Consider the following 129,899-nt stretch of genomic DNA (forward strand, 5'->3'; position numbering starts at 1 on the left):
TGTGAAGTGGAATTCATGTAAGACCTCATTTGGGACGAAGGCATTGATTTGAGATAGTGTGTAAGACCATGTCTGGGACATGGCATCGGCTCGATATGTGAGAATATGTAGGACCATATCTAGGATATGGCATTGTAAGAGCTATATGTGCTATTGCTGAATGGACACTATTTTGTTAATCTTGTTCAAGAAATTATTTTGATTAAGTTTCGACATTCGAAAGTTTGAAAGAATTTTTGATGAATGTTGATAATTTTGGATATACGAGTTATGCGCTAGAATAAATCTCATGCCAGAGTATTATATTAGGCTTTATGCCTATTCGACTGTATACGGGTAACGTTAACTATGATTGAATGTGCTAAATGAACTAAATGTTCAGGTACGTGGAAGTTGACTTTCTTTTGGAAATGAGTTAAGTTGAATATTGAGATGTGATAAAGTTATAAAGGATATTTATTGGGATGTTTGAGTATATGTGTACTTTCGGTTAGGTTACAGCTTATTTATGAATGAAAACATGTGTTACAAATATGTGGGTTGATGATGTGAATTATACATATTAATATGTGCTTAATATGTGTTTGAGATGCAATTGTGAATTAAATTAAGTGATTATTACTTATGAAATCAAGAAAATGAGATATATGTGCATACTTGTAGAAATGTTTATGTATTTGTTTTAAGATAAGAAAATGATTTTACAGATCGATGCGAAATCAATAATGAATTACAATTGCCATCGATGAGCTAATGTTTATATGAATATAATTCAATAAGAGGACGTTATCCTAAACTATGCATCGGTAGAAATTTTCGGGGACGAAAATCCCTAAAGGGGGGAAGAGTTGTGACACCCCTAATTTGACCCTAGTCGGGAAGTGGTTTCGGGACCGCTAAACCGAGTTGCAGAAATAATTGAATATAATATTTTATGTCTATTATATGTATATATGCATGTGTGAAAATTTCATGTTTGAATTTTGTTAATTGTAAGTGAATTTTATTAAATATGACTTATGTGAGAAAATTTAGAAATGTGCTAGGCAAATGTGAAGTGGCCTATTAATGCATGTTATGAAAATGATGGGTTTGCATGTCAAATTACCCAAAATTTGAGCTAGTGGCCGGCCATGCTATGGGTGGAAACATGTTGGGAACATGTTGGCTTAGTGTGTTATGTTAGAAAGAATAAATAAAGGGTTAGTAATTAAGTAATGAAAAGGGAGGGGTGATGAAAACAAAGTTGTCTCATCCATCCCCCCCCCATTTGCCGTAACTAGACAAAGAAAAGAAAAAAAAAAGAAAGGGTGTTCATCTTTTAAGACATTGGCCGAAAATTTGAAGGAGGATGTAACACCCCGAACCCGAGGCCGTCGCCGGAGTCGAACACGAGGTGTTAACAGACTTCAAACCACTTATTAAATTTTTTTCCAGACAAGCTGCCAATCTGCGTACTAGTCGCTTTAAAAATCATATCTTGAGCTCTGGAACTCGAAATCCAGTTCCGTGAATTTTCCATGAAACTAGACTCATATGCCCATCTACACATTTTTTTCTATAATTTTTGGTCGGGCCAATTAGTACATTTTATTAGTCAAATTCTCCCATGTTACAGGGATCGACTACACTGACCTTTGTGCATTACGACTTGGATATCTCCCTGCACAGAGCTTCAATACTGATGACGTTTGTTTCTATAGAAACTAGACTCAGAGAGGAATCTATACATATATGATATGACTCCTAATTATCTCTGGTTAATTTATAATGAATTTCCAAAGTCGGAACAGGGAATCCAGAAACCGTTCTGGCCCTGTCTCACGAGAACCTGAATATCTCTTAACATACTGTCCATATGATCTTTTCGTTGCTTCTATATGAAAATAGACTCATCAAGCTTCGAATACATAATTTATTCATCAATTAATTCCACTCCTACTATTTTTAGTGATTTTTCAATCTCACGTCACTGCTGCTGCCAGCATCTGTTATGAAAGCAACTATGCCCATTTCGTGATTTCTCCTTGATCTAACTAGTGATTCGTCATACATATCACAAATTATGATCATGACTAGCCATGCCAAAGGCTAATCATTGTCAAACATCCCCCTACTACACTATTGCCATATCATGAATTTTAACACCAAAATAATCAACCATGACATATGGCATAAAAATCGTAATACCAAGACTTACGACCCAACATTAGAACCAAATTCAACCGAACATTATGCCATTTTCGCATGGCTAAAAGTTTACATACCAAATTTCAACAAAACATATTAGCCTATACATGCCGAAATGTTCTCTTAGACCAACTAAGAAGAAAATACCAAAGGTTGCTAGCCGGTGTGATGACTTCGACGACGGCACGATCACACAAAAAGAGACGAGTCCAAGAAACCTAGAATAGGTGACAAGCAAACACCGAATGAGTATATAACTCAGTAAGCCATAAGCATTCCACAACCATCCATTAATAAAATTATCACAATAGGAAACAATGAAATGAGGTTAAGTACTCCATCCATACCAAACTATACCATAGTTCCTTAAACCCTATGGTTCAATCTCATACCAAGTCCTACATTGGCCTTTCATACATCATTTTATTTTCGTTATAATCATACAATTAAACGAACTTTCACCTATTCCACAATGAACCTTATGTACGTGACTTCAACTATAATCGTCACATAGGTTCAAAACTTACCAAGCTCAACTCCAAATATAAACATAGCGCCTATTAGCCATGAACTCAAGGTACTTACCTTTTCCGCTGTCCAAAATTGACTCGGTAAAGTCGCACCCTTCATGTAAATAATTTATAGAAAATATATATTGGGTTCGCACACATAGTGCTTAATAATCAACTGCGCACACTTAGTGCCATGCACTTTAAACTCACACACTTAGTGCCATGCATTTCAAGTTCGCACACTTACCTTTCCCGCTGTCCAAAATCTACTCGGTAAGGTCGCACCCTTAATGTAAATAATTTATAGAAAATATATATTGGGTTCGCACACATAGTGCTTAATAATCAACCACGCACACTTAGTGCCATGTACTTTAAACTCGCACACTTAGTGCTGTACAATTTAAACCCGCACACTTAGTGCCAATCTCATGACCGTGAACACTTATTGCCCGCACACTTAGTGCCGAAAACCAGCCACTCAATAGGCTTCACTTCCTTTTTACATTCGACAAATTTCATCTCTACTTACATATACATTTGTATACATTTCATCTCATTAAACACAATGGTATAGGTATTACGATCCTTTAAATCAATACCAAAGATATGCTTAATGACTTACTTGTGTTGGGTAAGATGGTTCCAACTCGGCTACTCGATGATCTTTTCTTTGCCTTTGCTCGATTCTCCTCCTTTAACTCCTTGAGCTTAATCAATAAATCAACTAGTTTAACCGCCTTGCTAATTATTTACAATCCAATTACACATGCATATGTATGTTAGTATATTCGGCAATCACCCTTACTAATCACCCACTTGATCAATTATAGAGAATCAAAGTTAATATCACAATGTGTACCCTATATGGCCCATTATACATAATCAAATTTAACATCATCTATATATTTACTCATATGGCCGAATACACCTAATCATACATACACCTAACCAAAAATAATTTCTAAAATCTTTATATCATTTATACACTAGTAAAGCATCCTCTCCCTTTCCATCAATTTAGCACATGCATTACTCATTAACCTACAAAAATTATATTCGGCCTTAGCACACAACTTGCTAGCCGATTCTTCCCCATCTAGCAACCAATGCACATATGTGCTCACTCAAAAATGCTAAAAAAAAGAGATTCAAGAATCATCAATCCACCATCACATGCATCATTAACAAGCTTCATATTTAGCATGCAATGGCATTAACACAAACTCCACCTAGGCCGAATCTTAACTCATCTTCATGCCTCATCACCACAACATCAAACATCAAAATACCAACCAAGAATGTAACATGCATGGCCGAATATCATCTCCATCATTTAAGAAAGTTTGAACCATGGCTAGGTAGATTTCAAACTTACAACTTAAAATATACATGAATCTCAAAGAATAATATCAAACATACCTCAATCTAGTTACATGCATGGCCAAACTTCCTCCTAATTCTCTTCCAAACCAAACATGAAGCAAGAACTCCTTCCTCCTCCCTTAGAATTTTCGGTCAAAAGAGGATGAAAAAGGATGAACAAGTTTTTCTTTTCCTTTCTTTAGCTCACGGCAATGGGGGGGGGGAAACAACCACTCATTTTTTTTGTTTTTCCTTTCTTTATTACCCATACTCCTTATTTTATTTTTTTCCTACATACCTCACTAGGCCAACATGTTCCCAACATGGTAATTTGACATGCAAACCCATCATTTTCACAACATGCATTAATAGACCATTTTAAATTAGCCTATCATATTTTCACCATGTCTCATATCGATCCCTATTTAATAATTTCTCATGCAATTGGCAAAATTGGAGAATGAAACTTCCACATACTCATGTACACACATAATAAGCATAGAATATGGAAATTAATTATTTTTATGACTCGGTTTTGTGGTCCCGAAACCACTTCCCGACTAGGGTCAATTTTGGGCTGTTACAGAGGAAGGAAGAAGAAAGGTTGAAGAGATTCGGCCATGCATGTAACTAGACTAAGGTATGTTTGATGATGTTCCATGAGATGCATGCATGTTTTAGTTGTTAGTTTGAGTTCTACCTAGCCCATGGTCTAAATCTTGCTATGTGATGGAGATGATATTCGGCCATGGGTGTTGTCTTTCTTGGTTTGTGTTTTGATGTTGTGGTGATGAGGCATGAAGATGATTGAGCTTGAGTGTTTAATAAAAAGGTTTGGATGTGAGAGTGTGTGAGGAGTAGAAATGAGGGATCTTAGCAACTTCATGAAGGTTCGGCCATGGTGCTTCAATATTGCACTTGTGTTTAACCCTAGGATTAATTACTTATATGGTTAGTATGGGTATGGGTGACCGAATATGAGAGCATGAATAGATGGAGAGTTTGGTGAATCGATATGTGGTAAATGTTAAGTGTTAAATGAGATAGAAATGATAGATTAATGTTGCACATTCGGCTATAGTTAGGCATGTTGATGATCTTATCTTGACTTAGATAATTAGGCATAAAAGGGTGGTAATGAGGTTGAGGTTGTTGAATGGTTAGTTGGGTAACAAATGTGGATACCAATATATGTAGCAAAGCGGTTAAATGAGTTAATTTATTTGTTTAAGCTCAAGACTCTAAAGGAGAGGCGTCCAACAAGGGAAAGGAAAAAGTGATCGAATAGCCGCCGAAATTGTTCGACCACATCCGAGGTAAGTTTTAAGTGATTAAACGTTGAGTAAATTCAATTATAATAGGACATGATGAGTTGATTTAATAAGATATGATGTGGCCATGATATGTTCTAAGCTCAAATGGTAAGTTCTTAAGTGTTGAGCTTGGGAATTCAAGGGTAATTTGAAATAGTCTGCTTAGGACAGCAACAGTAACGTGACTTTAGAAAATCACCATAAATTTATGGATTTGAATTAGAGGCTGAATGAGACATGAAATTAAAGCCTAATGAGTCTAGTTTCTTATAAAAGAAACCGTGTAAGTAAAAGAATTTCCCATAATGAGATACTTAAAGTTGTGTGAGACAGCACAGAATGACACTGTAATCCTCTGTTCTGTTTTTAGAAAATCATTATAAATTGTACAAAAATGGTTATAAGATAAAATTTATATGCTTAGACTCCTTAATGAGTCTAGTTTCAAATGAAATCAAATACAACACATTTTGAATTCAGTAAAATGAGAAATGTGATTCGTAGTGAAGAGTGGTCAGATTAGTCAAACAGTGAAACAGGGGAAACTTTAAGAAAAATCTGGTATTGATTGGCCACACCTAAAATTCTGGAAATTTTATAGATGGAATATATACAATTCTATATTCAGGAAAAATTAACGGAAAGTGATTTGGAGTTTTGTAGCTCCTGTTATAAATAATTTAGTGACTATTGCTCAGGAAAAACCGCTTGTGCTGAATTTGAGATTATGTTGTGAACCTTGATAAACTTGTTTTAGTTGCTCATAAGCTATTGATTAAACCCATACTTGAATTCTAAATCGTGATATTGTAAGTTTATGAGTATTCGAATATGAAATGATAGTAAGGCCTAATGGCCGATGTGATGAATGTGAAAGTGTATATATGTGATAAGGCCTAATGGCCGATGTGATGAATGTGAAAGTGTATATGTGTGATAAGGCCTAATAGCCGATGTGATGAATGTGAAAGTGTATATGTGTGATAAGGCCTAATAGCCGATGTGATGAATGTGAAAGTGTATATGTGTGATAAGGCCTAATAGCCGATGTGATGAATGTGAAAGTGTATATATGTGATAAGGCCTAATAGCCGATGTGATGAATGTGAAAGTGTATATATGTAATAAGGCCTAATGGCTGATGTGATGAATGTGAAAGTGTATATATGTGATAAGGCCTAATGGCCGATGTGTGAATGTGAAAGTGTATATATGTGACAGGGCCGAGTGGCCAACGTGATGGATGTGAAAGTGCATAAATGTGATAAGTCCCGAAGGGCATTTGTGTCAGTACTATATCCGGGTTAAAACCCCGCAGGCTTTATGCGAGAATATTATCACTGATTAATATCCGTAAGCTTCGTGCTCGTACTATATCCGAGCTCTAAAGACCCGATTAGTACGTGTGGGAATTTTGTCCGGGTAAGACCCGATAACTTCGTGTGGAGATTATGTCCGGGTAAGACTTCGTAATAAGAATTGCTTATAAATATATTCAATGCGAAAGGTTAAACAGGTATGTATCCAAGTTTATATGTGAGCTTGATTTGCACTAAATCATAAGGTAGTTATGTGATGCATACGAGAGCAATCTATGAGACTATTCCTATGATTATGTGACATCGGATCAGTGTGAGAGGTGATGTGAAATCATACGATATATCTATGTCACTTGAGCTCACTTTTATGTGAAAGTTTATCTGCCTATTGTATATGATGAGATGTGCATATTCGGTAAAGGGATGGTATGCCTGAAGGAAGAGTGAAATAAAAATACGAACAACTATGTTATAATTTGATTGTTATCTGTTGACACTGCTTAAAACTTACTAAGCATTGTAATGCTTACTCCGTTTACTCTGTTTCCTCTGTTTTATAGATCTCATTGCGAAGCTACAGGCTCGGGGATCGTCAGTAACTAGTCACACTATCACTATCCACTGTTTGGTACTGCTATGTTTTGGATTATCTTATGGCTTGTATAAAATAGACTAGTGGCGGAAGAATATTTTGGTTAATGTATATAGCCATGCGAAAATGGCTTATATATGTTTGAGCATAATGTTATAATCATTTGGTATGGAATGGTTAATCACTATCATAATTTGTGCTATTTATGCTAAAAGGGCTAGTTGAATCATGGAAACTATGAAATAGGTAAAGTCTACCTTAAAGGCAGATGCTGGCAGCAGCAGTGATGTAGATTTGGGAAAATCACTAAAAATAGTAGGATTAGAATTAAATAATGAATAAATTATGTAAACGAACCTTGATTAATCTATTTTCATAGGAAAGTAACGAAACGATCATATGGACAGTATGTTAAGAGATATTCAGGTTCTCGTGAGACAGGGCCAGAACGGTTTCTGGATTCCCTATTCCGACTTTGGAAATTTATTATAAATTAACCAAAGATAATTAGGAGTCATGTCATATATTTATAGATTCCTCTCTGAGTCTAGTTTCTATAGAAACAAACGGCATCAGTATTGAAGCTCTGTGCAGGGAGATATCCAAGTCGTAATGAGCAAAGGTCAGTGTAGTCGATCCCTGTAACATGGGAGATTTTGACTAATAAACTCTACTAATTGGCCTGACAAAAAATTATAGAAAAAAATATGTAGATGGGCATATGAGTCTAGTTTCAGGGAAAATTTACGGAACTGGATTTCAAGTTTCAGAACTCAAGATATGATTTTTAAAGCGACTAGTACGCAGACTGGCAGCTTGTCTGGGAAATTTTTTTTTAAGTGGTTTGATGTTTGTTAACACCTCGTGTTCGACTCCGGCGACGGCCTCGGGTTTGGGGTGTTACAATGTGGATGTACGAAGGAAGGAATTCCTAAACCTGACCCAGGGTGGTAAGACCGTTGCTAAATATGAGGCAGAGTTTCTGCGATTGAGCCGGTATGCTAGTGGTATTGTCTCTACCGAATATGAGCGCAATGTTCGCTTTGAGGATGGCCTCAGGGATGAGCTAAGGGTGTTCGTAGCTCCGCAGAGAGAGCGCGATTTTGCTGCACTGGTACAAAAGGCTAAGATAGCCGAAGAGGTAAAGCAAGCTAAATGACGGAACCGCGACAGGGATCGAAACCGGTTCAGGAGAGATGCTGGACCGGCTGGTGCTGCAAACCGGAATGTTAAGAGAGCTAGGATGGAGGAACCAGTTCGAGCAGTTCCGGTGAACACTGTTAGATCACAAGTTTGTGGAGATTGTGGTAGAATGCATCTGGGGGAATGTTGGAAACGTTCTGGGGCGTGTCTTCATTGTGGATCAAAGGAACATAAGATCAGGGATTGTCCTAGGAGGCCAGCTCAGGCTCAAGTAGTTGAACAAAGGGCTGTGCAACCCGTCCAACCAGCGCAAGGTGGACCACCGCAGCCGAGAGGTCGTGGCCAAGGTCGCGATGGTAATGGCCATGGACGTGGGGCACCTGACAGGGGTACTGCTAACACTGAGGCTCGTCAGCCAGCTTTGGTATATGCTGCTCGTCGCCGCGAGGAGGGTGACGCACCTGATGTCATAATTGGTAAGTTTTTTTATCTCTAACGTATCCTATACTGCTGTGATAGATGTGGGGTCTACTCATTCATATGTAGCATGTGATATTTCTAGGGCATTGGGTGTTCACTTTGAGGAGATTGTGTGTGGGGTAACTGTGATAAGTCCGTTAGGTCACTCAGTTAAAGTACAGAAACTCTTTAGGGAGGTGCCTTTAGAGACTCAAGGTAGGATTTTCTGTGGAGACTTAATGGAGTTACCGTTCGGAGAATTCGATTTGATTTTAGGGTGGATTGGCTGACCAGGCATAGGGCAACATTGGATTGTACAGCTAAGAGGATGGTGTTAAGGACTATTGAGGATGATGAGGTAATGATTATTGGGGAACGAAGAGATTACTTGTTCAATGTGGTATCGGCTTGAAGGGCTGAGAAACTGAAGCGTAAGGGATGCGAGACGTACTTGGCTTTTATAAATCAAGTTGAAACTGGGGATCTGACTACGGATACTGTTAGGATTGTTAGGGAATTCCGAGATGTTTTTCTGGAGGAGCTTCCTAGATTGCCTCCGAATCGGAAAGTGGAGTTTGGAATCGATTTGTTGCCTGGAACAGCTCCAGTATCCATTACACCCTATAGAATGGCACCGAAGGAGTTAGTGGGACTGAAAGCTCAAATCCAAAAGTTGTTAGATAGGGGCTTCATTAGACCTAATGTGTCTCCATGGGGAGCACCGATCCTATTTGTAAGGAAAAAGGATGGGACAATGCGCATGTGCATCGATTACCGCCAGTAGAACAAACTGACGATAAAGAACAAATACCCACTGCTAATGATTGATGATTTATTTGAACAACTTAGAGGAGCTTCGGTATTTTTCAAGATTGACCTTCGATCTGGATACCATCAGTTAAGGGTAAAGGAAGTGGATAGTCATAAGACATCATTCAGGACTCGATATGGTCATTACGAGTTCCTGGTTATGCCGTTTGGGTTGACGAACGCACCTGCCGCTTTCATGGATCTAATGAATCAAGTGTTCCAACTTTACTTGGACCGATTCGTGGTAGTTTTCATCAATGATATTCTTGTATACTCGAAAACTGAGAAGAAAATGAGGAGCATCTACGTATTGTGCTGCAAGTGCTAAGAGAGAAGCAACTGTATGCAAAGTTTAGTAAGTGTGAATTTTTGTTGCGAGAAGTGGCTTTTCTAGGTCATGTGGTTTCTGCTGAAGGAATTAGAATGGATCCTTGAAAAGTTGAGGCAGTTCTGGGATGGAAGCCACCAAAATCAGTATAAAAAATTTAGAGTTTTCTGGGTTTGGCAGGCTATTACCGAAGGTTCGTAGAAGGATTTTCTCTGATTGTTGCACCATTGACGAAACTGTTAAGAAAAGGGGTAGCACTTGTCTGGACTAAGAATCAGCAAAAAGCTTTTGACCATTTGAAAAAGGTATTGACTGAAGCACCAGTGTTGATTCAACCGGAGTCTGGGAAGGACTTTACTGTGTACAGTGATGCGTCGCATGTGAGGTTAGGATGTGTATTGATGCAAGAGGGTAAGGTGGTCACTCATGCTTCGTGATAGCTTAAGCCTCATGAAGCGAACTACCCTACGCACGATTTAGAGCTAGCAGCAGTGATCTTCGCATTAAAAATCTAGAGACATTACTTATATGGAGAAAAGTGTATCATATACACAGACCAAAAGAGCCTAAAGTATCTGTTAATTCAGAAGGAGTTAAACCTTAGGCAACGAAGATGGGTAGAGTTGCTTAAGGATTACGACTGTTCGATTGAGTACCACCCAGGTAAGGTTAACGTTCTGGCTGATGCGTTGAGTCGAAGGGTTGTTTCTGATTTGAGAGCCTTGTTTCCAAGATTGAGTCTGTTTGACGATGGAAGTCTGTTAGAAGAATTGCAAGTGAGGCCTATTTTGACTGAGCAGATTAAAGAAAAATAGTTGAAGGATGATTCGTTGGTTCTTCGATATTAGCAAGTTGAGAAGGGTGAGAATGAGGATTTTAGACTGAATACTTAAGAAGTTTTATGCTTCCAAGGAAGAATTTATGTTCCGAAGGACTCTGACTTGAGACAGTCAATATTGAAGAAAGATCATGGGGGACTTTGTGCCATGCATCCTAGAGGGAATAAGTTGTATCACGGCTTGCGAGAGCTGTACTGGTGGCCTGGGCTTAAACGAGAAGTAACAAAATTCGTGGGGAAATGTCTGACATGCCAGCAAGTGAAAGCTGAGCATCAATTTCCTTCTGGATTACCGCAACCGGTGAAAATTCCATTGTGGAAGTGGGAGAGATTCACTATGGACTTTGTGAGTGGGCTACCTTTGACACCCACCAAGAAAGATTCTGTGTGGGTAGTGGTGGATAGGTTAACAAAATCTGCCCATTTCATACCAGTTCGTACTGATTACTCCCTGCAAAAGTTGGCTAGGTTGTATGTGGCAGAGATAGTGTGACTACATGGTGTACCAGTGTCGATTATTTTCAACCGAGACCCTAGGTTTACATCTCAGTTCTGGAAAAAGTTGCAGGAGGCATTGGGTACACGCTTGGATTTCAGTACTGCCTTTCACCCCACAGAAAGATGGACAGTCGGAGAGGGTTATTCAGATTTTGGAGGATATGTTAAGGGGTTATATCATCGATTTTCGTGGGAGTTGGGAGGGCTACTTGCCATTGGCAGAGTTTGCATACAATAACAAGTACCAAGCAAGTATTCGGATGGCTCCAAATGAGGCACTTTATGGGCGGAGATGTCGTACGCCTACGTGTCAGACAGAGTTGGGTGAACGACAAGTGCTTGGACCGGAGTTGGTGGCAGATACCGAGAGTAAGGTTAAGTTGGTAAGAGATCGATTAAAGGAGGCATCTGATAGACAGAAGTCGTATGCAGATCTAAAGCACAAAGAGATAGAGTTCACTGTTGGGGATATGGTTTTCTTGAAGGTTTCACCTTGGGAGAAGATTTTGAGATTCGGCAAGAAGGGCAAATTGAGTCCGCGGTTTATAGGGCCTTATTGGGTTTTTAAGCGGGTAGGGCCAGTAGCGTATCAGTTAGAGTTACCACCAGAGTTGGACAGAATCCATGACGTCTTTCATGTGTCTATGTTAAGATGATATCGATCGGATCCCTCACATGTTGTGCCAATGGATGAGATTGAAGTAAGGACTGATTTGACCTTTGAGGATGAGCCTGTGCAGATATTGGCATGAGATGTTAAGGTTCTCAGAAGGAAATCTATTCCGTTAGTGAAAGTGCTTTGGCGTAATCATGGACGGGAAGAAGTTACTTGGGAGTCAGAAGAGACTATGCGTCAACAATACCCTCAACTATTTGGATCAGGTAAATTTTGAGGCCGAAATTTTTTTAAGGGGGTAGAGTTGTAACGCCCCAATTTTTTGGAATTCTGTGAGTGTTGGAAAATTTTAAATTTTAGTGTTCTGTCTACTTGGCGTAGATTTAATTAGGTTAGTGGGTCTCTAGAAGGCCCAAGTTTAAGTTAAAATCCGGTAATTTTAGTTAATTTTAATTCTATAGAAGAAGGGGTTTTGGTTAGCTGGGCTTTAAGGTATTAACTGGGTAAAATAAAACACAAGGAAGCCCGTGGTAAGTTGGCTTGTGGCGTCACTTGGGGGCTTGAGAGGTGGCATGTGGATGACCAAGGAGAGCAAAGGTTCGAGTCGCAAGGTAAGCAAATTGGTGATATTAAATTTTATGTACAGAAAAGGTAAGTAGTTTAACTAAAGTGAAAGGCTGTCAGGAGAAGATTTAGGAGCTGATAAGGGAGAGGATTTAGGAGTTGATAAGGGAGAAGATTTAGGAGCTAATAAAGGAGAAGATTTAGGATCTAATCAAGGAGCAGGAGTTGGCCGGCCAAGGGCCTCTAGCAAGGGAAAATTCGGCTAGGTTAAGTGCCAGTATAAATTCGGCATGAGGGGAAAAGTTGTCCCGTTTGCTGACCATTCTCCTCTTCTTCTTTTCTCCTCTCCTCTTCAACTTTTTTTTGCTTTTCTTCTTTTCCTCCATAGCCGAATCTCTCTATCTTCCTGTTCATCTCCATCTTTTTTTTTTCAAACGTTTCTAAAACCTTCAAAGCCATTACCATAAAAAGCCGAAATCCCGAAACCCATACTTTCTTCTGTGCCGATTTCTCCTAGCCAATTTTATTATCTTTTCCATCATTCTTGACCAATTTGCTAGTTCTCTAAACCTCAAGGTTCTGTCGACAGGACCATAGCAAAACCCTCCTATTTCATCTTTCTTTACACAGCTTAAACAAAAGCCGAAAACCCCAATTTTTTAGGGACTTGGCCGAATAGTGAGATCACTAAAGGCTCAACTTTTGTTATCTTTTGAAGGCTTAGATCGGCATCAGAATTGAGTAGAAATTAATTGGGATCATCGACCGAAGGAAACGGTGGTAAGTCTTTTCAATTTAGTCTTTATTTCGTATTTTAGAAAAGCGAAACCCCTAAAGGTTAGGGAGGTTGTCGACTTGAACTTGTAGCCCTAAAGGGTTGTGATAACTATTTTGTCTTGATAATAATGTGATCTAGAGGCTACTGATCAAAGGCTTGGACAAGTGGAGCAACGGGATCTAAGTTTAGTCGTAAACTTCAGCAAAGGTAGGATTGCTAGTGTCTAAGGTGTTATGGCTGAATAAGGTAAGGAGTTATTATGTAGTTCGTTTCGGTAGCAGATTAATGTGGTAGTAATATAATTGTAGGTAGTTCATACGTGAATCTCGTCAACGAATCGTCATAAAATAGGTGTGTAACTGACACCCTTTGTTAGTCCAGATCGACAAAAGCCAAAAACCCAAAATACCGAAAAATCGATATTTTGTAGATTTGCGAGTGTGCGAATGCTCGTGAGGTAAATCGATTAATGTTTTTGGTAAGCTGCAATGTTTGGACTGCAAAGTGCATGATTTTCGTATCCTCGATATTTTTGGGCTTATTGGGCCAAAATTGGAATAAAGGGCCAACGGACCCAATTCGGTAAAAACCCTTGGTAAGTAATTCTGTTAGTATGTGAAAGGTATGAATATGCATGAAAAACCCTAAAATAGATAAATTACTGAAATACCTTTAAAAAGTGGAAAATTTACAGTTTTACCCCTAGGAGATAAAGTACCGAAATACCCCTAGGAGTAAATTGACCTAAATGCATGTTGGACTATTGTTATTTACTGCATGCTATGTTGTTATTATCTGATGCATGTTACTGGGATATTGATGGAGGAAGTACTAAAAGTGGCTTGTCCACGTACTGGAGGCTTTTCTTCAATTTACTGTTAACTGAGCAGCAAGGCTGCAACTGTGGAGTGTAAGGCTAGGTAGGTTGAGCTATTCCCCACATAGAGTGTAGGGCTGGTATGGGTGGAGTGTAGCGGTTGGTGGGTTGAGTAGACTCCCCAAATGGGCTTGCATATGTTTATTGATGTTGCATGTATTTTGAAATGGGCCTATGGGCCATACTGTTATCTGAATAAGGGGCTAAGGCCTAGTTTAGTGTAATCTGAAAAGGGCTCTGGCCTAGTATCACTTGTATCTGAATGGGCTTAGCCCCGATGGGCTTGAGCTGACCTGGGCTTTGAATGGGTTTTTCTTACACACTGAGTTTCCAAACTCACCCCTTCTTTAACCTTGCAGGTGGGCCTTGATGTGAGTGTCTTGGAGCCGAAGGGGATTCAGAGTGCCCATGGTGAACGCTTTTGGGTTTGAAAAAGAGACTGGTTTTCTTAAGCTATTTTTAATTACTATTTAATTTTTGGGTTGTAATAAGGCCATTTTAACTTTATTTTCTTCTTTGATTTTCTGGGATTATATTATTTTTAATAACTTTATTCTGGTGGATAATAATTCAAACGGGCTAGACTTAGGGCACGATTTCAAAACGATACTTGTTTTTAAAATAACACTACGTCACGAATATTCGATTTATCAAAGGTAACCACTCAAAGAAGTTTCAATCCGTTATAACCAAGTGTGGCAATGGATGTGGGCATGTCTAGGATTGGATCCAATCGAAGAGCTTGGTACTTAAGCAGCCTTCATGGCTCACCTCCTCTGTTATGGATACCTACCTGGTGCCCAGCTTCCATTCACTTGGTTATCTTAACAAAAGTCGGCTTTTAAACACTAAAAAGGGAACATGGGTTTTTTTATTTCAATGAGGCATGTCGGATTCGGCCATAACGTCTGGGCCGAGTTTAGGGTGCTACATTTAGTGGTATCAGAGCCCAGTTGCAACAACTCAGCTGTGGATCGGGTCTAAAAAGGGTTTTCAAAACTTTATGCCAAAAAGGGTATTTTTGGAGAAACTTGACTTTTGAAAATAATTTTTTTTGTTTAAAAGGGGATAATCTCCGAACTTGTTTTTTTTCAAATGTTTGAAAAATAGATTTCCGAGTTTATTTGAGACCTAATGAGGTGGCACATTGAATCCCCGGTGCCAAGGCTGTAAGTACCTTTCTGTTTTACATACTGAACTATACTGTAGTTAGTACTAAGCCTTAGCAATAGTACTATAGATAATGTAGCATAAAGGCTACAAAACTGAGACTGTAGGGTAAACTAAGCCCTAGGAAACTGAGACAGTAGCTAAACTGTGGTTACGTGAGAACAACTCTGAAACCTTATCTGTTCATAAGATATTCTGTAATAAATAGGGGAAATAGTAAACTAACTGCATAAAATTCCTAATAAGATAAATTGACATGAGTACGAGAGCTACTCGGGGAAGAGGCCGTGGTCGAGGCCGAGGTAGTACTCAAGTTGGATCTTCGTTTCCTAGGCACATACTCGCTGGTGTAGCACGACCACCACCGGTGGATGAGAATGGGTCGTACGATTGGGCCGCGGGGATGACGCTCTATCCCAGGCCATGCTAAGAGTTTTGGAAAGAGTGGCCAGAGCTGATATCGAGCCCATGAATAGGGGTCCATTTCCGAGCGACTTTGGACCAACGGGGCGGAATTTTTTAGGGGTGTATCTAGAGTAGCCCCAAATGTGGCTGAGTACTGGCTGGAAGCCACGGAGCAGATTATGGATGACCTGGACTGCTCAGTAGAGCAAAAGTTAAAAGGGGCGGTGTCCTTTCTGTGGGACGAGGCATATCAGTGGTGGATCACTGTGAGAGAGGGTACCCTAGCTGAGAGGGTAACTTGGGAGTTGTTTAAGAAGTCCTTCAAGGCGAAGTATGTCGAAGCTAGCTATGTGGATGCGCGAAGGAAGGAATTCCTGAACCTGACCCAGGGTGGTAAGACCGTTACTGAATATGAGGCAGAGTTTCTGCGATTGAGCCGGTATGCTAGTGGTATTGTCTCTACCGAATATGAGCGCAGTGTTCGCTTTGAGGATGGCCTCAGAGATGAGCTAAGGGTGCTCATAGCTCTGCAGAGAGAGCGCGATTTTGCTGCACTGGTAGAAAAGGCTAAAATAGTCGAAGAGGTGAAGCAAGTCGAACGACGGAACCGCGATAGGGATCAAAATTGGTTCAGGAGAGATGTTGGACCGGCTGGTACTGCAAACCGAAATGGTAAGAGGGCTAGGATAGAGGAACCAGTACGAGCGGTTCCGGTGAACACTGTTAGATCACAAGTTTGTGGAGATTGTGGTAGAATGCATCTGGGGGAATGTTGGAAATGTTCTGGGGCTTGTCTTCATTGTGGATCAAAGGAACATGAGTTCAGGGATTGTCCTATGGGCCAGCTTAGGCTCAAGTGGTTGAACAAAGTGCTGTGCAACCCGTCCAACCAGCGCGAGGTGGACCGCCGCTGCCGAGAGGTCGTGTCCAAGGTCGTGGTGGTAATGGCCATGGACGTGGGGCACCTGGCAAGGGTACTGCTAACACTGAGGGTCGTCAGCCAGCTTTAGTATATGCTGCTTGTCGCCACGAGGAGGGTGACGCACCTGATGTCATAACTAGTACATTTTTTTATCTCTGATGTACCCTATACTACTCTAGTAGATGTGGGGTCAACTTATTCATATGTAGCATGTGATATTTCTGGGGCATTGGGTGTTCACTTTGAGGAGATTGTGTGTGGGGTAACTATGATAAGTCCGTTAGGTCACTCAGTTAAAGTACAGAAACTCTTTAGGGAGGTGCCTTTAGAGACTCAAGGTAAGATTTTCTGTGGAGACTTAATGAAGTTACCGTTTGGAGAACTCGATTTGATTTTAGGGATGGGTTGGCTGACCAAGCATAGGGCAATGTGGATTGTACAGCTAAGAGGATGTTGTTAAGGACTATTGAGGATGAGGAGGTAATGATTATTGGGGAATGAAGAGATTAGTTGTCCAATATGTTATCGGCTTTAAGGGCTGAGAAACTGATGCGTGACATTTAAGGGCTGAGAAACTGATGCGTGACATACTTGGCTTTTATAAATCAAGTTTAAACTGGGGATCTAACTATGGATACCTTCAGGACTGTTAGGGAATTCTGAGATGTTTTTTCGGAGGAGCTTTTTGGATTGCCTCTGAATCGGGAAGTGGAGTTTGGAATCGATTTGTTGCTGGGAACAGCTCTAGTATCCATTGCACCCTATAGAATGGCACCGAAGGAGTTAGTGGAACTGAGAGCTCAAATCCAAGAGTTGTTAGATAGGGGCTGCATTAGACTTAGTGTGTCTGCATGGGAAGCACCAGTCCTGTTTGTGAAGAAAAATGACAGGACAATGTGCATGTGCATTGATTACCGCCAGTTGAACAAACTGACGATAAAGAACAAATACCTACTGCCAAGGATTGATGATTTATTTGACCAACTTAGAGGAGCTTCGGTATTTTCCAAGATTGACCTTCGATCTGGATACCATCAGTTAAGGGTAAAGGAAGTGGATATTTATAAGACAGCATTCAGGACTTGATATGGTCATTACGAGTTCCTGGTTATGCCGTTTGGGTTGACGAACGCACCTGCCGCTTCCATGGATCTAATGAATCAAGTGTTCCAACCTTACTTGGACCGATTCGTGGTAGTTTTCATCGATGATATTCTGGTATACTCGATAACCGAGGAGAAACATGAGGAGCATCTACGTATTGTGCTGCAAGTGCTAAGAGAGAAGCAACTGTATGCAAAGTTTAGTATGTGTGAATTTTGGTTGCGAGAAGTGGCTTTTCTAGGTCATGTAGTTTCTGCTAAAGGAATTAGAGTGGATCCTCGAAAAGTTGAGGCAGTTCTGGGATGGAAGCCACAAAAATCAGTATCGGAAATTTGGAGTTTTCTGGGTTTGGTAGGCTATTACTGAAGGTTCGTAGAAGGATTTTCTCTGATTGCTGCACCATTGACGAAACTGTTAAGGAAAGGGGTAGCACTTGTCTGGACTGAGAATCAGTAAAAAGCTTTTGACCATTTGAAACAGGTATTGACTGAACACCAGTGTTGATTCAACCGGAGTCTGAGAAGGACTTCACTGTGTACAACGATGCATCGTATGTGGGGTTAGGATGTGTATTGATGCAAGAGGGTAAGGTGGTCGCTTATGCTTCGCGACAGCTTAAGCCTCATGAAGCGAACTACCCTACGCACGATTTAGAGCTAGCAGCAGTGATCTTCGCATTGAAAATCTGGAGACATTACTTATATGGAGAAAAGTGTATCATATGCACAGACCATAAGAGCCTAAAGTATCTGTTAACTTAGAAGGAGTTAAACCTTAGGCAACGAAGATGGGTAGAGTTGCTTAAGGATTACGACTGTTCGATTGAGTACCACCCAGGTAAGGCTAACGTGGTGGCTGATACGTTGAGTCGAAGGGTTGCTTTTCATTTGAGAGCCTTGTTTGCACGTTTGAGTCTTTTTGACGATGGAAGTCAGTTAGCAGAATTGCAAGTGAGGCCTATTTGGACTAAGCAGATTAAAGAAAAACAGTTGAAGGATGATTCGTTGGTTCTTCGGTTTCAACAAGTTGAGAAGGGTGAGAATGAGGATTTTGGACTGAATACTGAAGTAGTTTTATGCTTCCAAGGAAGAATTTGTGTTTCGAAGGACTCTGACTTGAGACAGTCAATATTGAAGGAAGCTCATGGGGGACTTTGTACCATGCATCCTGGAGGGAATAAGTTGTATCATGACTTGCGAGAGCTGTACTGGTGGCCTGGGCTTAAACGAGAAGTAACGGAATTCGTGGGGAAATGTCTGACATTCCAGCAAGTGAAAGCTAAGCATCAATTTCCTTCTGGATTACTGCAATCGGTGAAAATTCCATTGTGGAAGTGGGAGAGAGTCACTATGGACTTTGTGAGTAGGTTATCTTTGACACCCACCAAGAAAGATTCAGTGTGGGTAGTGGTGGATAGGTTAACAAAATCTGCCCATTTCATACCAGTTCGTACTGATTACTCCCTGCAAAAGTTGGCTAGGTTGTATGTGGCAGAGATAGTGCGACTACATGGTGTGCCAGTGTCGATTATTTCCGACCGAGACCCTAGGTTTACATCTCGGTTCTGGAAAAAGTTGCAGGAGGCTTGGGTATACGCTTGGATTTTAGTACTGCCTTTCACCCACAGACAGATGGACAGTCGGAGAGGGTTATTCAGATTTTGAAGGATATGTTAAGGGGTTGTATCTTCGATTTTCATGGGAGTTGGGAGGAATACTTGCCATTGGCGGAGTATGCATCCAATAACAGCTACCAAGCAAGTATTCAGATGGCTCCATATGAGGCACTTTATGGGCGGAGATGTCATACGCCTACGTGTTGGACAGAGTTGGATGAACGACAAGTGCTTGGATCGGAGTTGGTGGCAGATACCGAGAGTAAGGTTAAGTTGATAAGAGATCGATTAAAGGAGGCATCTGATAGACAGAAGTCCTATGCGGATCTACAGCGCAAAGAGATAGAGTTCACTGTTGGGGATATGGTTTTCTTGAAGGTTTCACCTTGGAAGAAGATCTTGAGATTCGACAAGAAAGGCAAATTGAGTCCGCGGTTTATAGGGCCTTATTGGGTTCTTAAGCGGGTAGGGCCAGTAGCGTATCAGTTAGAGTTACCACCAGAGTTGGACAGAATCCATGACGTCTTTCATGTGTCTATGTTAAGATGATATCGATCGGATCCCTCACATGTTGTGCCAGTGGAGGAGATTGAAGTAAGCACTGATTTGACCTTTGAGGAGAAGCCTATGCAGATATTGGCATGAGATGTTAAGGCTCTCAGAAGGAAATCTGTTCCATTAGTGAAAGTGCTTTGTCGTAATCATGGACGGGAAGAAGCTACTTGGGAGTCAGAAGAGACTATGCGTCAACAATACCCTCAACTATTTGGATCAGGTAAATTTCGAGGCCGAAATTTTTTTAAGGGGGGTAGAGTTGTAACGCCCCAATTTTTTGGAATTCTGTGAGTGTTGGAAAATTTTAAATTTTAGTGTTCTGTCTACTTGGCGTAGATTTAATCAGGTTAGTGGGTCTCTAGAAGGCCCAAGTTTAAGTTAAAATCCGGTAATTTTAGTTAATTTTAATTGTATAGAAGAAAGGGTTCTGGTTAGCTGGGCTTTAAGGTATTAACTGGGTAAAATAAAACACAAGGAACCCCGTGGTAAGTTGGCTTGTGGCGTCACTTGGGGGCTTGAGAGGTGGCGTGTGGATGACCAAGGAGAGCAAAGGTTCGAGTCGCAAGGTAAGCAAATTGGTGATATTAATTTTTATGTACAGAAAAGGTAAGCAGTGGAACTAAAGTGAAAGGTTGTCAGGAGAAGATTTAAGAGCTGATAAGGGAGAGGATTTAGGAGCTGATAAGGAGAGGATTTCGGAGCTGATAAAGGAGAAGATTTAGGAGTTGATCAAGGAGCAGGAGTTGGCCGGCCAAGGGCCTCTAGCATGGGAAAATTCGGCTAGGTGAAGTGCCAGTATAAATTCGGCATGAGGGGGAAAGTTGTGTCGTTTGCTGACCATTCTCCTCTTCTTTCTTTTCTCCTCTCCTCTTCAACTTTTTTTCCTTTTCTTCTTTTCCTCCATAGCTGAATCTCTCTATCTTCCTGTTCATCTCCATCTTTTTTTTAAACGATTCTAAAACCTTCAAAGCCATTACCATAAAAAGCCGAAATCCCGAAACCCATACTTTCTTCTGTGCTGATTTCTCCTAGCCACTTTTATTATCTTTTCCATCATTCTTGACCGATTCTCTAGTTCTCTAAACCTCAAGGTTCTGGAGACAGGACCATAGCAAAACCCTCCTATTTCATCTTTCTTTACACAACTTCAACAAAAGCCGAAAACCCCACTTTTTTAAGGACTTGGCTGAATTGTGTGATCACTGAAGGCTCAACTTTTGTTATCTTTTGAGGGCTTAGATCGGCATCAGAATTGAGTAGAAATTAATTGGGATCATTGACTGAAGGAACCGGTGGTAAGTCTTTTCAATCTAGTCTTTATTTCATTTTTTAGAAAAGCTGAAACCCCTAAAGGTTAGGGAGGCTGTCGACTTGGACTTGTAGCCCTAAGGGGTTGTGATAACTATTTTGTCTTGATAATAATGTGATCTAGAGGCTGTTGATCAAAGGCTTGGACAAGTGGAGCAACGGGATCTAACTTTAGTCGCAAACTTCAGCAAAGGTAGGATTGCTAGTGTCTAAGGTGTTATGGCCGAATAAGGTAAGGAGTTATTATGCAGTTCGTTTCGGTAGTAGATTAACGTGGTAGTAATATAATTATAGGTATTTCGTGCATGGATCTCGTCAACGAATCGCCATAAAACAGGTGTGTAACTGACACCCTTTCTTAGTCTAGATCGGCAAAAGTCGAAAAGCCAAAATGTCAAAAAATCGGTATTTTGTAGATTTTCAAGTGTCCGAATGCTTGTGAGGTAAATCGATTAATTTTTTTGGTAAGCTTTAATGTTTGGACTGCAAAGTGCATGATATCTATGCCCTCAATATTTTTGGGCTTATTGGGCCAAAATTGGAATAAATGGCCAACAGACCCAATTCGGTAAGAACCCTCGGTAAGTGATTCTGTTAGTACGTGAAAGGTAGGAATATGCATGAAAAACCCTAAAATAGATAAATTACTAAAATACCTTTAAAAAGTAGAAAATTTACAGTTTTACCCCTAGGAGATAAAGTAACGAAATACCCGTAGGAGTAAATTGACCTAAATGCATGTTGGACTGTTATTATTTACTGCATGCCATGTTATTATCTGATGCATGCGACTGGGATATTGTTGGAGGAAGTACTGAAAGTGGCTTGTCCACGTACTGGAGGCTTTTCCTCAATTTACTATTAACTGAGCAGCAAGGCTGCAACTGTGGAGTGTAGGGCTGGGTGGGTTGAGCTATTCCCCACATGGAGTGTAGGGCTGGTACGGGTGGAGTGTAGCAGTTGGTGGGTTGAGTAGACTCCCCAAATTGGCTTGCATATGTTTATTGATGTTGCATGTATTTTGAAATGGGCCTATGGGCCATACTGTTATCTGAATAAGGGGCTAAGGCCCAGTTTAGTGTAATCTAAAAAGGGCTCTGGCCTAGTATCACTGTTATCTGAATGGGCTTAAGCCCGACTGGCTTGAGCTGACCTGGGCTTTGAATGGGTTTTCCTTACACATTGAGTTTCCAAACTCACCCCTTCTTTAACCTTACAAGTGGGCCTTGATGTGAGTGTCTTGGAGCCGGGGGGGATTCAGAGTGGCCATGGTGAACGCTTTTGGGTTTGAAAAAGAGCCTGGTTTTCTTAAGCTATTTTTAATTACTATTTAATTTTTGGGTTGTAATAAGGCCATTTTAACTTTATTTTCTTCTTTGATTTTTTGGGATTATATTATTTTTAATAACTTTATTCTGGTGGATAATAATTCAAATGGGCTAGACTTAGGGCGCAATTTCAAAACAATACTTGTTTTTAAAATAACACGACGTCACAAATATTCGATTTATCAAAGATAACCACTCAAAGAAGTTTCAATCCGTTATAACCAAGTGTGGTAATGGATATGGGCATGTCTAGGATTGGATCCAATCGAAGAGCTTGCTACTTAAGCAATCTTCATGGCTCACCTCCTCTGTTATGGATACCTACCTGGTGCCCAGCTTCCATTCACTTGGTTAGCTTAACAAAAGTCAGCTTTTAAAACACTAAAAAGGGAACATGGGTTTTTTTTATTTCAATGTGGCATGTCAGATTTGGCTATAACGTTTGGGCAGGGTTTGGGGTGCTACAAACATACCTCTCTTCATCATCTCCTTCCAAATCACCTTCATAGGCATCCTCACCTCAGCAACATCTTCATTCATTCTTCTCTCACTGGCTTCGCTAGTGGCATTCACTCCTTCATCGCTATGATTTGGCAATGGGTTTTTAGTATTAGGGGTATTGTCGAACTTCACTACCCCCATCTTAATAAGCCTCTCTATGGCCTTATTAAAATTGGTATAGTTTTTGATCGAATGCCCTGTTATTCCAGCATGATATTCGCATCTGGCGTTTGCGTCATAGCATTTGGGATTTGGGGGCTACAGTGGTTTCAACTGAAAAGGAGAAATAGCATGTGCATCGTATAAGCTTTGATAAAGCTCACGATACGTCACGGGGATAGGTGTGAACTGCATCCTTTTAGAATTCTACCTTGTACCCGATTCCTGCATTTGAAAACTCTGTTGCTCAACCGTAACTGTTTTAGGTTGACCAACTATGATTGCCTTCGTGTTGAAGGTGCTTATGTTATTCACTTCACTATCCTTTCTCCTTAGAGCCGATGTTTTGGTCGCTTCCCCCTCGATTTTGCCATCCCTTATGGTATTCTCGATCATCTCTCTCGCCATGACTATATCTGCGAAGCTTTTAGTGGTGCTTCTAATCATGTGAGTGATGAATGGAGCCTTTAGAGTGTTGATGAACAACATGGTAGTCTCCTTTTCCAACAACGGTGGTTTAACTTGTATTGCCACCTCTCTCTATCTCTGTGCATATTGCCTAAAATTTTCATTAGGCTTTTTCTCCATGTTTTGTAGCGTGATCCTATCCAAAGTCATATCAGTCACATGATTGTACTGCTGCATGAAGGCCTGTGCAAGATCCCTCCATGAACTTATTCTGTCCCGGCTCAGTTGATTATACCACTTGGCTGCTGCTCCAATTAAACTATCTTGGAAACAGTGGATCAACAGTTGATCATTATTCACGTACCCAGTCATCTTCCTACAGAACATCTTAATGTGGGTTTCTGGGCAAGTAGTCCCATTGTACTTCTCAAATTCTGGCATCTTGAATTTGTGAGGAAGCACCAAGTTTGGGACCAAGCTTAGATCTTTGGCATCAACCCTATGATGCCCATCAGCATTCTCTAAAGCCTTGAATTTTTCCTCCAACCATTTGTAGCGTTCTTTTAACTATCTTGCAGCCTCAGTTCAAAAATCCTCTTTTTCAGCCATGTCTAAGTCAGGAATGACTGGATTTGCGGGATTGTCACCCAAATTAAATCCTAAACCAGTTGGGAAATTTATGGGGATCTCAGTATCGACCGACCCTTGTTGAGGCCTTATAGTGATAGACGACCTCATAGGAAGTGCCTCGGTTGGTGTAGGCACATGGCGTGGGGTGAAACCTGGAGGATGATCCTCACCATCCTCGCCAGTAATTGTCATGGGAGCCTTTTCCTTATCAGTTTCCCTTAGTAGTTAAGCCATCTCAGCCATCATGTTCCTTTGAGCCTCCAACATTTGCTCCCTCATGTCGTTTTGCATTTTTGCCAATTGCTCTTGCAATTGGTCCTGCGTGTCCTTCTACAGCTGTTCAAATCTTTGGTCCATATTCTTTAACTTAGCGCGTGTACCGTAAAGATGTGTTGCTTCCAGGTTCTCTTTCTCTTACTCTCTTTCTCCCTAATAATTTTAACTAATTAGGGTCTTTCTATAAACTTGAATGCATATGATGTATGAGATGCAAATGCATGAATGCAAAAAATGTCGATTCTGGTTCAGTTTCTATGACAACCCTAATTTGACCCTAGTCGGAAAGTGGTTTTGGGACAATAAAACCGAGTGACAAAAATAATTAAATGTTATATTCTATGCTTATTATATGTGTAAATGCATGTGTGGAAGTTTTATGCTTTGATTTTTGTCATTTGTATGTGAAATTTATTAAATAAATCTATTTGTTTTAAAATTAGCTCAAGAGCAAAGAGGGTCGAAGTTGGATAGGGGAAAAGAGAAAGTAATCGAGTAGCCATTCAGCAACCGTTCAAGTATATCCGAGGTAAGTTTTGAGTAATCACCTTTAGTATATAATTGATGATACCTTGATATGTATATATATTAGATGAATTGTGACTTTTTGGTTCTACTTGAATTAAGTTGTGTGATAAATAATTTATGTATATGACTTATAGTCGAATGGTCACTATGGGTTAAGTTTGAATGGTGAAATTGATATGTGATATTTATGTATGACTTTTGAACTGAAATGTAAATGATGGTATTCATATGGAGCTTATATCCGAATGTAGCAAATGACTACTAATGTGATATGTTGAATGAGATGTGTTAATATATGATTAAATATGCATGATATTTGATGTGTATCCGGGCTTAAAGACCCACAGGCTATATGCTGGAAATATATCCGGGTTAAAATCCCGCAGGCTTCATGCTGGTATTATATCTGGGTTAAAACCCGCAGGCTTCGTGCTGGTATTATATCCGGGTTAAATCCCGCAGGCCTCGTGCTGGTATTATATCTGGGTTAAATCCCGCAGGCTTCGTGCTGGTATTATATCTGGGTTAAATCCCGCAAGTTTTGTGCTGGTGACTGGATTCGGGTTTTAAACCTAGTAGGCTTAACGCTGGTGATTCAAGTAAGATTATGAATTCAAAAGTTCGAGGTAAACTACTATTGATTATGTATGATACATTATGATAGTCAGGTATGTATTATGTACTCATATGTGAATTGATTTTTAAAGTGAATTATTAGTATCAAAGAATGATATATGTGTGTGAATGATTATTATATCTACGAATAAGAGTATGACCTATTCGGTCGATGTCTGTCATTACATGAAAGTATGTGACTTAAATTAATTGTATGAGCTATAAAGTAAAGTAAAGTATGTGCTGAAATTTCTTTGTGTATTCTTATATTTATATACATATATATTCGGCCAATAGGCTTTTTAATTGGTGTACTTGTGTATATTCAGCCAAGTGATTACTAATTAGAATATTAGTTTTGTGGTACTAAATGCTCGATTTAAATGACAAGTTTTAATTGTTTGTATTGCTTAATACTTACTATGCTTTGAAAGTTTACTCTGTTCTTTATTTTTCTGTTTTATAGATTATTGATTTTGGCCACCGACTCGGGGATCGTCAGCAGTTCATCACACTATCGATCTTTTTAGGTATAGTTATATTTTGGACTCGATATGGCATGTATAGGTTAGGTTGATGATAACGATGTTTTGAAATTGTAAATATTCTGGCCATACGAAAAGGGCGTATAACTTAAATATCAATATGTATTTCAGCTCGATCTCTGTTTGTGTTTATTTACAATGTGAATGAGATTATTAAATGTTTAGTTTGGTAATACCTCTTAACCTTAATCCAGTGATCTGATTCAGGTTAGGGGTGTTATATTTTAATTGGTATCAGAGCTACGGTTTAGTCGATTCTAGGACTAACGTAGCGTATATGAGTCTAGCCATACATGCCATTATGTGATAATACGATAGTGTGATGATTTCTGACAGTTAAAAATGTGTTTTCATATAGTAATAGATCCCGATCATGATCAAGTGGTAGCTGATGATATCGAGAGTGTAGCGCCTGCTCCAGGGTACGGGACAGCGCCAGTGGACTCTCAACCTATTGTGAGCAATCAAAATGATGAGGCTAGACAAGCCTTTTATAATATGATGAATGATTGGTTCAACCAATACATTCGAACTAATACGGCTGCTCCACAACCCCCACTCCCGAATAATACACCCCCTACACCTACGATACCTCTAATAATTGATCAGATGAGGTTGAATAAGCCCCCGGTTGACAAAATTTGAAAGCACGGGGCTACTAAATTTAAAGCTACAGACAGTGATGATGCTGAGCAAGCTGAATTTTGGTTGGACAATACTATCCGAGTGTTCGATGAACTGTCTTGCACACCCGATGAATGCCTAAAATGTGCTATATCTTTGCTAAGTGATTCTACCTACTATTGGTGGAATACATTGGTTTCTATTGTGCCTAGAGAGCAAGTGACTTGGGAGTTCTTTCAGACTGAGTTCCGGAAAAAGTATATCAGCCAGAGATTTATCGATCAGAAACGGAAGAAATTTTTTGAACTTAAACAGGGTTCCATGTCAGTTACTGATTATAAACGAAAATTTGTGAGACTTAGCCGGTATGCCTGAGAATGTGTTTCTTCAGAAGCTATTATGTGTAAACATTTCAAAGATGGATTGAACGAAGATATAAAACTGTTTGTTGGCATCCTTAAAATCAGAGAGTTTGTAGTACTTGTCGAGCGAGCTTGCAAAGCCGAAGAGCTCAGTAAAGAGAAAAGAAAAGCTGAAGATGGAGTTAGAGAGTTCCGTAAAAGATCTTCGGGAAAGCCCTTTTAGTAGTCACCAAATAAATTCTGAGATGATTCGAGTCGATCTAAGAACACTTTGGGCTTTTCCAGACGAGACTGTGATTGACCCCCTGTGAGTACGCGAGCCACTTCAGTTGCCAGTGTTGGAAATGATCGTCGGGATAGGACTGAGTGCAAGTTTTGTGGAAAATGGCATTCGGGGAGTTGTAGATTTCATGACCGCTCCTGTTATAAGTGTGGATCAGTTGACCACTTTATCAAGGACTGCCCGAGATTGTCTGAGCAGAATGTAAATCAGAGTGGGAAACCAAGTACTACTACAGTACGAGGTAGACCACCTAGAAATACGGGAAATGCTAGCGGCGGTCAGAGAGGATCTAGAGATGCTACGACTAGCTTCGAGGCTCGTACTCCTGCTAGAGCTTACGCTATACGCGCACGCGAGGATACTTCTTCGCCTGATATTATTACCGGTACTTTCATTCTCTTTAACACTGATGTGATTGCATTGATTGACCCTGGTTCTACTCATTCATATGTATGTGAGATTTTAGCATCCAGGAAGACTCTACCTATTGAGTCTACTGAGTTTGTGATTCGAGTGTCGAATCCCTTAGGTCGATATGTGCTAGTCGACAAAGTGTGCAGGAAATGTCCCCTGATAATCCGAGGTCCCTGTTTTTCGGCTGATTTGATGCTTTTACCGTTTAATGAATTTGATGTTATTCTCGGTATGGATTGGTTTACCATACATGATGCAGTTGTGAATTGCAAAAGAAAAACTATTGATTTGAGATGTGCTAATGATGAGATAATCCGACTTGAGTCTACTGAATTGAACGGGTTACCAGCAGTAATATCCTGGATGTTGGCTCAGAAATATGTAAAAAAGGGGTGTGAAGCATATCTTACGTACGTACTTGATAGTAAAGAGTCAGAAAAGAAACTTGAATCAGTGCTAGTGGTTTGTGAGTATTCAGATGTTTTTCCTGAGGAATTACCGGGATTACCACCTGTTCGAGAGGTAAAGTTTGGCATTGAACTTGTACCTGGGACTACACCAATTTTGATAGCTCCGTATCGTATGGCACCAACCAAATTGAAGGAATTGAAAGCTCAGTTGCAAGAGTTGATGGATAGAGGTTTCACTCGATCGAGTTTCTCACCTTGGGGTGCACCAATATTGTTTGTAAAAAAAGAAAGACGGGACCATGAGAATGTGCATCGACTATCGTCAATTAAATAAAGTGGCAATAAAGAACAAATATCCGTTACCGCGTATTGATGATTTGTTTGAACAGCTGAAGGGAGCCTCAATGTTTTCAAAGATAGATTTGAGATCAGGTTATTATCAGTTGCGAGTTCGAGACTCAGATGTGCCTAAAACTGCTTTCAGAGCGAGATACGGTCACTACAAGTTCTTAGTGATGCCGTTTAGGCTCACTAATGCCCCTGCGGTATTTATGGACTTGATGAATCGGATCTTCAGACAGTATTTGGACCGGTTTGTAGTTGTGTTTATAGATGACATTTTGATCTATTCGCGAGATGAAACCGAACATGCCGAGCACCTGACATTAGTGTTGCAGATTTTATGGGACAAGCAGTTATATGCTAAGTTCAGTAAATGTGACTTCTGGTTGAGAGAAGTTAGCTTTTTGGGGCATGTGGTATCCGCATCGGGTATTCGTGTTGATCCGAGTAAAATATCAGCCATACTTGATTGGAAGCCTCCTAAAAATGTTACTGAAGTTCGGAGCTTTTTGGGACTTGCCGGTTACTACAGACGGTTTGTGAAGGGTTTCTCGCTGATAGCCACACCAATAACGAAGCTACTTTAGAAAGATGTTAAGTTCGAATGGTCAGAAAAGTGCTAGAAAAGTTTCGACCAACTGAAAACCTATTTGACTGAAGCTCCAGTGTTAGTGCAGCCTGAATCCGGTAAAGAGTTTGTCATTTACAGTGATGCATCCTTAAATGGGCTGGGTTGTGTATTGATGCAAGAAGGTTGAGTTGTAGCTTACGCTTCGAGGCAATTGAAGCCACATGAGAAAAACTATCCGACCCATGATCTCGAATTAGCTGCCATTGTATTTGCTTTGAAAATATGGCGACACTACTTGTTTGGAGAGAGGTGTCATGTATATTCGGATCACAAAAGCCTCAAATATTTGATGACTCAAAGAGATTTGAATCTGAGACAAAGACGTTGGCTTGAATTGTTGAAATATTATGAGCTTGTCATTGACTATCACCCGGGAAAGGCTAACGTGGTTGCCAATGCTTTAAGTCGCAAGTCACTATTTATTTTGTGAGCGATGAATGTACACTTGTCCGTTTCATCCGGTAATGTGTTAGCAGCTGACTGAAAAGCCAAACCATTATTAATTCATCAAATATGTTAAACTCAGAAAGTCGATGATGAATTGGTTGCTAAACGAGCTGAATGTGTTTCGAATGTGGATTCAGAGTTTCTAATTGACGACAACGATTGTTTGAGGTTCAGAAGTCAATTGTGTGTTCCAAGAAATTCGGAACTTATTTCAATGATTTTGAGCAAAGCTCATAATAGCTGAATGTCGGTCCATCCTGGTAGCATGAAAATGTACAACGATCTGAAACGTCAGTATTGGTGGATGGTATGAAACGAGACATTTCTGATTTTTTCTCGAACTGTTTGATATGTCAACAAGTGAAAGCAAAACATCAAGTACCTTCGGGATTACTTCAGCTGATCATGATACCCGAATGGAAGTGGGATCGAGTTACGATGGATTTTGTGTCTGGGTTACCTTTGTCACCGAGCAAGAAAGATACGATATGGGTTGTTGTGGATAGATTGACTAAATCAGCTCATTTCATTCCCGTACGTACGGATTTCTCACTTGATAAGTTAGCCGAGTTGTATGTCTCTCAGATTATCAGATTACACGGGGTACCTGTTTCTATTGTGTCGGATAGAGATCCGAGATTCACATCGCGATTTTGGAAAAAATTGCAAGAAGCATTGGGTACCATGTTGCATTTTAGCACAGCTTTTCATCCCCAGACCGATGGTCAATCCGAGCGGATAATTCAGATACTCGAGGATATGTTGAGATGTTGCATCCTTGAATTTAGTGGTTCATGGGAACGGTATTTGCCTTTGATTGGATTCGCTTACAACAATAGTTTTCAATCAAGCATTAAGATGCACCTTACGAGACTTTGTACGGTCGTAAATGCCGTACACCGTTATTTTGGACCGAGCTCAGTGAAAGTAAAATCTTCGGGGTTGATTTGATTAAAGATGCTGAACAGAAAGTAAAAGTGATCTGTGAAAGTCTGAAAGCAGCTTTAGATCGTCAGAAGTCGTATGTGGATTTAAAACAAAAGGACATTGAGTATCAGGTCAGAGACAAAGTATTTCTTAAAGTTTCACCTTGGAAGAAGGTGCTCAGGTTTGGCCGTAAGGGCAAATTGAGTCCGAGGTTCATCTGGCCGTATGAAATATCCAAACGAGTTGGGCCGGTAGCATACAGATTGATTTGCCCCCTGAACTTGAAAAGATTCACAATGTTTTTCATGTTTCGATGCTTCGACATTATAGATCCGATCCATCGCATGTAATTAATTCATCAGAGGTTGAGATTCAATCTGATTTGAGTTACAAAGAAGAATCGGTTTGTATTTTGGCTCATGAAGTAAAAGAACTACGAAATAAGAAAATCTCATTAGTGAAGGTACTGTGGCTTAAACATGGGGTTGAAGAAGCTACTTGGGAGCTTGAGGACTCTATGAAAGAATGATATCCTAACTTATTCACTGGTAAGATTTTCGGGGATGAAAATTTCTTATGTGGGAGAGAGTTGTGACAGCCCTAATTTGACCCTAGTCAGAAAGTGGTTTTGGGACCACAAAAATGAGTCACAAAAATAATTAAGCGTTATATTCTATGCTTATTATATGTGTAAATGCATGTGTGAAAGTTTTATGCTTTGATTTTTGTCATTTGTATGTGAAATTTATTAAATAAATCTATTTGTTTTAAAATAAGCTCAAGAGCAAAGAGGGTCGAAGTTGGATAGGGGAAAAGAGAAAGTAATCGAGTAGCCATTCAGCAATCGTTCAAGTATATCCGAGGTAAGTTTTGAGTAATCACCTTTAGTATATAATTGATGATGCCTTGATATGTATATATATTAGATGAATTGTGACCTTTTGGTTCTACTTGAATTAAGTTGTGTGATAAATAATTTATGTATATGACTTATAGTCGAATGGTCACTATGGGTTAAGTTTGAATGGTGAAATTGATATGTGATATTTATGTATGACTTTTGAACCGAAATGTAAATGATGGTAATCATATGGAGCTTATATCCGAGTGTAGCAAATGACTACTAATGTGATATGTTGAATGAGATGTGTTAATATATGATTAAATATGCATGATATTTGATGTGTATCCGGGCTTAAAGACCCTCAGGCTATATGCTGGAAATATATCCGGGTTAAAATCCTACAGGCTTCGTGCTGGTATTATATCTGGGTTAAATCCCACAGGCTTTGTGCTGGTATTATATCCGGGTTAAATCCCACAGGCCTTTGCTGGTATTATATCTGAGCTTAAAGTCCCGTAGGTTTTGTACTGGTGATTGGATTCGGGTTTTAAACCTAGCAGGCTTAACGCCGGTGATTCGAGTAAGATTATGAATTCGAAAGTTTGAGGTAAACTACTATTGATTATGTATGATACATTATGATAGTCAGGTACGTATTATGTACTCGTATGTGAATTGAGTTTTAAAGTGAATTATTAGTATCAAAGAATGATATATGTGTGTGAATGATTATTATATCTACGAATAAGAGTATGACCTATTCGGTCGATGTCTGTCATTACATGAAAGTATGTGACTTAAATTAATTGTATGAGCTATAAAGTAAAGTAAAGTATGTGCTGAAATTTCTTTGTGTATTCTTATATTTATATACATATATATTCGGCCAATAGGCTTTTTAATTGGTGTACTTGTGTATATTCGGCCAAGTGATTACTAATTAGAATATTAGTTTTGTGGTACGAAATGCTCGATTTAAATGACAAGTTTTAATTGTTTGTATTGCTTAAAACTTACTAAGCTTTGAAAGCTTACTCTGTTCTTTATTTCTCTGTTTTATAGATTATTGATTTTGGCCACCAACTCGGGAATCTTCAGCAGTTCATCACACTATCGATCTTTTCAGGTACAGTTATATTTTGGATTCGATATGCATGTATAGGTTAGGCTGATGATAACGATGTTTTGAAATTGTAAATATTCTGGCCATACGAAAAGGGCGTATAACTTAAATATCAGTATGTATTTCAGCTCGATCTCTGTTTATGTTTATTTACAATGTGAATGAGATTATTAAATGTTTAGTTCGATAATACCTCTTAACCTTAATCCAGTGATCTGATTCAGGTTAGGGTGTTAATGTTTCATTTTAGAAAACGTTATTTAAGGAACAAAAATCTTTTCATAAAAGGGATTACAAATACGCTTTCACCCGTAGGCTTAAAGTCTTAACCCTATCTAATAACAATTCTAACTCTCGTCCTCTGTCTGACAATGACTCATACATTATACTCAGCGTTCTAGCTTGTACCGCCAAATCCTGCAAGTGTTCAGCAACCTCTCGAATCTGAACTAAGGCTTCTCCCATGAGATAATCCCTATTTCTAACTTGATCCTGAAGATGGCGAAGTTCTCCCTTCCACTATTCTTCTCTTGCCGCGAGCTGCTCAATCCGTAGCTCACAATCCTGTAGTGCTGCTTCCTTCCCTCAAATATTGCATTTCATTTCCTCGATATTATTCAAGCTTGCCTTTAACTCAATCGCAGAGTTACGACCTCGGTGAAGAGATCGTCCAAGTTCAGCCACCTTAGTTTTTAATCCTTGATTTTCCTTCTCTAGGGCCTGATTATGCGACTGTATCTCTTGGAACTTCTTCTCCCAATACTCGGCTTTGGCTCTTTCTTCTTGAATCTCTTGCTGCCACTGCTCTGAAGATCTCCCTAATCCGACACTTTTCAACGATACTTGGGCCTTCTTGTAGTGCGTCTTTAAATCATCTCGATCTTTCTTGATCTTTCTCTTTTCCTTTTTCACCTTCTTGACCTCCATCTTTTGAACATCGACATCGAGACTTAAACACATTTTCTCCTCTTCGAGCTTCTCAATCCTCTTTTCAAGCTCAGAATTCTTTCTCTCAAACTCTTGCTCCATAACCTCCACCTCTGATGGAATCACTCGTAAGCTCTCCTCTAATGACCGAGCCCTTCCCAAAATCAACCTAGGGACATTATCGTTGACTCTCCTACTAAACCATCCTTTATACTCAAGGGTTGATGTCGAGCCTTCGGTCAAAATCTTCATACAGAAAGGCTTCTTCCAAGCCTTAGAAATCTCTCGCATCCTCTTCTCATAGTGATCTCCTTTATAAGAGAAATCACTCGGAGCCAAACCCTGTGTAGCCGGTATAAACTGCCTCACCCGATATTGCCTTAGAACAAGCAATGGTGCATATCCAACTACTCCCAAAATTCCCGGCAGAGGAACCCAATCAAAACTGCCACAGCAGTAAAGGACTTCACTAGGAACCAACCAAGGAGCCTTCCACATAACATCTTGCTCTCGAAGATTCTGAAGAATGTCTATCCACCTCTCCTCTGAAATGTCATCTCTCCTAGGCATGTCTACTACTTCCTTTAAGGGAGAATAACCCTCAAAGAATACTCGGCAAGGAACCTTATCAAGCTTCCAGAAGTGGCTATGGAACCAAACTAGCAACAATTGCGCACATCCAATAAATCTTCCCTCGCTGGCCCTCTGACATGCACTTAAAGATCTAAATGTCTCAGCTAAGATTGCTGGTACCGATGTATTTTGCTTACCAACGCGATCGACCAAATCCGTGACTGCCTCATCTATGTGCCCCAACGCCTTCAAAAAAATCACCATGCCATAAATACTCAAAGCTAGGACATCGACCCTTTTCTTTACATCTGGATATGTCGATATCAAATCCCTCAAAACGGCCCATAGAACGCACTTACTATCACCCTTTTGCTGCACACGAGCTACAGCCCACTGCTCACTCATCCCAGTAATCATCACCAGCTTCTTCATAAAAGTTGGAAGGCTAGTAGGCCTAACATAAGCCTTGTGACCCTGAATCCTCGGGCAACGCAGTAAAGTCGTATACTCCTCCAAAGTAGGTACAAGATCAACATCACCAAATGTAAAGCAACTAACTGTACCATAGCTCAAAACAAGTGCCAATCTACTTTGACGTCTAGCAAATAGGGAAGGTCTCCATAATTCTAATAGAAAAGCTGCTTAGCCTTATCATCCCATTGGGTCCAAATGTCTCTCAACTCCTGAAACTCATTCTGCGTCCAATTAATATGGGTAAAGTCCCATAACTCTGATGCATGCCCCTCAATGACACTATCTCCTTTCTTTAATTGGATTTTCTCTGACCAGGTACAGACAGAGGCATTATCCTCCACTTTATCAAGATATTCGTTCCCCATTACAAAACTTTCTAACCCAAAAATCGAACCGTGAATCGATACCTTTGAAGGCAATGACATGCAATGATAGCAAAACAAAAAAAATTAGTATCGTATAAAAGTATAAGAAACAAACACTTATAAGGGCAGTTTACTAAAAGTTATCACCATAATCCCTAGGGTAAGCACTTAAAGTTCACTATATGAGTTTCAGTTCTAAAGCAAGGGTACTTGAACCAGCAGATTCCTCGGTCCTCACCCATTATAGGCTCATATAGACCAAGTTCAGTTCAGGGGGACACATTTCCCTATGGCCATGCGGAGATGAAAATCTCACGAAGACATAGGTACAGTATCCCGGAAGCAATCCACTAGCTCATACAGAGGTGAAAACCTCACAAAAGCTTAGTTTCTTACTCCCACTTAAAGGTGTGACCAACGGTCATGCAAATGCAATATGTGCAAATAATATAACAAACATATGCTGCGAACACATGAAAAGGGATCTTTATCTTTAAATCCTTTCAACTTTTAGCATTAAGACAGAAAGTTATCAATTTTTGGCTTGACTCTCTTATTGTCCCAAGTGGAGTCGCCAAGCTGTCAAAATCATTTTAAAAGGAGCCTTTTTAAAAAAACGAAAATGGGAGTCGCCACCAATCAGTTTAAGTGTGATTGAACCACCTTCAAACCACTTTTTGTTTGAAATCATTTGTTTTGGTCTACGAAATCAAGAAAACGAGTTCGGGAGTCGGTTACGTACGAAGAAGTGTTAGCACCCTCGTAACGCCCAAAAATTGGTACCAAATTGAATAACTTTCTGTCTTTAATGCTAGAATTTTGGAAGTATTTAAAAATATGATCCCTTTTGAAGTTAAAATAGCTTGATTTGAAATCCAAGATTTCTTCGTTCCATAAGAATACGAATATCACATCCAGCATGATAGGACACAATATTCTAAAACTCTTATAACTGAAGTCACCTCGTAATTTATAAAATTGTTTAGAAGAGTATTTTAGGCATTTAGACAAACTGGAAATTGCAACCCAGCATGTTAGGGCACTACTTCCCGAATTCTTAACTACCAAAAAACATTGCCTTATCTTTTTTTTAAAAAAAATCTTTTTGGATCAAATGAATTATAAAAATTCTTTAAAGTGATGATGCATTTAACATATTACAAAGGATCAATATTACATAAATTAACCCATATGATACCTATTTTAACATTCCATGCAAATATAATAGAGATGGTGAGTAATAGCATAAATTGCACAATATACGTCAACATTTTATGCATATGTGATCATAGATAATATCAAATATACATGCATTATCGTTACATACTAAATATAATATAGAGCATAATGAATACAACAATATAAATTGCATAATATATATGTGATAATATTTCATGCAAATGTAACTTAAATCAACGTAAATAGTTAATTTTCATGCGGATAACAAAGAACATAAAATAACAAATAATCTATAAAAGTTTAACCTACTAAAACAATACTAAAAAAATAAAAATAAAGTATAAACTTATTAAAAGTAAATCAAATAAGATAAAAATAAAGATATTTTAAAATATTAAGAATGATATAAGAATGATAAAGGAATACCCTATTTTTTAAAAATATGATACATACATATAAATTATATTACAGGATATAATAACTTAATATATGAAAAATGTACTAAATATTGATATTACACATATTTATTTAATAAAAAAATTAGAAAAACATATATAATTAATAAGTAATAAAATAATGTATATTTTATAATAAAATAAATGTAATGTAAAGAATAATGTATGGTAAAATATATAACATACGATAAAATTTATAAACAAAATATATAATGATATAAACTATATGATAGATAAAGTATAAAATAATAAAAATGATATAATAAGTAACTTTACATATGAATATGGTAAAATAAATATAATATATATAGTAAAAATATATAACATATAATAAAATATAAACAAAATAGAATGAATAATATATATTAAAAATATAACATATAATAAAATTTATAAAAATGTATATAATAATATATATTATTTTATATAACTAACATTTATAAAAATAAATAATACATATAATATTTAAAATGAATCAAAAATAAGAAAACTAAAATCGAATTTTATAAGAAAAATTGGGGCCAATTATAAATAAAAGGAAAATTTGGGTTAAATTGAAACGCGCATTAAAATTGAGGGACTCACTGGGCAATTAGCCCTATCCCCAAAATAACACCATTTTTAGAATAAGTCTTATAGTGACCAGAGGGACTAAATTGAAACAAACGTAAAAGGTTAAGGCCAATTTAAAATAAAAATGAAATGCAATTATAAAATTTAAAAATGCGGAAGGATCGATTGAGCAATTTGCCCATTTATCAAAAACACGCGGATCCTTCCCGGGTCACGGGTCAACGCGCGGATCCTCTACTGAAACGGTGCCATTTTAGTGCTTATTGACTAAGCCAAAACGACACCGTTTTTATTATGCTATATATGCCAAAACTTAACCCAAAATTCATTTGGTAATCAGTTTTTAAAAAAAAAACTTTAAAATCCTCTGAAAGAGGAGAAAAGGGAAGCCCTCCGGCTCCGGTCTCCGGCCTCCGGCCACTGGACTGCAAGTGCCCACGCGCTGCATGCGCCGGCGTACACGGCGGAGGGAAGGCTAAACGCCCTTGTTTCTCAACGCAAATCCGTCAGTAAGTTCTCTTTTATACTCTTAGCAATATTTGTATGTAATCATAGAAAAACAAAATAAAAGTAAATTAGCTCTATTTTTTAATTTTTATTATATATGCCTGCTAAAAACTTTGTATTCTTGACAATCTGCTGTATTTTTTGTATATATGCCTATATAAAAACTCTCCCCCCTTTACATCATTTTGATTCGGGCTTTTATAGCCACTAAAAATAATATTCTATCTGTTTGATTTTATTCCCTGCCATATTTGGATTGCCTCTGTTGTTCTTCTTTCCTATTTTGCAGATACCAGTGCGAAATTCGGCGACGATGGGGTGTCAATTCGTGCGTAGATTACGGTAGTCACGACGCCAATGGAGGCATCGATGAGGGGTCACTGACACGTTGCCAGACGAAGGGGCGTGATGTCTGCGGCGCGAAGCTTCTGGAAACCCTAGGGTTTCCTGTTTCAGTTTAGGGTTTGGACCTTATTGGGCTTTACTGATTTGGGTTTAGTTGTTGGGTTTTAGGTATTTAGGCTGAAAGTTTTGGGGTGTAGCCGGGTATAGGGTTAATTTTGGGTTTAGACCAGTTAGGCTACAAGTGTAACCGAGTTTGGGCTATCGGGCCTTTAGGCCTGTTTATTGTAAATGGACTGTTAAATGGACTTTATTATTTTTAAATAAATTTTGTTTTTGTTTTTATTATTTATGGGTTTGGGTTATTACAGATAATGCATGCGATTCAATTGTATTGAAACTATTAGAGCATGAATTGCTTGATTGTAGAAATGAGATAATGTGATGAGAATAGAGATAGTAAAATTCCCGAATGAACCTCAGGAAATAAATCGGATATTCATGCTATGACATTTGGGTCACTTCTGTGAGCTAGTGTAAGGCATTTCTAGGACATGCATCAGCCACATTATGAGAGCCAGTGTAAGACCATGTTTGGGACATGGCATCGGCATTGAGACGAGCGATAGTGTAAGACATGTCTGGGACATGCATCGGCTACGAGATGTGTAGTGTAAAACCATGTCTGGGACATGGCATCGGCACAAATATACTAGAGCTTGTGTAATACCATGTCTGGGACATGGCATCAGCATCTAACCCCACAATTGAGGCTAAATGAGTATCTAATAAAGTTCCAAATGGTTCAACGGTGACAGAATGATTTGAAGTTAACAAGAAAAGCATAACCGTGTTGTGAGTGGTATAGGTGCCTATATGATATGTACGAACTGTGAGCTCGATATATGTTATATGAGGTGTATTGAATATTGATAAGTAAGTTGTGCTTAGGCCACTTGTGTATTATGACACATGTTGATGAATGGTAAAGTTATGTTGTATATTTATTTATGTGCAACTTACTAAGCTTTATGCTTACTCCCTCTCCTTTTTCATTTTCTTATAATGCACCTATCTAGCTCAAGGATCAACGAAAGTCAGAGATATCGATCACACTATCAATCGAAGCTTTCGGTATAATTTGATTTATATTATTGAATATGGCATGTATAGGGAACTAGACTTGTGTTTTGCGTCATTGAGAGTTGGTCAAATGTATTGGTTTGGATTGGAAACCCTTCATTTTGTATTAAGCCTTGAATGTTGGCTATTATTCATTTTGATTTATAGGCAAAGATGTTATTTTCATGGATGAGTAAAATGCACTAATGGAATGTGGTTTATTGTGGTTGATTTGGATGCATGAGATAGCCTTGTATTGGTTTTGGTTGCTTATGTGTAGGTTGTGTATATAAGGGTGTCAATGGGGCTTGGTAAATAGCCTTATATTTTCCACACGGGGAGACACACGAGCGTGTGTCTAGACCGTATGTGACACACAGGTTTCCCTATGGGCATGTGGTTCGACCGTGTGTCCCCTGCACGTAAAGATTTCAAGTTAGTATGCATGATAATAAACACACGGGCAGAGACACAGCCGTGTGTCTTAGCCGTGTGATGTACATGGCCTAGCACACGGGCTTGTGCCTTGGCCGTGTCACATTTTGGGGATGCTGATGTCAGAAACAAAATGTCCATGTTTTTGCACACGGGCTAGGACACAAGCGTGTCATGGACATGTGAAGGACACGGGCATGTGCCAGACAGTGTGAAAACCCCTGTAGGTGTGCATTTAAAATTATTTCCACACGAGTGGAGGACACGGGCGTGTCCCTATATTTCCTAGGCTGTGTGAGCCACACGGGCCATCACATGACCATGTTGAAATGGCCACACGTGTAACACCCCTTACCCATATCCAAGGTCAGAACAGAGTACGAGGCATTACCAGACTTAACAATACGCATAGACGAAAACTGGGCCATAAAATTTCATTTAATTCAAAACTTTTCGAACACATGCATAACAAACAAAGCTAACTATATCATTACATCAAAACATAGGACATGGCAAGATTAATTAAACTTATAAACCATAATGGATAAGGACCACATCTCATGATTTTATACGATAACTCAATGCAGACTGATACGTATGGTCAAAATCATCATAAAAATACATATCACAAACCAACTTCCTATACATGCCACTCACTTGATATTTCTAATATTTGAATTAATTTTTCCAAAAATGTTAGTTTGATAGTGTGATTTTGCCTCCGACGATCTCCAACCCCGAGCCGACCTGCCAATACTAAAGAAATGGAGAGGATGGGTAAGCTTTACGCTTAGTAAGTTCATATGAAAATAATAAGCAATTACTACCATGCTTTTCAAGATAAAACACTATAATTGTACAATTACACATATATTCAGGACAGGCTATTTTCTGGAGTCCCGGTGTAAAAGAAAATCATATCTCAAGTTACAAAACTTGAAATCCAATTCTGTAAATTTTTTGTGAAACTAGACTCATATGTATACTTACTAATTTTTTTCTAGAATTTTTGATCAGGACATTTAGTACATTTTATTAGTTAAAGTTTCCCCTATTTCAGGGTATGACTACTCTGACCCCTGTGCACTACGAACACAATTTCTCCCTGTAAAGAATTCCAATGACCATGCCGTTTGTTTCCCTTAAAATTAGATTCAATAATGAATCCATACATGTAAGGTGTGACTCTCACTAATTTTTTTACAATTTATGGTGAATTTCTAAATTCATAACAGGGGATCTAGAATTCATTCAGACCCTGTTTCACAAGAATTCAAATATCACACAATATAGAATTCTTTTGCTTCCCATGTTTCTTTCATGTGAAAATAGACTCATTAAGCGTTATTTCCATAATTGTTTTTTAAATTTAATTCAACTTACACAATTTTTGGTGAATTTTCAAAGTCAGGCACTGCTGCTGTCTAATACTGTTTTACTACTAAAGTTCACTTTTCCACAATTTCACTTAATCCATTCCATTTTACCGAGGTTCGCTCAAATATTGAGCATATTGCTCATAAATTCAAATAAACATATACTTGCACTTGTTCATCACATAATCACTTTCACATGTATTTTCATTTAATCGATTTCTCGGTGAACTCATCGGAATAATAACAGATACACAATTGCCTGCACATTTTCCCATTTCCACACTTGTAGCCGAAGCTATCTGGTACGCATAGTAGCCTGCATTTAGTACTACACATGTGACCAATAGTCTGGTACACGTAGTAGCCTGCACTTAGTACTACACACGTGACCTCACTATCTAATACACGTAGTAGCCTGCACTTAGTACTACACACGTGATCATAGTTTTCGAGTACGCATAGTAGCCTGACTTAGTACTACACATGCGACCTCACAATAGATCATTAGTATCGTTTTTATTCCGAAGGTTCAATCGGGAAATTCCTCACTTTTCAAAATTTTGCTAAATTGTCCATAATCAATTTAAATTCATAATTTACATCAAATAACCATTTGATAGGTAGCCACATTTCATATGATATCAAAATATAATAACATAAAAAGAATCGATAGATTATTTATGTACGAATTTACTCGAAGTGTCGATCTCACTATCCATGGTACCATTTGTCCATTCATAGTATAATAAGACACAACTCAAATATCAAATCAGCTTTTAAGAATTTACATAACATATATCACATATTTCATATATCACTTGTCATGTATCTTCATTTTCTTGCATTTCATGTAACATTCTTTCATGTCATATTTCCACATCATAAACACCATTCCATCAACTTTTCCAATATATTAAATCATAAAATATATGCAATAATAGTAAGAAATATAATTCAAACATAATATTGCATTATTATTATCATACGAACTTACCTCGATCTAGAAACAGCAATTTATCATTTTAGTCCATAACCTTGTATTTTCCCGATTTAAGCCTGAATCTCGATTTCCTTCATCTATAATATCACATTTAGCCTAATAATTAGTCACACTATCCATACGGGTCCAAAAATCATATTTTTAAAAATTTTCATTTTGACCCCTAAACTTTTGCATATTTGCACTTTTGCCCCAAGGTTTAGAAATTAAACTTCATCCTATTTTCTTATGTTTTATGACATGCTGATCATTTTTCCCTGCTATGGCAACATCAAATTCTCACTCTAACATGTACTTATGACTATTAGGTATTTTTACCGATTAAGCCCTTTTGCTCGTTTTCACTTAAAACCGAGTAGCACAAGTTGTCTAACATAATTTAAAACCTCATATTCTATCATAAAACACCAAAATACACAAATTTCACCTATGGGTGTTTTTCCAAATACGAACCCTAGGTTGAATTATTGATAGTATAAGCTAAATCAAGTTACCGGGACTCCAAAAACGTAAAAATCATTAAAAACGAGGCTAGAACAGACTTACAATCGAGCTTCGAAGCTTGGAAACCCTAGCCATGGAGTCTCCCTTGGTATACACGTCCATGGTGAAGAAGATGAGCAAAATTGGCTTTTAATTTTGTATTTTAATTCATTTTACCCCTAAATGACCAAAATGCCCTTACTACTAAACTTTCCAAAAATTCCATTCATGTCCAGTATTTGTCCATAAACTTTGAAATTGGTCAAATTGCTATTTAAGACCTCCTAATTAATATTTCAAAGCAATTTCATACTAGAAACTTCTAGAATGCAAGTTTTGCAACTTATTCAATTTAGTCCCTAACTTCAAATTAAGCACTTTATGCATAGAATTTCTTCACGAAATTTTCACACAATCATGTAATCATATCATAGACCTCAAAATAATCATAAAATAATTATTTCTATCTCAGATTTGTGGTCACAAAACCACTATTCTGATTAGGCCCTAATTCGGGATATTACAACACGAGCGTGTTACCATTCCACACGGGCGTGTGCCTTGTTTCAAAGTCAAATTTTCTATAGATGGTTTAAGGAGTCGGGTTGATTCTGAATAGTTTTCAATGGCCGATTTGGGGCCCCTAGGCCCATAATAAGAAGTTTTAAGTAGAAATTGTAAAGGTTCTAATTTGGATCAACTCTTGGTGACTTGGGGAATGTTTGTGTGTATGAGATCAAGTTAAGTAATGCATTGTTTTCCACTCCAGCATGGATTACAGGTATGGGGTGTTACAAGATGCTTCTCCAAATGATGTGTTTTTTTCTAAGTCTTATAACGAGACTTACGAGATCATCGAAATGACCGCTAGCAACAATTACCAATGGTCGACAAATTGAGCAGTTTTCGAAAGACGCGTAGCTGGAGTACATGAAGTGGACGCGTTGACTTCACTTTCTACTCAGGTATCTTCTATTTTCTCAATGTTAAAATAGTTTACAAATAATGGTTTGAATAATTTTGCAGCTTAATCACCAAGTCAGTATGATGTTGTTTCTTGTGTGTATTGTGGGGATGGTTATTCTTTCGAGAATTGCCCTTCAAGCCCCGAGCCTGTTTGTTATGTAAGGAATCAGTATCAAAATAGAAGTGGACAAGGACCACAGCTCAACTTATATAATCCATCATGGCAGAATCATCTGAACTTTTCCTAGAGTAACTAAGGAAATGGACCAAACAATCATATGCACCATAGACCCAATCAATCCTAAGGGTTTAGTCAACAAGCTCTAAAACCACCTCAAGATGAGTCTTCAAATAGTTTGGAGAACTTTTTGAAGGCGTACATGGCAAAAAATGACGCTTTGGTCCAAATTCAAGTAGCAACACTAAACAATCTAGAGAACCAGATGGGTCAGTTAGCTACTGAGTTTGTAGTAGACCACAAGGAGCTTTGTCGAGCGATACAAAAAATCCAAGGAGTTTGGTTAAGGAACATTGCAAGGTAGTTGCATTACGAATTGGTAAGATTTTGGAACCCAAGGAGGTTGTGATTGAAGATGAGCCTACAGAAAAAGAGGAAAGTCAACCAACAGTTGAAGTTCCTACACTGAAAAAATCAAATGCTGAAAAATTTGATGAGGTAAAGCCTAAACTAGTGAATTCTGAAAAGCTGACACCTTCTTTTGCAGATTTACCTCCTCAGAAAATTTGTCCATTTCAACCTAAAGTTTCATATCCTCAAAAACCCCAGTAGCATAAGCAGAAACAAGAGGTGCAATTGAAGAAGTTCTTGGATGTTCTAAAGCAACTTCACATCAACATCCCGCTGGTGGAGACTTTAGAACAAATGCCTAATTACGTAAAGTTTATGAAGGATATTTTGTCCAAGAAGAAAAGGCTTAGTGTGTATAAGACTGTTGCTTTGGCGAAGGAGCGCAATGCTTTCTTACAAAACAAGCTACCTCCGAAATTGAAAGACTCTACAAGCTTTACGATACCCTGTAACATCGAAGAATATCATTGCGGTAAAGCTTTGTGTGACCTTGGAGCAAGCATCAACTTGATGCCCAAATCTATTTTCAAACTGTTAGGAATAAGTGAAGTAAGACCCACTACTATGACACTTCAACTAGTGAATTGTTCGTTAGCATATCTTGAGGGAAAGATCGAGGATGTTATGGTAAGAGTTGATAAGTTTCTTTTTCTTGATAACTTTGTTGTGTTAGACTTTGAAGCAGATAAGGAAGTTTCGATCATCCTTGGGAGATTTTCCTAGCTACTGGAAGAACATTGATAGATATGAAAAAAAGAGAACTCACAATGAGACTTCAAGATGACCAGGTAACATTTAACATTCTAAAGGACATGAAATTTCCCAATTCAACGGAGGAATATTCAGCAATGGAGGAATTAAAAACCTTAGTTTCTATGGACTGAGAGAGCAATCTTGAAGAAGACTGTTGGAGAACATTTTAGGGTCTGAACCTTTGGAAAATGAAAAATGTAATGAAAACATGGCTTTGATGGAAGCCAATCGAAGAGTTATGTTCAACCAATGCGGTTCAAACCGCTAGAGCTGGAAATTTAGGAATTTACACAACCAAATTTGTTAATCGAAGAACCGCCTAAACTTGAACTAAAGGTACTTCTATCCCATTAAAAATACGTTTATATAGGTAACTATCCTACTTTGCCTATGATTGTTTCAGCAGAACTGATAGAACATCAAGAGGAGTAATTGATTGCTATTTTTAAAAAAAAATTAAAAAGGTAATTGGTTGGACTATAGCTGACATACGAGGTATAAGTCCATCCTTTTGTATGCATAAGATTATTTTAGAGGAATGTAACACCCCCGACCCAGCATAGGAGTTTCGGCTAAGTCAAAGGCATTACATTTGATCACTGAAGTGATCCCGTAAAGCCATTCTTTTTACTTGGGTCCATTTGATTGAAAATCACTCTTTAGTTTTTAGGAAAAAATTCTTTAGTTTGAACTAAACTTATTTAGTAATTCAATTACAATAATATTAAGGTGAGGATAAATAAAACGATGAAAAGGCTTTCAAGAAAAGTATTATCTATACTTTGAGTATTTTATAAAGCAGCAGAAAACAAATTATAGCTTTTAAACTGAATGGCATGCAAATACTAGTAACAATATTTAAATGTCATGTATAAAATAAATAAATAACAATTCCCCCAAAAAAATAATTGATTAAGGGAAATTTTAAAGAAAACTTAATAGTAGAACTTAATAAAAAAAATGACTTGCTAATCCGAGGGTCTTCTGATGCTGATTTGAATCCTATTTTCTGCATTACTTGAGAGGTAAGGAAAAGGGTAATGAGCTTACAACAACTCAGTGTGAGACTAATCTTAAATCATTATATATCATCAATCGTACAGTAAAGTATTTAATTCATAACATAATAATAATTTAGGCATAATAAGAGGAACATTTAATAAATCAATACACATACAGAATTATGATGCACATGTGTAACACCCCTATCCCGTAACCGTCGCCGGAATAGGACGAGACGTTACCAGAAATTAGGAATCGGATCAGAACAGTAAAATTTTGAACCTTTTCTTAAATAAAAGATCATTTATTTATATAACTAATAGACACAAACAAAGATCGAATTTAAAACTTATAAAAGTAAACTTCCATAAGATGCCATATTCGCTTGGCTTATATACAATAGTCAAAATATCATTCTACTTATAGTCTATCCTATACGTGCCATAAGCTAAGTCCAAATCACATGATTACCACAATAGTAGATAGTGTGACGAAGTGCTGACAATCCTCGAGCTAATAGTAAGAGTCAAAGATCTACAAAAATAAACAGAGAAACATAACATTCAAAGTAAGCTTTCATAAGCTTAGTAAGTCTTAAGCAATTTAAACAGATGAACTTAAAAAAACAAACCAAATGTTCGAAATCACATAACACTTTCTGAGTACAATACTATTTGGCCGATTATGCACAAACACATATCATTTTACTCCGTTTATACTCAAACTCATATAAACATAGTATTTACAAGCTTCCGGATTAACTTTAATTCTTTCAAATTTCACTAGTGTATCATTTCTTACCCACACTTACTTTCAACATTCATAGTTAAATGGCATATCGAAAACTATATTGTAACTTTGCATAATAACTGAATGCACACATATACAAATATACATATGAATTTACAACATCTTTTCATATGCTTCTCATTACACATTCTTAATTCCCGTCAAATCAATCTCACATATATAATATATATATCACATACCTGAATCACTTAATGTGTAATACGAGTTCAATTTATCATCTTAGCATAGGATCTCGTAGTCATATACTTTATCAAATTCACTAGCACTTGGCCTGCGAGGTATAAAACCCGAACATAATACCAGCACGAAGCCTACGGGACTTTAAACACGGATACAATCTCAGCACAATTTATTTTATATACTTTTTACTAACTTTGGCCTCATCAAATATCTAATCATACACACTTTTCACAATTGGTCATTCGGCCACATTATATACACATAAACATATGTACATTTCACACTTGCCCATTCGGTCACACCACATACACAAGCACATATATAAGATAATGCTTTTATCATTACTTGCTAATATATCATATACTTTGCTTTCATTTAAATAACCACTCAGCCATATTACATTTCTAAGTAACCATTCGGCCTCACTATACAAATAAGATAGCACACATTTTCATAAAGGCCATTCAGATAACTTGCACACATTTAATATTAGCCATTTCGGCCTCACCATATATACATATCTTGTACATCAATTTCATCATATCAAAATCAACTAGGTATACTAGTCATTCATGGCTTATAGCCCCATTTTAATATGGATTCGGTACTTTGATTACCAATATTTAATCAAACATGTTCTTAATTACAATTATTTAACATTTTATTTTACATTCGGCAATGACATGTTCATCTCCAATAATTCAATACTTATAAACTTATAATTTCACAAATTTTAACATCAAAGATCCATCTAACACTCATATATCATTTCCTAACATCACAATTCAAAATTCACATATGGTTTTAATCAATATCTTATAAGCAACTCAAACAGTTTTATTAATGTTTTCAACATAATCACAAATTCACTACAAGCTGTCTTCCTGAGCAATAGTCATTAAATTATTTGTAACTAGAGCTACGAAACTCCAAATCAAGTTCCGTCAATCTTTCCTAGAAATAGACTCATCAAGCTTTAATTACATTATTTATTAAGCCTCTAACTCAACTCCAACAATTTATGGTGATTTTCTAAAATCACGTTATTGCTGCTGTCCCAAGCAGATCTATTACAATTTACTCTTGAATTTCCAAAAGTTCAAACACTTAAGAACTTACTAAGATCTCAATTTCCCTTCTTCAATTTCCTAATCACATTAATAGTTTCACTTACTTTGTAACATTAATCCACAATTCATCTCATAATTCATTCGGTAATTTCATCACATAATTTATTAAAATACCATTTCCTTATATTGATTTCAAATACATTGAAGAATTTAAAGCATAATTTCATAGCCAAATGTATTCACTATTCGACATTTACAAGAAATTCATAGTATTTTATTCACGTCTTAACTCATGATGCTTTCGGTTATTCCATCTTATCTCATGTATTCAAAATACCATTCACACATATTAATTCATAAGACATTTGGCTATCACACATAGTCCTCACTAAATTAATACTCATTCTATTTACCATTACTTAACCTAAACACAAAGATCATATATCATTCTCTAAAACTCTTTTAGCATATACCTCATTTCTATGCACAATTTAATCGAGTAAGCTAGCCATTTTCGGCTCATATTATGAATATTATTAATCATTCGAAAATATATATATTTATATGTCACATATACTAAAACTTTATTCTATATTCATTTAATCTTTAAACACATAAATTCAACTTAATCATTTAAGAGCTTACCTCAAAAGTTATCGTACGGCTATATCGACTACACGACTACCTTCGTTTTTTTCCTCGATCCGAGTTTGTCCCCTTAAGCTCTTGATGCTCAATCAACAATTTTAACTACTCAATTTACAAACGACAATGTCATTACTTTGCATAACAGAAATTAAATTGCATTACTTAAACTATCCACGGTAATCACCTTCCGAGCACCTTAATTTTCTTTAAGCTAAACCACCTCATAGCATACATATACACATTTGGCTAATTATAAAACAAAATCAGCATTCGTAACCGAATCATTAACTAAAATCACATTTGGTAATATGCTTAAATAATCTTCAATATTTAATAACATCTAAAACTAATTTGCTTGAGGTGCCATGAATTATTCAAATTGGTCGAATATCATTGAATTTCTAAAATCATGCTTATAACCACTTGGCCAAATTTCACATATCAAAGCCATTTATATATATTATTCAAAGTATTTAACAACACTTAAAAGTCCAAAACCGAATGCTCATCTTACCACCAACATGCATATTTAATTATCTCAAGCCTCTCTTAATCAATTTTATTCATAATAGCATGAACTCAACAATCCATTACTCATATAAAACAAACATAACTGAAAATCCCTTCATGAACTAATCACTCACATGTAACATACTTTTCAAAAACAAGCTCATAAACATATGAATTTTGGTATCAAATTGTCCATTGAACATTTGTTTACTATCTTCTATCCTCAACTCAAATTTCCTCAACTCAAATTTCCTCACTCATTTTCACTAAGGCCGAATCTAAAATGCCTCATAAACTAAATTTATCAAGTGGGTTTCGGCTAGAAAAAAGGAGAAACATAAATTCATCAACAATTTACAAAACCATATCAAATTACCTTCAAATTTGCCTCCAATTGACCGAACGGTCCCAAAACCATCCTTCACTCTTCTTCTTTTTATGAATTTCAGCTAGGTGAAGAAACAAAGATGGGTTCTTGTTTTCTTCACCAAATTCTTATTTTATTTTTATCAATAAACTATATAATAATGACCATATCAATAAACTACTTAAAAAAAATATCAATTCATTATTATACATATAAAATATGCTTATTTTGCTCACCAAAACCATCATGGCCGGCCACTAACATTAAAAGTGGCAAATTGACATACAAACCCACTTGTTTGCATCATTCAATAATTAATCACTTAAAATAAGCCACATATATTCAAAGTTTCTCACATAAGTCCTTTTTATTTAGAAACACATTCAAATTGACAAAAATCAAATCATTCAAATTTCACACATGCATGATCACATATTTTAGACATAAAATATTATATTCAATTATTTCTGCGACTCGGTTTAGCAGTCCCGAAACCACTTCCCGACTAGGGTCAGAATAGGGCTGTCACAACATGTATGTTTTAATTTCCCACCCGTCTATCCGAACCGCCCTCGAGCATTGCTCAACACACCATCCCACATAACACATAACAATAACTAACCGTCCCAAATTTAATTTTTGATGATGGTCGTTCACTGGTCATTTATGACGATAACTATTACTACCACCCCGGATTGGTCCAATTTTGATGGTGTCATTTTAGCCTACCATCCTACCTTATCTATTTTGGATGACATTGCCACCTACTTCGTGCAGTATTGACTTTCGGTGTGGACTTAAATTGCCACTGTCTCCAATAAAACTCCTCCATCCTCCATTCCCAATTTCATGTAATAGTATACTCATCATATCATACTCATTATCAAAATTTGATACTATGCTTATTTAGTACATGTACTATCACAACTTATCATCAAATGACATGTAATCATGCATTCAATCAATCTCACCTATACACACATATATTTGGTGCGTGTAAAAAGAATAACAATAATGCATATACAGGGGTTCGCATAAAGCATAAATAGAGTTCGCACATAGCATGTATAGGGTCCGTATAACTAAATATGTATAACTCACCTATTAAGAAATTAAAGATCACATATAATTTCTATGGGCTTACATATAATCTCTACGTGCTCACATTACAATTCCTATATTGTTCGCATGATATTTCCTCTAGGTTCGCATATTATACAATTCACATAACTCTTTTAATTTCTTAACACTACAATTAATCACAGATAATTTTTTAAGTTTATAGCCCACACCTGATTTGAAGACTTAAAAACCTTAGCTTTGGATAGACTAATAATTTACTTGAGAAAAGAGGGATGATTTTGAAGATTTTAAATTCTTTGATTAAAAATCAATTTAAAAATGGAAGAGAAAAAGAAATTACCCAAGAATTTGAAAGAATTTTGCAATATGAATTTTAAAGGAAAAATAGAGAATAAATAGAAGGAATGGGGATAAATTCTATTAGGATTAGAAGATAAAAAATTATGGATTTCTATTTCTATTTGAATTTATTTAAAACAGAGATATAATTTCAAAATAGGATAAAAAGATTTAAAAATATGGAATTTTAATTCTATTTAAATTTTAAACAGTGATAAGTTTTGAATTCTAGTTGGGATTAAATTGGTGTGAATTCTTAAGGTTTACAAACGTTTGGGGCATTACTATATTTTTTTCAAAGTTTAAGGCATGACTGCAATTTTTCAAGGTTGGCCAAATTAAAAGAAAATCAAAAAGGGGAGGCATGATTCAAACCCAAGTTTTGGTGGAGAGATTGGCGTCTTAGCCTCTAGGCTATTACGCAATTCTTGTTTTCTTTTTACGCTTAATTATTCTTATTCCTTATTGCTAGAGGATTGTTGATTTTTCAAAATAAAAGAGAAGGTTAAGATTTGAACCTGGGACCACAAAAGAAAAAGGAGAGTACTTTACCACTTTAAACTATATCTTATTCATTGTTTATTTTAGTCAATTAATTGTACATATCTATTTAGGGCTCAACTTACCTATTCTCTTTTAGTTTATGTAATTACTCAATTTTTTTCTAATTTATTTCACTATTATTGTAACACCCCTAACCCGTATCTGTCGCTGAAACAGGGTTATGAAGCATTATCAAAATTTTCAGATCAAATACAAACATTTCATAACATTTAACATTCATGTTAGATATAGTTCATAAAGTCCCTTATGTGAGCCCTCGAGGCTCGAGACATGTATTAGAAATAAGTCGGGACTAAATCGGGTACTCAGAGAATTTTTCACAAAATTTCAAAATTTTTCCTAGGTGCAGAAGTCACATGCCCATGTCTCAGGCCGTGTAACTCTCTGACTTGGGTCACACGTCCAAGTCAAATGCCTGTGTGCTAGGCCGTATATAAATATCTGGGCATTCTATTTTGAAATTTTAAAGATGCAAGGGACACACGGCCAGGTCACACGCCCATGTCCTAGGCCATATGTCACACACAGCTGAGACACAAGCCAGTGTCTCTGCCTATGTAGACAAAAATAGGCTACTTTCCAAGCCATATTTCTTACCCCATTTTTTCATCCTCCTACAGTTTAACACATTCACAAGCTATTATAGGTCATTTAATCCAACTCAAAATCAAGTCCTACACATGATATAATACCTCATATAATCAAGTATACACACTTACTTAAATTACCAAATTCACATATATACATATCTTATCAAATATGCTAACTTAATTCAATCATCAATATGACAATTATAATTTTTATCTACAACACCCCAACCCGGCCTGAACGTTACGGCCGAATTCGGTGTGTCACATCAAAGTGCTTTTCAAAAATAGGACTTGTCGTTAAGAATTCGAACTTGAGTTAAAACCCTTTTAGTCTTTATTGCTTGAGAAAATTTGGCAAATTAAGATGTTACTAATTGAAATCAATTTGTCAAAACAATTGCCATATTTATCAACGTTGATTCCTTAAACTGAATAAAATATTGGAAGCTTTTAAAAACTTTGAAGTTTAAAATGCTTGTTTTCCTTGAAAACAATTATTATTTTGAAAACTCATCTTTTCCTAGTCTAACAGTTAGGGTAAGAAATCAAAGCCCAAATAAAAGTTAAAACCTCAAATGGCATTATTACATAAATTAATACCCAAACAAAATCTAAATAAATAAAGTCAAAAGTAGAACATCAGCAATCGTGTGGCCACCTTCGAGTCCCTCGTAGCACCAAATCGTCTAAGGCTGGGGATTACCTGCACTGAAAGAAAGGGTGAGTTTATGAAAACTCAGTGTGTAATCCCTTATCAGTCAGACAGTAAACAGCATGCAGTAACAGTCTAGGCCTTAGCCCTATACAGAAACAGTATGGGCCCAAGCCCAATACAGTATCAGTACAGTGTAATGCAATTATGCATCCCTCCTAAATCCATCCAGCACACCACTCGTACCAACCAACACACCATGCGGGGATATAAATCGACCCACCCAGCCAGCACATCAATATCGCAGCAACGCTACCAGTAATAATAATGCAGGATAGCTGCCAGAAACATTGAATGTGGCAAAGGCACCAGTATCAGTAATTGTGGCATAGCCACCAGTATCAATGAATGTGACATAGTCACCAGTACAGTACTTCCTCCATATCAAAATCCCAACCCCATGCAGTATGTCAGGTCATAAATATTACGTGTATGCAAATTCATACTCAATACAATCATATATGTAAAATCATAAGCACATCAGTCATATGACACATAAGGGCATACTTATCATTTTACCCTACAAGGGCATTACAGTCATTTTACCCTATAAGGGATTATGATCATTTCTATCCATTACGAGTAAAATAGTAATTTTACCCCTTTAGGGATATTTTGGTCATTTCACTAATTTTGAGGTCTCAGCATAGATAACAACCTCTCAGAAGGTTTACCATCGCTTCAAATGACTCAGGTGACCAATATGGCCAAAACGGTGTAAATGGGCCCAAAGCCCATTACTCGGCCCAAGTGGCCCACATGCTCGTGTGGCCCATTTAGCCCATACTCATTCATGACTATGAGGATTCCATAGCCCAATCAGTTAATTGCCACTTCCGTGGATTTTACCCGTGTGGGGCCCACGGGCCAATTGGACCCGCATAGCCCACTCTGGCCCGACGAGGCCCATAATGGCCCAAGCCCATGAAAACGCTCATAGAGGCCTCTATAACCTATCACCCGTGATTGGTGGGCTTGGTTTACCCCACGAGAGATCGCTCGCTCGCGAGGCCGCAAATGCCGAAGTTTCAGCTTTCCGGCTTTCACCGATTCGCAATTCAACAGAGGTGTGAATACATAGCTTTTCCGGCTTTTGATAGTAATGGTTTACGGTGTACAATTACACACCTCTTTACAAAGCCGAGTAAGTAGTCCGTCGCACCCAAGCCTACATTCATTCAAGGCTTACAGTTAGTCCTACTATCAATAGTGTTCATAAACACTTAACCCAAATTGACAATCACCCCTTACCTTGAACGAAAGTGTATGGCTTACTGCCTTAAGATCACTTGGCTAAAACCGACCACACCTTTGTTACCAAAAATCTGCATTACGAACACAGATCTTAATAATCGAGATTGATCATAAATGTGGCCAAAATTCACAAATATTAGTCTTACAGAATCAAAGGCATATTCAGCCTAACCCAAAAGTAAGGTAGCGTTCTTACCTTATTCGATTAATTCGAAAAAGGGTTTGATGACTCGAGCAGCCCTTGCACTTCTTCACACCTTGAGGAACCTAGAGACCCAACGAACCACATATCTTGAGGAAGGGATCAACCAAATAGCAACTGAAGAATAAGAAGGAGGGCATTCAGCTTTAAGAAACAGAGTAAGAAAGAACAGTTTTTAACGAAAGGAAAAGAAATATGAACACCTACCCTTTTGTTAGGATCACTTGCAGATTTCAAATCAATATACCAACAGCAGAGTATGGAAGCAATTGAAAACAGAGGGGAAGGAAAGAAGAATCAGCCAAAGCACTACCACGCCACAAGAGTGCAATATTCGGCCTAGATTGGGACAAGGGAGGAAGAAGGGAGATGATCAATAGAAATTCTCAAGAATGAAGCAGGGAAGGTTCGGCTATAGAAAGGCAAGCCGATAGAACAATGGGAAGGAGAAAGTGAAAGGTATATTTATCCCTGCAGAGAAAAGAATAGAGAGAAAGAACAGTGTGCTTTGGCAAAAAGCGGAAGTAAAGAAGTTGAGAATAGAGGTTTTGGCAAGGTAACAAAAGTGTAACCTAAAGAAAAATTTTGATAAAAGCAAAAGAGCCCAAATGGTCAAAAACACCTCAGCTACCAAAATTGCACAGAACCAAAAGAAGAGAAGGAGAAAATGTCGAAACTAAAATGACTGAATCCCATTTGGCACTAAGTCCATGACCGAATAGGCACCCATAGACTCCCAAATTCGGCCAACTCCTCCCCCCAATCAAACTCCACGATTTTGTCCACATAATTCTCCCTTTATCCCTCCATGATCCACTCCTAATACCAGTTCAAACTCTCACACAATAGAGTTTGAATCCACTTCAAACTCTTGTCGTTCCAAGTAGCAAAATAATCATCCCTTGCCTGCCATGGGTTTCGAACCCAAGCCCTCTCAGATGCTCCACACGCCACTTTCCACCAAGCCACAAGGCTCTTTGTGTCCCATTTTATCCTCAATTAGCTATAAGACATATGTGCTAACGCCCAGGTTCACTTAAGATAAAAACTAAAATAAATTGCAAGAGCCAAGACTTGAACCCAGTCTTCCTTACAACCTTAATGACGCCACAACCACTAGACCGCTTGCTTTCTTATGTCATTTATTTAACACAATATTTTAAAAGACCTACTTCCAAGCATCCAAGTTTTATTCACTTAAATCCAAAATTTTGCTAAAGCCTAGATTTGAACCCAGGACTTCTCAGACATCCCCAAACACAACCAATTCACTTAACCACCACACCAAATATGCAATTGTGTCATTCACTTGCACAACTAGATTCCAATTCCTCTTATACGCGAAGCCCATTTCTCCTAGGCCCAAATTTGAGGCGTTACACTATCAATCAACCATTTCAAACACATACCAAACATATCCATCCCAATTCATTCTAATGGCTAGTTACAGTTAAAGCATTTACATACCGATATTGTCCAATTAGCCTATACATTGCATTATAACCATAATTGATTTACCATATATACCAAAATGGGCTGATGGATAGTGTGAGTGATCTCTGCCAAGCTTTCAATCCAACGAACCTCCGAATTACTAAAGAACAGGGGAAAATAAAACAAAGTAAGCATAAAATGCTTAGTAAGTTCGTATAACATGGTAATTAACTTACCACTCATTTAAATTCAATATAAATATACAAGGCTTATTAGTCATATATTTTGTATAAATATCAAGAAACATATATAGGCTCAATAATAATTAGATTTCCATGTAAATATCCTTTCCACATCATGTATTTATATAACATATTCAAATCATATCCTTGTATTTCAAATACATTTTCATAATAATTCGTCTACCGTTCAGATTATTTCATGTCAGAACTTTTCTCATTAAATCATTTGAAATGTTAGTGTCACACGGGTAATACACTCAAGGTGTACAAATCTATAATCATGGATGAACATATTCATCAAACAAATTCCATGCTCATAAATTATCATCTCGTATTTCCATATATCATGTATTATCATTTTCATGTATTTCAGGCAGATACATGTATTAATTCATTTCATGTTCATATTTTCTCATGTCAAGATTTTGCCCGTTGAATCATTGAAAACATCGATGGATACATAGGTAGTACACTCGAAGTGTACAAATAAAAAATCTGCCAATTCATGTTCAAGAGTGCTCTTTAAAGTACATAATTGAGAAATCCTCTCTCAAGCTATATAACAGGAAGCTCAAAAAGAGCCATTAATCGGGAAACTCACAAAAAGCCTATCAGGAAGCTTATCCAGGCTATATAACAGGAATCTTATAAGAACCATAATCAGGAAGTTCACAAAGAACTTTTAATCAGGAAGCTCACGAAGAGATTTTAATCAGGAGCTTCAGATAACCATATATCGGGACGTTCAAGCGAGCCATATCAGGACGCTCACAAAGAGGTGTGTTTGTCTCCACAATATATGCAGGATCACAACCGATCATATAATAGGACGCTAACAAATAGCTGCGGTAGACCATAGCACATGCAAAATCACTACCGATCAGGATGCTCGCAGGAATCATATAACAAAAAGCTCAATAGGGCTTATAACTGGATGCTCGTAGGAGCCGTGGTGTGTCCGCAACACATGTAGGACCACAACCAATCGCGAAATCCTGTATCCATCAAATTCTATTATTCAAATCGGATTTAATATTTATCGGGCTTTGTCAAATATGTAACCAATTTCATATATTTGACATTTATACAATTCACATACACAACATTTAATTTAAGAATATAAATATACACAATTTAGTTGCACGAACTTACCTCGATAAATGTTCGTATACATAAAATCTACTAATCCAACATTTTCTCTTTTCCTCGTTCTAATTCTGAATTTAGTCTATCTAAATCTATATGAATGAATTTAACATTAATTCATGTTCATTTCAATTCAATTCACATCTTAGGAAAAATTACTATTTTTCCCCTAAACTTTTAATTAATGGCGATTTCGTCCCTAGGCTCGAAAAATGAAATTTATGCAATTTAATCCTTATTCCAAGCCTAGCCAATTTTTACATGTAAAATTTATAGCCCATGTATTTCATAAAATTTAGAATTATTTCCATGAATTTTAACCTTTTCAATTTAGTCCCAAAATGTAACAGCCTGATTTAGGGCCTAGTCAGAATAATGGTCTCGGGACCACAAATTTAGAGTTGATAAATTATTTTATTATTATGTTAGAGTCATTTCATGTTTATATTAGTGTATGAAAAATTTGGTGAGTTAAATTTTGACGTTTGTGAGCTCAATTGATGAAAAGGACTAAATCGCATAAAATGCAAAAGTCCTAAATTGATAGCTAAAAGTGTCAAATACATAGAGAAAAAATATTGGAGGCTTTAAAGGGAAATTAGACCCTATTTTGATAGCTTGGCCGGCCATGAGAGATGAAAGTGTGGTAAAGTCAACATTAGGTAATGTTGATGACATAAGGTGTACTATAATGATGCCAAAAAGCCTAGCTATCATTTTCTTTTCTCTATCCTTTCTTTTGACCAAAATTTTTAGCAAAGAAACGGGGTTTTAAGAGCTTGAAATTTTAGCAACTTTAAGTCTTCTCAAGTAAGTGGTTTTAATAGATTTTCTTGAATATTTTTGTACTTTTGAGACCTTTGAAACATGGGCTTTCAAATGAGGGTACTATTTTGCAAAATAATCAAGAGTGTAGGGTTTTGCCATGAAATATTTTGTAATATTTGCTGAGTTTTTATGGAATAAAATAAGTCTTGGGTGTGTTATGAACAACTTTTGTGAAAGGTGTTAGCATGAAAACACCTAAAAGGACTATATTGCATAAGTTGTAAAATAGGTGTTAAGTATGTGAAATACTAGGAATTTGGAGTTGCTATAAGAGTAAAAAGGGTTCGTCTAGGCTTAAGATACGAAAAAATTCGATAAAAATTGATTTTTGAGCATAAGGGTAAAATGGTCATTTTACCAAAGATATGAATTTTCGATTGCTAAATTTTATTTAGTGACTAAATAAGTGAATTTTACGATTATAGATCAAGAATCACTAAATCTGAAATTAAATCGGGCGAAAGCCAAGAAGATCGATTAAATCGACTAGTCGCCACATTTTGTAATTCAAGGTAAGTTGTATGTAAATAGTACAACTACATTAATAATATATGTATTTGAATTGTATTGAAATTATTATAGCATAAATTGCTTGATTGTGGAAATGAGAAAATGTGATGAGAATAGAGATAGTAGAATTCCCTGTTGAACCTTAGGAATTAAATCAGATATTCATGCCATGACGTTTGGGTCACTGGTGTGAGCCAGTGTAAGACCATGTTTGGGACATGGCATAGGCATTGAGACGAGTGCTAGTGTAAGACATGTCTGGGACATGCATCGGCTACGAGATGTGTCAGTGTAAGACCATGTCTGGGACATGGCATCAGCACCTGACCCCATGTTTGAGGCTAAATAAGTATCCGATATTGCTCCAAATAGTTCAACGGTGAAAGTATGATTTCAAGTTAACAAGAAAAGTATAACCGAGTTGTGAGTGGTACAGGTACCTATATGGTATGTATGAAATGTGAGCTCAATATATGCTATATGAGGTGTATTGAATATTGATGAGTAAGTTTTTCTTATACCACTTGTGTATTATGATACTTGTTGATGAATGGTAAAGTTATGTTGTATATTCATTTATGTGCAACTTACTAAGCTTTATGCTTACTCTCTCTCATTTTCCATTTTCTTATAGTGCCGCCTATCTGGCTCAAGGATCAACAGAAGTCAGAGATATCGATCACACTATCAATCGAAGCATTCAGTATACTTTGATTTGTATTTTTTAATATGGCATGTATAGGGCTTAGACTTCACTATTTTTGTGTCATTAAGAACTAGCCAAATGTGTTGGCTTGGGTTGGAAACCCTTCATTTTATATTAAGCCTTGAATGATGGCTAATATTCATTTTGATTTATATGCAAAGATGTTATGTTCACGGATGAGTAAAATGCACAAATGGAATGTTGTTTATTGTGGCTGATTTGGTTGCATGAGATAGTCTTGGATTGGTTTTGGTTGTCACTGTGCAGGTTGTGTAAATAAAGGCGGCTAAGAGGCTTGGTAAATAGCCTTATATTGTCCACAGGGGTGACACACGGGTGTGTGTCTAGGCCGTGTGTGACACACAGTTTGCCTTATAGGCATGTGGTCTGGACGTGTGTCCCCTGCACGTAAAATTTTTAAGTCAGTATGCATGGTAGTAAACACACGGGCAGAGACACAACCGTGTGTCTCAGCCGTGTGAAGGACACGGCCTAGCACACGAGCTTGTGCCTTGGCTGTGTGACATTTTTGGGTTGCTGACATCAGAAACAGAATGTCCAGGTTTTTACACACGGGCTAGGACACGGGCGTGTCATGGCCGTGTGAAGGACACGGGCCAAGGACACGGGTGTGTGCCAGGCCGTGTGAAAACCCCTGTAGGTGTGCATTTAGAATTAATTCCACAGGGGTGGAGGGCACGAGGGTGTCCTTGTATTGCTTAGGCCGTGTGAGCCACATGGGCCATCGACATGACCATGTTGAAATGGCCACACGGGCGTGTTGCCCTTCCACACAGGCGTGTGCCCTATTTCAAATATAAATTTACTATAGGTGGCTTAAGGGCCCGGGATGATCCCGAATAGTTTCCCATGGTTGATTTGGGGCTCATAAGCCCATGATAAGAAGTTTAAAGTAGAAATTAAAAAAAGTTTCAATTTGAGCAGAGTTGTGGTGACTCAGAAATGTTTGCAAGCATGAGTTTAAAGTTAGGTAATGCCTCGTATTTCGTCCCGACGAAGGGTATGGGTGTAGGGTGTTACACTAAATCATAATTTCATCAAAATTCCCTTTACAAAAGTTGTTTATCTATCAACCACCTTTCATTTTCTACCATAAAAATTCATAATTCATCTATGTTCATCCCTGGAAAAACTCTAGTTCTTTGATCACTTTACAAATTAACCCCTGAGATAGCTAGATTAAGCTATTACGATCTTGAAAATATAAAAATCATTAAAAACAGGACAAGATAACATACCTAATTGATCAAAATAAGCTTGCTTGAGCTACTTTCTCTTAGCTAGGGTTTCCTTGGAAATAATTTGGGAAAGATGATGAAAAAGATGATATTTTCATTATTTTATTAATTATCATCTTTTATTTTTTTCACCTTCCAATTTCATCCTTTTCTTTATTTTATTTTTCATGGATGAATCATTATCCTTAAGCATTAAGCATTTTTAAATGGTCAATTTACCACATAAGAGCTTCCACTTTAAAGTTCTATAGCTATTTAATCCCTTTAGCTATTAGAACTCAACTTTTGCACTTTGTGCAATTTGGTCCTTTATCAAATTAAACATGTAATCGGTAAAATTTCTTTACAAAATTTTTATACGACATTACTATCATACTATATACCATAAATTAATATAAAACTAATTTTTCTTCCGAAATCAGATTTGTAGTCCCGAAACTATTGTTTCGATTTTACCAAAAATGGGTTGTTACAATTATAGTTTTTTTAATACTCCCCTATTTTAGTTCATATATATATTACTACACATAGTCAGGACTTACTATTAATATTTTATTTTATCACTTTTCCAATTAGGTCCTAACTCAATTAAAACTCACTATTTCGAAATTAAACCTCGTAATCAAGTTTTATATTATTTTAATAATTTAATTCGATTCAAAGAATTCTCCGTTCCAAAATCGTACATGAGATTTTCACCTCATACGGCTCCTCATTTATGTGCATAATGAGAATAATCCATGGAATTAAAAAAAGGTCAAAATATTGTCATTATGAACTGAGCGGGGCTAATGTTTTTACAAGAAATCTAAGGAGACTTTATCCTATCATGAAAGAAGCAATACGGAAGAAATTGATTAAATGGTTAGATGCGGGAATTATCTATCCCATATTAGATAGTTCTTGGGTCAGTCTGGTACAATGTGTACCAAATAAATGTGGAATCATGATTTTCGAGAATGAACGTAACGAGTTAATCCCAATGAAAACTATCACAGGTTGGAAAATCTGTATTGACTACAGAAAATTGAACAAAGTCACTCATAATGATCATTTTTCATTACCTTTTATGGATAAGATGTTAGATCGACCGACAGGTAACGAATTTTACTTCCTTTTAGATGGATATTCGAGATACAACCAAATAGTTGTACCTCGGAAGACCAACATAAAACTACTTTTACTTACCCGTATAGTAATTTTCTTTTAGGTGAATGTCTTTCGGCTTTTATAATGGACTTACCACATTTCAGTAATGAATGATGGCAATTTTCACTGACATGGTAGAAACTTTAATTAAGGTTTTCATGGATGATTTTTCTATTTCTGGTAACACTTATGATGTTTTTCAGTAATTTGGCTAAGGTACTAAAAAGATGCGAGAAGATGAATCTTGTCCTTAACTAGGAGAAATGTCATTTTACATTTAAGGAGGGAATTTTCTTAGGATATAAAATTTTTAAAAATGGAATTGAAGTGGATAAAGCAAAGGTGGACATAATTGAAATATTACCACCTCTAGTTATTGTGAAAGTGTAACAGCTCGTTTTTCAATAGTGATAAAATAATGGTTTTGGGACCACAAATTTCTGTCGTGTCGACTCGTAAATATTATTTATAAAATATTTATGGAGTCATTAGGGTCGTAGTTAAATTTAGTTAAGAAATTTTTTCATTATTGCAATTAGATGATCAAATGGCTTAATTATTAAATGTGAGAGGGCCAATAAGGAAAATAGATCTTATATTAATTAAGTGGATAGTCTATGTGGCATTTAAAGTAATTTTTATTGTTTTTAATGGTTAAAAAGGTAAATAGTATTAATTAAAAAAATAAAACATGAAATTATCATCTTTTTCCTAAATTCTTCATGCAAAAACTGATGTCCATGGTTGCTTATGCTCAGAGAATCGGCCAAGTTTAATTCGTTGCATGTTAGTGATTTTTGTACCCATTTCTTGTAATTTTTATGTTTTTAAGATCGTTGCGACTAGGTCCAACTAGCCCATCCTTCGTTTTTGAATCTATTAAAAACTTTAGAAGTTACCATTGATGAATCTTGGTTGTTTGTGATGATAATTATGTGATTGAAGTTTTGATTGTGATTTTTGGTTGTTTTGTGAAGTGATTTTAATTAGTTTTTTATTAAAGGATTAAATTGTTAAAATGTTAAAATTACATGGTTTATTGGTGAATAAGAGGTGTTTTGTGGAATTTTTAGAAGCCTTGAATATTCGAATGAAACTTTTGACTTGAGAAAATGGTTATTTCGATGATTTTCGGTTTAAGGGACTAAATTGCAAAAATTGTAAAAGTTAGGGCAATTGTGTAATTTAAAAAATAAAAGGGTATAAATGTAAAGTAAATTGGAATATTAAATGTAAGCTAATAATTTATAATTTTATATTTTAGATCAAGACAATGTTGATTTACGTGGAAAAGGAAAAATTACGAAATAGTCCCTAAACTACTACAACTATTAAAGTCAGTCGAGGTAAGTTCGCTGTTTATAATTTGATATTTATATGAATGGTTTGATGATATAATGTGAAATAGTTTATTTTAATTGTTTAATTGAGGTTATAATGATGTTGAGAAAATGTTATTAAATTTTAGTACTTAGACCGGATGAACGAGAGATAGAGTATGACTGAATATCGGCGTGTTACAGGGGGGAAGTTGAAGTGAAGATTGATGTCGTGTGATAAATATATTCCTGAGTATATCGAAGTTCAGCATTTGTTGCGAACACTCACATTATACTCCCTGATTTGGTGTGATATCGGGTAGGTTAACTCTTATGAGCATTTGGCATGTTATGAAGTGGATTAGCTCTTATGAGCATTTGGCGTGTTATCAGGTGGATTAGCTCTTATGAGCATTTGGCATGTTATTGGATGGATTATCTCTTATGAGCATTTGGCGTTTTATTCAGTGGTTTAGCTCTTATGATTGATTGGCGTGTTTCGGTTGGATTACTTGTGTACTCGTATCCGTAAGTCGTTCATCAGGTCATAAATCATTGTTGTAACAGCCCGATTTTGGGGCTAGTCAGAATAGTGGTCTCGGGACCACAAATCCAAATTTAGAGAAATCATTTTATTATTACTTTGGAGTCATAGCATGTTTATAACAGTACATGAAAATTTTGGTGAGCTAATTTTGACGTTTGTGAGCCCAATTTCGAAAAAGGACTAAATCGCATAAATGTGAAAGTCCTAAATTGATAGCCAAAGGTGTCAATTAGCTAGAGAAAAATTGGGGGATTTTATAGGGAAATTAGACCCCTAAATCTTGGCTTGGCCGGCCATAGGAAACAAGTGTGTTGAAAAGTCAATGTTAGGTAATATGATGACCTAAGTGAATAAAATAAAGAAAGAAAAAGATATCATCTTTTTCATAGTTTCTACTCCACCGATTTTTCAGCCATTCTTAGGGGTTTTAAGCTTCAAAAATTTCAGAAACTTGAAGCACTCACAAGTAAGTGATTTCCATGTCCTTTGTTGATGATTATTGTATTTTTGAGACCCTTGAAGCTTGAGCTTTCAAATGAGGGGTCTATTTTGCAAAATGGTTGATAGTTTAAGGTTTTTCCATCAGAAAATTTAAGGTGTTTTCTAAAATTTTATGGAAGAATATGAGTCTTAGTTGTGTAATAGACAACATTTGAGAAAGGTGCTAGCATGAAAACACTTAAAGGGACTATTTTGCATAAGTTGCAAAATAAGTGATAAATGTGTGAAATAGAGAGAATTTGGGGTTGCTATAAGAGTAAAAAGAGTTCAGCTAGGCCTAAGATGCGAATAAATTTGATAAAAATCAATTTTCGAGCATAGGGGTAAAATGGTCATTTTGCCAAATTCTAGGGGCAAAATGGTCATTTTACTGAAGATGTGAATTTTTAGTTGCTTAATTTTATTTAGTGATTAAATGAGTGCATTTTGCTATTCTAGATCAAGAATTGTCAAATCCGAACCTAGACTGGGGAAAAGCTAAGCAAATCGACTAAACTGACTAGTCGTATACGTTTTGTAATCCGAGGTAAGTTGTATGTAAATAATACAATTACAGTACTAATGTATGTGTTGAATTGTATTTTAATTAATATAGCATGAATTGCTTGATTGTGGAATTGAGATGGTATGATGATAATAGAGATAGTACAATTCCTGTTTGAATCTAGGAAATAAATCGGATGTTCATGCCATGACATATGGGTTGTTGTTGACTAGTGTAAGACAAGTCAGGACATGCATCAGCCACATTATGAGAGCCAGTGTAAGACCATGTCTGGGACATGGCATCGGCATTGAGACGAGAGTTAGTGTAAGACAAGTTTGGGACATGCATCGAGCTCGAGACATAAGCTGATAAACCGTAATTTGTACATATTTCTATCCCATGCTTAGAACATTTTATGGATGATATTTCTTTAAAATTGGTGAATTTGATGCTTCTAATGCCTTAATTTCATATTTTATACTTAGGTGAGCATAGCAAAGTGAAAGGAACAAGAAACGGGCCAAAAACGGAGAAAATGGGCCAATGTACGAAATCAACACGGCCTGGACCTCCTCACACGGATAGACCACACGGCCGTGTCAATTTGGCAGAATCGAAGCACGACTCACACGGGTGGTCCACACGCCCATGCCTATTTAATAGGCTTGATCACGGCCTGAAGTAATCATACACGGGCGTGTCCCTGTCGAGCCCAAATTGAGTCCAATTCGAAAAAGGCCAATTTTGAGGGTTCTTAGGCATTCTAAAGCCTATAAATACACCCTAGATGAGGAAAAGCCACAGAGGAGGAAGTAGGGAACTGCTCAAGGAAAGCCGATTGATCCATCTTAGAAGCCGGATTCATCATCAAGACTGAAGATCTCCCCTCAATTTCCCTTCGGGAGTTTTGGGTTTTTCTTTATGTTTTGTATTCATTATTCTTCTGAGATGTTTACCTTTTTAGTTATAAACTAAAACCCCTAAATACCTAAGGGGAATGAAACCTAAGATAGATCTTGTTATTATTATCTGAATTGTATGATAAATATTTGACTTGTTCTTAGTTATGTGTTCTTAATTCTTGTTTTGATATTCCAGGATATTGATTCAAGTTAAGCTCTTATTCAGAGGAGGAATAGACCCTGTCTAAGAGTACATTGGTCATAATTAAGCGGACTTGATTGCGCGCCTAGAGATAGGGTGACAAGATTTTGCCAGATTAGGGTGAAACCTAATAAGGGGATCCATAGATCGAGTTAATGCAACCCTAAGGAGTTAATTAGAAAGATATTTCAATTATTCAACCTAGGGTTAGACGTTGTTAGTCTCCAGAGGGATAATAATATAACTTAAGGATTTCTACGGATCAAGTCAAATGAATAAATCGTCTGATTCAAAGTCAAATAACAAGTGAAGTCTTGGTGGATTTTTCCTTAGGTATTGTCTTAATTTAAATTTTTTTCCAAAAGTAATTCCCCAATTCTATTTTCTGTGAATTCTTAGTTTAGTTAATTAGTTAGTTAAAACAAACCCCATTATTTTTAGGCTAGATAATAAAAAGAAAGTTAATACTAGTACTTTTAGTTTCTTTGGGTTCGATAATCCGGTCTTGCTAGAGCTATACTACTGTTCGATAGGTACACTTGCCTTCATCGTGAGAATAGTTAGTTTCAAGAATGATTCATTATAAATATTTAAAACCTGTCACGAATATCATGTATCATAAGCCAGTGTAAGACATGTTTTGGGACATGCATCGGCTACGAGATGATAGTCAGTGTAAGACCATGTCTGGGACATGGCATCGACTTGAGATGTGAGTCAGTGTATGACCATGTTTGGGACATGGCTTCGATTTGAGATGTGAGCCAATGTAAGACCATGTCTAGGACATGGCATCGACTTGAGATGTGAGCCAGTGTAAGACCATGTCTGGGACATGGCATCGACACTTTACCTACATTTGAGGCATAATGAATATCCTGTAGTGTTCCAAATGGTTCAACGGTGAATGTTATGTTCTTAAGTTAATGAAGAAAGTACAACTGTGTTGTCAGTGGTACAGGTACCTAATTGGTACGTATGAAATCATTGAACAATATGTGACTAGTATGGATGGTAATAAGTAAGTTATGCCTATGCCTACCTTGGTATCATGAGCATGTGGATCATTGATAAAATGTTGTTGTGTACTTACTTATATGCAACTTACTAAGCTTTTATGCTTACTCCCTTTCCTTTTCATTTCCTTACAGTGCCGCCTAACTAGCTCAAGGATTCCAGAAGTCAGAGAAATCGATCACACTATCGACCAAAGCTTTTGGTATAGTTGGGTTTATATTTTTGAACATGGCATGTATAGGACTAAGACTTTATTATTTTTTATTTTTGAGTATTGGCCAAATGTGTTGGCTTGGGAGTGGATACCCTTCAAATTGTATTAAGCTTTGAATGATGGCTAACATTCAATTTGAAGTTATAAATGATGCATTATTATGGTTGAATGAATGTCTAATGTGGTTGTTTGGATTAGAGAAATTGTGCTCATTTTGGTATTGGTGGGTATTTGTATGAAAATAGGTAGATAAGGGTGGCAATGGGGCTTGGTAAATAGCCTTATATTGTCCAGACGGGCGTGTGTCTAGGCTATGTGTGACACACGGTTTGCCCCATGGACGTGTGGTCTGGTCGTGTGTCCCCTGCACGTAAAAATTTCAAGTCAGTATGCATGGTAATAAACACACAGGTAGAGACACGGCCGTGTGTCTCAGCCGTGTAGAGGAAAAGGCCAAGCACACAGGCGTGTGCCTTGTTCTGACATCAGAAATAGAATGTCCATGTTTTTGCACACGGGCTAGAACACGGGTGTGTCGTGGCCGTGTGAGGGACACGGGCTATTGACACGGGCGTGTGTTCGGCCGTGTGAAAACCCCTGTAAGTGTGAATTAGAAATTAATTCCACACGGCTAAGGGACATGGGCGTGTCCCTAGGTGCCTAGGCCGTGTGAGCCACAAGGGCCATCAGCACGACCATGTTGAAATGGTCACACGGGCGTGTGCCCCAAGTTAAAGGCAAACTTCTTAAGGTTGATTTAAAGACCCGGAATGGTTTCGAATAGTTTCCAATGATCGATTTGGGGCTCGTAGGTCCATAATAAGAAGTTTAAAGTAGATATTGAAATAGTTTTAAGTTGGATCAAGTCTCAGTGACTTGAGATTGGTTGAATGCATGAGATCAAGTTAGATAATGCCTTGTACTCCTCCCTAGCATGGGTTACAGGTATACGGTGTTACAATTGTATTATTGTAACAACCCAATTTAGACCCTAATCAAAATGGTGGTTTCGGGACCATAATTCTGAGTCAGAAAAATATTTAAAAATTATTTTCTTTGTTTATTATGTTTGAATTAATATCTGTGAAATTTTCATAATTTAATTTTATCATTTGCGTGTTCGATTAAATAAAATGACTTAATCGCGTAAAAGGAAAAGTTGGTGGTTAAATGTGAAAGTGCAAATTTGTTGTTGTCTTTATTAGTGGAGGCATTTATAATGCAAATAAACCATTGGTTTTATAGGTGGACGGTAATGGGCATGTTATATATGTTTTCTAATTAAATTTGTTTAGGTTATAATGGTAAATATATAATAATATGTATATAATAAAACATAAATAAACAAGCCGTAGTTTATATTTTTCTTCCATGATCGAATAGCTAAATAAGAAAGAGAAGAATAAAGTTTCAAAGGTTCGGCCACCTTCCAAGCTTGATTCAAGGTTCATTTTTACTCAGTTTTTGATAATTTCTACGTTTTTGAGACCGTTGCTTCGAGTACTACAAAACCCATGTTTGAATTTTTTATTTTGATGAATATTTTGAGTTGTGCTATTGTTGAGAGCTTGAGATTTTTTTTGTTTGATAGTGAAATATGAAAGATATGTTTTAGATTAACATGTTTTGTATTGGAGTTTTTGATGATTTTGAGTAATTAGGACTAAATTGCAAAAATAACAATTTAAGGGACTAAAATGTGAAATAAATGAAATATATGGATTTTTTTGAGCGTGGGTAAAATTCGGCTCGTCGTGGGTATGCTGAAATTTTTTGTATTTTGTGTTTTGTGCAATAGGGACTAAATTGTAAAAATTGTAAATGTCAGGGGTAAAATAGTAATTTTCCAATTTATGTGTTTTTGGACTAAATTGAATGAAAATATGTTTGAATGAGCTTAATTTGAATATGTTTAGATCAAGAACAAAAGAAATCAGATTTGGATCGAGGGAAAATGAAAGTTGTTGAATAGTCGCTCCGTTCCATTTTACATCGTCCGAGGTAAGTTTATAAGCAAATTGACGTATTTAATGGTAGTTAAATGTTAAATTTATATGTTGTTATGAAATGTTAGAATTTATATTGGTTATTACTAAATATGAAAAAGCTTGATTACTACATTTTTGAATTCGTTTTGACCGAGTTACATCGTCCGAGAGCCTCGTATGAACCTTAGGAATAGTTAGGATACATATGTCATGACATAGGATTCCGATATATGTGTGCGAGTAAGACTATGGCATCGATATGTGATTCCGATATGCGTTTACGAGTAAGACCCTGTCTAGGACAGCGGCATCGATATGTGACTACATGTAAGACCACGTTTGGGACGTTGGCATCGTACGATTTGTGTGATTATCCGAGTATCCTACCCAATTCCGAATGGTTCATCAGGCAAAGATAAGTTATGTTCAAACATGTAAAACAGGTCAGATAGCCATGTACGAATTGGTTTGTTGGTTACTTAAAATATGGTAAGTGAATAATTTGGTACTTACTACAAACTATGTGTAATGCAATTAAAAATTATATGTGAGTTAGATAAGTATATTCATCCATGTGAGTAATAATGGAATGAGTTTAAATTAATAGCATGTATGATTATATGTATTCGGTTACAAGTCCAATATATGTGTATCAAAATTATTTTGTAATATATGAGCTTGTGCATTTATATGTATGTGAACTAGGTTAATAATGGCCTTTTAGCTTTGGAATTTTAATGATAATAAGTTCACTTGGCTAGGGGAGCACTCGGTCAAAGTGACTTTTATGAATGAATATTTAATTGTATCATATGAAATTTATATGATTAGATCTATATTTATATTGATAAAATACTTTGGTTTAATTAATTAAATTGATGATATTATTAGGTTACTCTTTTGCTTATGACTTTCTAAGCTTTGATAGCTTACTCTGTGTGTTATGTTTACTCTGTTTTATAGATTTTGGAGTTAAGCTACAAGCTTAGGGACTGTCAGCCAAGTTCATCACACTATCTACTGTTTTGGTACCTTATAAGCTAAACTTAAATTATAGCATTTATAAATTGGCTTCAGGGTTAGTTATTTTGAAAATGTTTGAATATTGGCCATGCAAAAATGGCTTAATTACCTTGCTTGGTTTTGGTTTCGGTTTAGTTATGGTTTGAGTCTATTTTCGTCAAAATGTCGTATGCTATGGATAATTATAAATTGTGCTATGTGATTGTATATTAATTTTGGTTCATGACCTTGTATGTGGTATGGTAGAATCAGTCATAAGTATGTTAAATTAGTTTTGATGTGTTTATATTAAGATAAAGTATGCATATGTGAATTAGTTAATTATGCTTAGGCTTGGTCATATGTGTGCTTGATTATAATGTTTAGTGAGCTTGGTTTTGATAATTTGATTATGCTTGATTGTAGGTTAAATTCATTTTAGTTAAAGTAATAAGTATTATGAATAGATGGTGTTCATGGTAGATGTTTCATGCATTGAAAATGGCTTAATTATTATGCTTGAGTTTGATTTTGATTAAATTATGGGTTGAACTTATTTTGATTTTCATGCTATGTGCTATGGATGAAAGGCAATTATAATATGTGTTTGAGTATTGAAATTGATTAATGACCTTGGAAATGGTATGAATGTATTATCTTTTATAAGTATATATATACGGAATATTTGGATAATTTGAATGTGGTTCAATCTAAGTTTAGATATTTATGTGAAGTTGAACTTGAATAATTAAATTTAGTTATTAAATATATTCGGTCATATGTTAAAAATAAAATAAGGTAGTTACTTGATTGGTAATTTGGTTCTTGAATATATTAATATGCCTTGGGTTATAATGTGGTAAAGATATATGCTTGTACAAAATCTATTGAATATATATATTGGTATTGATCATATGTATCGGTTATTAAATAATAATGGAAGTGTATTATGTTATATCACCTAACGCTTTAGCAAATTAAAATATATGTCATTTATATGAGATGTATTTGGCATATGATTAATGAGTGAAGAAAAAAGAATATGTTTGACTATGTGGTTTGTTAGTTAACCGAAATCAATAAATATGAATAAGAATGTTTTAGTTCCTAATGGTATATTATTGGTAAGTTTTAGTTAGTTATTTGAGTAGTGTAATTATTTGAGTTGATATATATATAATTATTTATAATGGAATGTACCTTTTGTGTGTAAGTAAATGATGAGTGGTTGCTTGTATAAGAATGTGCATGACCTTTTTTTTAAAATAAATTTAATATTTAGTAGTGAAGTTATTAATGTATTATATGTTCTATATATGTATAAATTATTTTGACACATTTTGGATTATGTTTATTTGAGCTGTGTTGTGAATAACATAATTAATTTAGACTTAATATTTGATTAAATTGTAAGCTATGATGCGATTAAAATTTTGATTTGTAATATATATATAGTGCATGTTTATATGAACTGTAAATTGTTCAGTAATGCCTCTTAACCCTAGTCCAGCGATGGACATGGGCTGAGGGTGTTACATTTTATTGGTATCAGAGCTACGGTTTAGTCGATTCTAGGACTAACGTAGCATGTGTGAGTTTAGCTATACATGTCATATTATATACTGCGATAGTGTGATGACTTCTGACATTTGAAAATGTGTTTTTGTATATAATAAATGGATCTCGACATAGCTGTAGCTGATGATGTCGAGAGTGTAGCGCCTGCTCCCGCGCAAGGGACAGGGCCGACTAATTCTCAAATGAGGCTAAACAAGCCTTTATCAAATGATCAATGACTGGTTTACTCAACATATCCGGACTAACCCGGCTTTACAACAACCTCCACCCCCGACTAATCCATCTTCGATGCTTGCTATGCCTCAAGTAAGTGATCCACTGAGATTATATAAAACACCTGTTGATAAAATTAGAAAACACGGGGCTGAAGAGTTTAAAGCTACTGATGATGATGATAAGCGGGCTGAGTTCTGGCTTGATAATACTATCCGTGTGTTTGATGTGTTGTCCTGTACACTAGATGAATGTTTGAAATGTGCCATATCATTACTTCGAGACACAATATATCACTGGTGGAATACCCTAGTATCTGTGGTTTCGAAAGAACGGGTGACCTTGGAATTCTTTCAGACTGAGTTTCATAAGAAGTATATCAGCCAGAGATTTATTGATCAGAAGCAAAAAGAATTTTTGAAGCTGAAACAGGGTCGGATGACCGTGACAGAGTATGAGCGAAAATTTGTGAGACTCAGTCGGTATGCCTGAGAGTGTGTTTCGACCGAAGCTATAATGTGCAAAAGATTTGAAGATGGTCTGAATGAAGATATTAAATTATTAGTTGGCATACTTGAGATAAAAGAGTTCGTAGTACTGGTTGAGCGAGCCCACAAAGCTGAAGAGCTTGGGAAAGAGAAAAGAAAACCTGACTTTGAAGCTAGAGATGCACGAAAAAGAACATCCGGTAAGTCATTCCAATCGGCACCAAAGAAGTTCTGAGATGATTTCAGCCGTCCCAAAGCCACTTTGGGTTATTCTAGACGAGATCAGAGTAGACCACTTATGAGCTCGAGAGCTACCTCAGTAGCTAGTGTAGGGAATGTCAAATCAAATCAACCCGAGTGTAAACATTATGGTAAACGACATCCCGATAGTTGCAGATTGCATGATTGGGCTTGTTTTAAATATGGATCGACATATCATTATATTCAAAATTGTCCAGGGTTAGTTGAAGAAAATCCAGTGCAGAACACGAGATCGAGTAATACTGCAACTCGGGGTAGACCATCTAGAAATGCGGGTAATACAAGTGGTGATTAGAGAGGAATTAAAGATACAGCAATCAGATCTGAGGCTCGTGCACCTGCCAAAGCCTATGCTATTCGCGCACGAGAGGAGGCTTCATCCCCAAATGTCATCACTGGTACATTCACTCTTTATGATACTAATGTAATTGCATTGATTGATCCTGGTTCTACTCATTCTTATGTGTGTGAGACATTAGTATTCAGTAAGACTTTACCTGTTGAGTCTACTGAGTTTGTAATTAGAGTGTCAAACCCCTTGGGCCGGTGTGTTATGGTTGACAAAATGTGTAAGATTTGCCCCTTGATGGTTCGAGATTCATGCTTTCAGGCTGATTTGATGCTATTGTCATTTGATGAGTTCGACATAATTTTAGGTATGGACTGGTTAACCTTGCACGATGCTATTATAAACTGCAAAAGAAAGACCATTGATTTACGGTGCTAGAATGACAAGATTATTCGGATTAAATCTAATAATCTGAATAGATTACCAGCAGTGATTTCTTCGATGCTAGCTCATAAATATGTGAGAAAAGGGTGTGAAGCTTATTTTGCCTACGTGCTTGACAATAAAGTGGCCAAAAGAAACATTGAGTCAGTACCAGTCGTATGTGAGTATTCAGATATGTTTCCTAAAGAATTGTCGGGTTTGCCACCTGTTTAGGAGGTAGAGTTTGGTATTGAGTTAATGCCTAGAACGACTCCGATATCCATAGCTCCATACAGAATGGCATCTACAGAATTAAAAGAATTGAAAGCTCAGCTGCAAGAGTTGACAGTTAGAGGTTTCGCGCGACCGAGTTTCTCACCTTAGGGTGCACCAGTGTTGTTTATGAAAAGGAAAGACTGAACCATGAGAATGTGCATTGATTATAGGCAGTTCAATAAGGTGACTATAAAGAATAAGTATCGATTTCCACAGATTGACGATCTGTTTGATCAACTGAAAGGGGCTACAGTATTTTTCGAAGATAGATTTGAGATCAGGCCACTATTAGTTGTGAGTTAAAGACTCTGACGTGCCAAAGACTGCTTTTCGAATGAGGTACGGATATTATGAGTTTTTAGTTATGCCTTTCAGACTTACTAATGCACCTGCTGTTTTCATGGATTTGATGAATCGAATCTTTAGACCATATCTGGATCGGTTTGTGGTTGTGTTTATAGATGACATTTTGATCTACTCCCGTAATGAAGCTGAACATGCCAAACATTTGAGACTTGTGTTATAGACTTTGCGAGACAAGAAGTTGTATGCGAAGTTTAGTAAATGCGAATTCTGGTTAAGTGAAGTTAGTTTTCTAGGCCATGTCATATCAGCATCGGGTATTCGGGTTGATCCGAGCAAAATTTCAGCTACACTTGATTGGAAACCTCCTAAGAATATTTTTGAAGTTCGAAGTTTTCTGGGACTTGCTGGTTATTATAGACGGTTCGTGAAAGGCTTCTCTATGATTGCAGCCTCGATGATGAAACTATTACAGGAAGATGTTAAGTTCGAGTGGTCAGAGAATTGTCAGAAAAGCTTTGATAAATTAAAAGCCCACTTAACCAAAGCTCCAGTACTAGTTCAGCCAGAATTGGGTAAAGAATTTGTTATCTATAGTGATGCATCTTTAAATGGTTTGGGCTGTGTTTTGATGCAGGAAGGCAAAGTTATAGCTTATTCCTCGAGACAGCTAAAGCCACATAAAAGGAACTATCCGACACACGATTTAGAATTGGCAGCTATTGTGTTCACATTGAAAATATGGCGCCATTATTTGTTCGGTGAGAAATGTCATGTTTTTCAGATCACAAAATTCTGAAATACTTGATGACTCAGAAAGATCAGAATTTGAGACAACGTCGATGGTTAAAATTGCTAAAGGACTATGAGCTTGTGATTGACTATCACCTGGGGAAGGCTAATGTTGTTGCGGATGCTTTAAGCTGAAAATCAATGTTTTCTTTGCGTCTAATGAATACGTATATGACTATGTCTGATGACGGTTCAATAATACCTAAATTGAAAGAAAGACCGTTATTTGTTCAACAAATTTGTGATGCCCAAAAGGTTGATAACGAGTTGATAACAAAACGAGCTCAATGTAATTCAAATGTTGATTTAGAGTTTCGAGTTGATGCTGATGATTGTTTAAGATTCAGGAATCGAATAGGCGTTCCGAAGAATTTAGAGTTGATTCAGATGATTTTGAGTGAAGCTCACAGCAGTTGATTATCTGTTCACTCAGGTAGCACGAAGATGTATAATGATCTGATGCAGCTTTATTGGTGGCATGGTATGAAACGAGATATTTCTAACTTTGTTTCAAAATGCTTAATCTGTCAACAAGTAAAAGAAGAGCATGAGGTACCTTCTAGATTTCTTCAGCCGATTATGATACCAGAGTGGAAGTGGGACAGAATTATTATGGATTTTGTATCTAGTTTACCGTTAACACCAAGCAAGAAAGATGCAATTTGGGTTGTTGTGGATAGATTGACTAAATCGGCTCATTTTGTTTCGATATGTATAGACTACTCACTTGATAAGTTGGCTGAATTGTATGTTTCTCAAATTGTAAGATTACATGGTGTACCTATATCTATTGTTTCGAATAGAGATCCAAGGTTTACATCGCGGTTTTGGAAGAAATTGCAAGGTGCATTAGGTACAAAACTACATTTCAGCACTACTTTCCATCCATAAACAGATGGTCAGTCTGAGTGAATCATTCAAATACTTGAGGATATGTTGAGATGTTGCATTCTCGAGTTCGAAGGTATGTGGGAATGATACCTACCTTTGATTGAATTTGCGTATAATAACAGCTTTCAATCGAGTATCAAAATGGTACCTTATGAGGCTTTGTATAGCCGTAAATTTTGTACACCATTGTATTGGATTGAGCTCAGTGAAAATAAGATACACGAGGTTGACTTGATCAGAGAAACTGAACAGAAGGTGAAAGTGATTCGTGAAAGTCTAAAAGCAGCATTAGACCATCAGAAATTGTATGCGGACTTAAAATGTAAAGATATAGAGTTTCAGATCGGAGATAAAGTCCTTTTGAAAGCCTCACCATGGAAAAAGATACTCAGATTTGGTCGCAAAGGCAAATTGAGTCCGAGGTTTATTGGGTCGTATAAGGTAATAGAACGCATCGGACCAATTGCTTATAGACTGTTGTTACCACCTTTGCTAGAAAAGATCCACAATGTATTCCATGTTTCGATGCTTCGTAGATATCGATCTAATCTTCACATGTGATTAGTCCATCTGAGATTGAGATTAAGCCTGATATGACGTACGAAAAAGAACCGATTCGCATCCTGGCTCGTGAAATTAAAGAGTTACGAATAAGAAAATTACATTGGTTAAAGTACTGTGGCATAAACACAGAGTTGAGGAAGCAATGTGGGAGCCAGAAGTTGCAATGAGGGAACATTATCCAAACCTATTCACCGGTAAGATTTTCGAGGACGAAAATCCCTAAGGGGGGAGAGTTGTAACAGCCCGATTTAGACCCTAATCGAAATGGTGGTTTTGAGACCACAAATCTAAGTCAAAAAAATATTTAAATATTATTTTCTGTTTTTATTATGTGTGAATTAATATTTGTGAAATTTTCATAATTTAATTTTATCATTTGCGTGTCCGATTAAATAAAATGATTTAATCGCGTAAAAGAAAAAGTTGGTGGTTAAACGTGCAAGTGCTAATTTGTTGTTGTCTTTATTAGTGGAGGCATTTATAATGCAAATAAACCATTGGTTTTATAGGTGGATGGTAATGGGCATGTTATATATGTTTTCTAATTAAATTTGTTAAGGTTATAATGGTAAAATATATAATAATATATAATAAAACATAAACAAACAAGCCATAGTTTATATTTTTCTTCCATGATCGAATAGCTAAATAAGAAAGAAAAGAATAAGGTTTCAAAGGTTCAGCCACCTTCCAAGCTTGATTCAAGGTTCGTTTTTACTCGGCTTTTGATAATTTCTACGTTTTTGATATCGTTGCTTCGAGTACTACAAAACCAATGCTTGAATTTTTTTATTTTGATGAATATTTTGAGTTGTGCCATTGTTGAGAGCTTGTGGTTTTTGTTGTTTGATGGTGAATTATGAAAGATATGTTTTAGATTAACATGTTCTGTATTGGAGTTTTTGATGATTTTGAGTAATTAGGACTAAATTGAAAAAATAATAATTTGAGGGACTAAAATGTGAAATAAATGAAATATATGGATTTTTTTTAGAGCGGGTAAAATTTGGCTCATCATGGGTATGCTGAAATTTTGTGTATTTTGTGTTTTGTGCAATAGGGACTAAATTGTAAAAATTGTAAATGTCAGGGTAAAATAGTAATTTGCCCATTTGTTTGTTTTTGGACTAAATTGAATGAAAATATGTTTGAATGAACTTAATTTGAATATGTTAAGATCAAGAACCAAAGAAATCGGATTTGGATCGGGGAAAAACAAAAGTTGTCGAATAGCCGCTTCGATTTGTTTTACATCGTCCGAGGTAATTTTATAAGCAAATAGACGTGTTTAATGGTAGTTAAATGTTAAATTTATATGATGTTATGAAATGTTAGAATTTATATTGGTTATGACTAAATATGAAAAAACTTGATTACTACATTTCCGAATTCGTTTCGACCGAGTTACATCGTCTAAGAGCCCCGTATGAACCTTAGCAATAGTTACGATACATATCATGACATAGGATTCCGATATATGTGTGCGAGTAAGACCATGGCATCGATATGTGATTTCGATATGCGTTTGCGAGTAAGACCCTGTCTAGGACAGCGACATCGATATGTGACTACATGTAAGACCACGTTTGGGACGTTGGCATTGTATGATTTGTGTGATTATCTAAGTGTCCTATCCAATTCTGAATGGTTCATCGGGCAAAGATAAGTTATGTTCGAACATGTAAAACAGGTCAGATGGCCAGGTACGAATTGGTTTGCTGGTTACTTAAAACATGGTAAGTGAATAATTTGGTACTTCCTACAAACTGTGTGTAATGCAATTGAAAATTATATGTGAGTTAGATAAGTATATTCGGCCATATGAGTAATAATGGAATGAGTTTAATTTAAGAGCATGTATGATTATATGTATTCGGTTACAAGTCCAATATATGTGTATCAAAATTATTTTGTAATATATGAGCTTGTGCATTTATATGTATGTGAACTAGGTTAATAATGGCCTTTTAGCTTTGGAATTTTAATGATAATAAGTTCACTTGGCTAGGTGAGCATTCGGTCAAAGTGACTTTTATGAATGAATATTTAATTGTATCATATGAAATTTATATGATTGGATCTATATTTATATTGATAAAATACTTTGGTTTAATTAATTAAATTGATGATATTATTAGGTTACTCTTTTGCTTATGACTTACTAAGCTTTGATAGCTTACTCTGTGTGTTTTGTTTACTCTGTTTTATGGATTTTGGAGTTAAGCTACAAGCTCGGTGACTGTTAGCCAAGTTCATTACACTATCTACTGTTTTGGTACCTTATAAGCTAAACTTAAATTATGGAATGTATAGACTGGCTTCAGGGTTAGCTATTTTGAAAATATTTGTATATTAGCCATGCGAAAATGGCTTAATTACCTTGCTTGGTTTTGGTTTCGGTTTAGTTATGGTTTAAGTCTATTTTGGTCAAAATGTTGTATGCTATGGATAATTATAAATTGTGCTATGTGTTTGTATATTAATTTTGGTTCATAACCTTGTATGTGGTATGGTAGAATCGGTCATAAGTATGTTAAATTTGTTTGGATGTGTTTATATTAAGATAAAGTATGCATATGTGAATTAGTTAATTATGCTTAGGCTTGGTCATATGTGTGCTTGATTATAATGCTTAGTGAGCTTGGTTTTGATTATTCGATTATGCTTGATTGTAGGTTAAATTCATTTTAGTTAAAGTAATAAGTATTATGAATAGATGGTGTTTGTGGTAGATGTTTCATGCGTTGAAAATGGCTTAATTATTATGCTTGAGTTTGATTTTGATTAAATTATGGGTTGAACTTATTTTGATTTTCATGCTATGTGCTATGGATGAAAGGCAATTATAATATGTGTTTGAGTATTGAAATTGATTAATGACCTTGGAAATGGTATGAATGTATTATCTTTTATAAGTATATATATATGGAATATTTGGATAATTTGAATGTGGTTCAATCTAAGTTTAGATATTTATGTGAAGTTGAACTTGAATAATTAAATTAAGTTATTAAATATATTCGTTCATATGCTAAAAATAAAACAAGGTAGTTACTTGACTGGTAATTTAGTTCTTGAATATATTAATATGCCTTGGGTTATAATGTGGTAAAGATATATGCTGGTACAAAATCTATTGAATATATATATTGGTATTGATCATATGTATCGGTTATTAAATAATAATGGAAGTGTATTATGTTATATCACCTAACGCTTTAGCAAATTAAAATATATGTCATTTATATGAGATGTATTTGGCATATGATTAATGAGTGAAGAAAAAAGAATATGTTTGACTATGTGGTTTGTTAGTTAACCGAAATCAATAAATATGAATAAGAAAGTTTCAGTTCCTAATGGTATATTATTGGTAAGTTTTAGTTAGTTATTTGAGTAGTGTAATTATTTGAGTTGATATCTATATAATTATTTACAATGGAATGTACCGTTTGTATGTATGTAAATGATGTGTGGTTGCTTGTATAAGAATGTGCATGACCTTTTTTTAAAATAATTTTAATATTTAGTAGTGAAGTTATTAATGTATTATATGTTCTGTATATGTATAAATTATTTTGACACATTTTGGATTATGTTTATTTGAGCTGTGTTGGTGAATAACATAATTAATTTAGACTTAATATTTGATTAAATTGTAAGCTATGATGGGATTATTATTTTGATTTGTAATATATATATATAGTGCATGTTTATATGAACTATAAATTGTTCAATAATGCCTCTTAACCCTAATCCGGCGACGGACACGGGCTGAGGGTGTTACAATTATAACTTGTTTAATGATTTTGAAAGGCATGACATTTATTTGAGCTTTGAATTGAATTATGCAATTCATCGGTTTGAGATTGTGGATGACAGGAAACACTTGTAATTGAGTTATTATTGATTGAATTGTTGTATTTACTTCGGTAAGATTTATTTTTTCTATACATCGAACTTACTAAGCTTCAATGAGCTTACTTGTGTTAATTTCTATTCTTGTAGATCCTTCTAAAGGTTGGACGATCGGGTCAGCACTCGATCACACTATCCACCTATTTTCGATAGTTTTTGGAATGTTCAATTTGAATTATTTGACATGTAATAGGCTTGTTTGTCATTACTATTGTTTTGATATGTAAATCTATAAAGAATGATCTTAAGTGCAAGTAAACAACTAATTATGATATGTGTGAATGAAGGAAGATGTTTTTGGTACAAGTTTATAGTATATGTCATATTGAAATGTTGTGATTTGAGGTGTCTATGATAGGTGTAACACCCCTTACCCGTATTCGACGTCGGAATATGGTACGAGGCATTACCGAACTTACCACACAAACAATCATACAATTCCAAGCCATAAATTTGCATCCAAATTAAAACCAATCATTTTCAATCATAAAGTCCCTAGCACAAGCATAAGAGGTCCAAAACATGCTTTGGAAGTGGTCTAGGACTAAATTGAGAACTTTAGAAATATTTACAAACTTAGAAAAAAATTTCACTAAACAGGGGTCACACGGCCGTATGAATATGGGACACACCCGTGTGGGCAGGCCGTGTGGTTACACACGCCCGTGTCCCCGACCCCGTGTAACTCTCTGACTTGGAATCCATGAACAAATTGAGATCACACTACCAAACATTTCACATTCAAGCCTTACACCACATTTCTATCAATCACCAAGCATACCATGACCATATTAACAAAGATATTGGCACATATATGAATATACTTAGGCTTACAACCATGTTTACCAAAACAAGCCAATTTACATGGCCAAATATCAAAACAAGCCCTTGACAATTACAAGCCAATACATTTGGCCAAATCAAATGACACATATAACAAAATGACCAAGTCTCTATACATGCCATTCTTTCAAAATACTAAGATCACCAATACCTAAAATGAAAGTTTGATAGTGTGATTCGAATCTTCAACGATCTCCGATCCGAGCTAGCTTGGCGACACTATAAAAATATGGAAAATAAATGGAGTAAGCTATATAGCTTAGTAAGCTCGTATGTAAGAAATAAGCAACCTTACCATGCATATAACATTTAAATAATATAACATAATTAAATGTACATTTACCATGGTCTCATAATCATAACTCATTCCATCATAAAACTTACCTCATATGCATCATTTCAAGCATTTAATAGATATGAGCTTCAAGTACTTACATGTACCCTCTCGAAAGGAATTTACATATATATATTCTCATCTTTGACATACCCGTGAACCACTCGGAATAACGATGTTGGATACTCAAGAAATATGCACACTAAGTGCCACATATGTAGCCAATGCTACCTCAAATCTCATATCACATAGTTGCTCACTCTCGAGCTATCAACGAGCCTGCTCACACAAGCTGTCAGTCAAGATGTAGCTACGTAGTGCTGCTCACACAAGCTGTCAAGTATCCGCAACATATGCTGGCATACTCAGCCACCGGTAGGACGTACAAGACCAACACCCGAATTACATGATCATATAACACATACTAACCCTAGTGACATGTCACTTGTATACTACCCTATTCTTAAGGTTCAAATGGGATTTCTTACTTGTCAAATCATCTTCGGACTCGTTCATAGGATTAAGCTCATCCACATATATCAAACATACAATTCATGCAATATTAAAGCAACAAAATACAATCATATTAAAGCTTATTTTTAACATACGAACTTACCTTGGTATAAAATGGCTAATAGTTCGATTTAGTCCACAACTTTGTTTTTTCCCTGGTTTAGGTCAAAACCTTGTCTTTCTTGATCTATAATACCACATTTAACTCATTCAATCATCACATTATTCAATTTAATCCCAAAAACACCTTATGGCAAAAATATACCTCTAACTTTTTAACTTTTTACATTTTCGTCCCTAGGATTGTAAAATGATTTTCATTCGATTTCTTCATTACCCAAGCCTAGCCGAATATTAATAGTACTCATACAGCCCACATTTTTCATTTATTCACATTTTTACACACATTTTACAACTTTTACAAATAGGTCCCTATTTGACATTTTCTATCATTAGACATAAAAATACACAAATATTCAACATGGGTAAAATTTTAAAATTTGATTTTCTTTAAAATTAGTCCTTAAAATAGCTAAATCAAGTTACAACATTCATAAAAACATAAAAATCATTAAAAACGGGACAAAACGGACTTACAATCGAGCTTGGAAGTTGGCCAAACCTTAGCTATGTCTTCTCCTTGTGAATTTTGACCATGGGGGATCAAATTAGAACAGATGACATCTTTTTATTAGCTAATTTTGTCTTTATTTACCAAATGACCAAAATGCCCTTCACTTAAAACATTAAAATTTTATCTAACCATGTCCATTTTTGTCCAAATTAAAGTATAATGGTATAAATACCATTTAAAGACCCCAATTTAAAATTTCATTTCAATTAGACACCTCTGGCTTTTAGAACACACATTTTGCACCTATTGCAATTTAGTCCTATTAGTCAAATTGGACACTCTATCGAAAAAATTTCTTAACGAAATTTTCAAACAATCATTCAATCATACTATAGACCTTAAAGAAATAATAAAAATAAGTATTTCTACTTCAAATTTGTGGTCCCTAAACCACTATTTTGATTTGACCCTAAAACAGGCAGTTAAAGTAGGCATATTGGTTGAGTGTTAAGTTGTGTGAATTGACATGCTTTAGTTTGATGATTCATATTGTTGTATAATTGTGTATACTTGTGGTACCAATGAGGGTACATTGGTTAGGCACTTAGGATGGTTGAAATAGCATGGTTTGAGCTTAGTGTCCAAAAAGCTTGAAATGTTAAACTTGACATTTAAGGTTCAATTAGGTGTACACAGCCTGGGATACACCCGTGTCTCTGACCCTGTGCACACTTGGTCGTGTGCCACACACGGTCAGAAACACAGCTGTGTGTATTAAGTCAGTGTCTTTTACGGCCGTGTCTCTCAAGTCAGAGAGTTACATGGTCTGGCACACGGCCTACAACACGGTTGTGTGGCCCTACTCAATGAGTTACACGGGCAGGGACATGGGTTGAGACATGGTCGTGTGTCCCTGTTTCAAAAGTTATACGACTTGGGGCATTCCACACGGCCTGGTCATATAGCAGTGTGTCCCCTATTTTTGAAATTTTTCATATTTTCCTAAAATTTTCTAGTTTGTTTCAAATTAGTCTCGAATTGTTTCTAAGCTATTTTTAGGGCCTCGAAGGCTCGATTTAGGGACAAAATACATATGATTGGTTGGTTTTTAATAAGGTTAAATTATTTAATGTTATGATGTTAAATGATTTTCGATTGATCAGTAATGCTTCGTAATCGTAATCCAGTGACAGAGACTGGTTAGGGGTGTTACAGAAAGGAGTTAGAAGTTTCTTAAGTCGTGCTAGTTTTTATCGTAGGTTTATCTAAAAAGTTCTAAACTTTTGTGTATGCTTCTAATAAAAGATATTGTTTTTTTACTTTAACAAAGCATGTTTAGAAGCTTTTGAAGAATTAAATAGCCAGGTAATCTCAGCCCCAATAATTATTACACACGATTGGAACTCACCTTTTGAGTTGATGTGTGATGCAAGTGACTTCGCTGTTGAAGCTGTGATGGGTCAAAGAAGAAACAAATGTGATGGGTCAAAGAAGAAACAAAGTGTTTCATCCTATCTACTATGCAAGCAGAACTTTTACAGGAGCCCAACTCAATTATACGGTAACTGAAAAAGAACTATTTGCTATAGTTTTTGCTTTTGACAAGTTTCATTCATATCTTACAGGTAACAAAGTTACAATGTTTACTGATCATGCGGCCATTAAGTATTTACTCACGAATAAATATGCTAAACCGAGGCTAATTTTTTGGATACTTTTACTCCAAGAATTTGACATTGAGATCCAAGATAGAAAGGGTGTTGAAAATCAAGTAGTAGATCATCTATTGAAGCTGGAACAAAATGAGGTATTCACTGGTTCTAATTAATAAGAATTTTCTTGATGAGCATATCTTCGAGGTAAGTCGAATTCATGAAACACCTTGGTTTTCTGGTTTTGTAAATTATTTAGCATGTGGAAAATTCCTCGAGAAATGACATACCAACAAAGGAAGAAATTTCTTCATGATAGTCAGTATTATTTCTGGGAGGATCCGTTTTTATTTAAAAAATGTGTAGATAACATAATCAGGAAGTGTAACGCCCCCTTACCCGAGACCGTCGCTGGAGTCGAGCATGAGACATTACTAAACTTATTTTAGCATGTAAACAAGTTCAAACAATTATCGTGGTAAACTATCTATCTACGTCACATTCGCTAAACAAATTATATCTCGAGATAAGAAACTCAAAATAAAATTTTGTAAATTTTCCCTGAAACTAGACTCATATATCTACTTATTAATTTTTTTCTAGATTTTTTGGTAGGGCCAATTAGTACAATTTATTAGTTAAATTCTCTCTTGTTTCAGGGTTTGGCTACTCTAACCCCTGTGCACTATGAATCAAATTTCTTCCTGTACAGAGATCCAACACCATGTTGTTTGTTTCTATTAAAAATAGACTCAATAAATAATCCATACATATAAATTTTTAGTCCTAATTATTTTTACACAATTTATGATTAATTTATAAAGTCGGAATAGGGAATCCAGAACTATCTCTGACCCTATTTCACCAAAACATATATATCTCATAAAATAAAAATCTTTTACCTATTTTGTTTCTTTCAAATGAAAATATATTCATTAAGCTTCAATTCCATATTTTATTAATCATCTAATTCTATCTCTACTATTTTTAGTGATTTTTCAAACTCACGTCACTGCTGCTGTGTGATTCTGTTTTATAGCCAATTTCACCATTTTATGGATTTCCATAGATTAGTTAGCACATAAAGCATACATGTTATCAAATATAATCTTGATTAGCCACTCCAATAGCTAATCATTCTCAAACATTTCCATTCCATCCATGAGCCATATCATAAGATTATATACACAAAATGATTATAATGTTATACACGCCATATTCCCAAAATATACAAGTCCTTATACCGAAATAGTTTGTTGATAGTGTGAGCGTGCCTCCGACCGTTCCCGATCTCCTAGCCAGCTTGACAAAACTACAAAGAATAGAGAGGAGGGAGTAAGCATAATTGCTTAGTAAGTTCACATGTAAATAGCAAGTAACATAACGATGCAATAATACGAAATCCACATTTGCATAATATCACCAAAGCATTCATATCATATTTCTCATTCATGATCCTACCATATTATTGTTATATTAAAGTCTCAACCCAAGGGTTAAGTACATACCTGTACAAATTTTCTCATTCACCATACTTACCAACATGTCACCTTCGTTTTAGGTACTCACCTTATCCACTTAAGATTTACCCGTTGAACACATTGGAATATGATTCGAATACACGAATTTCATGCACATAAGTGCCATACCCGCAGCTAGACAAACTCAATAGCCTATGGAAATTATGTAGCCAAGCTACCATGTAACCCGTCCATAAGTGAACTCAGACTCAACTCAACAAGCTCGGGCGTTCGCATCCATAAGTGAACTCAGACTCAACTTAACGAGTTCGGATGCCTAGTTACATCTCACGAACTCGGACTCAACTCAACGAGTTCGGATGCCTAGTTACATCTCACGAGCTCGGACTCAACTCAACGAGCTCGGAACTCAAATATCTTAGTGACATATCACTTGTATTCTAATCTATTCCCAAGGTTCAAATGGGCTTTTTCCTCGATCACACATCTTTGCCGTCTTCCACGGAATATCAAAACTGATACTCGGTAGCAATTCATATTTAACAAGTAGCACACATAATTTGCATATTACTCAATAATAACCACAAAGCAATAATATTTCATGATATTAATCATCATATCATATAAATAACATTAAATTACTTAAAATGACAATTATGTTACTACATTTACACCTGAACCTATCTCGGTACAAAATAAAGAAATTTTGCAATTTAGTCAACAATTTTTTCCTTTCCCCGATCAAGGTCGATTCCACATCTTTCTTGGTCTAAAATAACACATTTATCTGATTTAATACTCACATTTATCAAAATAGTCCTTAACTCTAACTTTAGAAAAATTACGATTTTGCCCCTAAACTTTTGCATATTTATACTTTTGCCCCAAAGCTCAAAAATTAAATTTTTTTTCCAAAATTATTATGTTTTATGACCTGATCATTTTTCCCTTCTATGGAAACATCAAATTCTCACTCTAACATGTAGTTATAAACATTAGGTATTTTTACTGATTATGTCATTTTACTCATTTTCACGTAAAATCGTTTAGCAAAAGTTGTTTAACACAATTTAAAGCTTCATATTCTACCATAAAACATCAAAATAAATACATTTCACCTATGGGTATTTTTCCAAATATAAACCCTAGGTTAAATTATTGCTAGAATAAGCTAAATCAAGTTACAGGGACTCCAAAAACGTAAAGAACATTAAAAACGGGGCTTGGAATCACTTACTATGGAGCTTGGAAGCTTGAAACAAACCCTAGCTATGGAGAACCCTTTAAATTTCATCCTGATGAAGAAGATGGACATATTTTGCCATCTTTTTCCTTTTTTTAATCTTTTAATTACCAAATGACTAAAATACCCTCCATTAAAAACTTTGATTATTTCTACCTATGTATGTCCACTTTTGTCCATGAAAACCTAATGGTATAATTACCATTTAAGAACCTCTACTTCAATTATGCTCTTCAATTAAATCCTTTAACTTCTAAACTCATATTTATCAACTTTTGTAATTAAGTCCTAATAGGCAAATTAGACATGCAATTCATGAAATTTTCTATCGATATTCTAACACATGCATCTAATCACTCAATAAATTATAAAAATTAATCGGAATAAATTTTTCTACTTCAAAATTGTGGTTTCAAAACCACTATTCCGTTTAGGCCCTAATTCAGGATATCACAGGAAGTGCGTAGCTGGAAGTGAGATTGACGAGATTTTGCACCACTGCCATTCATCTCTGAGTGGGGGACACTTTGGTGGTTCTCGCACTGCCGAAAAGATTTTACAAGTAGGATTCTTTTGGCCTACAGTATTTAAGAATGTGTATGCATACGTGAAAAACTGTGATAGATGTCAAAGAACCGGAAACATATCAAAGAGGAACGAGATGCTTTTGACAAATATTTTAGAGGTAGAACTATTCGACGTATGGGGCATTGATTTTTTAGGCCCATTTCCTTCTTCTTGTGGAAACAAGTATATTTTGGTAGTTGTGGATTATGTATCCAAGTGGGTTGAAGCTGAGGCATACCCAACAAATGATGCTAAGTTAGTCATGCGGTTCCTACATAAGCATGTATTTACACGGTTTGGGACTCTTAGAGCTATAATTAGCGATGAAGGATCTCACTTTGTGAATAAATGACTTAAGTGGTTGCTTGACAAGTAAGATGTGAAACATAAAATTGCTACTGCCTATCACCCACAAACAAATGGACAAGTTGAAAGGGTGAATCATGAAATCAAATGTTTTCTTGAGAGGGTAGTGCACCCTAATAGAAAAGATTGGTCTCGAAGGCTCAATGATGCTCTATGGGCCTATTGAATTGCTTTCAAGACATCGTTAGGAATGACTCCCTATCAGCTACTTTTTGGAAAGGCATGTCATTTGCCGCTTTAGTTGGAAAATAAAGCTCATTGGGCCTTGAAACAATTAAATTTGGATCTCAAGCAAGCCAGTAAGAAAAGGATGCTACATCTTGATGAATTGGAAGATTTGAGGTTATTTTCATAAGAGAATACCGAGCCGTGTAAAGAAAAATCTAAGAGATGGCATGACAGTCGTATACAACCTCGTGAATTTAGAGAAGGTCAGAAAGTGTTGTTTAATTCAAGGAAAATGTTATTCCCTAGGAAGCTCAAATCCTGATGGAGAGGACCTTATACCATCTACAAATTTTATCCATATGAAGTTGTAGAATTGTACGGCAACCATAGAGTATGTTTAAAGTTAATGGTCAACGTCTCAAGCACTAATGGGATAGTGAAGTTGAGATTAAAACCTCATTCAAATTAATAGACCCTTAGTTTTTATGATCATACTTTTTAATAAATAATTATAAATTATATTTTCTTAAATTAGTACATTTAATTAATTCTGTCTAAAGAGATTGGAACTTAAGCGGGACTGTTGTGACCCCTACAACCTTTCCTGGGAATTAATTTAATGTAATATTTTAAGAAGAAATTTTCTAATTAAATTTGGAAATTTTATTACCATTTTAATATTTTTTTTAATGTTAATGGTAATGTTCATTTTATTTATTTGTTTAATAAAGGGGTCAAATTGGCCCAAGTACTAATCAGCTTATTTTATCTTAAGCAATCTAGTTTGTAAATATAATTTGGGCTCAAGGCCTAAAACAACGAAGAAGAGAAACTTACCCCACATTACCGTCCAAGGGTTCCCTAAAACCCTTAATTTTGCCAACATTTTTTCCCTTTCTCTATACTTGCCACCCAAGTCACCCTTGTAGCTAAATTTTTGCTACAAGTTTCCATAATTCACCACTATATAAACCCATCTCTACCACCATAATTTTCACAACCCTTCAAGAAATTAGTTTAAACTCTAGCAACTCATTCTTTTTCCTCTTAGTCATCGATCTAAAACCCAAAAAATTTCCCCAATTTCCATCTCTTATAGCAAAGCCATTGTTATTTGCCGTCGCGAGTCTTTTGTTAAAGCAACCTTATCGCTGCCACATGCCTATAACCATGGCAAACATCTTGCTAATATCCCTTGTTGAATCCTTTTATCTTCCTTTAGCAGAAATTTTGCCTATTTTTCAAGAAAAATCATCATGTCTCGTAAAAGAACTAGATCTTCTAAGACCTCTGCAGAAAATCCAATTGTCATCCAAGATAAGGAAGTAAAAGAAAGGTTTGGTTCCATCTTCAAAAATCAACCCATGATGTTGGAAAAAGGTTTCAACTTGGAGAACAATGATAAGATGGTTGTGTCGTGGCCAATATGAAACACAATTAATGCCCTCAATTGGAACTATTTTTTGCGATGCACAATCATTTCCCAAAGAGGACTTAGTTCGAGAGTTCTATGCCAACCTAACTATGTCATATGCTACTGAATTTATTGTTTACAAGAAGAAGGTACCCCTAACTTCTAAGTCCATTAATGATTTGTTTAACCTACTTGATGTTGAAGAAGATGAGTACTTTGCCATGATAACAAATATAAATTGAGATTTTATTCAACAAGTGCTTCATGTTGTGACAAATTTGGGATCCCAATAGATTATAAGAAAGTATAATAGTCATTCTTGCCAAAAGGAATATCTAAAACAAATAGCTAAGGTATGGTTCTACTTTGTTCAATATAGTTTCATGCCTATCTCACATAGTTCCACCATCTCGATAGAGCAAATTCTTTTATTGTATGCAATTATGACAAAAAAGGTCTATCAATATTGGGAAGATTATTCTTAAAGAGGTCCACAATTGTGCTAGAAAGAAGATAGGAAGTGTTTAATTCTCATAATTGATAATTTCACTTTGCTTAAGGGCCCAAGTTTAAACAAAAGCAAACTTGAAGGGCTGGTATGTTCAAGGTTGCATCACAGCCCATGATCTTGAAAGGTTAGCAGAGAATGTCCATGAGCTAAACCCAAAGGAACCAAGTGAACCAACCGAACTAGAAACGAATGAGTCATCGAACAAATCCAAACTAGAAGCTGACTCAATTGATGAGACAAAAGAAACAGAATCTGAAGAAGAACCGAACAATTCAGAACCAATAAAGGAACCAGAAATTTTTGAACCAAGAGAGGAGATGAATGTTGATGAGCCCATTGAACCATGTATTGATCCTAAGTTGACCATTCCTATGCCCACTTCTTCAAATACTATGAAGAAATTAGAATTTTCAATTATGATGGATATGATGAAATTTATACATAACCACAATAGGGTTATTAGAAATATGCGAAGATTAGAGATGATTCTGTATGAAATACTATTAAAAATATCTTTAACAATTTTGTTCCTGAGTTCCCAGATTATATCTTTGAGTCACTGAAGGAAGATGATGATGAAAGCAAGAATGAAGCATCAAAGGAGGAAGACAAAGAGGATAAGTCAAATAAATAAAATGGGGGAATTTCTTGTCTTTAGTATTTATTTCTTTTTAGGTGTTTATTTTTATTTCCTAGTTAGAATTTTGCTTTCACATAATAAATAGCAAGCATGAATAAAATATACTATATTCCTCTTTGTTAGGAAAAGCAAAGTGATTTGGTAATGTGAATGAACATGTCTAGGGTTAGATTGTTGAGAAAGACTTGGTACTTAAGCAGTCTTTATGGCTCACCTCTCTTTTCTTACAACCCGAACTGGTGTTCAGTTTTCATTCATTACTTTGTTTTTACAATGAGGACATTGCTTCATTTTAAAAAGCGGTAAGGCAAAGGAAAATATTTTACAGCATGAATTTTTAAAATTTTCAAGTATATTTCAATCTTTTTACCTAAGTATGTTGAAATGAATGAATGTTCAGAGAGAATTTTTGTTTATAAGTTTGTTCAAATATAAGCATAATTTCTAATTTTATCTAAGTTATTCTTATGTTATAATGAGTGATGGAATGCTTGTATGCTCGTTAGTCTTATGTAGTATTTTCCATGAAAATTTAATTTCTTTGGAAGTGGACATGCATGAAGGTTTAAGTCTTTAGAATTGACTTAGTAACTTTCTTGATTCAAAATCCTAGGAGGTATAAGGATCTAAACATGATATAGGCACGTTTTCTTTAGATCGTTTGAGCCTTTCAAGCCAACCTTATTAAATTAACCCTTGAAACTTTACTTTTGAGCTCAATGGTCTGTTTATATTGCAAATTACCTACATTATAAGCCATATTATCATCTTTTTAAATTTATCCTGTTTTGTGCACCTATCTTAACTAAATTTGCCTTAGTGATCAAAGTTTGAGGAAAAATACAAAAGATGTACATGCTCTTCTCATTTTTTTTAAAAGATGAAAGAACAAAGAAAAATTTGTTCACAAGAATAAAGAGCAAAGAAAAGATTGCTCAAATTTTGAAAAATAAAATCAAGAGCAAAGAATTTTGCTCAAAGTCTAAAAAATAAAGGTTGAGCATGAGTTCGAAATAAGCTTGGAGGTGCTCCAAAGACCCATTTGTATGAAGGTTGTGACGCAAAAGGATCCAAGGCAAAGTTAGGGTTAAGATGATTGAACTTAAAAATTCACTTCTCTTTATCCCTACCTTTAGCCTAACCTTATTATAACCTAATAAAAGACCTATTGATTTGATGATTATACTGACTACATTAGTGGAGAGGAGTTTCTAAGTTTAACATATGAAGACCAATAATTAAACATTGTGATTGTTATGTTTAGATTGATAAAAAAACAAGTTAATAGACCTAGCTTAAACATCCAAGGTAGCCACCTCACTGGGATCCGTCGAAGCCCCCTATACATATTTTAAGTCCGTGATTAAACTTTCAGAACCAATTCTTTCAACCACCTTTGACATTGCTTCAGCTATCAATTCACGAGTAATAGCCTTGACCTTAAATTTGTTTCCTTTACCCCAAAAGATATAGGAACCTTTCCTTAAGCGTTTGGTATCTCCAATTTTCAACGCAGCCGAAACAATAGCAAGCCTATTAGAAATGGAACTATCGGGGTTACTATTTTCAACAAAGTTAATGACCGAATGACAATCCAAGTTCAAATTCGTTACTCCTGTTTTTTTCCACAAAGTCATGGGATTCTCCTTGCTTAGACAAAACAGTATCTCTGCTGAGAATTTTCTCAGTTAGCAAAAAAGAAAATTCTGTGGGGTTATTAATTGTGGATTGGATGGTGAGCTTCTGAATTTTGACTCAGCCATTTTAAAATTTAAAGCCCCATGGCCCCATTTAAAACAACGGGCCCAGAATCCACCTTAGAAGATCTAACACCCACTCTCGTTTTTATGTCTTGAGGTCCAGCTATAAGACTAGGCTCAGCCAAGCCCAAATCCGTGGCACCCCGTTCCTTTTCAAAACCCTGGTCCTTAATACCCTCTTAAAAAATTAGGCCTGAAACAGAAGAGCAGCCCAGTTGTGTTTTATGCGTTGAGCCTTCTTCACTTAAAGGGTTATAGTTTTAATTAAAGATAAAAAGTTTTCGACATTGAAAGAAATTTAAAAGGATACTTTTATATCGATGATAAATATAAACTATATAACTATGTAAAAACCCTTACAGCTTGTTTGGTTCAATGTAATAGGTAAACCATTACAATTCTATTCAGTGGGCCCACCACAAACAGCAGTTTGGTTGAGTGGAATACCCTGTGACGGGTGTATTCCATTACAGCCTTATGCAGAGAATAGAGAGCATTTCTATTCCCTCTCCTCCCCACCGAATGGTCATTCGTTGTTTGGAAAATCATTCATCTCCCCAATTTCTCACCTTCCTTCTTTCCTTTCTTCCTTAAACTCCAACCAGCAAAACTCCTCTCACTTATCTCCTTCTGGTAAACATTTTCCTCTATTCTTTTGTTCCTTTCATTTTCCTCTCTACAAATTTTTCTTAGCCTAAAATTTTTCTTCTCTTTTTGTTATCCATTTGAGTAGATTTTGCTTCCTTCGCCTTCATCGGAGTCTTCTTCAGGTAAATCTTTTCACTTTTCCGTTGTTTCTTTTGTTTTCCTCTATGCCAGTTTAAGTAAAGTTTGTTGTGGGTTTTTTTTTCCTCATTTGATAGCTTACTTAAATGGTCAGTCATTGCTAAGAACAACACTAGAGAGATTAAAAAGCTTCATTTTTAATTAAAAAATCCCCTCTTTTCCTTTGAAAGTAATCATCCATTCTTTAGAGAGGAGTACTCATTTTGTTGTTGCTTCTAAAGTTTTTGACCTGTTAGCTCTAAAATTTGTAGTTTGAAGTACCAGGTAGTGTAGGATTACATTGGGTTTGGCAACCATTGATGAATGAATTTGAATAGACAGTTCAAAATTTACCTCTAGTTGACATGCCGAAAAGGGTTAGAATGACCACAATATCATGCATTTTTGTTTCTAATTCAAACTCTAATGATTGTTAGGCTATGTGCTACTCTATTATCATGTTTGAGAGTTTTAAGAGTGTGTATGTTAATGGATTGTAAATATAAGGGGTACTTGTTTATCGTGGGAATCAGATAACTGGAGTGTTAAGGCAATCTGAAAAAAGACCACTGGAACTGGTAGGATGAGGTATCTTCGCCACGTTCCTCGTAGGTTCAAGATTGGTCTCAGAGAAAGTACGAAATTGCTAATTTCATTATATAAACATATTCTGTTCTAGTTTAAGGGCTTTTCCCCCTTTCATTTTGTTAAATATTTGTGTTGGATCATGATACTAGGTACTGAAGTAGCACCGAAGAAGAAGGTTGCAGCAGCTTTGGCTTAAGTTGGCTATGAGGTTGTTTTGATGAATCCATCTATTTTAGTAAAAGTTTTATGGGAACATTACATGAGAAATGTCATTTATTATATTGGATGCTTTTAAATATTTGTAGTTTCTATTTTCATGTAGTTGCTTAGGCTATTGTTGCTTGACACTTAATTACTGGATATTTTTTGGGTTGAAGTTAATCATGTGCTTGTTTTGGTTTTGATGCCCTTCATCTTGTTTCAAATTATAGTATTCTTTATTCGAGTATTGTTGTTTGAAGTATTTTCTACATTTTGTGAGTTACATTCTAGAAAAGTATAATCTTTGCTTGGCACTTACCATAATAAAATTGGAGGTATCAGTCCTTTTTATTATATAAATTCTACAGCTGATGCTGAAACTTCATTGTTCCAAAACACATGTTTGATGGTATGTGCTGTGAATCAAATTATGTGATGTTAAAATTTTCTTTGTTTTATTCCATTTGAGGTTTAGGTTCTTTGCTTATCTTAGTGTATTTGGCATGATATTTTTCTTGCCCAATCTCTTATGTCTAACCACATGCATCAATTAGTGGAACCCAAAATTTGTGGTCCGATCATAAAACTGGAAAGTTGAACAAACTGATCGTTTGCAAATCATTTTTATTCTTATTTTTTTTGTTTTTTCATGGTTGTATTGGAGTTTGCTATTATTTTGTATGAAATCGTGGTTTTTTATTCAGTTGCTGAATCAGAAGTTGAAGGATTGGCTAAGTCTAGAAATCAGAGTAAATGAATCCTTTAGAAAACCCTTCCATGTCTGTGCAAGCTAATTCTGAATTGTGAACATATTATTAAATAAAATTAATTTTTGATGGTTAAACAACAACTTGAATCCAATCAAATTGGACAAATATATGGTACGTAACTCCTAATAGTTAACGGTTGCAAATTGGAGGAGGATTATTATTGAACAAAACAGGTAAATTTTTTATTATGTTTGTTAACGGTTGCAAATTGGAGGAGGATTATTATTGAACAGAATAGGTAATTTTTTGATCATTTTTTTGTTTATTTATCAAGTTATTAATATATATTCGTTAAAAAAATTAAAAGTTGTATCCGCATTCGCTTATTAAAGTACAATATATTCAATTAAATTAAATGAATTTTTTGGGGCATATTTTTGAAAAATGAAACTTTTTTTTACTTTAGATATAAAACAATCAAACAAAAATATAATACTTATATAATAAATAAACAAAATAAGCAGAAGCAATAACAATTATATAGCAATTAAACAATGAGTTTATAAATCAAATTCAGTTTAATAAATTGAATCTCAAACTTTTTTGAGATTGTAAAAGTTTATAACATATGGATTATGACATATAAACTAATGAAATCATGTAACTTTTTGTTAATACATGAATGTTATGTTTGGATGTGAAATATAATTCTCAAGTTATTTATTACTTCTAATATTTAATTATTTTTTCTTGTAAAATAATTAAATTATTTGCTTCACTAATGATATTTTAGCACATTAAATATGTATTACAGTTTAAAAATAATAAAGTGATTATATATTTTTTTATAGTATTATATATTTTGATTTTTTAACTCATATAATAATAATTATATTAAGAATGTTGTTAAATTATTTTTTTATTAAATTATATTTAATAATTATTATGTTAAAATATGGTTAAACTATTTATTATTTTTATTAAATTATTTTCAATAATAATCTTATTAAAATTTAATAACAATAACAATAATCATCTACCTTAAAAAAAATCTGCTAAGGGTATTCTGGTCATTTTAGTTTTTTTTCCTTATGCTATTACAACATCATTCTATTCAACCATACACAAGAATATTATTACAGTTCTATTCCATTCCATTCAACCAAACAGTTGAATTACTTATTACAGCTCTATTCCATTACAGCTCTATTCAAATACAGCTCTATTCCATTACAGTGAACCAAACGTACTGTTAGTGTTGAAAAGTTACCCATCCTTTAAGAATTTATGTAGCTGCCAAACTTGTCACAGTACCCGTTGCTAAAATACCATTGCACGACAACTTTACATCACAGCTTAAGACGTTATTTACTACTAATTTACCTATAGCATGAGTTCTTGCTGCTAAAATGATGGCATTTGTCAGTGTTAGTACTATAGTAATGAAATATTTACCGTTGCAGAAACCTCTTACAATGATAGAATCCTAGTCATTATAGATTTATAGCAAGAAAATTATCCGTTGTAATATCCTTTATAATGGCGAATATTTAATCCATTAATAAATAAGTCCCTAGCGTCTGAAAACTTATAGTTCTTGGCAGTGACAGAAACCTAATCATCACTAAAATTTATGGTAGTGGTTACCGATCAGTACCTACCATTTCGATATTAAATTGGTACCAAGTAGTTTATATCCCGTTTTAATCAAAATTTCAGTGAATTTCAACCATTGTAGTGTATTTCAATCTGTTTCAGTTAATATCGGCTTTGTATTGGTACATACCGCCCATACCAATTGGTACAAAAATTTTACATTTTAAACTAATTTTTAAATTTATCTTGACCAAATTAATTTCTCCATAATTACATTTAAAATTAAAAGTTATTAAATTGAATTATTCAACTTAATTAACAATTTTAAAACTTACATTTATATATAAATATATTTATACGGATATAATTGAGATATATTTGCATGTATATATAATATATAATTTATTTTTTATCAAAAAATATATTATTTATGAAGAAACTAAAACTAAAACTATAAATATATATGTGAAATTTTTAAATGTATATATAATATATCAAGAAATTAAAAATTACATTAGAAATATGTATATATGAAAAAAAATTTAAAAACGTCAATAAACTTAAAAATATATATTGAACCATGCCAATACCAGTACAAGTACCTACCAATATCAAGATAAAAACAGTACGCCCACCAATAAAATACTAACTACCTTACTAAAAATGCTGATCTCTCATTGCTAAATACTATTTATAGTGACATGATAACTAAACCCGTAAAAAATCTATTGCCCCTAAAACGTTCCTAACAATGATGAGAATGTTACCTCAAGCCAAAATTGTCATGGTTCATTGTTAATGCATTCTAGAGTGACGAGGTAACTATAGAAACATGAAAATGTTACTTAGGATGACAAGAATTCATATTGAGAAATATTTAAACCACTGTAACAAAATAATTGTACCAACAGAAAAATTCATTGTCAGCTATAAATATTAGCTTTATTGACGTAACTTTAACCCGTTTCTAGAAAAAATGATTCTTAAACTAATGCTAAAGTTAGTAGGCATAAACGTATCTATAGTGACACTAAATTATACGTCACCTACAGTACTCGACAAAAACAATATACATAAAAGAAATTAATAATACATTGAACCATTAGGTTAAGAAAGAGGATTTGAACTTTCTAGAATTCAGACCCTCCACTAGCGTCTTTAGTTATGACTAATTTAGCAAGCATAAAAACAATAGAGTAGAAATAATAATAGGGAAGGATACGGAAAAGTAAATGATTAAAAAACACGAGAACAGAAATGCACATCCGCAATTTATTCTATTAGTATTATAATTTATACAATCAAGGTACAAAGATTATGTAAAGATGCTCCACTTGGAAATATGGATTCAACATGCTGAAAGATTCTGATCGATTAACTGCACTTAGTAATTGTAAATGAAGTCTCGGAAGCACACATCCAGAGTCCACTTTTCCCTGTGTGAACTCATAACGAAATGTCTTTACCAAAAAGTCCACTTATTCCTTTTCCAGGGTCGCTTTGCTTCACTATCGACTCCCCAACCAAAACCTGCCAGATTGCATTTCATGGATTTCAATAACAATTTAACTTCAAATTTCTCACCTAATTTGCAGCACATAGGTCACAAACTTGATCATTTTATTGAATTCAAGGAAAAAAAAAACCTTTCTTTAAATATAACTTAAACCATTGCCACTTGGCACTGGTCAATATTTTTCTGTATGTAAATACTTTCACTTCTATAACATAGCTATATGCAGCAGAAGGGAAAAAAGATAAATATCAAACGAAGAATGCAATATGCTAAGAACTTGCATAACTTACTGCTTTAACACCCGCTTCTTGGACATAAGCAACATCATCAGGAGTAAAAAGCCCTGATTCTCCTACAACCTGATGGTTAAAATTAATAAAATTATTTGAACAGCTTATGACATGTTTGCACGGACATGCACTAACTTTATCTTTCAATACATAATGAATGTTCTGAAGCCTCACTTACAATTATATCTTTCTTGCAAATCATCTGGCCACGCTCTCCTTCAAGAAGCTTCTTTGTGTTACTGATATCTACCTCAAATGTTTCTGGGAAAAAAAGGGATGAATTTTAATGCCTCGCAATTTGTGATTGCAGTCGATATGGCAGAGATGTTATTGAGTTTCTGATACTCTGTTTGTTACTGTTGTTATGGGATCAATGGATGCTTCAATTGTTAACAATATAGTAATTGATACACTTTGCGCTATCTCAGAAGTTGATTTACATGAAAATTGTTGAATCCTAATACTTAAAGCATTAACATGTTATATACACAAAATGCAGAAACGTAGGGAGAAAACCAAAAACTGAAAAGCTAAAGGCAATCAAGAATTTAAACACATTAAATTTAAACTTTCTTGAAAGATATAAAGATTTTAAACACATTAAATTTAACATGTCGAAAAGTTAACCTTATGCTTCGTACAATAACACAGGTTATATCATCTTAGTATTGTTATAAAGTAAAAATCATTCAGGGGTTAATGAATTCACATCCTACAACCACAATTAGGTCATATTATCATAGCCTTATTTTTGAATTATCCAAAGGCAGGTCAAGTTTAAAATTTTTCAAAGATGTTAGCAAGAACTACTCTATTGGAATTTACTTTTTTACCTTCTAGATTTGGTGGGTGCAAGGGTTAAAAACCTGCAACTCTATTCATTCTATCACACATTTATTTTAACAATTGGAAATAATATCCATGTAAATATTCTAAGTGATGTGATCATATGCATATGTATATAGAGTTATGAACTAATCTTTAAATTATTTTGAATTCATTTTCCCCCTTCTGCTCTGGCTAGCATTGTCCCCAGAAAACCAGTTTTCAAAATAACAATTGTGAACACCTGTGATTCGGATCCGATCCACACATTTATACCTTCTCAAACAAGTCATACAAGTTGGCAACATCAAAGAAACAAGTTTAAACTATGATCAGAATGAGGCAACTCAATTAGCAATTGCAAAAACTTGAAAAACCTTACCAAGGTTACGATTATTGATACCAATAAGTTCAATCCCCTCTATACCAAGAACACGGTCCATTTCCCTCTCATCATGCACCTAAAGGAAAACAATAAAAAAAGAGCATATATTGGAAAGAAAAAGTTGTATATGAACCGTTAATAAAACCAAATGTTAGAATCTGGTTATGATGCCATAAGTTCAAATCATAGCATCATACAACTTGTAAAAGCATAAAAAGCATTTCCAATTGAAGGGAAAAGAACGGCCTCAAAATGCTCGATAATTATGAAAATTAGCTCCCAAAAGAAATAAGTTTCATGAATCCAAAAATAACCTGAACAATTCAAAACTGATGAAACCATAATAATAACAAAGAAAGCTCTGTCTAACCTCTACAAGAGCCGCCAAACCAAGCATCTTGCAGATTTTAATCATGTATCTGATGTCAAGATCGGGCAAAACAGCAGCAATTAGAAGTATAGCATCTGCTCCTTTAATTCGAGCACAATATATCTGCCATGCATCTATTACAAATTCTTTGCACAATAGAGGACACTGCATTCGTTATGATGGCAAGATGTATACTGATTAACCAAGTGTATATAAAAGAAAAAAATCAAGATTACAGATCAAATAACAAATGACTTATCCAACAAACCTTTACTCCAGCATTACGTATTGCCTCCAAATTTTCAAAGCTTCCCTTGATTGACGAGTAGCAAGTCAGAGAATTAATAAATAGACTAAGCAACTGGATACAAAATCTTCAAAAACAAAAATAAAAATGGCAATGTTTACCTTAAAATACTTTTCATCAGTCAAAACACTCAGACAAGCGGCTCCACCCTTCTCATATGCTCTAGCAATCTCAACCTATCACAAGAAACATAAACATATCACAAATTACTCAGAAATAAAAAGAAATAAAATGATACAATAAAAATAGATATGGAAGGTTAGTTCACTCTTTCTCCAAGGTTTTACCTGGATTGAAACATACTCTAAAATATCAAAACTTCCTCCCAACCATAATTCCAAGAAGACAACTTTAATCTTATATAAAAAAATATATGGAAGGTTAGTTCACTCTTTCTCTAAGGTTTTACCCGGATTAAAACATACTCTAAAATATCAAAATTTCCTCCCAACCATAATTCCAAGAAGACAACCTTAAATCTTATAGAGTATCTATACTTGTATTATCTTATAAACCATGCAAGAGATAGAAAGCTGACAAATGTTTACTGAAAAATATTTGATTAATTCATTAATAACATCATAAATATACCAGATGGTGTTTATAAATTCCAACCCTCAAACCTCACTAGCGGGTTTTCATCAGCAGGACATTTTATGACTCCTCTAATCTCGTTGGGGGAAGAACCTCAATTTTATGACAAATCCAAGTCAAATTTTCGTATCAAATAGTAAGTATCATAAACGCGGTTAGATGATTGATAAATGTACCATTAGATATATTTATTTATAAAATAAGTATATTATTAAATTAGGATAATTTTCTTCCAAAAAGCATGGACTAGAAATAAAGAAAGGTACTTAACTGGGTCAAAATTCTCTCTGAGAATTCCTCTGCTAGGCGAAGCCTTCTTAACTTCAGCAATTAAACCAGGCAATCCAGTCCGCAAATGGGCAGCTTTAAGAGACCCGACGAAATCTCTAGTTGGAGGTGCATTCTCGATAACCTTCTTCAATGAAAGCAAAGGCTTCTTCTCTTTCATCTGCCAAACCCAAAAAATCATTATATCACCATACAGTTAAAAAAAAAGGCAAGGACGAATACCTTGACCTGATTAAAATTGTAAAAAATAAAATTAAAAAAATTTACTTGGGAAACTTCCACATCTTTGTGCCAAACTATTTCTTCAAGAATGTTACGAGGAGTGTTTCCCTCATTCTGTAAACGGAATTCGAAGGGACCCACGTAATGCAAAGGCGGACCCGACGGTGGACGCCGCCGTATTCTAATCCCTTGACTCGCTGCGACTTCGTTTTGCAACATTCCAACTTCCCATTCCCTTACCTTCAAAGAATCTTCCTCACCTTCTTTTCCCGGAAATATCGTCCCCGACTACACACAAATTTTATTTTAGAAAGAAGAGTATTAGATTCAATGTGTGTAAGTAAAATGATTATTATTAATAACCTGTTGAGCTCGAATGGAGGGAAAATGGAATCGCCGATGCTGAAGGTCCATTGAGGAGCGTCTGAGGAAGAAATTAGGTCGCTGATTAGGGGAAGGAATAGAGTGGAAGGAAATTCCAGAAGCTGTTTTCATTGAAACTAATCCCTCCATTTTTGCAATTGATGGAAACCCTAGCTCCTGCACTTTGATTTTATACACTTTTTACAGTCGAAGTGGGGAACATGAAAGATATATCTGGTATGTATAAATGGTAATTTCTCCAAGATTTTTGTTTCTTTTTTTTAATAAAGATTTTTCTTTCCTTTTATTATTATTATTAATTTCGTCGTTTTATCTGAATGTGTTTTGTTTTTTATGGAAGATACTTTTGGGCTTAATATCAAAATGGTTTCTCAGTTTAATTAAGTAACAAAACGGTATGTGGGAGTGGTGCCTTTCTCGCACATATTTTATTTTATTTAGCGATTCTATTTATATAGATAAAATTATTTTTATATAATAGATATACGGTTAAAATATGGGTCAAACTTTGACTCATGACCGGCCCGCGTAAAATGACTTCACTTGAACTGGCGACAATAGTTATACCTCCTTGATAGGCGACACTGGTTCTAATCATTCGTCTTCTTCGTCGCGCCTGTACATTATAACTTTTCAGTATTTAGTCCCTGAAAAAAAAAAGAGAGAATGAGAGACCTTATAAACATGGTCACAAGAAGGGTCTCGCAATGAGAAAAAAAAAAGGGAAAGATAAGTGAGGAAGGGGAAGAAAGAAAGAAAGAAAAAGAAAAAAAAAAGTATGTATTATTTTAGTAATTAATATTTTTTAATTTAAAGGGATTAATTATTTTATATTGTTTTTATTATTAATTATTATAAATTGTTTGTGTTTAGTTTGGTGTTTTGTTATTTTTTTTATAAATGTTATTTTTTAAATTATTTGAAAGTAATTTTGTTAATAATTTATGATTAGGTTATAAATTGTTTGTATTTAGTTTAGTGTTTTATGAATTAATATTAATGTAAAATTTTTTTAAAAAAAATTATAGTTATTTTGTTAATAATTTATGATTAGGTTATAAATTATTTGTGTTCAGTTTAGTGTTTTGTGATTTTTATGAATGTAAATTTTTTATTTTTAATTATTTTATAGTTATTCTGTTAGTAATTTATGATTAGGTTATAAATTTTTTGTGTTTAGTTTAGTTTTTTGTGATTTTTCATGAATGTAATTATTTTTTTTGTATTTTTAAAATTATTTGAAAGACATTTTGATAGTAATTTATGGTTAGGTTATAAATTGTTTGTATTTAATTTAATGTTTATTGTGATTTTTTATGAATGTAAAATTTTTTGTTTTTTTTAATTATTTGAAAGTTATTTTATTAGTAATTTCTGATTAGGTTATAAATTATTTGTATTTAGTTTATTTTATTGTGATTTTTTATTAATTTAATTTTTTAAATTATTTTGAAGTTATTTTGTTAGTAATTTATTATTAGGTTATAAATTATTTGTGTTTAGTTTAGTGTTTAATGTGACCTGTTATAAATGTAATTTTTTGTGTTTTTTAAATTATTTTAAAGTTATTTTGTTAGTAATTTATGATTAGGTTATAAATTTTTTGTTTAGTTTAATGTGTATTGTGATTTGTTATAATGTAATTTTATTTGTTTTTGATTTATTTGATAATTTTTTTATTTATTGAAATGTTGATTAAATTTGTTTTTATATAATTTTATAGGTTGTTTGAAAGAAGCTAAACATGTATGTTTCTATTTTATTTTTTGTCGATTCGTATGTTTTTTATGTTTAGATATTTTATGTTTATTTTAATTATATTATTATAAACTAACATAATTTTTTTATGTAGGTAAAATATGAGAATTTATGAGATATTTTTTATTGTGTTTTTTCCTGTGTTTTTTTTTTGTTACTCAAATTCCAAATTATTTACTGTGCTTTTTGCAGCAAATTAAATGAATTCTTTTTTTTAATTGTAGATTTGCAACAAATAGGTTCTTTGATTAATAATGATGATCGTATATCAAGTACTATTAATGAGATGATAATAAAATTGTTATTTGTCACTCACGTCATTTACGAAATTAAATTAGATTATATTAACTATTTTGCTAATTTAATAATGTCAAGGCTCGTACCGCGCATTGAAGGGTCGTGTTTATAGTATAGGCTATCCGCTAGATGAACGTCTAATGCCATACTTGGAGTTAGCCAGATCCGGATCAGTGGCATTGATCCGGACCTTTGATCTGCTATATGACTTAATATCTGCTTTGATAGAGCGATGGTGTCCGGAGACCCACACATTTCATTTGTCATGTGGAGAGTGCACCATCACTCTACAAGATGTTGCACTGTAGCTCGGGCTCCCCATCAACGGGAATGCGGTCATAGGCGTAAATTAGATCTTTAGATCGGCCGCCCTTTGCTATAACTTACTTGGACGCTTGCCTAATGAGGGAAAATTTACGGGTTTGAGGTTTTCATGGCTAAAGGCCAGTTTCAAGCATATACCGAGTACTGCCAGTGAATGGGAGGGTGATGCACGCCGTTCAAGCTTACATTATGCACATTATAGGGGGTGTACTTGATGTACTTGCCCCTATTATCTAATTTGCATAACATCCGTTCGTACAGTTGGGGTTCGCAGTGTTAGCTATGTTTTATCGCGAACTTTGTCGGATGACAAATCCTTTTGCGGTGGACATAGGCAGATGCCTCATATTGCTGCAGTCTTAGGCGCTTTATTAGACGCCATTCTTGGCATTGATTAGTCATCAATCATGTAACAGCCTAATTTTCATTGGTGCCGAAAATAGTGATTCGAGATCACTTAATCCGACGAGTGAGTTTAAAATTTTAAATAAATTAACATTTATAAGTCAAGTATGACATTAGAAGTATTTTTGAATTAGTGAATTTTGTGATATAAAAGAATTTATTAGAAAAATTAGGTCGAAAACGAGTTATCAAGACCTCAAATTCATAAACCGAGCCATAAATATTTTTAGAAATATTTATGGAGTTTTATTGACTTAGTATTAAAGTTTCGTTAGGAAATTTTAATGTTTTGATAGTTAATTAATTAAAAAGAACTAAATTGTAAAATGTGCAAAATTTGTTAAAGTGATTAAGTAGCATAAGTGATAATTAAGGGAGGACCAAATAGATAATTTGGCACATGGGTAGTGGTTGGACAGCATGTGGGAAGAAGAAAATAACAAAGCTAGTGTGAACAAGGGGCAAAATTGGAAAAAAAATAAAATTAAATGTTAAAGTTGAATTAAATTGAATTTGTAGACATTTCTTTTTCATTTGTTCATCTAAAAAGGCTGTAGCAGGTCTTCTAAGCTGGTTTTTCATATTTTTACATCATGTGAGTTCAATTCTTGCTTTTTCTTTGTAATTTTTATGTTTTTGTGACTTTTACAATTAGGTCTAACTATTGAATTCATTAGATTTTTGATTCTATGGGTGATTTTGAAAGTTACCATGAATGAGTACTGGAAGTTTATGATGAATTATCATGTATTTGAAGCTTTAATTTCATTATATGATGATTTTATTAAGTGATTTTAATAGAAATTAATTTTTAGGACTTAATTGTGAAAAGTTAAGAATTAGGGTTTGGTGCTAAAATTTTAAATGCCAAAGGCTTTGTAATAGTCTAAAATGATTAGGTAAAGTGTTAATTGAGAAAAATAAACTCACTTGATGAGTTAATTGATCAGGGATTAAATTGTAAAAATTGTAAAATTTGGGGTAAAAGTGTAATTTTGAAAATTTAAAGGCATAAATTGTGAGGTGAATTAGATGCTAATGAATGTAAAATTTTATGTTATAGACCAAGAGCTCAAAGAAAGTCGTGGAAAAGAGAAAATAGTTAATTAGTCCATGAATTTTCTACAACTTTTGCAAACTACACTAGATAAGTTCATATGGTTGAATTTTATGATTGATTGTTAAAATTAGAGATTATATAATGTATTATTTCGTATCTTTGTTATGGAATCATGATTATTGTGATAAAATGAAAATCGAAACAAAAGTTCAAATTAAATAGAACGCAGGACTGAGTACTATCGTTCTGTGATTAGTGACAAATTGATGGATAAGACCATGACAAAGTGTGGAATGTAAGACCATAGCTAGGCTATGGCATTTCAGCGAAAAGACCGTAACTGGATTATGGCATTGTCAATGAAAGACCATGGTTAGACCATGGAAGTACATGTGTGTACGTGTAAAACTATAGCTGGGCTATGGCATCGTAATGAAATGTAATACCATAGCAGGCCAATGGCATTGTGATATGTGTAAGAATGTGGCAAGGTCATGGTAATATATGTGTAAGACCATAGTTGGGCTATGGCATTAAGCAAACGATGTACTTAAATTCGTAAGACGTTCTCTAATTTGACAAGAATTGGCAAGTGTTATACGAACTAAAGTGATAGAATTCATTTAGTTGTGATATTGAGCTCAATCAAGTAAATTCATCATTTGAGATTGTGATTGGCAGGGAATATTAATGAAATGCTCTAATGTTTTGTTATTTCTTGTTCGGTAAGATTTATTTGAAAACCTATAAACTTATTAAGCTTTCATAAGCTTACTTTTGTGTGTTAAATGTTCATTATAGATTAACAAGAGTTCGGTGGATCGGATCAACACATCAAGCCACACTATCTAGATTTCACCGGTAGATTTTGTAATACAACTTATGGTTTATATGGCATGTATAGGATTGAATGAAAAGGAAGTAAATGAAAAAGAAGTAAACTTGTAAGATAGTTATAAATGGCTCTTATACATATATGTTAGTTTAAGTGCATGTATTTAATAGTATCTAATAGTAGTCAATAAATGGAATTACATGGTAAGTTTATGCAAATGAGTACTGTAATGACTTATTAGGTTTAAAACTTGATATTTGACTTAATTTGGTTGCTTGGTTGAGATATATTGGTATAAGGAAATGTGTATGCAGGTTGATTTTGGAATGGGTGAGAAAAATAGCCTTAAAATGGCCTAATTTCGTCCACAATGGTAGACACATGGGCGTGTGTCTTGACCGTGTGTGACACATCGCCTAGGCCTAGCATATGGGTTTGTACTCCGACCATGTGTCCTCTGTGCCTTAAATTCGAGAAACAAAATACTCAGGACTGTGCACACGGGTAGAGATATGGGTGTGCGTGTTGGGCATGTTAAAATTGCATATTCATGTTTTGCAAGTCAGAGAGTTACACGAGTTAGGGACACGGCTGTGTGACCTGTGTCACTTGGTCGTGTGAGCCACACGGCCTATCCACACGAGCGTGTGACCTCTGTTTGTGAGAAAAAAATTTAAATTTCACTAAAAAATCCTACGATACTGATTTAATTTCAACCTGATTCTAACTTTCATTTTGGGCCTTGAGGGTCTATTCTAATGACGTTATGGATAATGTCATGAAATGAATAGTAATTGATATCAATTGTCTGTAATTATTCTGAAAACTCCAGTAATACTTTGTAACCCTATTTCGACGATGAATTCGGGGGCTAAGGGTGTTATATTTATTGGTATCAGAGCTTCAGTTTTGTCGATTCTCGAAATGAATATGATGTGTGAAGTGTCTAGAAATACCTGCCATATAAATTTGTGATAGTGTGATGTGTATGGTCCGATCTAATCCTTGTTTTTCTTATAGATTGTAAAGATGTTATGTAAAATCCAAATCCGGCCTAGATGTTATGGCCGAATCCAGCAATGCCACATGAGAGTGTTTTGGAAAACCTTTCGACACATAAAAATCGTTCCAAATATTATCTGCTACTCAGTTCAAAAGAAACCATAAATTTATTAATTGGCTTGAAAATATTTCTTAACTCGCGAAAGCTTTAACATCCAAATACTTCTTGTTACCATTTTACTTACGAAAACCATAGTTAAGTTTTAAAAAAACATGTTTTGGCGTTGCAATTAGTATTCCAAAATCACAGTTCAAAAACCTAGATTAAAACCAAAAGTCCAAGTCCAAAATTACATCAAAATTCCCAGAAATAATGAATAAGCTATAGTTAAAAGTTCATAAACCAGAACATGTGTGGTCGTGGTCACCGTCAAGTCCTCCACTGTTCCAATCTGCCTACCGCTGGGATTACCTGAACTGGTAAACAAACAAAGGGTGAGTTTTTGCAAACTCAGTGTGTACATCCCCACAGTTCAGCATGCAATCAAATAGCAGAATACAATCATAATCCGGGCCTGAGCCCTTCACAGAATCGGTAGGGACTTTGGCCCATCTAGAAACAGAATTAGATCCAGACTTAGGGCTTTAGCCCATCACAGATATAACATGCATAACAGATCAGAATATCAGAAACATGCCCACCAACCCTGCACACCAACTCCGTCTAACCCAACACACCATGTAGGGATAAAATTGACTCATCCATCCTTACACAACAAATATGGGGATAAAATTAACCCATCCAACCCTACACTCCATAGTGTACCGTAATGCGGCACATAACATAAATACGCAGCTTAGCTGCCAGATAACGGGCTTATAAAGCCCTTCAGTTCTTCCTTCACTTCATCAAACCCACCCCAATGCAATGCATCATACAAGAATGGCATGCTATAGTGCAGATTAACAATCATATACTCGTAATCATATCATAACATATACATATACATGCATCACAGTATCATATTTCAGAATAGGGGTGTAAGTAATGCTTACTGACCCTATGATAGATCACAGTCGTCTTGGGTGACCCGTGCAACCTTATAGTATATTTCAGACAAATAGGCTCACACGCTCATGTGGCCTGCTCGTGTGGCCTACACGGCCCAAATTGGCCTTGGCCGTGTGGATCACACAGCCTGGGCCAAATTTCCACAGGCCAGTGTGGTTTACCCGTGTGGGCCCACATGCCTATGTTGCCCACACGACCGAATTGGCCGAGCCCATGTCTCACGCATGGCCTACCAGCCTTCACACGGCCTGGTTTATCGACCACACGCCCGTGTACTGTCACCCGACTTTCGCTGAAACTCATTTTTTGTGCAATCAGAGTATACACCTATTACGATTCGATGTTTAAACGATCCTGGAGCACTCCAGAACCGCAACGAAAATGATAACCATCAGTCATACACAGGAAACCTGATTAAAACCAGCATCGACAGAATGCTTTTCTGCTTTTGTCGAAACTCATTTTCTGTGCAATCAGAGTACACACCTATTACGATTCGATGTTTAAACGATCCCCGAGCACTCCAAAACCGTGACGGAAATGATAACCAGCAATCACACACAGGAAACTTGATTAAAACCTTCGAACAGTACCTAACCGAGAGTAAAAATGAAACCTTTCATTATTCACTTAAAAACGAAACCTTTCATTATTTGCTTAATCAAAATATAACTAAAACGACCATAACGTACTTACCGAAAACTTGTCGAACAGTATGCGTAGGAAAAAGTTGAAGAATGATCGAACAAGAAAAGAACAAAGACGACAGCAAGTTGAGGAAGAGGAAACAATAGAGAAAGGAAAAAAAAGAAAACTTTCAAGAAAAAGGAGAAAAACAAGAATAGGATTCTATCAGATTTTCCCCCAACTACCCACTACCTACTCAAGCTCAACTTCTTCAGTATTTGAAAATCACTAAAATTCCTTTGCAGAACCGAGCAAAAATATAAACTCCCCTGCCCACGTAGAGACTCGAACTCCAGACCTATAACATATTAACACTCCACTTAACCACCAGACCAGTAGGCCCATTCTGATATAATCTCACTTACATTTAAACTTAAGTCTACTGAACCAGAGTAAGGCCTTATCCATAAAAATACCATAATTTACAAAATGCAAGGCTTTAACTTGGAACCTCTCACACACACCCTTAACTACTGAAGCAAATACAGATTTATGTCACAGACAAACAAAAATAAATATATGAGATTTTGGGGCGTTACAACTCTACCCCCCTTAAAGAAAATTTCGTCCTCAAAATTTTACTTGATCAGCAAAGGTGAGGATATTGCTGATGCATTGAATCCTCCGGCTCCCAAGTGGCCTCCTCAGTGCTATGATTCAGCTACAGCACCTTCACTAGCAGGTTAGATTTCCTACATAGTACCTTAACGTCACGATCTAGGATCTGAACCAGCTTCTCTTCAAATGTTAGATCTGGTCTAACCTCAATCTCCTCCACAGGCACAATAGGCTTGGGATCAGAGCGATAACGTCTCAACATCGAGATGTGGAACACACCATGTATGCAATCTAACTCTGGAGGTAGCTCCAACTGGTATGCAACTGGCCCCACTCGCTTCAGAATCCGGTATGACCCAATAAACTGAGGGCTCAGCTGACCCTTGCGACCGAACCTCAGAATTTTCTTCCATGGTGAGACCTTAAGAAAAACCATATCCCCCACAGAATACTTGATGTCTTTTCTCTTCAAATTAGCATACGACTTCTGTCTATTAGAAGCCGCTTTCAAATAATCTCGAATCAAGCAAACTTTATCCTCAGTCTCCGATATCAACTTCGAACCCAGAACACGTCGCTCACCCAATTCAGTCCAGCATAAGAGAGTGCGACACTTACGACCGTACAGCGCCTCATGTATACTAGACTGATAGCTATTGTTGTAAGCGAACTCAGCTAGAGGCAAGTACTCCTTCCAACTACCTCGGAAGTCAATCACACAACTCCTTAACATATCCTCCAATATCTGAATCACCCTCTCTGACTGACCATCTATCTACGGATGGAAAGTAGTACTAAAGTCTAATCTTGATCCCAAAGCCTCATGAAGCTTCTGCCAGAACCGAGACGTAAAACGAGGATCCCAATTAGAAATGATCGTGATAGGTACCCCATGTAGCCTCACAATATCTGAAATGTGGAGTTTGGCTAACTTATGTAGGGAGAAGTCTGTCTTCATAGGGATGAAATGCGCAGTTTTAGTCAATCGGTCCACGATGATCCAAACAGAATCCTTCTTAGTGGGTGTTAGGGGTAACGCACTAACGAAGTCCATCGTTACTCGCTCTCATTTCCATATCGGTATCTTAACCAGCTGCAGCAAACCCGAAGGTAACTGATGCTCAACCTTAACCTGCTGACAAGTCAAACAGTGAGTAACAAAGTCGGTAACCTTACGTTTCAAGCTTGGCCACTAGTACAACTCCCAAAGATCTCGGTATATCTTGTTCCCATCGGGATGCATAGCATATGTACCACTATGCGCCTCCCTCAGAATCAACTGTCTCAAATCTTGATCCTTTGGTATATAGATCTGTTCTCGAAAACACAATACCCCATCATTGTTAATTCTAAAATCAGTCGTAACACCATTCTCTAATTGACGAAAACGCAACTCTAGAGACTTATCCCCCTTCTGTTTTCTTTGATCTGATCAATCCATGTCGGTCTAACCTGAAGTTCCGCCAACAGATTCCCATAATCAAAAAGACTTAATCGAGTGAACATCGCTCTTAGATCGATCATAGACCAACGACTTAACGCATCAGCCACCAAATTGACATTACCAGGATGGTACTCAATACTACAGTCATAATCCTTAAGCAGTTCTACCCATCGACGCTGCCTAAAGTTTAACTCCTTCTGGGTGAGGAGATACTTGAGGCTCTTGTGATCAGTGTAGATGGTACACTTTTCACCGTACAAATAGTGTCTCCAGATCTTAAGAGCAAAGACTACTGCTGCTAGCTCCAAATCATGCGTTGGATAATTAGCCTCATGAGTCTTGAGTTGACGAGACGTATACGCAACAACCTTACTGTCTTGCATCAGGACACAACTCAGACCCACATACAACGCATCACTGTATACTACAAAATCTTTATCGGGTTCAAGCTGGATCAGAACAGGTGCCTGAGTTAACACGGTCTTGAGCTTTTCAAAGCTCTCTTGCTGTGCATCATTCCATACAAAAGGAACTCATTTACGCAGTAACTTAGTCATCGGTGCAGTAATCAAAGAGAACCCCTCTACGAAGCGACGATAATATCCTTCCAGCCCTAGAAAACTGTGGATTTCTGACACATTCTTTGGCTGTTTCCAACTCAACACTTACGATGATCCACACGAATCCCCTCAGAAGAAACTACATGACCCAGAAATGTCACTTCTCGAAGCCAGAACTCACACTGGCTGAACTTCACATACAACTGTTTCTCACGAAGAATTTGTAGAACCACTTTTAAATGCTCATCTTGCTGATCCTCTGTCTTAGATTACACTAGAATGTCATCAAAGAAAACCACCACGAACTGATCCAAGTAGGGCTGAAACACACAATTCATCAAGTCTATGAATGCCACTGGTGCATTAGTCAACCCAAAGGGCATAACTAGGAACTCGTAATGTCCATAACGAGTCCTAAATGTCGTCTTATGCACATCAGCCTCCTTTACTCTCAACTGATGATACCCTGATCGTAGATCGATCTTAGAAAACACTAAAGCCCCTCTGAACTGATCGAACAAGTCATCTATCCTCGAAAGTGGGTACTTATTCTTAATCGTCAACTTGTTCAACTAACGACAATCGATACACATCCTCATTGTACCATCATTCTTCTTTATGAACAGAACAGGTGCTCCCCATGGAGACACACTAGGTCGAATGAACCCACGATCCAACAACTCTTGAATCTGAGCCTTAAGTTCAGTCTGCTCCTTCGGTGCCATTCGGTAAGGGGTGATAGACACCGAAGCTGTACCTAAAAACAACTCAATCCTAAATTCTACCTTACGATTCGAAGGTAATCCCGGTAGTTCCTCTGGGAAAACATCTGGAAAGTCCCTCACTGTTCGAATGTCTTTAACCGAAGAGTCTCCAGAATCAACAACACTGATATAAGCCAAATATGCCTCACACCCCTTTCTTACTAACTTCTCTGCCACTAATGTGGATATCACATTAGTTAGATAATTTTGTCGTTCCCCAATCACGACTACCTTAATATCCTTCTCAATTCTCAAAACAATCCTTTTTACAGTACAATCCAGACTCACTCGGTGTTTGACTAACCAGTCCATACCCAAAATTAGGTCAAACTCCCCAAATGGAAGCTCCATCCGATCAGCTAGAAATACAATCCCTTAGACCTCTAATAGTACGTCTCTAAATAGTTTATTAACTCCAACAGACTACCCCAACGGACTCACCACTATTATTTCACTAGAACTGCTCTCAAACGGTAACCCCAAGGTCTTAGACACTGCACTAGCTATGTAAGAATGTGTAGAGTATATATCTATCAATGCAAAGTAAGGTACATTAAAATTTAAGAACGTACCCATGATGACGTTCGGAGTATCTTGGTCCTTACGACGATGTACAGTATAAACCAATGCAGGCTGTCTCACCTCAGTCGATCCAGCACCTTTGCTCGGTGCTCTCTGTCATCAGCCCATGCCGTTACCACCCCTAGCTTGACCTCAGCCCCTAGGTGGCTGCTAAACTACCCTCGGTGGTTGTGCAGTCTCCGTAGTCAGAGCTTGCATCTAATTAGTCCTCAATGGACAATTCTTAACACGGTGCTCAGTAGACCCATATCTAAGACAGGCTCCTGTAGACCTCCAACACTCGCCCGGATGGCGTCTGTTACAGAGCTGACAAATTGTCACCCCAACAGGTGCAACGGTAGGCCGAACTCTTACGGGCCCATCAGACCTGGCCTTTTTCCTAGGCGTCATCCTAGAATTTGAAGGCTCTGCATCCCTTTTAGGCTTCCCTCTGTCACAATTTTGGCGCTCAACGCACTTTACTTCCTCAGCAATCTTGGCCTTCTCGACTAATACAGCAAACTCACGCTCCCTCTGTGAAGCTATTAGCACCCTCAAGTTATCCCTAAGGCCATCCTCAAAACAGAAACAGTGCTCATACTTGATCGTCACCATGCCTCGTGTATAACGGCTCAGCCTTAGGAACTTAGCCTCATACTCAGCCACTAAACGATCTCCCTGAGTAAGATTTAGGAACTCACGCCTCCTAGCATCGATATAGCTGGCTCCCACATACGTGCTCTGGAAAGCCGTCTTAAACAGATCCTATGTCAACCGGTCGGGCTGAGTGCCCTCTTTAACTATCAACCACCACTGATACGCTTCATCGCAAAGCAGTGAAACAGCCCCATTGAGCTTCTGCTCATCAGAAAATTCCAGATTGTCCATAATGCGTTCTGTGGCGTCCATCCATCACTCAGCCACATTAGGAGCAACTCTAGCGATGCCCCTAAATACCTCAGGCCCATTGGACCTGAGTCGTTCCGTAACTAACCCATGGCCTCCAAAACTAGTGTTGGGTCCAGCGACCCTCTCCAAAATTCGTAACATGGCTTGGGACAATGTGTTGTCCCCATCCACACGATCATGAGACCCAGACCCAGATCCAGTCTCAATAATAGAGGACACCAGCGTCTCACTAATGTCCAGATTCAGAATCGTGTCAGATACGAAAGACTTAGCTCGAGCCCTTCTACTGCCCCTACCACGGCCTCTAGTACCCCATCCACGAGTACCATGTGTGCTCATCGTAATATCGAATTAATTTGTAATAAAAATTTTATGCAAATCAATTTACAGTTTCGATATTTCTTAATAGATTTTTTATGCTGTAAAGTTATCAGAGTATTTAGAGTCTGTTATCGTAAGTCACAGTTTACTACGGTTTTTGGTTTACACTACTTAGAGTGTTTCAATAAAGTATACTACCTATCGTAGTTTCATAGCATACATCAGTATTTTCAAACAAATCCAAACAGTATATTCTAGACATGCTTTCAGACAATTCTAAATAGAGTTTCAAAAACTTACAGGATCGGTGCCGGAGACTCGGTGCACCACGGTTTATCAAAAATATTCCTGGTCATTTTGCAAATCATTTTGTAAAAACCAAATTTAAAACCCAATCTACAGCTGAGTTTTGCAACCTGACTCTGATACCACTAAATGTAACACCCCCAACTCGGCCTAGACATTATGGCCGAATCCGACAATGTCACATGAGAGTGTTTTGGCAAACCTTTCGACACATAAAAATCATTCCAAATATTATCTGCTATTCAGTTTGAAAGAAACCATAAATTTATTAATTGGCTTGAAAGCATTTTTTAACTCGTGGAAGCTTTAATATCCAAATACTTCTTGTTACCATTTTACTTACGAAAACCATAGTTAAGTTTTAAAAAAACATGCTTTGGCGTTGCAATTAGTATTCCAAAATCACAGTTCAAAAACCAGATTAAAACCAAAAGTCCAAGTCCAAAATTACATCAAAATTCCCAGAAATAATGAATAAGTTATAGTCAAAAGTTCATAAACAAAAACATGTGTGGTCGTGGTCACCGTCGAGTCCCCCACTGCGCCAATCTGCCTACTGTTGGGGATTACCTGAACAGGTAAACAAACAAATGGTGAGTTTTCGCAAACTCAATGTGTACATCCCCACAGTTCAGCATGCATAATCAAATAGCAGAATATAATCATAATCTGGGCCTGGGCCATTTACAGAATCAGTGGGGACTTTGGCCCATCTAGAAACAGAATCAGATCCAGACTTAGGGCTTTAGCCCATCACAGATATAACCTGCATAACAGATCAGAATATCAGAAACATGCCTACCAACCCTGCACACCAACTCCGTTCAACCCAGCACACCATGTGGGGATAAAACCCACCCATATCTACAAATCAAATATGGGGATAAAATCAACCCATCCAACCCTACACATCATAGTGTACCGTCATGCGACACATAACATAAATATGCAGCTTAGTTACCAGATAACGGGCTTATGAAGCCCTTCAGTTCTTCCTTCACTTCATCAAACCCACCCCAATACAATGCATTATATAAGAATGGCATGCTATAGTGCAGATTAACAATCATATACTCGTAATTAGATTAGAACATATACATATACATGTATCACAGTGTCATATCTCAGAATTGGGGTCTAAGTAATGCTTATCGACCTTATGACAGATAATAGTCGTCTTGTGTGACCCGTGCAACCTTACAGTATATTTCAGACAAATGGGCTCACACGCCTATGTGGCCTGCCCGTGTGGCCCCATACACCCCTGTGGCATACACGGCCCAAATTGGCCTTGGTCGTATGAATCACACGGTCTGGACTAAATTTCCACATGCCTGTATAGCCCATACAACCCATTTAATCGAGCCCATGTCTCGTATATGGCCTACCAGCCTTCACACACTATGTCCATCACACTCATGTCACGTGTGCACGGCCTGGTTCGTCGACTACAAGCTCGTATACTAACACATCGCCTACCATACGAGCGATCACATGCCCTTATGGCGTTGAGAGAATGCTTTTTGACTTTCACTAAAACTCATTTTTTGTGCAATCGAAGTACACACCTATTACGATTCAATGCTTAAACAATCCCCAAACACTCTAGAACTACGACTGAAATGATAACCAGCTGTCACACACAGGAAACCCGATTAAAACCTTCGAGGGGTACCTAACTGAGAGTAAAAATAAAACATTTCATTATTCACTTAATCAAAATATAACTAAAGTGGCCACAATGTACTTACCGAAAACTCGTCGAACACGATGCGCAGGAAAAAGTTGAAGAAGGATCGAACAAGAAAAGAACAAATATGACAGCAAGTTGAGGAAAAGGAAATGACAAAGAAAGGAAAAAAAAGAAAACTTTCAGAAAAATGGAGAAAAACAAGAATAGGATTCTATCAGATTTCCCCCTAACTACCCACAACCTACTCAAACTCAACTTTTTAAGTATTTGAAAATCACTAAAATTCCTTTGCAGAACCGAGCAAAAATATAAACTCCCCTACCCACGCAGGGACTCAAACTCCAGACCTCTAACATATTAACACTCCACTTAACCACCAGACCAGCAGACCCATTCTGATATAATCTCACTTACATTTAAACTTAAGTCTATTGAACCAGAGAAAGGCCTTATCCATAAAAATACTAGAATTTTCCAAATGCAAGGCTTGAACTTGGAACCTCTCACACACACCCTTAACCATTGAAGCAGATACAGATTTATGGCACAGATAAACAAAAATAAATATATGGGATTTTGGGGCGTTACATGTTAGATAGACCTGAACGTACTGAACAGGAAGAAGTTAACAGTAGAGTGCAGACTTCTGAACAAGGGACAAGCAGTAATGTTCCAATTTCTCTTTTGCGAGAACAAGAACTCAAAATCATGATTTATGGATTTATGAATCAATGGTATAATGAGATGATGCAAGAAAGGAATCAGGCTCAGCAACCTCTTCCCTTTAATGCACCATTAGTAATACCCCTGATTGCTCCTCTACCCCCTCTGAAAACTGAATCTAGTAAGCGAACTCCAATACAAAAACTCAAAATTTGGGGCCAAAGAATTTAGGGAAAGATCAGATGATGATCCTGTTAAAGATGAATATTGGCTACAAAATTTAGTAAGAGTTTTAAATAAATGGCTTGTTCTGTGGATGATTATTTAAGATGTGCAGTTTCTTTACTAAAATAAGAAGCATACAACTAGTGCGAGACTATAGAAGTGGTAGTGCTTGAAGAGTAACTTTTTTGGGAATGTTTCAAAAGTGAGTTTAAAAAGAAATATGTTGGTAAAAGGTATTTAGATAGAAAAGAGAATTCCTCGATTTACACCAAGGGGACTGGTCCGTAGCTGAGCACGAAAGGGAGTTTGTATACCTCAGCAAATATGCCCGAGATATTGTACCGACCAATGAAGAAATGTATATTTGATTCAAGGATGGATTAAATGATGAGATCATAATGATAATTGGAGGTACAAAAATTCAAGAATTTGTTGCTTTATCAGATAGAGCGTAGAAAATGGAATAAATGTATTGTAACAGCCCGTTTTTAGTCAAATCAGAACAGTGGTTTTGAGACCACAAGTATGATGTCAAAATATTTATTTTATATCATTTTAAGTGTTTACAGCATGATAACATGTATGTGTGAAAGTTTCGTGAAGTAATTTTATCATTTGAATGCTTAATTCGGTAAAAAGGACTAAATAGCGTTAAGTGTAAAAGTGAAGTTCTATTAGCTAAAAGTATCTAATAGCTATAGAACCTTAAAGTTAAGGTCCTTATGTTGTAATTAGACCAAAATTAGTGTGAGTGAACAAAGATGATAATGAATTTTAATGAATGTATAATAAGGTTAAATAGGTAATTGGTAAATTAAAGTTAATTTAAATAAAATAAACATTAGTATCATCTTTCTTCTTCACTTTCTCAACCGAAAATAAGAAGAAAAGAAATCCATGGATGCATGTTGGTTCGGCTAAGCTTGGTAGCTCAATTGGTGAGTAAAATTTGACCCGTTTTTAATGATTTCTATGTTTTTGAGATCGTTGTAGCTTAGTCTAGCTAGCCCAGGGACTATTTTGCAAAACTGTTAAAGATTTTGAATGTTTCTATTGATGAATATGTGAGTATTTTGATATTTTATTATAGATTATGAATGTTTGATGATAGTTAAACAAGTTTTGTAAAGCGATTTTTAGTGAAAATACAAATTAGGGATTAAATTGTGAAATGTGTAAAGTTAGTGGTTAAAATGTGAAATAAATGAAAAATATGGTCTGCTAGGGGTATAATTGTAATTCGGGTAGCATGGGTTTAATTGAATTTCATTAATTTGTGATTTTATGAAATAAGGACCAAATTGTGAAAAATGTGAAATATTAGCGGTAAAAGTGTAAATATGTTTTAAAGTGTGTTTTGGACTAAATTGAATGAATATATGATTAAATGAGTTAATTTTGAGTATATTTAGATCAAGAAAGGAGAAATACGGACTTAGATCGGGGAAAAAATAAAGTTACAGAATAGTTGACTCGATTCGCCGTTTTAGCATCCGAGGTAAGTTTGTATGTTATAATTTTATTTCAATGTATTTTATATGCTTTGATATAGCATAAATTGCAATTATATGACTACAGACAAGTTTGGAAATGATTCGATGATATGTCGACAGTTGGAATCCCGGTTGAACCTTAGGAATAGTTTAGGATACTAGTGACATGTCATTAATGATACTTTAAGTTGGCTTCTAGCCATGATTTAGCACTTTGGGTATGAGATAAACTGATTTGGATTCAGGCCATGCATATCGGCTGATTTGGCTTCAGGCCATGATATCAGTACTTCTGCCAATGGTAGAGGGGCTTATCGTGTGAGACCCTTGAGTATCTGACTTCTATTCTAAATGGTTCAATAGGTAAACGAAAGAGATGATTGAGTATGAGAATGAAATGAGATGGTACAGGTACGTACGTGATTTTGTGTAAGTTTTAAATCGAGGAAACTTGTGAAGGAAGTGTATACTCTCATAATTGAGTATATGAAAGGTTTGTTAGTTAATGTAAGCTATATTTTGGTGTATTCAAATTATTGAATTATATTTGTGAGATTGCATTTAGTTTATTTCATACGAGCTTACTAAGCTTTATAGCTTACTTTGTTTATTTTTTCCTGTGTTTTATAGTGTTATCAAAGCTAGCTCAGATTCGGGGATCATAGGAGATCGCTTCACACTATCCATCTATCACTTGGTATTTGTAAACTTTGGTATTTTGAGTATATGGCATGTATAAGGACTTTGAGTCATGTTGATTATGTTTTGATAATGATGTTGGCCAAATGAATTAGCATTGTTTATATTTTGGTTTGTATATATAGCCATGATTGATGGCTTAATTTTGGTATATTTGGTATGTTTGAATCATGTGCATATATATATACTTATGTCTTATGTATATTGAGTTAGTTGTGATGATTGATGGTAATAGGTATTATGAGTGTTAAATGGATGATTTGTGAATATAGGTATGCTTGTGAAATTAGGCCAAATAATGCATATTTGTTAATGGTCATTTTAGTGATTTGAGAAGTCAAGGATTGGTATGAAATTAGGTGGCTATATATGGTATTTATGTTTTGTATGGATTGTTGCTGGAAATGGTATAAATCATGCTTGGTTGGGAGTTGAATTATATGCCTATTAATACTTTGTTTGGTGCCATTTGGGTTATGTAGGTACATGCATATTAGGGTGGCAAATTGGCTTGGTAAATAACCTATTTTTGTCCACACGGGCAGAGACATGGGCGTGTGTCTCAGCCATGTTTGACACACGGTTAAGAACACGATCGTGTGTCCCCTGGTCTTGAATTTGAAATCAAGTCAATATGCTTCACACAGCCTCACACAGGGGCGTGTGACTTCGTCATGTGGCATAAGTTAGTATACCCTACAGGTTTGGCACAGCCTAAAACACGGCCTGGCACACGGACGTGTGTGGCCATTTTTAGGGCACACGAGTGTGTGTGTTGGCCGTGTGACCTAAGTTAGAGAGTTACACGGGGTCAGACACGGGTTGGGATATGACCATGTGCTCCCATTTCGAATGTCCACACAGCCTGTGACACGGGCGTGTTGGTGGCCGTGTTAGACACACGGCCTGGCCACATGGGCGTGTGTCCCCTGTTTTGAGAAAAATTTTCAAAATTTTCAAAGTTCATGAAAGTTTCTTAAGCTATCAGTTTAGTCTCGAACCACTCCCAATATATGTTTTGGGCCTCGTAAGCTCATATTGGATTAATTAATAATTGTATGGTTTGATTAAATGTATGTGAAAAGTATGTTTTAAATGTGTTATAAGTCCGGTAATGCTCCGTAACCCTATTCCGACGTTGAATACGGTGAGGGGTGTTACATGTATAATAGAAAGATGCAACGGGAAAGAAGAAGTAAAGAATCTATAAGAGAAGTTCTTCAAAAGCATTTTTAACATTTCCGACTAAAAAGTTTAGAGACGATTTAGGTCGATCCACCTCAATGCCGGAATGATCGAACAAGAACAGAGTAACTTCACAAGAATTTAGGGAAACTACTAAACCTGCAGTTAGTGTTAGTAGTGTGTAGAATGCTCCCAGGCCTAGATGTTAATATTGTGGGAAATCACATGCTGGTGAATGTAGAGGCAAGTTAGGAGCTTGTTACAAATGTGGTGCTACCGATCATTTCATTCGAGATTGTCCTCAATTGTTAAAAGAAGAAGGTGAACAAAAAGAAAAGCAAATAATTACTTCCAAGAAAGGCAGACGTTCGGGTCAAAGTAGTGCTACAGGGACTACTCGTTAGGGTATGAGAGATCAGCTGCTCAGTCAGAAGTTAGGGCACTTACACGTACATATGCCAACCGAGCAAGAGAGGAAGCTTCTGCTCCAGATGTAATATGTAACAGCCCAACTTTCAAAGAAATCGGAATAGTGGTTTCGTGACCACAAATCCGAGCTGAAAATAAAATTTATTTTAATTTTATTACATGGTCTGTATTATGTTAGAAATGTAATGTGAAAATTCTGATAAGAAAATTTTATCGATTATGTGTTTAATTATACGAAGGACCAAATTGCATAAAATGTAAAAGTTAAATTCTAGTAGCTAGAAGGATTAAATAACTATGGAATCAAAACTTGAGGTCCTTATATGGTAGTTAGACCATTAAAGAAAAGTATGTAGATATTTTTGTTGATGCGTCCATGAAAATTTAGAAAAAGGGCAAAGACTAAATTGAAAATTGAATTAATTTAATTAATTAAAAGATGATAAAAGAAATATCATTTTATTTTATGTCATCTTCATCCCCAAAATACATGAAAACCCTATAAGAGAGAGAAGAAGCTTTCTTGGCTTAATTGGGTAAGTTTTATTGTCTCGTTTTTAGTAATTTTAATTTTTTAAAACTGAGATAGCTTAATCTATCTATTTGGGGGATTGATTTGAAAAGTTATCAAAGTATGAAAATTAGGTTATGGATGAATATGCTGAAAATTTGAAATTTATAGCAGGAAATGAAAGGTTGTTGATAGATAAACAACTTTTTACAAAGTGATTTTTGATGAAAACATGATTTAGGGACTAAAATGTAAAGTTGTGAAAGTTGAAGAAAAATTTTAAATTTTATAGAGTGTATGTGCTGTAAATTTTATAGTGAAATTTTGGTTAGGCTTGGAATAATGAGTAAATTGCATAAATTTCATTTTTCCGAGCCTAGGGATGAAATTGGAATTTATGGAAAAGTTGGGGGCAAAATGGTAATTTTTCTTAGGATGCAAATTGAGTCCACTTGAATGTGAAATGTGATAAATTGATGAATAAATTCATTTATATAGATCCGGATAACACAAATTCAAAGTTAGATCGAAGAAAAGAGAAAGTTTCAGATTAGTAGATTTATATACACAAACAAGTGTCGAGGTAAGTTCGTGTAACTTAATTGATCTTGAAAATATGATAATTGACTGTTGTATTGTATGGAATTTGTTTTATATTTATGTGAGCTAATTTGAATGTTATAACATAAGTAATGATTGCATGCTTGAGATTTTTTGAAAAGGGTTGAATTTCGTTTGAATATTGGATTTTGATGGATAAACTAAATTTCCTTACTAAATGAGGTCCTGCATTGTTGCTGACGAGATTTAGCTTGGATTGGTAATCTTGGTATAATCCTTCTCGAGCATATGTTACAATTAGGATTTAGTCTGGACTGATAATCCTAATTGAGCTCTTCTGAGCATATATTTCAAAAAGGATTTAGCCTGGACTGGTAATTTTGTTATATGTTATGAGGCTCGAGAGTGTGATTTCTAATTTAGTGCCCTAATCAATATTCCTGAATATGAATGGGTAGGTTGTTAAATTGTACACCTTGAGTGTACTATTTAAATATCCATCAAAATTTCAATAATTCAATGGATAAAATAATTGACATGATATGAGAATTATGAGACGAAATGAATGATTTCTTGAAAGAATATAGTATGATGAGCTCATCTGTGCTTAATGTTTATGTGAATATTTGTGTAACTAACTTGTTTGATTAAGTGTATGTGTATAGTTCCAAATTGATGAAAAAGCACGTTATTGAATGCTTAATGTTAATAAATGTAAATTGGTAAGTTTTAATTCATGTTATACGGACTTACTAAGCATGTAATGATTATTTAGTTTTATTTTCCCTGTTTTATAGTTTTTGGAAGCTCGCGAAGGTTGGGGATCAGTTGGAGCATAATCACACTATTCACTAGCTTATTTTGGGTATATATAGTAAAAATCATTTTGATATAATGACATGTATAGGATACTTGGTCATTAGTGGCTTGAAAATGATGTTTGTAACCTAGCCATTGGAATGACTAGTAATGATTTATTTTGATATTATAAAGTAAGTTATTATGATAAACACACATGTGCTATGTTAAGTGTATGTGGTCAACTGATGTTAATGCCTAGGTTAAACCAAGGTAAGATTATAAACATATGTGTATGTTATGTTATAGCATATTTAGATGTTAAAATTTGCTTGAATCAAATGCTTGAATTGATATTGAATATAATGCTTGGATTGGTTGGTATTTGGATGTAAGTTTTGGTGCAGGACATTGGTAAAATTTTGGGTAAAAAATGAAGCTAGATGTGACAGTCCTAATTTGACCCTAGTCGGAATGTGGTTTCGGGACCACAAAATCGAGTCATAAAAATTTACTTTAATTTTTATTGCATATATTTAATGTGTGATAGTGTGTGTATGAAAATTTAATGTTTTAATTTAGTCTTAGGAATGTGAACTTTCTTGAAAGGACTTAGTTGAGAAACTTAGAAAAGATGATAGGTAAATTGTAAGGATCAAATAACAACAAGGTGAGAAAGCTTGGTTTGCATGTCAAATTGCCCAAAATTCAAGTAGTGGCCGGCCAAGCAATGATGCTTCTTCCACTAAGCTGAATTTTATTGTAATTTTTTTATATTATATTAGTTAATGGTTAAAATAAATTAAAGAAAGGAATTAATAGGAAAAAGATGAATAAAATAAGAAAGGGAGAGAAAGTATTCATCTTCTTCCTCTTGCAAATGCCGTAAGCTAGGGAAAGAAGGAGGAAATTTTGTAAGACATTCGACCATCCTAAGGTGTTGATTAAGCTCAAGAACTTAAAGGAGGGGAATCAAGCAAGGGCAAAGCAAAGAACATCGAGTAGCCGAGTTGGAACCGTTTTACCCAGCACAAGGTAAGTCCTTAAGCATTTTGTAAGGTTGATTAGTTTGTGCATAAATAATACTAGTGAATCATGAAAGAATACCTTTTGTTAGGTGTTCCTTTGAAGCGATATATATATATTATTAATGTGACCGTATATGCTATTTGAATTAAGTAAGTTGCCATATTATAATGAGTTAACATTGGCACTATGTGGGCGGAATTAAATGTCACTTTGTATGCAGATTTTATATGCTATTTGAATTAAGTAAATTGCCTTATTATAATGAGTTAACATTGGCACTATGTGTGCGGAATTAAATGGCACTATGTGTGCTGATTTGAATGTCGATGCATGAGTGAAAATTTCAGGCACTATGTGTGCGGTTTAGTATGGCACTATGTGTGCGAGCTTAATTAGCACTATGTGCGCGAATTTGGTTGATAATATAATATGTGCAGGAAAAGAATAAAGTGATAGAACTATTAACTAAAATATCGAATTTGAGACATGAAATGTATATGTATGAATTTATCTAGTGCATCATTGTTTCATGCTTTGAGGAAATGGATCTAGATCAATTGGGTTATTTTGAGATTTGATTGGGTAGAAGGGCTTGGCTTAAGATTGAACCAATAATCTAAGTAATTATGGCATAGGTCGGTATGGATGGAGTAATAGATCTTACATTATTTTTCTTATGATCTTTTATCAATGGAATGTATTATATTGCTTATGACTTACTGAGTTGAATACTCATTTGGTGTGTTTACTTGTCTCTTATTTAGATTCCTTCGATCCATTTTGTGTGCTCGGGACCATCGTCGAAGTCATCACACCAGCTTGCAACATTTTGGTACCCTCTTCTTAGTTGGTCTAAGTGAATATTTTGGCATGTATAGGCTAATATGTATTTGTTTGAACTTTGATATGTATACTTCTAGCCATGCGAATATTGTAACACCCCTTACTCGTATTCCGGCTCGGAACAGAGTATGAGGTATTACTAAGTTTTTTAAAAAAAAATTTCGACAGCATTTCTGCTTAATTTTGCTTAAACCTCCTGCAAATTTAAATCACAATCCAATATATATATATCAACCAAACTCATTTATAATAATACTCACAATTTAACTATTAATGAACACCACATTTTAAATCAAACCATAACATATATTTACATGATGATTCCATATTTCATAGGTCGTCTATACATGCCATAATTTTCCGGAACGATAGTAGCAAAATACCCCAAGTGTGAAGGATAGTGTGGATGATTGTCTGACTTCGTTCCAAATTTCCGAGTTGTCGGAAGTCACTATAATCAAGGGAAAAATAAAATCGAGTAAGCATATAGCTTAGTAAGTAAACACATGATAAATAAGTAATTACTCACATAACTACACCAAAATATAAACTTATTCATGAATAACTTCATTGTTTAGGCAATTTCCAGCAAACTGTTTTTCTGCGTCATAGTCGCTAATTTATTTTTATCCGGAGCTACAGGGCTCCAAATTGAGTTTCGTAAATTTTCCCTGAAACTAGACTCATATACCATTTCACCATAAAAATTTCAGAATTTTTTACCCAGCCAATTAGTACAGTTTATTCATTAAAACTTCCCCTGTTTCACTGCCCAACGGTTCTGACCCTTCCTCAAAAAAATTCACTTAACTCTCTGTACAAAATTTTAAAAATGGTTTTGCTTGTTTCTATTAAAAATAGAGTCAATAAGGAATCCAGGAATATAAATTTCACACCATAATTATTTTTTACAATTTTTGGTGATTTTCCAAAGTTAGAACAGGGGATCCCGAAATCAATCCAGCCCTGTTTCAGTAAAAATTCAGATATCTCCAAAAGTACAACTCTTTTGCTTATTCTATTTATTTCATATGAAAATAGACACATTCAGCTTCAATTTCATATATTATTCAGCTTCCCATTCATTTTCCACCATTTATGGTGATTTTTCAAAGTTACCCATCTGCTGTTGTTCAACACAGTTTATAACTAAATCGTTCTTTTTTTTCGTTTTTGATATTTTCTCCCATCTCATACATGGATCGATTTAGTATCCAACTCAATATTTGCCCCATAAAAATTTCCACCATATAGCAATATTCACCTTCCACACTTTTTCGTTGAGCACTCGGAATGTTAACCGTTATTGGTGGATCTCGCACTTAGCACCACCACTTAATCGGGGAATCAGCACTTAGCAACCCCTTGGGGGAATCAGCACATAGCAACCCCCTTTTATTTCAGAGATACGGTGGATATCGCACTTAGCACCACCAATGAACCGGGGAATCAGCACTTAGCAACCCCTCGGGGGAATCAGCACATAGCAACCCCCTTTCACATTTCAAAGATACGGTGGATATCGCACATAGCACCACCAATGAATCGGGGAATCAGCACACAGCAACCCCTTTATGTACAACATACTTCGGCTTATTCCGAGTGTTCAACCCATAAATCATATATTGCAACTCTTTACCACCTTTCCCGATTTAACAACATTTTTAGGATATGGCCAAACATTTATTTTAATTCCAAATAAATCTCAACATATATCAATTAATGTCAAAATAATACATCAAGTCACGTGTTTACTTACCTCGGTGCAAAATATCGTAATTTTGCACTTCACTCCACTATCTTTTCTTTTCCTCGTTTGAGATAATCTTCACGTCTTTCTTGATCTATAATAGCAAATTTAACTCATTTAATGTTCACATTCATTAAAATAATCCACCACCCAACTTTTTGAAAAATTACAATTTTGCCCCCAAACTTTTGCATAATTACACTTTTGTCCCCAAGCTCGGAAATTAAACTTAATCACTTATTCTTAGGTTTTATGACATGCTGAACATTTTTCCCTTCTATGGCAACATCAAATTCTCACTCTAACATACACTTATGAACAATAATTATTTTTACCGATTATGCCTATTTACCCGTTTTCGCTTAAAATCGCTTAGCAAAAGTTGTTTAACATAATTTATAGCTTCATATTCCACCATAAAACCGCAAATAAACACATTTCACCTATGGGTATTTTTCCAAATATGAGCCCTAACACGAATTATTGCTAGAATAAGCTAAACCGAGTTACGAGGATTCCAAAAATGCGAAGAACATTAAAAACGGGGCTAGGATGCACTTACTATGAGCTTGAGAAAGCAAAGAAACCTTAGCTATGGCTTCCTTCAAATTTCGGCAGCAACTAATGAGGAAGATGATGATTTTTGTCATCTTTTTCCCATTTTATTTTTTTTTATTACCAAATGACTAATATGCCCCTACTTAAAAAAATCTATTTCTCTCATTTCTTATGTCTATTTTTGTCCATCAACTAACTAATGGTCTAATTACCACATAAAGACCTCCAATTTAAAATTTCATATCAATTAGATACTTCTACATATAGAACTCAACTTTTGCACTATTTACAATTTAGTCCTTTTGACTAAATTGAGTGCCCAAACGTCGAAATTTTCGAACGAAATTTTTACGAAATTTTCCGTGAAGTTGTAGACCATAAAAATATAATAATAACCATATTTTCCCTTGTCGGATTTGTGGTCCCGAAACCACTATTCCGACTAGGCCCAAAATCGGGCTGTTACAACTCTCCCCCCATAAGGATTTTCGTCCCCGAAAATCTTACCGGAAAAGAGATTTGGGTACTGTTTCCTCATAATTTCCTCCGGTTCCCACGTAGCTTCCTCCATCCCATGTTTTTGCCACAGTACTTTTACTAAGGATACACTTTTATTCCTTAACTGCTTGACTTCCCGAGCCAAAATCTTTATTGGTTCTTCCTCATAAGTCATATCTGGTCTGACCTCAATCTCTGTAGGGGAAACTATATGTGAAGGATCCGAACGGTAACGTCGCAACATCGACACATGAAACACATTATGTATCTTTTCCAACTCCGGTGGTAAAGCTAACCGATATGCTACAGGGCCAACTCTCTCGGTAACTTCATATGGTCCAATAAATCGTGGACTTAGTTTGCCTTTACGACCAAATCTCAGAATCTTCTTCCATGGAGACACCTTCAAGAACACCTTATCACCTACTTGAACTCAATTTCTTTTCTCTTTAAATCCGCATACGACTTTTGCCGATCTGAGGCAGCCTTTAAACAGTCACGAATTATTTTCACCTTTTCTTCAGTTTCTTTCACCAAGTCGACTCCATGAATCCGGTTCTCACCGAGCTCAGTCCAATATAAAGGAGTTCTACACTTACGCCCATATAATGCTTCATACGGTGCCATTCGTATACTTGACTGATAGCTATTGTTATAAGCAAATTCAACCAATGGTAGATATTTCTCCCAACTGCCTTTCAATTCTAAAATACAACACCGGAGCATATCTTCAAGAATTTGAATCACTCTTTCCGATTGCCCGTCAGTTTGCGGATGAAACGCAGTACTGAAATTCAATTTTGTACCCAAGGCTTCCTGCAACTTTATCCAAAACCTCGAAGTAAATCTCAGATCTCTATCCGATATAATAGATTTAGGCACCCATGTAATCTCACTATTTCAGCAACATATAATTCTGCCAACCTGTCAAGTGAGTATCAATGCGTATCCGAATAAAATGAGCCGACTTTGTCCATCTATCAACAATTACCCAAATAGCATCTTTCTTCTTTGGAGTTAAAGGCAATCCTGTCACAAAATCCATCGTAATACTATCCCACTTCCACTCTGGAATCGTTATCGGTTGAAGTAAACCCGATGGTACTTGATGCTTAGCCTTCACTTGTTGACAGATTAAACACTTTGATACAAATTCCGAGATATCCTTTTTCATGCCTGGCCACCAATACAACTTCTTCAAATCATTATACATTTTCACACTACCCGGATGAACTGACAAGTCACCACTATGTGCCTCACATAAAATGGTCTGAATTAACTCATCATTTCTTGGTACACATACTCTATCCCGGAACATCAAGCAATCATCTAAACCAATTTGAAAATCTGAGTCAACACCTGCTTCACACTGAGCTCTCTTGGCTTGCAATTTACTGTCATTCTTTTGAGATTCCCGAATTTGCTGAAGAAATAATGGTCTAGCTCTCAATTCAACCAACATTGAGCCATCATCAGATAAAGTTAACATCGTACCCATAGCTCTCAAAGCAAATAAAGATTTTCTGCTCAAGGCATCAGCAACCACATTAGCTTTCCCGGGGTGATAATCAATCACTAGCTCATAGTCTTTGATTAGCTCGAGCCATCTTCGTTGCCGCAAATTCAAATCTTTTTGGCTCATCAAATACTTCAACTCTTATGATCAGTGAAGATTCGGCACTTTTCACCATACAAATAATGACGCCAAATTTTTAAAGCAAAACAATGGCAGCCAATTCTAAATCATGCGTTGGATAATTCTTCTCATGCGGTTTCAATTGTCTCGAAGCATAAGCTATTACTTTGCCCTCTTGCATTAACACACACCCAAGACCATTCAACGATGCATCACTGTAAATTACAAACTCCTTCCCAGACTCAGGTTGCACCAACACTGGCGCCTCAGTCAATAATGCCTTCAACTTTTCAAACTTTGTGACATTTATTGGTCTATTCAAACTTGACATTCTTCTGCAGTAACTTAGTCATAGGAGAAGCAATCATCGAAAATCCCTTGACAAAGCGTCTGTAATACCCAGCTAAGCCCAGAAAGCTTCTAACTTCTGTCACATTCTTTGGTGGCTCCAATCAACAATTGCTGAAATTTGCTTGGATCAACCCGAATACCTTCACTTGAAACTATATGTCCCAAGATCCAACCTCACGAAGCCAAAACTCACTTTTGCTGAATTTAGCATACAATTTCTTTCTCTCAGAATCTGCAACACAGTTCTTAAATGTTCTGCATGCTCAGATTCATCCCGAGAATAGATTAAAATATCATCTATGAACACCACCACGAACTTATCCAAGTACGGCCGAAAATTCGGTTCATCAAGTCCATAAAAATAGCTGGAGCATTTGTTAACCCAAAGGCATTACCAGAAATTCATAGTGTCCATACCTTGTTCTAAAGGCGGTTTTCGGCACATCAGACTCTTTAACTCTTAATTGATAGTAACCAGACCTCAAATCAATCTTAGAAAACACTGTTGCCCCTTTTAATTGATCAAATAAATCATCAATTCTCGGCAAAGGATACTTGTTCTTTATAGTCACCTTGTTGAGCTGACGATAGTCAATACAAAGTCTCATAGAGCCGTCTTTTTTTTTCACAAATAACACAGGAGCACCCCAAGGAGAAAAACTCGGTCTCACAAATCCTTTATCTGTCAACTCTTGTAACTGAGCTTTTAATTCCTTCAACTCAGTCGGAGCCATTCGATACGGTGCAATAGAAATCGGTGCAGTACCAGGTAACAGATCAATAGAAACTCAACTTCTCTAATCGGAGGTAACCCAGGTAATTCCTCTGGAAATACATCTGGAAATTCACAAACTACCGGCACTGATTCAAGCTTCGACCCAGTATATCCGTGTTCAGCACATAAGCAAGATAAACTTCACATCCCTTTCTCAAGTATTTCTGAGCAGACATGTGCGAAATCACCATAGGCAACTTATTCGGCTCCTTTGTTTCAACCCGGAGAATTTCACCGTTTTCACAATTTAATTCAAGAATTTCTGTCTACAATTTACCTTGGCATCATGCAATATCAACCAATCCATCCCCAAAATAACATCAAACTCATCAAATGGTAACAACATCAAATTAGCCGGGAAACAGTGACCTTGAATCATCAGGGGACAATCTTGCAAACCTTATCGACTAAGACATATTTGCCTAAAGGATTTAATACTTTAACTACAATTCAGTGTTTTCAACAGGCAATTTCTTACTAGACACCAAATTCATGCATATATATGAATGAGTAGAGCCGGGATCAATCAAAGCAATAACATCAATATCATGAAGAGAAATGTACCAGTAATCCATCGGAGATGAGGCATCCTCTCGAGCGCGTATAGCATAAGTCCTGGCAGGCGCTCTAGTTCTGATCTCCAGCTCTTATCACA

At 35.8% G+C, this 129,899-nt stretch overlaps 2 protein-coding genes and 1 long non-coding RNA gene across 3 annotated transcripts; 2 read left to right on the top strand and 1 right to left on the bottom strand.

Annotated features, from left to right (window-relative positions):
- The first annotated feature begins 43,835 nt into the window (after positions 1 to 43,835).
- LOC107956318 (uncharacterized) lies at positions 43,836 to 87,136 on the top strand. The gene is made up of 4 exons (XM_016892020.1): positions 43,836 to 43,902; positions 43,998 to 44,131; positions 44,246 to 44,516; positions 86,652 to 87,136. Exons 1-4 carry the CDS (start codon positions 43,836 to 43,838, stop codon positions 87,134 to 87,136), a joined length of 957 nt encoding a protein of 318 aa, XP_016747509.1.
- Positions 87,137 to 92,008: 4,872 nt separating this feature from the next.
- LOC107955305 (uncharacterized) lies at positions 92,009 to 93,377 on the top strand. The gene is made up of 3 exons (XR_001699891.2): positions 92,009 to 92,413; positions 92,942 to 93,043; positions 93,146 to 93,377. It is a non-coding gene; the product is annotated as an uncharacterized lncRNA (long non-coding RNA).
- Positions 93,378 to 96,753: 3,376 nt separating this feature from the next.
- Positions 96,754 to 100,960, bottom strand: LOC107955304 (indole-3-glycerol phosphate synthase, chloroplastic). The gene is made up of 10 exons (XM_016891041.2): positions 100,664 to 100,960; positions 100,346 to 100,588; positions 100,062 to 100,238; positions 99,298 to 99,372; positions 99,158 to 99,202; positions 98,890 to 99,054; positions 98,517 to 98,595; positions 97,488 to 97,570; positions 97,310 to 97,378; positions 96,754 to 97,033 (listed from the first exon to the last, which is right to left on the bottom strand). The coding sequence occupies exons 1-10, from the start codon at positions 100,811 to 100,813 to the stop codon at positions 96,950 to 96,952; spliced, it is 1,170 nt and encodes a 389-aa protein (XP_016746530.1). The 5' UTR covers positions 100,814 to 100,960; the 3' UTR covers positions 96,754 to 96,949.
- Positions 100,961 to 129,899: the final 28,939 nt, after the last annotated feature.

Source organism: Gossypium hirsutum, chromosome A07, assembly GCF_007990345.1.
Source record: "Gossypium hirsutum isolate 1008001.06 chromosome A07, Gossypium_hirsutum_v2.1, whole genome shotgun sequence".
In the NCBI taxonomy this organism is placed as follows: domain Eukaryota; kingdom Viridiplantae; phylum Streptophyta; class Magnoliopsida; order Malvales; family Malvaceae; genus Gossypium; species Gossypium hirsutum.

What these genes read in the sequence shown, in the direction of transcription:
- LOC107955304 (XM_016891041.2), bottom strand. Translation starts at nt 100,813, where the DNA reads ATGGAGGGATTAGTTTCAATGAAAACAGCTTCTGGAATTTCCTTCCAC. An exon ending in AAGATGTGGAAGTTTCCCAA is followed by an intron (nt 100,239 to 100,345) that starts GTAAATTTTTTT and finishes TGGGTTTGGCAG; the next exon opens with ATGAAAGAGAAGAAGCCTTT. An exon ending in TACGTAATGCTGGAGTAAAG is followed by an intron (nt 99,055 to 99,157) that starts GTTTGTTGGATA and finishes TAACGAATGCAG; the next exon opens with TGTCCTCTATTGTGCAAAGA.
- LOC107956318 (XM_016892020.1), top strand. Translation starts at nt 43,836, where the DNA reads ATGGCAAAAAATGACGCTTTGGTCCAAATTCAAGTAGCAACACTAAAC. An exon ending in CAATCTAGAGAACCAGATGG is followed by an intron (nt 43,903 to 43,997) that starts GTCAGTTAGCTA and finishes ATTGCAAGGTAG; the next exon opens with TTGCATTACGAATTGGTAAG. An exon ending in ATGCTGAAAAATTTGATGAG is followed by an intron (nt 44,132 to 44,245) that starts GTAAAGCCTAAA and finishes AAACCCCAGTAG; the next exon opens with CATAAGCAGAAACAAGAGGT.